Consider the following 141,739-nt stretch of genomic DNA (forward strand, 5'->3'; position numbering starts at 1 on the left):
GGACCGCTCCTGGTCACGGGGAGCTGACCATACAGGTGAGGCACACAGCTGGACCGGGAGCCGCTGGCCACTGGATGCTGTGGTATGTACGCCAGGCATTTGGGGGTGGGGCCGGGAGGCTTGCGATTAGGGCAGGGGAAAGAGTAACAGGTGCACCCTGGGCAGGGGATGCGTGTGGAATGAAGGTGGAGGAGATGGTGGGTGAGGCGTGGCTGGCTGGAGGAGACGGCGGACCAACGAGCAGTGCCTGGACCAGGCCAGTGGACGTGCAGATGGACCGTGAATGGGAGAAGGCAGTGAAGGGCTTTTAGAGAAACTGCAGGCGGTGGAGATGGGGAGTGGATTCGCATGGAGGCCGGATGAGGTGTAGATGCTAGGGGCTGATGTAGGGAGGAGCCCGCTGGACACTGCCAAAGCCACAGCCTGGCCTCTGCAGCTCCCGGGCCCGCCCCCGGCCCTGGGGATAGCCCCCCCCTCCTCCCGGAAGCGCCGTGGACTGAGGGACCTTCACTCAGGACCGGGAAGCAGCAGATCTGTGGGTTGGGGTCTCCCTGTGGCTTCCACAAGGGGTAAGACAGACTTCAGCCTAGGGCCCGAGCAGAGGAGCCTTCGAGGAACGCGCAGCAAGTGGGCGGCACTGAGAGCAGTAAGGCCCGGTCTCGGGAAGCAGCCCCTCCTGACCGCTCAGCCGGAGCCCGTGCCGGTGAAGCCCACAGGGAGACGCCCAGGGCAGCCAGACCCCAGGGAAGCTGCGGAGGGGCCCAGGGCAACTGCCCAGCGTGGACGCTGCAAGTGGTGGATCCTCCGAGCAGCCCAGGAAGAGCTACGGGCAGAGGCCTGGGGCAACCTCGCAGGGCCCATCCCCGGGAAATGCGTAGGCGCCTCGGAGGTCCTCACAGAACCAGGAGGCCAGGCTGGGTTTGCCAGCAACTGAGAAGGGAACCCTTGGGGCGTGTGTGTGTGTGTGTGTGTGTGTGTGTGTGTGTGTGTGTGTGTGTGTGTGTGTGTGTGTGTGTGTGTGTGTGTGTGTGTGTGTGTGTGTGTGTGTGTGTGTGTGTGTGTGTGTGTGTGTGTGTGTGTGTGTGTGTGTGTGTGTGTGTGTGTGTGTGTGTGTGTGTGTGTGTGTGTGTGTGTTTCCCCGTTTACCCAAGGTGGGTGTCCTTCCTGAGTCCCGGCCACGGTGGCTGCTGGGGGACCAGGTGTATGGGCAGCAACGCTGGGGTGACTCAGGAGGGGGTCCCAGCTCGGGGGGGCCCCCCTCCTGGGGTTCAGGACAGAGCGGCACACCTCTGGGCCCCAGGCTGCAAGGCCACCTCAGCATATGAGCAGTGCCCAGCTCTACGGGGGTGGGCTGAGAAGGGGCCAGCCACTCAGCCCTGCTGGCCCTTGTAGTCGGGGTGGAGGCTGGGCAGATGAGGAGGCCCAGAGAGGCAGCCTGGAGGCTGTTTCTCATCCAGAAAGGTCTTCACCTGCTGGTCCACTCCTGATTCCTAAACAGCCCGCAGTCTGGGGCGTGTGCCTCGCAGGGTGCACATGGTCAGTCTGCATGGGGATCTGAGCGAGACCCTGTGAGAGCGGCCGCCCTGGGACGTCGGAGGGCCCATCTCCGTCCTCGAGCGCGAGAGCTGGCTCTGGGGTGTCTGCATCAGAGTTGGCAGCATAGTTTGGCGGTTACCATCCATTTCTACTGCTCTAAAACTTGGGGGGCAAAGTCCCAGAGGTATCAAAGGTACAAAATTGTATCTGAAAGCTGGCCGACCTGGTGCACGGCACGTGCCTGGCCCTCAGGTGGGCGTCAGCACCCATTCCTGCTGGGCCAGAAGCCCGGGAAGAGGTTCCTGGACTCGGGCTCCTCAGGGCCTGGACCCTGCTGGGACAGCCTGATGTGGGGAGGCCAGTGTGGCTGGCTCAGCCTGTGGCAAGGGGTAGAGCGTACCCACGCAGGACCTGGTGGGAGGGCCCTGGGCCACACTTGTGGGTGAGACCATCTCCAGCCCTAGCCCCATGTTAGCCATGGAGGGGTGAGGCTGAGGAGTGTGCAGGAAGGGGGTGTCTCCTGACCGGGGCGTCCCCAGGGCCTGCATGGGCAGCCACAGGAGTGTCACCTGCAAGGCGGGCACTGCCTGGTTGTACTCAGTGAAGAGACAGCCCTTGGCTTTCCACCCACTGCTTCACTCCATAATGGGTGACCGGGCCAGGAACTCTGCCCAGATCTCCCATGAGGGTGGGAGAGGTGGGACTCAGTGCCAGGGACTGGGGCCCAGGCTGCAGGCATCTTTGTGCTGTGCTGCCCCGGCCACCTCTTCTCAGGAGGAAAACACTGACTTTGCGCTTTAAAGTGGAGGAAGCTGGGCCTGGCGCGGCTAAAGTCCTCTCCACACACATATGGGAACCCATATGGGCGTCAGTCCTAATCCCAGTGGCCCCACTTCCCATCCAGCTCCCTGCCCTGGGCCTGGGAAAGCAGTGGAGGACGGCTGGACCCTGGGACCCTGCACCCGTGAGGGAGACCTGGAAGAAGTTCCTGGCTCCTGGCTTCGGATCAGCTCAGCTCCGGCCATTACGGCCGCCTGGGGAGTGAGTCAACAGACAGGTCTTCCTCTCTGTCTCTCCTCCTCTCTGTATCTGACTTTCCAATAAAAATAAATAAATAAATAAACAATCAAATCAAGTGGAGGAAGCTGATCTGGGAATCCGCGGCCCATCAGAGTGGAGCCAGGGAGAAGCCGGGCGCCAGGCCAGCCACAGACAGCGAGGCGAGGTCTGGAGGCCACACGGGGAGCCACACCGTCTGCAGGGCCCTTGTTCCGCGTGACCCGGGAGCGGCCCGCCCGTGAGACGCACGCACGGCAGACCAGGACTCCGTACTCAGATTTATTTTTCTCTAATAAGACAGTTTTAGCATTTCAAAGTTTTGCATTCTACAGTCTTACAAACTTTAGTTATTAGCATAGGAAACACAAAAACATTGCAAGACCTCAAAACATAAATAAATACCAAATAAACCACACAAAATGTACAGCAAACAGAAACGTAACACAGTAATGCTTTGAGGAAAGGAGACGTGTTGCTGTCTGGTAGGAACACCATGATTATTGCTGAGCAATCGCTTAGACTGTCTGTTCTTTCTTAGAAGCGCGGACAACACGGACGCGAGTTCACGGACGGCTGATCACTTGGAGTGCCGGGATGGGGCCTGGTGGCAAGCAGCTACTGCGGGCGGCACTGGTGTCAACGGGCAGAGAAAAGACAGGGTCCAATGAGAGACGGGCCTTCTTTGGTCTTTGTCTGCGGGTAAGAGAACTGAACGCAAAGGGGGGAGCGGGCGCACGTCCGCGGGGCTGGGTCCCAAGCGTGCGTCTCACACACATCCTCGCTGGGTCGCTGAGTTTGCTGTTGGAAGCTATCTCACTTGTCTGAGGGGACATGTTATACAGACACCGGTCACCACTGGCGACAGGAGTGGTGCGGCGGCCCGGGGCTTGGAGCCTCTTTCACGGTGAGAATTCACAGGCCAGACGGACTACAGTGCAGCAGGAGAAATGAGATGTGGGCCCTGCTCCCAGCCACCCCACGCAGCCACGCACCCACCGAGCACACCCCTGCCAGCCCGGCTCCCTGATGCCACGATGCCCGTGACAGCCAGCACCAGCCAGGATGGTCAGGATGAGACGGTAACGGCCTGAGGGCCTGGTGGGCCCCTCTCTTCTACTCTGGGGGAGCAGAGCAACAGATTCGCAAATGGAAGAAGGAACCATGGACTAGAGCTGGGAAGTAACTGTGTCACAGACTCACTCCTCAAACGCACACTCAAAGCGAAGGAGCGCCGAGCTCTCCCTCACGCTCCTGCTGCGGTCTAGCGAGATCCCGACTAAAAGTAAAAGAACAGTACTGCACACCCCATCTGAGCCCTGTCAGTGTGTCATCACCCTGGGCCGGGGCACAGGGAGGGGCCGCCCTGCGGGGCCCTGCACCAAGGAGGGCCAGGCATGGCTGCTGCACTTGGCTCGGTGTCCATGGGAGCGGACAGTGAACCCATCAGACAGCCTTGCCCAGCCACCCCAAGTGGAGGGGCACCCTTAGTGACCACACAGGGACAACAGGTGTTTCCTGGGACGTGAGGCCTCAGATTGGGGAGATGGGTGGCAAGCGGGTGCCTGTCCCCAGAGAGCTGTGCCAGGAGGGCCAAGTGTGCATGAGAGGACATTTCGCCAGAGCCAATTAATGGGTGTCCCCTTGGGCAGGTGTGGGCTGCCCAGGGAGAAGGAGGGAGGCCACTGGCACTGAGCCTGCGCTGGGCTGCTGTGCCACCCCAGGGCTGCCATGGAGGAGCATATGGCCTCAGGGCCTGTCCCACCCCCACCCTGCCCCCACACTCCTCTCCTGTCTCCCTCCGGGTCCCTAAGAGCCTGGTACCTAGGAAGCGCAGTCCACGACCCTTCTCCCCAGCTGCGCTGAGAAGGCCCCCCATGTCAAGGACACACCCCAGCTTCTAGATCCTCCTGTTCCCTTCGCACAAGCCCTACAGCCAGGGGCTGGGCTCTGGGCTGCTGTGTGCAGCCAGGCCCAGTCCAGGCCCACCTGCTGGCCCTGGCAGCAGGAGCGGTGCAGAGGTGCCTGAGGCTGGACCCCACCCACCGCAGACTCAGTGGGGTTTCTTTAGAGCACTGGGATGGTGCTGTCACTTGTGGGAGCAAGCACACACTCAGATGCAGAGTGCGCCACCACCCTTCTGTGTCCAGGACCCTGTGGGGACAGCCGGCAGCTGCTGGGAGGGGCAGCTGGGCCTCAGCCGAAGGGAGACCCCAGCCCAAGGCTGGCCCCGGCGGCGAGCACCAAACAAGGGTACCAGGCAGTCCCGGGACAGAGCCACCCGAGGCGCATGCAGCAGGGCACTTGGTGCCCTTGGGCACACAGCAGCAGCTCCCGGGTCCCGAGGGCTGCACACAACCACAAAAAGGCACTGGCACCAAGAACATGATGGCCAGGTCGTGCCCGCTGCCCGGGGGCAGGGCCAGTTACTCCACCCTTGTCCCAGGAGTTGGGGGAAGAGGGCGGGGACACAGGGGACCATGGGAGCTGCTGGAAAAGTGCAGGGAGGCCTTCTAAGCGGCCCAGTCCCAGACCCGAGGGAAGATGGGTTCCACTACCAGACCACGATGTTGCTCAGCTTAAATTTGCTCACTGTATAGACTTTGTGTGGAGGGGGAAAAGGTTGCAGGGAGGTCCCTATTGTTAATCCCCAGTCTGGGAAACCCAGAGCACAGGCCTGGAGTGAGCCAGATGCCTGCGGGCTAGAGTGGTCTCTGCAGCCTTGCCAGGCCCTTGCTCTCTGCATGGGGACATGTGGCCCCAGCAGGGGCAGAGTCCGTGACCCAGAGCTGCCCAGGGAGCCATCCCAGAAGGGCGGAAGAGGAGGCAAGACAGCTGCACATTGTCACCAGGGCAAGGCAGGTGCTGGAACCAAGGAGGGCACTCCCAGAGGCGCAGGGGTGGGCACTTCCAGCAGGCACTGGGGCAAAGGCACACCCAGGACAGATGGCAGCACCAGAGACAAGGTGGGCCGCCGGGCACCAACCCCGCTGTCCCGTGCGACCTTGGGGAGAGCCCAGAGGCAGGCAGTCTGAAGTACGCAGCCCAGCTGGCCAATTGTGGGCGCGCCTTTTGGGCGAGTGGCACAGATGTGGTGGTTCGCACACACTGGTTCTGTCTAGGAAGCACCCGTCGCGTGTAGCACCCAAGAGTAAAGAGCACCATGAGGCGTGGTGCATAGCAAAGGGGCACGGGGCAGGGCTCCAGGTGCAGTCACAGTTGGACCGTTGGGACAGTAAACAGTGAGTGGCAGGTGCCTTCCAGGCAGGCGCAGGACGGGCAAGGGGTCCAACCGTCCCTCGTGCCAGGGTGGTGGCTCGGGGCCGTCCGGTGGTCAGCCAGGGCAGCCCCAGGAGCAGTGGTCTCTGGAATGCTCGGAGGGTTCTACTTTGAGCTTTGTGGGGACACGGGGAGGTGCGGCGTCCACGGCACACCTGCCGCCCTTGGGTGGGACCTGGGAGATGGGGAACTGGTGACAGTTAAGCAGTGGAGGCTCCGCAAGCTGACGATGGAGCCTGGCCGCCCTTCAGCAGGTGCAGCTGCCGAGGGTCCTCGCGGGGGTGAGGACGTAGGGGGGAGAAAGTCTGGCCAAACTACGGCTGCCCAGAGTGATGCCCAACACAAACAGGGTCGAGAAGCAGCATGGCACATCTAAGGCACGGGCACTGCGCCGCCACCTCTGCGCTCAGAGATCAGACAGAATGCAGCAAATGACAGGATGAAAAGCACGCCTGCCACGGCCTCCCTCAGCACGGGCCGCCTGCCCACCCCGGACGCGGGACACTGGAGCCGAGCTCGGGCTGTCGGCCACAGAGAGCTTGGTGGGACACATGGGGCAGAATTTACAGGGTTTTGTTTAGAACTCCAAAGTTCAACGAATGCCCTATTTTAGGGTGAAAACAACTATAAGTCCGAGAACGATGCACAGCATCCATGAGCTGGCCCACAGCCGCGTGAAGTAGTGTCATCGACTACGACAGGGTTCGAAGGTACATTTCTCACGAGAAATAACAGCAGGTTGAGATTCCTCTTTCCTATCACAAGTGATAACCAGTGTCTGATATTTTACATTTTCTTCCAAGAAATATCAGTCTATCAACGTTTTTAAAATAAAATGTTTGCAGTAACAATTATTTGTAGAACTTTAAATTAAAAAAAAAAATGATTCTGAATTTAGAGATTTCCAAAAAAGACGTAGGCATACTTCAGGGTCTTCTGACAAACAAATTATTAAAACAGAGACCAGATGAGGCCTTCAAAATAGACAATATATACTATATTTGAAACAAGATTGAGCTCTTGAATTTTAGAACGAATATATCAGAACTGCATTATTATTTCATAAACTTTCCTTTCATTTAACATGCTGAGGTGTCCAGCTGTCCCCACGTGTGTGTGTCTGTATGTTTTCGGTGTGCAAGTTTAAGGAAGGAAAAAAACCACGTGTTTGTTTAGCATATATGTTTTCCACCTTAGTTAACTAGATCTTAAAAATGAAAATGAAACTCTTCTCTGACAGCAAGATTTATCTTGGCAAAGGATAAATACTTCCTCAGAGTGAATGTTGCTAGTCTGTGGGAAACGCGTCCGGGTGGTCTCGCAGTGGCTCCTCCCGCCGGCCGCACGCCTGCCCGCCGCTCGGCCTCCGCAAGGTCCCGTTCTGAGCGCGAGGACCTCAGTGAAGACAGACCGGCTCACCCCCCCGGAGGAGTTACCTTCTGCCAACTCCACCTCCCAGCAACTCGTCAGGGGTCGGGCAGGTCCGAAGTATCCACTATGACTTTAATAAAGATTGTATCATCTTTAATATACGTCCCGTTCTCCAGGACCGTCTGAGCCACGAAGACGGGGCAGCCGGAGGCGATGTTCATCTCCCCGGTGGGCTTCTTGAAGCTGCTGCTGTTGGGGTCTGGCTTGAAGGCGTCTCCCAGATGGCGCCGGGAAGACCCCTGATCCATCAACATGAGCGTCACTTTCTGCTTGAACGGCCAAGGCAGCAGGGCATCGTACTCTCCACGCATGATGACAAAGAACAGGGACAGGTGCGTGCCCTTGCCCATGCCGTCCCCGTTCAGGTAGACCCTGGCACACATCTTGTAGCCGAAGTAGCCCGTGTAGAAAGGCTGGCTGTAAAGGGACAGGGTCTTCCCCATCACGGCCTCCTGCTTCCGCCGCTTGTAATCCCGGATCTTCCAGATCAGCACGCCGTTGTAGCTGGCGGTCTCCAGGACCTGGAAGCGCAGGTCCATGTCCGCCAGGCGGATGTCGTGAACGCTCAACATCTGGTCATGCCGGCTCAGCTGGGATTCCAGCAGGCCTAGCACGGGCGAGAGATTCGGCAAGTGAGAAGCGCGGCTCAGGGGGTCAGCCCACACGAACAGCTGAACCAAGCAACAGGCAGGGCTTCCAGGCTATCTGCGAGGCCGGGTGCCGGTGTGGCCCAGGCCTGCTCTCAGAGGGGGTTGCAGGACGCACACTGGCCGTCCGCCGCTCCTCCCCTGGCAGCCATGGCGGACGCAGCCCACTGTGAGAGCACGGTGGGCAGTGCGGGAGGTGACGGGGCACACTCAGCGGCCACCGTGCATGTTGCCCACCTGGTGGGAGCCAGGGGCTGGGGCTTGGCCGTCCATGCTAACCTCAGCAGCTCCCACCATGAGCCCCCTGCCCATGTAATCAGCCCCTACCGCAGCGCAGCACCCAGTTGCATTCCATGCCACCCTGCTTCCCATGCACATGCACACACTATAACATTCACTCCGTCCAACAGCGTCAGCGGCCGAGACGGAAGCGCGGCCTGGGGCAGTCCACGTGCAGGACCTGTGTCACCGCCTCCCTGGCAAGGGCTCTGTAGCCCCACGCCAGCCCAGGAGGGAGGGCAAGTCTGCATTTCTCTGCAGAACTGCTCTGTACCCAGAGAGGCCTGGGCTCGAGCAGCACTCGCCTGAGCCACCCAGCAGCTCCTGGGCACAGCACTCTCCGGGGGCACAGCCTGGGACACGTGGCCCACCCGGCCCCGCCTGGCTGTGCTCACCTGTGTTGCGAGCTGCCTGCCCGGCACACTTGTCCACGCTTTCCAGCTCGCTCACTCGGTTCTGGAGCGACTCCACGCTGCTCTTCATGCTGTCTGCTTCCTCCCAGTTCTGCCGGAAGGGGCGGATCTCCTTGTCCAGCTCCTTCAGCTTCTCCGCTTGGCTGTCTATTACTCGCTTCCACATCAAAGGTGTTAAAAGACAGTCAGGACTCAAAAAGCATGCCACAACCCACCCAGGATGGGCCAGCCTGGGACAGAGCGGCCACCGGCACCTGGACCTTACTAAGGAGTGGGAGCGAGCTGGCCCCGCTCCACAGAGCTCCAAGGACAAGGACTGTGCCCTGCACGGCAGGGGGGAGCTAGGAGGACATTCCGAGGGAAAATAAATGACGTGTGCTGCGTCCAGGCCGCTCGGCCACACGAGATCAGACGACTGACCTGCCCACTTCTCCGCCGTGTGCCCTGCGGGGTCGGGAGGAGCCCCGTTCCCCCAACTCAGACCAGCCCTACTGCTGCCCACACGTCCACCAATCGCGTGCTGCCCTGGTCCTGGCGCTACTCCCACCCGATGTGACTTCACTGTCCACATACACAGGGGCTGAGAGCAGGTCCCCAGGCGTGTGGCTCCAAATGCCCACACCTGGTTCTGGAGCAGCAGGCTCGGGAGGCCCTGGCTCAGCCACCAGGGGAGTCCCCAGCCGCAGGAAGAGTGCACGTACGGCCCAGGACTGGTTCCACGCCGAGCGCAAGGGCAGCTGGGAGAGCAAAGACAGGCTGACGGTCGTGGTTGCCAAGAGCAAGGCCTGAGCTTGTCTCATCCTCAAGGATGCGATTCAGAAACCCGGGCCACGCTCAGGGTCTCCAGCAGCACAGGGAGCTGCACCCGACTACACAACAGGCTCAGGGCTGCCGAAGCCGGGCCCTAAAGTGTTTTCACGGAGTTCCTGACGCACAGGGCAGATGCATCCCCCAAGGGCCCTGGCAACAAGTGGAGGGGCCCCTTGCTGCAGCTCCCCATGGCAAGGAGCTCTGCAGGTCTCACAGCATTCCTGACTAGCAGCAACATCCTCCCACACCAGCTTTACTTTGCTTGAGGCGGAAGAACAGTTTCTTAATTCATAGACTATCTTTTCTAGGAGCCAAAGCAACCCACGTTAATGGTCGTGCCGAGCGCAGTGCTCCAAACTCCTCCCAGCACTTCCCCTCACGCTGCCGCTGGCACACACCGTGCTGAGGAGGGCAGCCACAGGCAGCAGTGCCTCAGCCCCCGGGCCTGCCGAACACAGGACCTGCGTGGCCTGGGGCCTCGTGGGACCAAGCAAGGCTGCACCTGCTCTTGCAGCCGGACCCGTGGCTGGCTCAGGGCTGCCCCACCTGGCCTGGGGTGCGGGGTCAGAGCATGCACAGTCATAGGCACATGACACACAGATGAGGCTCAACCCATTCACTTAATAAAGGAACCCCCATGTACAGCAGGAAAAACGTGCCATAGTGACACCAGACTCCTTTAATCTGAATGCAGTGAGACCTAAATTAGGCCCCACTCTCAGACAGGGACACCGTGGCCGCGCAGGACTCTAGGACACAGATCTTAGCAGAACTCAGACACCAGAAAATCCATGCCAAGCAACAGCTTGCCTTTAGCTGCACTCCATATCCTTCGCCGACCCTTGCAGCCAGCGGGGCCTAGGCCTGCAGCACGAGGTGTCTGAGGCTGTGTGAGCCGGGCAGCACAAACACCAGCTCAGCGGGTCCACTCATAGCAGCACTGCCTCAGGCGCACCCCCAGCTGTCTGCTAAGAAGGTCCAAGTCTTTCAAAGAGTAAAACATGAAGAATGATGCTTCTTGGCCAAACAGAAGCACCCTCCCCCGCTGCTTAAACCAGTGCCCTGGCCACTGGACACTGCACAGACCATCAGCATGTGGTCGGCTGGGGCCTGGGGTCAGCGGAGGAGGTGGGATTTACACCGAGACCTGAGGCATCTAAGAAGCAATGAGACCGCAGGGCCTGCAGCATGAGGCAGAGCACAGAGGCAAGGAGTGGCCAGCCACCCAGGTCTCCTGGTGACAGTCGAGCAGAAGGCAGGCCCGGGCTGCAGGGGGAGGGGCTGCTCAGGCCACACACAGAGCCAGTCCTACCCACCCTCAACCTGTCCTTGAAGCCAGGCCAGGATTTCTCTCTCAATGCCAGCCAAGGCTGCCAAGGCCACAGTGCCATGCACGATCAGACCATCTTCCACCTGCCAGGCTGCATCTGCCAGGCTGGGCAGGCCCTGGGTGCGTGAGCCACGTCTCTCCTGCACAAGCTCTGGGAACTTCCAGGCCTTTGTCCCTTATCTATCTGCTCTCTCTCCATGGGGAAGGCGCATGCCACACCCCTGTGCTCCTCCCACATGCAGAGGTCACGGACGCTGTGGTCGCCATGCACCCTCCACGGCCCCACGGCCCCCTTCCTATCTGATTTTACATCCGTCCTAATAGTTCTTCAACACATCACACAGAGTGGGGTCAGTACCTCTAAGCTCTTCCAGCTGGCTGGAAAAGGGGGCAATGGACTACGAGGGCTCTCCCCGCCAGGGCAGGCAGTGAGACCCTGCCTCTACACCCTGAGGTTGTGAACATGGGCACGTCAGCCCCAGCATGTAGCCAGAACCGTCCTGCTTACGTGCAATGGCGTCACACACTGGTTCGCTGCTCATCCGTCCTGTGGGGACACTTTTAGGTAGGACATGGACTTGCCTGAGCTCCTAAGTCAAGGCCAAGTTTAGTTTAGTGGCTGTATTTCTTTTTTTTCCTTTTTAATTTTTTTTTAAGATTCATCTATTTTTATTGGAAAGTCAGATATACAGAGAGGAGGAGAGACAGAGAGGAAGATCTTCTGTCCACTGGTTTCACTTCCCAAGCGGCCGCAATGGCTGGAGCTGAGCAGATCAAAGCCAGGTGCCCAGAGCCTCCTCCAGGTATCCCACGCAGGTGCAGGGTCCCAAGGCTTTGGGCTGTCCTCGACTGCTTTCCCAGGCCACAGGAAGGGAGCTGGATGGGAAGCGGAGCTGCTCGATGAGAATGGCACCCATATGGGATCCCAGTGCATTCAAGGCGAGGACTTTAGCCATTAGGCTAACACACTGGGCCCTAGCGGCTCTATTTCAAAGGGTTACACCTGCCCAACAGGCAGAGGCAGGCAGGTGAGCTGCCTGAGTGGACAGCTCCCTGAAGCAGGGGTTTGCCTAGCAACCTGGGACAGTCTGATCCTCAGCCAAATGCTCCAAGTCTGCAGCAGGCTCACTCATACACTCTGCGATGCCGCACCCCTGGGCGACGCCCACACTCACAGCTCGGATCTTTCCTGGCACAAGAGCATGACGGCTCCATTTCTTCCTGCTGCTCTTCAGCCACTTAAATCCTGTGCCGTTCACAGCACACAGCCCCTACTGTCAACAGGGGAGAGGCGAGCCCTGACACCCACTCAGGGCTAGAACAAACGCCCCATCTCTGCCTGCAGGTGACACAACAGCACGCTGACAAGCAGTGACACAGGTGAGCCCTCAGGCTTGCCACACACAGCTGACTTACTACAGAGGTGTCTGCCTACAAGACCATCTACCAGTAATGCCTACGGAGTACGCTGCTGGCAGCAGGGGCAGGGCCTGGGCCCACCGACAGCATCGCCCGCGGCCTGAGGGGCAGCTGCGTGCCTGGCTGTCCCAAGGGCCTCTGGATTACCGCAGTGAGACACAGGGGAAGGAGCAAGTACTCGGCTTTTGCTCACTTTAGAAACTGCACGCATCAGCTCAGGAGCAGCATGAACCCTTAACAAAACACAGCTTCAAGTCTCACTTTGCCAGCAGCAGACTGCAGCAGATGTAAGAGTTTAGAATAACCGCTTGATTCTGCTTCTGTATCGCTTTCTGCTGAGCAAGAGTAGAGCCATGTTAGACTAAGTATAGAAAAGTCATTTCATGAAACAAGTAAAGTTTTAGTTTCCCAGAAATGAGTCAGACAATTACAGGAATAAAAAAGATAAAGAAAGCAAGGTCGTTACAGGAATGTGGAGGATAAGAAAGTGAGGGAAGCACTAGTCCTTAGGACTAGTCACCTAGTCCTAAGACGAGGAATACAGACTGTCAACAATTGAGAAAATATACAAAGTTAAGGGACCCCCGGGCTATCTAATCTGAAAGTGAGAAATGCTGACTGTTATGCAGAGTTTATGATTTTGCCCTATAAAAACTGTTCCAAAATGTTTATGAGATGCGCAGAGTCCTGGGTGCCTCCAGAGACTCTGTTGCCCATTCGCGAATGCTCAATAAAATCCTCATGCTTATTGCAGCCTCTGCGTTTGACTTGTTTTGCCAATGACGGTGCGGCTCCCCTCCGCGGGGTTGGACTCTCCCTGAGTCTAACACAGACAGGTGACCGACAGGCTTTCCAGAAGCGCTGGAGACCACGGCTGCCCACGGCTCCCCTCACCTGCCCAGCACCAGGGCAGTCAGGGAGACCCCGCCAGGGGACCCAGCCATGTCTGAGCAGCTCACCTGCAAATGCAGTATTTTGGACTCGTTATTTCGAAGCATCTCCTTCTGTCTTTCAATCTCAATTTCGAAGCTGCAGATCTGGTTGTGCAGGCTCTGGATGCTCTTGTTCTTCTCCACACTCTCATTCTGCAGCAAGGAAACCTGGAAAGGAAACGCTCCCATCAATCTAACAAAAGTGCTCTGAGCATTAATTAGCAAGCAACAGGTTCACTGAGAGTTCCAGAATTCCCTGAGACTCAAGAGAGAACCTTAAACACTGCACTTCTCACCCTCCCAGTCAATAAGCGGAAGCAAAGTGCAGCCACTGATTCAGTTTTTGTTTGGCATAAAACATTTGAAGAGCTCTCAAATTCTGACCAGAAAATGTTTGCAAGAATATTCTTATATCTCATCCTGTTTGTAGAGACATCAGGTCTCCAAGAAGCACGTGGGCTCTGAGCGTCACGGCACGGGGCCTAGAGCTACCGCCGACCTGGTGTATACTTCAAACGCGCTAAGGAACATCTAAGTTTGTGCCACAGGGCTGAGGCTGACGGCCCTGCGGGCCCGGCTGGGGAGTGGCCCAGCAGACGCAAGCTCTCTCTCTCTGTTCCCCCCTCTAATTACCATATAAATAAATTAATTCATTTAAAAAAGTTTGTATCACAAAAAAGTACAGCAGGCCATGGATACGTCAGTCAAGTCGATTGAATAATTTCGTTATCACAATCTCACTGTGCCGTCAATGTGTACAACTGCTGTGTGGGCAGCAGAGGCCTGGTTCCACCCCAGGGCATCGGCGCCCAGCGCCCTCCGTGACGTGAGGATTAGACGCACAGGTCAGCACTGTGCCTCCTGCGCCCTCCGTGGCGTGAGGATTAGACCCACAGGCCAGCGCTGTGCCTCCTGCGCCCTCCGTGGCGTGAGGATTAGACCCACAGGCCAGCGCTGTGCCTCCTGCGCCCTCCGTGGCGTGAGGATTAGACCCACAGGCCAGCGCTGTGCCTCCTGCGCCCTCCGTGGCGTGAGGATTAGACGCACAGGCCAGCGCTGTGCCTCCTGCGCCCTCCGTGGCGTGAGGATTAGACGCACAGGCCAGCGCTGTGCCTCCTGCGCCCTCCGTGGCGTGAGGATTAGACGCACAGGCCAGCGCTGTGCCTCCTGCGCCCTCCGTGGCGTGAGGATTAGACGCACAGGCCAGCGCTGTGCCTCCTGCGCCCTCCGTGGCGTGAGGATTAGACGCACAGGCCAGCGCTGTGCCTCCCGTCTGCTGGCCTCAGCTCCTCTGCACGGGACTGCTCCCTCCCGTGCATGGGAGGCAGGGGAGGAAGACCAGGGTGGACTCTGGCTCGCGGCCTGCCTGCATTTAACTGTTGCAACAGAACAACTGACTGAAGGGCTTCCGGTCTCTCCCTCTCTGTCACATTGCCTGCCAGATAAATTAGTAAATCCTTAAAAACAAAATGTCAAGATGGGCTTTGGTTCCTTGGGGCCGCCCTGAATTCCTCAAGCCCACATCTTAACCCTTCCAAATGCTCAGTCAAGTCAGTTTTTCCAAATCTACCTTTCACCTTTTTTTTTTTTTTTAAATCCTTTTCCACAAAAAGAGAACTAAAAACAGAAGGAGCTATAGAGGGAAAGATTTTCCATCTAGCGGTTCATTCTCTAAATGGCCGCGATGGCTACAGCTCTGGCCGGTCCAGAGCCGGGAGCCAGGAGCTTCTTGCAGGGGCCCCAGGCCCTGGGCCATCCTTCCCTGTTCTCCCAGGCCTTTAGCCTTTATTTTTATTAGAAAAAATGTACAGAGAAAAGGAGAGACAGAGAGGAAGATCTTCCGTCCGATGATTCACTCCCCAAGTGAGCACAACGGCTGGTGCTGCGCTGACCCGGAGCCAGGAGCCTGGGGGACTTTCCTTTGACCAGATTGTTCCCCACGGCCCCGGAGCAGGGGCCCAGGGACTCGCACGGTCTGCCTGGCAGGGAGCTAGAGTAAGAGTGGAGGACGAGATCCAGCACCTGGATGTGGGAGGCAGGTGTTCGGTTCAGCCAAGCTATGTGCTCCGAGCCAGACCTCAAGTGAGTAACAGGGTCACATTTTAGGAAAGCATAAAATGGAAATGATTGCTCAGCTTGTCCAGCCTTGGCTCGGGCACCCCAGGGTAGGCTGTTGTGTTGGGGTTCCAGTGTTGGGGATCCCTATCCATGCTCTGTTTAAGGGAAACAGATGAGGCAAAAAGGTGGTGATGACCACACGTGACCTGGAAACCTGCACATGTCCCGAGGGGACACACCGGGGGCGCTGACTGTCCACTCTGTTGTCACGTAGTCAGACCCACCCTGAATGGAAAGATCTTTCAACTGAGAAAGGCAGAACTTGTGAGATAAGAATCCCTCTGATTTAAAACTGCAGAGCCAGGACACATTATTCATAAAGAGGAAGTGACCAGTGGCTCAGGTCAGGACTGCCCTCGGAGCCTGGGAGTGCCACCGCGGGGCACCTGCCTCGGCCACCGCGGGGCACCTGTGTGCACGCGCAGCACGGCACTCTGTCACAGAGTCTATATTAAAAATTGGTTCATGTCGGATTTCATGAACAATTTTTAATCCAAAATGTTAAGAACTTTTTTTTAAGAAAAGTTACATTTCCCATTGCCTGGATTTCACATGTGAAATAAGACATCTGTCTGCAAACTGGATGACATGTGCAGCGTGAGTTCCGGCCTCTCTCACTCCTCTTGGTATGAACGCACCCCGGCTCTCCACAGCTGTGCTCAATGTGGTAGGAGGCTTTCCTTTTGGAAAAACCCACAATGCGAGCTTCTTGGTCAGTCTAAGAGGTTTGTAGAGTCTGCCTGCCAGCAAGGCCCTGCTGTGGCAGTGCCACCGTAACTCCCAACGGGGACCCCAGGAACAGCCCTGAGAAGGGGCCTGCTGCTGCAGCTGTCTGTCCCCTCAGAAAACCCACTGTTGTACCAGTGAATGGGGACAGTTGCTCCTGTCAGTCATGGAAGACACAGGACACTGCCCACCCGTCCCCTCAGAGGACCAGGAGGGAGACAACCGGAGCCGTGATGGCCACACGTCTTGGGAACAATGTGGGACACCTCATTCACAAACGAGCCTGTGCGGGGATGTCACCTTGATGTTGTGATCAATGCTAACAAAGTCACAATGTGATTTTATTACAACAAAAGCACACTGATCAGGAATTTGAAAAACAAAGACTAAGCAAAAGCAAAGTATCTTCATTCATTAGCACGCTGTTTCTTTCATCCAAAACCCATCAACAGCCACAGGTTCTCCTCCGGCAGCTGGGACGCCCGGCCTACCTTCTTCTCCAGAGAGTTGCTCCACTCCTTGAGCAGGTTGACGTGCTGCACTGCCGAGCTGGCCTCATGGGCCTTGATCTGCTGGTTCGTCCCCTGTGGGAGCAAACAGGCCAGCCAGTGAGGCAACCGCTCCCTAGCCAAGGGCTCTCCCGGCAGTCCGAAGCCGGAGAAGGGCTTCTCTGAGATCACTCATGCATTGGCAGCAGGGGCCCGCCAGGCCCGGCAGCGTCGTGCAAGGGGCCGCTGGGGCTGCTGCGCATGGGGAGAGGCTGTGTGGGAGCCCACCCCCCAGCCCGCACGGCTCGCAAGCTTCTCGTTCCAAGCCTCGTCTTGCCCACGTTTCACACTTGTGATACCAAGGTATTAAACTTTAAACTCTTCGTAGTTACCTCATATGCTACTTTTTTCATTAAAAATACCAGCCGACAATGTTTAGGCACTTGGGGCTGCAGTTGGGTTCTAGTATCACTGCCTAGCTGCCGTGTAAGCAAAGTAGGGTTTTAAAGAAGTTCAGCACAGTGCATGTGAAAGGTACTGCCCCTCACCATGCCAAGTGGACTCAGAAAACTACATACAGAACATGAGCATCTCCAGAGTACATGCAATGCAGACCGCTTCAGTCAGGAATGAGCACAGGAAGTAGTTCCTCATATATTTAGAATCAATTAGCATAACAATGCAATTTGCTTTGATAATGGAAAATTAAGAAGTCAGAGACATCATACTAGTGATCTCCAAAGCACATACTCTGTACATAAAAATTCATATATATATGTTGGTGTAAGTGAGGCCCTATATCAACATATATATACGCACACAGAGCGCATGAGCGACGCTGCAACGACACGGCGGAGGCCCCGTCTCCACGGAGACCAAGCACAGGAAGCCGAGGGGCGTTCTGGCTCAGCAGCACCTGGCATGCCCTGGCTCTGCAGGAACTAAGCGCACGCCATCGGCGGTCACATCACACACCAGGGTGTGCACAGCTGTAAGACACGCCGCCTCTGGACAGCTCCAGATTCGGGGCTAAATGCAACCTTGTCCCGATGCACCAACAAACTCACTGTTAAAAAAACACCAGGCACAGGCTTCCCAGCCCCGCCCTCCACAGGAAGCAGGCTCCTGGGGCCATCCTGGGGCCATCCCCCGCTGGGGCACTGAGCAGAGGGATGTGGGACTGGGCACTGACACTTCTGCACTCGCACCACAGGTCCGTCCTGCCCCCACTGCTCCGCCTCGGGACAGGGTCCAAGAGTCTGGGCGCTGCTGGATGGTGAGCGCCCAGCCCACTGCACGCAGCTGTCATCACCCATGCCACGGGGTGCTTCATTTCACAGCAAAGACTAGAAGATCCCAGAACTTTCATATTGAAATGATAATATAAAATTTTCTCTCATGGCACAAGGTGACCAGGAAGGACAAGTGTCGGATACTGACCTGAAACACGCAGCCATAGCGCTTAAAGCTACAGGTGCTGGGGGCATTGACACACTCTGACAAGTGTGCACTCAACTGCAACGGGAAAGAGACATGAGTTGTGGCACGAACGTTTGCATGAAAATGTTCAAACATATCAGGGCACAGAGAGCATCCGTCGTACTGTCAGGGTGGAGTTCATCAGGCACATGTGTGTTACTATCACCTGCTCAGTCATCATACACTACAGTCACGTGTATACACATATACACACCGATATACAGAAATACAGTAACTGTAACATTTCTTAAACTTGTAGTTTCTTTAGAAAGAATTGCTCAAAGTGTGACATGGTGTCTGAGGTGCCATAATTTAGAAAAGAAATAAAAAAAAAAACAAACTGAAACGCACATTTAAAGACTATAAACAAAAACTGCATGAAACACAAAAAGTAGAAAGCATTTCAGATGCAACTGGGTCACATGCTTCATCTGCAGCACAGACAGTGCACCGTGCGGGCGGCCGGCTGAGGGTCCAGCACACGGGGGCACCTGCGGACTGCGGGGCTGCCTCCGCAGCGTGGCCAGGGAGCCGCTCTGACAGCGCGGACTTCTGACTGAACCCACAGGTGTGAGAGGGTAAGGAGACACCCCCTGTGCAGTTATTGATGAGGCATTGGATCAGATCACTTCCGTGCAGTCATGCATGGTGGCATGTTCACGGAGGCGCACGGGAAGCCCCTCCGGAGCACGCCCCGGGGTGCCAGTGACACACACTCTCAAGGAGAACCCGCCTCCTCTCTTCCAGCCTGCGGTTTAGGACACGGGGAGAAAAAGGATCCCAGGATCGCGCTCCGACTTCACTCAGACAGCTGAGCAGAAAGTTCCCACGGTGGGAGTGGCCAGGGGGACCACGTGACAGCCACCATGGCCAACCCCGGTCAAAGAACTGTATCAAGCGGAGTTGGGGTGAGAGGCTGTGCTGCCCTGAACCCCATCAGCTGGGGTTGGGACATGTGTCCCTAAGGCACAAGACGGGCGGCAGCATGGCGACTGCACATGGCAGTCCCTTGGGCATTCTAGCCCATTGCTCGGTGCTTTCAACACAGCACCGCCTCGGACGGCTAAGGCGCCTGGTGTTAACACTGAGCCATGCGGCTGCAGTGTGCCACTAGACGGTGCGATGCCAGTTCCTGAACTGGGCAGGGGACCCCCGCCAAAACTAGAGTCCATGCTCCAAAGGGTTCTTTATATCTCTAAATTAATTCTCTGTCCTGAAGTAACAGGGCAGATTCCTTTCTTTACATATTTAAAAGTATAAATTTGATGATGGCTTTTGAAAAGCGTCATCTTTGTACTGTATTCTCATTTCCTCAATTCTGCATTTACCACTTCCAGCTTTTCATTATTTGCTTCTGACTGGCAAAAATCTCATGGCCGATTCTGTATTCTGCCACCTGCTGTTAGCACCAAGCACTGGGGAGGTGCTGGATTTGAGTGTGGGGTCTGCAGCAGGCTACTCCCAGGGACTTCACAAACGGGCAGGCCCAGCTGCCCCTCACCTCGCTCCTCAACAGGGTCTGCACGCCGCACTTGTGAGGGCAAGACACCACCACGCAGGGACACTCGGTGTCTTCATGTTTCTGCAGAGAAGAGCAAAGCCTGTCAGCAGTGAGACACACACACCACGCAGCTCCCTCAGCCCCACCAGCAGCCCCAGGCACAATCTCTCTCTCTCTCTCTCACACACACACACACACACACACACACGCACACACGCAGCTCCTAGCCATGCTGCTCCTGGGTGAGTCATGCCAGCCCGCAGAGTGTCTCTGACTGCAGCCTGTGGGAGGACTCCCTGAGGAAGTGCCTCAGTGGCTCCTGGTCAGCTCAGCCTTGGCCTCTTGCTAGTGATCAGCAGATATTCCCTGGCCTTAAGTCTGGGATTTGCAAATGATACCTGTCAAGGACATGAAAACGGCAGGATTGGGCCCAGTGCCACAGCCTAGTGGCTTAAGATCTCACCTTGCATGCACCAGAATCCCATATGGACACTGATGCATATCTCAGCTGCTCTACTTCCCATCCAGCTCCCTGCCTGTGGCCTGGGAAAGCAGTGGAGGACAGCCCAAAGCCTTGGGACCCTGCACCCGCGTGGGGGACTGAAGGAAGCTGCTGGCTCCTGGCTCTTAGCTTTGGATCTGCCCCTGTGGCCACGTAGGGAGTGATAGTAAATGGAAGATCTTTCTGTCTCTCCTTCTCTCTTTCCAATAAAAATAAATAAATCTTAAAAAAAAAAAAAACAACAGCAGGATTTATTTGCTATTTAAAAACCTAGATCATGAGATGTTGGTGTAGCACCTTCCTGAATGGCACAGAAGCTAACATTGTAAGACTCCGATGAGTGGCTGCTAAACACAGCGCCCGAGGCACCTGCAGGCACCTGTCACAGGCAGAGGCTGCAGCCCATCAGTACACCTGTGCAGGCACATAGTACAGCTCCCCCAGGAAGACGCCAAGTCCCCAGGTCCTTGGGCAAGGGTACAGGCACGTGACGCGGGGCTGGCAGAGCAGAAGGCACCCCCACTCTGAGCAACCAGTCCCACTCTTATTCCAACAATCCCCCCGCCGCGGCACACCCTGCACCGGCCGTGCACTGTTCCCAAGCTGCTGCTGGGACCACAGGTCTGGGTCGAGCGGCTGGCTTCCCTGCTCATTAACTGAGTACCTGGATGTTCAACCTCATAAAGCACTCCCAAGGTGATTTCCAAAGTGGCTAGACATATATGTGCTTCTCTCATAATATATTTTACAAAAATGAGATCTTACAATGGTGATTTTTCAAAAATTAACGCATGTGCTTCAATAGTCCCACATTCAGTACTTTCTGGAGTAAACATAAAAACGAGGCTTGCTCTCAACATCTGAAATGACGCTGACCTACAGACTCAACTACAGAATTCCTGAACTCAGAACAGCTGCCGCACTGACTCCATACACGGCTGAAACCGAAAGAGACCCTCTGTGAACGGCAACAGGACAGGTGCCCAGGGCTGTACAACATCCTCCACACGGGCAGGCAGGCAGGCGGGCAGGCTCAGGGCCCTCCGGCCTCCCAGCACTGTATCCACGTCTCCCACAGAGTGCCCATTCAAGAACAACACACTACGCTTTTTCTTTTAACCGGCGCCCATATGGGATGCCAGGGTGTTCAAGGAGAGAACTTCAGCCGCTAGGCCACCACGCTGAGCCTTCTGCCTTTTTTTTTTTAAATCACAAAGTCAGATATACAGACAGGAGGAAAAACGGAGTAAGATCTTCCATCCGATGATTCACTCCCGAAGTGACTGCAATGGCCGGTGCTGCGCCGATCCGAAGCCAGGAGCCAAGAAGTTCCTCCAGGTCTCCCACACGGGTGCAGGGTCCCAAGGCTATGGGCCGTCCTCGACTGCTTTCCCAGGGCACAGGCAGGGAGCTGGATGGGAAGTGGAGCTGCCAGGATTAGAACCTGTGCCCATATGGATCCCAGCCCATTCAAGGTGAGGACTTTAGCTGCTAGGCCACTGCACTGGCTCCCTCTGCTTCTTTTTAAAAAAGATTTTATTTTCATCGTTGAAAGGCACATTTATAGAGAGAAGGTGAACAGAGAGACAGATCTTCCTCCACCCACAGGTTCGCTCCTTACGTGGTCCAACGTTCGGCACTGAGCTGACCCAAAGCTCAGTAGGTGAAAAGGAGCTTCTTCTAAGTCTCTCGAATGGATGCAAAGTTCCAAGCATTTGGGCCATCCACTGCAGCTTTCCCAGGCCACAAGATGAGAAGTGGAGTAGCTGGGACATGAACCAATGCCCATACGAGAACCGATACGCGCAAGGCCAGGACGGGCTTAGCTCCGGGCCTGCTGCTCCATTTCCGACCCAGCTCCGTGTTAGTGCTGCTGGGAATCAGCCCAACAAGGCCCAAGTCCTTGGGTCCCTCACCAAGGGCAGTCCCTGGCCCCTCAACTACTGCAGCCTTTGGGGCAGTAAATCAGAAAATCTCTTTACTGCCTCTATTATTGTTATTCAAATCTAAATAAACAAAAGGAGAATAAACTTGGTGGGCATTCTGCACCAGCAGTTAGCATGGCACCTGGGATTCTCGCACACCACACCAGGAAGCCCCGGTGACGCCTCCCGTCCTTCGGCCCTGTCACCCACGTGGAAGACATGAACTGAGTTCTGGGCAGCGAGTTCCAATTGGCCCAGCAGACAGGATCTTTCTCTCTCGTTCTCACTTAAAATAAAGTTGGAAAAATTAAAAAAACGACTCTTTTCAAAACACTGATAAAATACACTTAAGGATGAGGTGATGAGATTTTGAATGACTTGGGGACAAAACCTGCTCCCAGTAGGAATGGGGACTCTGGGGTCACAGGCCCTCCACAGCCCAGCAAGGGGTCAGCAGGCGTTCACGTGGCCCTCAGAGGCACAGGAGGCACAGCCACAGGGGGTGTGCGCCTGGGAGGGAAAGCAGCAGAGCCTCAGGGCACACTCTAGTATCCACATTCTTAAAATGTTTATGAGTACTATAGCAAAAGTTGTTAGAAATCCTGATTAATGGGCCCAGTGCGGTGGCTTAGCTGCTAAAGTCCTCACCTTGCACACACAGGGATCCCATATGGGCGCCGGTTCTAATCCCGGCAGCTCCACTTCCCATCCAGCTCCCTGCCTGTGGCCTGGGAAAGCAGTCAAGGACGGCCCAAAGCCTTGGGACCCCGCACCCGTGTGGGAGACCTGAAGGAACTTCTTGGCTCCTGGCTCTGGATCGGCGCAGCACCGGCCATTGTGGTCACTTGGGGAGTGAATCATCAGATGGAGGATCTTCCTTTCTGTATATCTGATTTTCCAATAAAAATAAATAAATCTTAAAAAAAAATCCTGATTTATATCCCTCAGGTAGTAAGCTTTCTAATCACTGTGCGTGCCTTTCCTTCCCATCCTGCTGAGAAGCAAGGCCTAGAGCAGATGGCAGGTTCGCCTCTGCCGGGCCGTATCCGCCGGGAAAGTCCTAGGCCTTCCTTCCTGGCACGGTCTCACAGCAACGCACTGAGCTGAGCCTGGTCCGCCTTCCCCAAGTGCCAAGGCGAAGAAGGGCCTGCACCGTGCTGCATGGTGCCCGTCAGGCATCCCAGGCAGGGAGTGAACAGCAGCGCTCGTGTTTAGGATCGGACTCCACAGCCCCGCTGCGGCTCAGAGACTGTCCTTAATGTGTGCTTAACTGACACGGGACACAATTTTTTCTCAACTGAAAATTAATTATGGGATTCTACTCTACAAATGCCTGATTTTTGTGAAAGGCAAAGTCTGCCTCCGACGGCAGTGCAATGATAAGTACGTCTGGAGAACTGTTCACGAAACCTGCTCCTCAGTCACCGGGACTGAATTATTGGGGAAACGATCCCATCCTTGCAAGCGCTGCCTCTGTTTTCCAGAGGGGGGCGTGGCTCTTCAAGCTTCTTCGTCTCTGGGAACTCCTACCCTGTCCCACTGAAGCCAGGGGCAGGTACGGGCCAACCGTGGGAGGGAAGGAAGACGGAGGACAGAAGGCAGAACAAACCTCATTCATGCACAGCATGCCTTCATGTGCTCCCTGTCCTGGAGCCCCTTCCACCCCAGGGTCCTCAGGGCCACTGCCAGGGTCGCAGCACTCTCCTTCCCCCTCCTTTCTCACTGCCCTTTGCTGGCTCATGGGCGCCAGGACCCCGTCTCCCAGCTGCCAGGACCACCCATCCGCACACATGTATCGCTCCATTGCACCTGTAGGCTGCGGCACAGCCCACCTCAACAGCACACTTCAGCTCTCACAGTCGCTCCCTCTGCCGCTCTCGCCTGCCTGTCCCCTCTGGCTGCTGCCCCACCTCCCGTGTCAGCTGTGTCCCTGAAGCCCACCATGCCCAGGACCCCCACTCAGAGCACACAGGTCCTGCGCTGCATCAGGCACTCACCTCCACCCTCTGTCACATCTTGGTGAACTCTCCTCCTGCAGGGCACACCGGCCCCTGACCACAGCTCCTAGGAGGCGGCTAGTGCACAGCAGGCCCCCTGCAGAAGCTCTCCCTCCGCCTCGATGGAAGCGCAGGACTCTAGCAGAGCCAAGGTAACTGAAGTGGGCAAACACTTAACTGCAGCACTGGGCATCAGGCCTGGCTACTCGAAGCAGCAGCTCCAAGGCACTGCACACCGACCAAGCCAACCTCCGAAACACCAAGGCAGCAGAGACCCCTGGCCTAGCGGTCATCGCTGGGCCTTGTCACCACATCCTGGGTGTCTGGGTTTGAGTCTTGCCTTAATCTCAGCTCCATCCCCCTGGTTAAGCCGCCCTGGGAGGCAGCAGGTGACAGCTGAAGTCACCGACGTGGGGACCTTGGATTGAGCCCCCAGCCCTGGCTGTCACTGGCATCCGGAGAGGGAACAGCACAGAGTTTCTGCCTCTCTAACCCCCCTTCTTCGAATAATTAATGCTCATTTTCTTAAGACCCAAAAAGATATCCAATAATGGTAACAGAAAAATCTGATTACATAAATCAAAATAGGATAAAACAATCAAACTTCACTGTAAAAAGCAGCCAGCTGATGACTACTGTGGTCTCGATCTCAGTCCTGTGCGGACCGCCCCAGGCTGCGCACCTGCAGGGTGACCATGGGGACCTGGCTTTTGCAGTGGCCGCACGTGGCCTCCCGGTACTTGCAGGTCTTCTCCACGTGGTCACGCAGATCCTTCCGCAACACCTTCTCTTTGCAATCGGGGCGCACACAGGGAAGCTCCTCAAACTGACAGACATTTTTTAAATGTACCTGTAGGACAAATCATTCAAAGTTCTTAACTGAAAAAAAAAAATCCAACCTTAAGTACTAGATTCTACAGAGCCACAACACACTCCTACAGAAACAGCTCCCGGTTCCCAGTCTTCACAGCCAAGAGCAGCCACTTTCACGCCGTGCTTCGTGACTGCTGTTGAAGGACGGTGCCACTCCTCCTTCTGCACGATGGACGGGTGCCTGCTGCGAGCTTTGCCTCATTCCAATTCAAATATATTGCTGGGACAAATATGATGCTAACTAAAACCAAAGTTAAACCAAGAGAATCAAACAGACCTACAATGAATCACTCCGATGATAAGGAGCTTTTACTATGCCTTCCATAGTTAGAGTCCAACCCGCTTTCTCTCTTCAAACACCCACCAACACCGACCAATGTCAATGACAGCATAAGAACAGTGCCGCATCTGAGCAGCCTGGCTGTGTTCCAAAGCACCAACACAGAATTGGTCTTGAGAGGCCACGTCACTGAACAGCTCAGCAGCAGGACCAGGTAAGGGTCCACATGGTCAGGCTGGGAGAGACCTACCAGCAGGTGCCCCAGTGTTAACTGCTCTGCACAGCCTCTGCTTTCATTCCGACAACAGATCTGAAGGGCCAGGATCTCTCTCTTGCAGCAATTGTCTTTAAACACCTGGAATTGAAAGATCATCATTTTAGGGGATTAACAGTTCTTCATCTACACATACTGTTAATTTAGATATTTTATTGGAAAGTCAGATTTACAGAGAATAGAGACAGACAGATTTTCTATCTGCTGGCCCACCCCTCAGGTGGCCACAACATCAAGAGTTGAGCCAATCTGACGTCAGGTGCTTCCCAATGGGAGCAGGGTCCCAAGGCTTTGGGCCGTCCTTGACTGCTCACCCAGGCCACAGGCAGGGGGCTGGATGGGAAGTGGAGCAGACAGGATATGAACTGCTGTTCATATGGGATTCTGGTGCATGCAAGGTGAGGACTTTAACCACTAAGCTACCACAGTGGGTCTGCAAGACATTTTTTTAAAAAAACACAAGAGTGTTAATTTGGGAAAGCATTAGTTTCTACAAGTAGAATGGAAAAGCTGCCCCCACTGAGTGACATGTGTAAATAATATAACCTTAGGCAAACACTGGCCTGACCCAGCTGCTCTACTTCCCATCCAGCGTCCTGCTTACTGCCTGGGAAAGCACAGAGGACGGCCAGGTCTTTGGGACCCTGCCCCTGTGTGGGAGACCCAGAAGGAACTCTTGGCTCTCAGTTTTGGATCAGCTCAGCTCTGGCTATTGTGCTCATTTGGGAGTGAACCAGATGGAAGACCATCTCTATCTCTCCTCTCTCCAGAAAATCTGCCTTTCAAAGAAACAGGTAAATTAGTAAATGATATGACCTTTATTGCTCTTCATTAGGTAAGCCAAAGGAAAATGGGTTATATACTGAGCAACGAAAGGCCCCCCCGGAGTGTGCGAACATGCCGCAGGAATGCAGGGAACCCAGAGGCTGCTCCCAGGCGCAGCACAGCAGGCGTGGCGGGGTGAGGAGCCCTGCAGAAGGACCTGGGCCGGGCTAGCTGCACCAACACAGCCCGCAGATGGCGAGCAGACTGACTGCGGTGAGAGATGATATTTTGGGATGATTTGTAAATCAATTCTTTGGGGGTTTTCTCAGTTTTCGCCATAAAAAACCACAGATTTTCCATTAGAAGAAATTTTTCTTTTAAATATATATCAGAGCAGTTAATCTAATAATGAAAATTATTTTCCACTGAAAATGAAAATCTTCCTGTCTTTAATTTTATTTGCCCCTTAGAAAACAAATCTTCTCACTCTAACAATCTGCATCTTTGCTCTCAGGCGTTTCTAAGAAACTGCACCTGTCAGCACTCACACAGAAGACCAACAGGGGCTTCAGGATGCCTTCAGAACTCCACAGGCAAGCAGTCAGCAGCTGCTAAGAACTAAAAATGAACTCAGATGGAGTAAAGCCTAATCCTTTATAAACATGATTTTTTAAAAAGTCATGACTGACAATACTTAGCAGCAACAGAACAAGTATTTTAACCAGGAATAAATAAGCTTACAGACAGAAAAACAAGCCCGGAGCCGTAGCCCGGCGGCGTGCACACAGCGCTGCAAGGCCGCGGGCTCTTGAGTCAGACGTGCGTCTGTCCACACCTCCCGGAACCCAGCCGGCTGTGCTCTTTCCAAGGGGATCCGCACGCCTCACTGCGATCTTCAGCCATCAATTTCATTGAAAAACAGGAGATGACAATGCTGAGCGATCACAAGAACCCCTGGGGCTGTGTGACGTGGCACTCGCCCAACAGGCACAGGGTCTCCAACTTCCGAAGCAGGTTCAGGGACACCCACCTGGCCAACCTGACAACAAGCTAGCACCTACAAAGCATCCCAGACAGCAAAGCCCCAGAGCAAGAACTGCACTGTACAGTTCAATGACTTCCAATTAAACACTGCTAGGTCCATTTATCGCATGTCAGAACCCACAGGTTTAATGGGGTCTTGATTCAAAGTGCATCCAGCAGGGCTTGGTGGCATATGGACGGCCACTGTCAGGCAAGCTGAGTGGTCCCCGTATTGAGAGTGCTGCTTCTGGCTGCGTTGACACCCGCAGCTACGTGAGGAGTCGCCAGGCTGACTGTACTCAGGTCAGACGACCCCGTGGGAGAAGGATGCCAACACCATGACAGATCAGAAACCCATAAGTACCTTGTCCTTGGCGATGCTTTCTTGACACGCGGTGCACTTTGGACTTGGAGAGCTGCAAGGGAGACACCGGGGCGCAGTCAGAGCAGAGCCTTCAGGCCCCCACAGGCCTGAGTCGCGCTCCATGTGAAGCAAGGGAGAACAGAGCAGTTTCTTCAATGCAGATTTTCCAAAGGGAACTTAGTAAGTAGAACACTTCAACTCAGTCCCACTAGGAGAGCCCTTTTCAGGGAACATGAAAGTGAACTCGACTCCAGCTCTCTCCAGCACAGGCCCCTGCAGCTTACTGAGGCTGCCTAATGGACTCTGCTCCCCAAGAGGCCCGCCCGCCGCCACACGCGCTGCACAAAGGGCAACACTGACTGCTGGCCAGCCCCTCCCCTGGGTTCACCGCAGTCAGCAGGCCTTTTTTGGGCACGGGGCAGGGACATCACTGCTGAGTGCTGCAGACCGTAGACAGCCCAAGGAGACAGGACGGTCTGGGGTGCGGGCTAGAGCTGAGAGGAAGGGGCTGGAAAGCACTGAGCAGGGTGCTGGGACTGCAGAGGTCTCGGGGCAGCCCAGCCTCGAACGGCCAATGTGCCCTGGGACTAGAACCAGCTTGAGGCAAACCTCTGTCATTCCCACCCCCTGGTGCAGCATCCAAAGCCTACAGACGAGCTGCGAGACAGAGGAAGCTGCTTCTCGGCCTCCCTTTGCGGTCACTCAGCAGCACTGCCACTGCTCAGGAGTGCAAGGTTAGGTGTGCACAGACAGGGTACTGCTCAGAGGACCCCATCCCGTGTGCCCCGGCCCTGGCACATCCTGCACACAACAGCAGAAAACTGCAACAGCTGCTTCTGCCTCTTCCACAGAACTAGGAGCTCCGCGAGCAAAACAGCGGATGCCATGGCTTCCCGGACACAGTGGCTCACAGCTGGAAGGAGACAGTGCCACAGGTGCGGGCAGACAGGACCCTGAACGCGTCACGAGCCAGGCTTACAGACTCTCCCACCTCTCCAAGGTGAATGAAACCTCTGCGGTTTACTTTGCTAACAAACAAGCGTGTAAGTGGCCGGAGGCGCAGGCCATGGCAGGCTATGTGGCAGCTGCCCCCAGCCGCATGGCACCCACCTCAGCACGTTAGCCATGCAGCTCTCACAGAACCGGTGCCCACACTCGGTCTGCTTCGGGTTGCACAGCACCTGGCGGCACTTCTCACACTTGTACTTGTCTTCCACGGGCTTCACAAACTTCTCCTTGTAACCTCCCTGCTCGGGCACAAACACAGCTGTCCCAGGGCCGCGGTCGGGGTGGTGCTTCAGCGGGGGGTTGGCCTGCATGGCGCAAGGGGAGTCCACCTTTTTACTTGACTCCATTTTAGTGAAGAGCTCTGCCGGGGAAAAGGAAAGAAGGGTGGGTAGGTAGCAGGCCGTCCCAGCACCCACAGCGGTGGGAAAGCAAACGTGCCCGAGAAACACAGCTTTGGTTTTTTATTTATTATTATTGTTACATTATTTTACCTGAAAGGCAGCAAGACAGAGACAGCTCTCCCGCCTGCCAGCTGGGCCCGGCTGCCTGCAGGAGTCAGGGATCTGCCAGGCCCAAGGCAGCTGCCCACAACTTTTTTTTTTATTGGAAAGTCAGATATACAGAGAAGAGACAGAGAGGAAGATTTTCTGTCTGCTGATTCATTCACCAAGCGGCTGCAACAGCCAGAGCTGAGCCAATTTGAAGCCAGAAACTGGAGCCTCTTCTGGGTCTCCCACACGGGTGCAGGGTTCCAAGGTTTTGGGCTATCCTCGACTGCTTTCCCAGGCCACAGAGAGCTGGATCAAAGGCAGGGCCACCAGATCTAGAACCGGTGCCCATATGGGATCCCAGCTTGCACAAGGCAAGGACTTTAGCTGCTAGGCTACTGTGCTGGGCCCACACTTTTCTTTTTTAAAGATTGTTTTTTTTGAAAGGCAAATACATAGGGAGAAAGATTTCCATCTGCTGTTCGTTCCCCAAGTGGCCGCAACAGCTGGAGCTGAGATGATCCAAAGCCAGGAGCCAGGAGCTTCCTCCAGGTCTCCCACACAGGCGCAGGGTCCCAAGGCTTTGGGTCATCCCTGACTGTTTTCCCAGGGCACAGACAGGGAGCCAGATGGGAAGTGGAGCAGCCAGGACACAAACTGGCGTCCCTATGGGATCCTGGCAGCTAAAAGGCTAGATTTATCCACTAGGGTATTGTGCTGGGCCTGGAGCCTAGAACCTTTAGTCTAGGTTTCCTTGCTGGGTGTCAGGAACCATGTACTTGAGCCATTCCCTGATGTCCAACAGGGATGCAGGGACGACCAGGCACACTGACCTGGGCTGAGAACACCCTCTCTGAGTTCTCCCTCTCAACATGTAGTGAGAGCAGCCGTGCTTCTTTCTTTCCACTCAACATTACTATGCTGAAAACTCACAGAAAAATGAACTTCACACATCACATTTTCAATGTTCTTCACGGTACGCACACCACTCTGCTGCGCTGTATGTCTGAGCTCCATGCCCGGTGCTCAGCATGGACTCAACTCACACTCTCAGCCCACCTCCCTGCCCTCGTGGGCCGACGGGCCGTCACACTGCCTGCTCTGCGGTCCAGGCTGCCAGCAGGCAGGGACTCTGTCTCGGACACGCTTCCAGACCACAGGTGCTGCTCCTTCCGGCAAGCCCCTGGGGAAGGCCTCCCATGCCTGATGGGCCTGTCCTGCCCCCATCTCCCCGAGAACCTGTGCTCTGTGCTAGTAACAGCAGCATGTGGCAGGGCAGGGTCACGGCTCCCACAGGCATCCCTGTGCCAAGGGCACTAGCGGGAGGCCAGAGGGGTCTGCGCAGGCTCTCCCAGCACATGTTGCTACGAGCCCGTCTGCCAGCACAGTGGCTTCCCAGTGCAAGTTTCTCTCAACAAGAAGGGGGGCAGGTCCGAGGAATGAGCCAGCTGAGCAACTTCACCGCTGACACTCAGGAGCCAGCAAGTGAACACAAATAAGCACACACACGCGTGGGACAGCTCCTGCGGAAACCCCAGCTTCTTGACAAGTACAGCACGCATTAACAAATACATATCAATAATGAGGCGGGCACCACGGCATGGCACACTCCTCAGACAGCAGGACACACGTTCACGCTCCGGCTCTGCTCCCAACACCAGCTTCCTGCTGATCCACTCCCTGAGACGGCAACTGAGGGCAGACCCCAACAGTGCTCGCTGCTAGCAAACACCGCCAGCCCTGTGCGGCAAGCAAGCACGTCAACGTGCACCCTGGGAGCACTGCTGGGACAGTGCCCACTCTCCGTGCTCCCTAGGACAGTCTGATGCTGTGGTGCAGGGGGTTTAGCCGCTGTGCTCCCCAAGACTTCACCAAGGAAGTGAGGGGCCATGAGGCGAGGCCAGGAAGGAGTGTAGCGTGGGCCAGGCTGGGAAGCCTCAAGAAGACTCTGCACTACGAGACTCCCTCGGGGCGCTGCTCCCATCCCAGCGCGGCAGTTTCTTTCCAAAGTCCCAAACACCAGCTCCCTCCAAGATGCGTTACGTTTTTAGCCCAATTTGCTTCCAGAGCGCCTCCCCAAACACCCCCTGGGGGCCACACACCGTACCCCAGAGTGCAGGCACCAGGAGAGAGCGCATCAGACCACTCCTTCTGTCTGAAGTTGATAAAGGATGAACACTCCCTGGATAGAGACGTACAGAAACCCGAACGCCGGCAGCAGGACACTGGACAGCTTAACGTGCTCCACTACGCTGGGGTTAGCTCTGATCAATAGAACAGGCTGGAGCTGAGCAAGCACTCTCATGAGAAATTCATTTATTTGTGAAAACAAAGTTTCGAGGGCCCGGCCCAGTAGTCTAGCAGCTAAAGTCTTCCACCTTGTAGGCACAAGAATCCCTTATGGGCCCTAGTTCTAATTCCGGCAACCCGGCTTCCCATTAAGACCCTGCTTGTGGCCTGGGAAAGCAGTGCCAACTTACAACCTCATGTCTTGAGGAGCCATGCTTACAACGCAGCCACCTCCAGCTCCAGAGTGGTACCGGATGCTGCAGGACAAAGCCTCCGGCTCCTGGCTTTGTGGAATACAAGGAGACGTGAACGGCTCCCTAAGCACATGAAAGGCCAGGACTACGCTGCCCAGGCTCAGCAGTCCATCAGAACTCAGCCCATTAAGGTGGCACGCAGACGTGGCCACACATCCTGGTCCTGTACGGCCTGTCCTTGCAGCAGGAACAAGGCAAGCAGCAGTGCCCCTCTGTCCAGCACAAGGCAAGGACAAGCCCGAGTAAGGGAAGTGAAATCCCTGTATGTGTGGGCCCGGCGCGATGGCCTAGCAACTCAATATGCACCCTGAACGTGCTGGGCGCTGGTTCTAATCCCAGCAACTCCACTTCCCATCCAGCTCCCTGCTTGTGGCCTGGGAAAACAGTCAGGGACGGCCCAAAGCCTTGGGACCCTGCACCCGCGTGGGAGACCTGGAGGAAGTTCCTGCCTCCTGGTTTGGGATCGACACAGCACTGGCCACTGCAGTCACTTGGGAAGTGAATCACTGGATGTAAGATCTTCCTCTCTGTCTCTCCTTTTCTCTGTACATCTTTCTAATAAAAATAAATCTTTAAAAAAGAAAAAGAAGAAAGAAACCTCTGCCTGCAGAGGTCCAGATTCCCCCACTGGTCACACCCACGCAGATGGCCAGGGGCGGCCAGCAGGCACGGGAAGGCGTCTCCTCTCTACATATGTGGCAGCAGACAGCAAAGCCAAATTGCAGCTTTCCTTTGCTACCAACAATGTATGCTGGGAATTTTTCTGTATCAGATGTAAAAAAAAAAAAAACCTTTTTATTTTGAAGGTCTGACTGCCACCCAGCTGGAGAGCTCATGACAGTTTATAGGTAATCCTTACGGAAAGCTTGGCTGCTTTTGATGTTCCACTATTAGACAACTTTGAAATGAGCCCAAATCCAGATTTTGAACACTTTGGCAAGCAAACAGCAAAGGACTCGCTGGGGCAAAGACACCCACATTATTAAAAATGAAATCCCGGGGGGTGCTGAAATCTCTGTCAACCTGTCATTTCTTTTTTTTATCTGAAAGGCAGAGAGAGGCAGAGAGAGCAGCAGGGACCGCACAGCCCTCCCTGCCAGTGCCGGGCGCACAGCAGCAGGGGGTGGGATCAGGATCAAGGCGCGGGACGTGAGACGCAAGGCAAACCAGCATGTGGACTTCTCCAGTGAGCAGCAGCTCGTCACACAGACACCACCTCCAACGGCACAGCGCATACAAACACCACTCCTCCTACTGCAGCTGGCCTGTTTTCTGGAGAGGGCTGCCGGCCTCACTACTGTCGTGTGGACGCCATCCTCTAGGGAAGGGAAGTTGTGGGCACGCAGACGCACAGGAAGCTCCAGTGGCCCCTGGGTGCCCTTCTGCACCACAGAGCAGTGAGCCCTTCCTTACCTGTCCCTGCTCTGTGCCCAGCACATCAAGGCCCAGACAATGGACAGATGGTGCCTGCCCTGGAAAGCCAGGCCAGCCCTGAGAGTCCAGTTCAACGCTGTGCCAAGCAGCAGACCAGAGAAGTCCCTGCCTGCAGGGAAAGAGCTGTCCATTCTCAGAGGAAACTCATCCCAACTGACTCCACCTTCCGGTCCACATTCATGTCAGCAGGCCACAGCCTGTCCAGCCAGGCCTACCCCAAGTCCTGGAGTTACAGCCCATCAGACGGGGACCCACACTTTACCTACTGAGCCCACTCCCAGTCCTGGATCTTGCACTCTCCAGGTTGTTCTGCAGTACACTTCGACAGGACTTGCCCCCATCCGAGCACTTACAGGCTGACACTTATCAGCCTGCCCTTATTCTGGCTCATGCCCGTACCAGTGGATACAATTACATTAGCCCAGTCTGGCTCTCTTACTAACCCAGTTCACGTGCAGGCCAATAGGTGTTGTTGCCCTGCCCGGTCTGGTCTGTCCCCAGTCCCAGCTCCCATGCTCACCAGCAGGAGCAGTGGCCCAGCAGGGGAGTCCCCACAGCTCCTCTACGAGGCTCACACCCCCTTCCCCACCAGGTCTCATGTGTGCTGGTGGGTGCTGTGACCCAGTTTGGCATGGCCCATCTAACCTTGGCATGTGCCAATGGGTGCTGTAGCCTGGCCTGGCCCGGCCTGCTCTGCCCCCAGTTCCAGCTCACACTGATGGTGCTGCCATTCAACCCAGACCAACCAGCCTCCAGCCCTGGCCTGTCTCGCACCCTGTCCTGGTTCTCAGATCTGCCAGTGCTATGAACTGGCCCTAGCTTTCTAAGATGACCCAGGGCTCTGGCAGACAAAGAGGAGGCAAACAAACACCGAATTGCTAGGCCATCATGAAGGGAATCACGGCATCGAGGTTTCTTGGTGAGACAGTATCGATGCTGATGAGACCCAGACAGGCCCAGCTGGGCCAGGTCAGGACTCCTGTACCCACATGGGAGACCTGGAAGAAGCTCCTGGCTCCCAGCTTTGGATCAGCTCAGCTGTGGCGGCTGGGGCCATTTGATCAGTGAACCAGCAGATGAAAGACCTTCTCTACTTCTACTTTGTAAAATCTGTCTTTCAAAAATCAATAAAAAATTCTGTCTCTCAAAGTAAGAATTATGATTTTATAAATAAAAGGGACATATAGAAAAATAAAAACCATACACACACACTCCCTCCACCCCTATGTATAGAAAAACAAAAACTCACTCTAATTCTATCACAAAATCCGCTTCCTGGGAGCAGCAAACAGCCAGGGACTGCAGCACGGTCTGCTGAGCCATCATTTGGGATTCAGCTTCCTGGCTCTGGGAGGCTGGTACCCAGCCCTGGCTGCTCTGCTTCCAATCGACTTTCCACTAACGCATCCTGGTGGGCAACAGAAGGGGCGCACGTGTGTGGCCCGTCAGCCACGTGGGATGGAGCTGCAGACTCCTGGCTTTGGCCCGGCAGTCCGCGGCCGTCAGCTGCTTGAAGCATGAAGCAGCAGAAGGGACGGTCATCCTGTGTCCCTCTGCTTTCAAGCAGATGAATAAACAAACCCTTTTTTTAAAGACTACAAAAGGAGTACTAACTATGTGAAACCAACTAGCATAGTTCACAAAAGATATTTTTCTCAAACAAAAGCCTATTCTAGAACAAATGACATGGACCCAGCAGGCTAGTCTACATCGGTCAGATGGAACCGTGGGCATGGCTGGCTCGAGGACAGCAGAGACGGACACCAACAGGTGTCAGGATTGTCAGTCCTAGACTCCACGGACCACCCGCCACCCAGACAGGAAAGGCGCAATCACCCAGTGGTCAGCAGGTTGCCCCTCTCCCTGTGTAACAGGCATTCCCCATGGCTCAAAACCCAGCTGCTCCCCTGCCATCCAGCTCCCTGCTGACATGCCCGAGACCCATGTGGGAGGCCTGGGAGAAGCTCCTGGTTCCCAGCTTTGGACCAGCGCAGCTCTCAACGTGGTGATTAGTTGGGGAGTGAACCAGAGCGTGAAAAAAGCCCCCCACCTTCCTGCCTTCCTCTTTCTGTAATGTTTTCTAAACAAAAACCAAATACGCCCATCACCAACAACTGACAGAAATATAAGAGAACCCTGTCCGCTAGCATCTGCACATGAACATCTACCTAGGATATTTCCAAGAAAACAGAATTTTTGGATTTAGGAAAACCACTTGAGGCAAATTTCTCACAACCCACCCAGAGGTGACAACACTGACCAGTCCTGACGCTGTAACCACCTTGGTGTGGACTACTGCCTTGTCACCATGTACAAAGCCAGGCAGAAGCGCCTGAGGTGTGTGTGCACTCCAGCACTCCTGCAGGGACAGAACAGGGAGAGCAGCAGTGCACCTGCCAGACAGCCCTCCGCAGGCCTGCGAGGCTCCCAAGCCTACAATCCTAACTCGGCGGATCTTTCCTGGTATAATCCTGGGAAGCCGTCTCAGATCACGTGAGGTACACCTGATCTAGGCCAACTCAAACGGAGTAACAAGTGGCGCCAAAAGAAAGAGCTGAATAGGGCCCGGCGCGGTGGCGCAAATGGTTAAGGTCCTTGCCTTGCACGCCCGGGATCCCATATGGACGCCGGTTCTAATCCCAGCAGCCCCGCTTCCCTTCCAGCTCCCTGCTTGTGGCCCGAGAAAGCAGTCGAGGACGGCCCAAAGCTTTGGGACCCTGCACCCATGTGGGATACCTGGAAGAGGCTCCTGGCTTCAGATCGGCATAGCATCGGCCGTTGCACTCACTTGGGGAGTGAATCATCGGACGGAAGATCTTCCTCTCTGTCTCTCCTCTCTGTATATCTGCCTTTCCAATAAAAACATAATAAAAATAAATCTTTAAAAAAGAAAGAGCTGAATCTACGGGCCTGGCACCTTACATGTGCGTGTCGGATCCTGTCCTAGCTGCCCCACTTCCCTCCCAGCTCCCTGTCTGGCTGGGGAAGCAGCGGAGGACCCACATGAGAAACCCAAAACAGGCCTCGGCTTGGCTTGGACGGAAGCTCACACGCTCTGTTTCAACTTCAACTTCCAAATAATGAATAAACGCTTAAAGAAAAAAAAGGACAAACTGCAACTGTAGGGTGAGCAGCTGGCGCACAAACAGGAGAAAGGAAGGCAAAGCAGCTGTGAGGCACAGCGCTTGTCCCCTCCACCCAAGGGCTGACCGTAATCCCACCTGCGGCTGAGGCGCAGCTGCACGTGAACTGGTTTAGAAACTGGAAACAAAGGTCCACGTGCTGGTTACAGTGCTCCAGGAACTGGAAAGCCCGGGGGAAACCAAAGAGGGAAGCACCCGGCACACTGAGCCTGCTGGCTCGCTGGCTGCTCAGCACCACGCCCGCACAGGCAGAAGCGGGACGATCCCAGGAGGTTTTCGCAAAGTTCACTTAGGCAGACTCAGCCCGCTGACTCCTCGGAACGTCTGATCACAACCCCTTACTGAAAGCCCCTCAGGAGTGGAGGGGGGTCCAGACCATCACACCTGCCTGGCAGGTAAGCTGGAAAAGAATCCGGCTCGAACCACGCAAGCCTTTCAGAGACAACAGCCACACGCAGCCCCTGAGCCGCAGGACGCACCCAGGGCAGCAGCCGCTTCAGCACTCCAGCCCTGCCCAGCACAAGGAGCAGCGCATCTTCCCAGGTGGAGGCAAACACTTCTTAAAGAAGGCATTAAGGTCAGGGAAGAGGACTGGAGGCATTCACATATCAACAAAGAGTGGGAGTTGACTTGAGATTCTGCCAGTGATCCTGCACCTCTCCGTTACCTAAACCTGGACCAGGAAGTTCCCGCCTGCGCATCTCCACACTGACAGGACTGCCCCGGGCCAAGGCTGCACAGTCCTCACTTTAACTGTCCTACAGATGTGATCAGCTGTGCTCCTAAAGGGAGATCACCACCAACACCCAGACTCCTGTGTTCTGCAATTTCGCATGACAGGCTTTGTCACCAGTCCCAGCATTTGCCAGCTGATGCTGCACCAAACCCAACCAGCCAGCACTGGCTGCACCCGTGGCATGCACAAGCACGCACCAGTGGGCACAGCTCTCTCGCGGTTCACATGTAAACCAGCAGGTGCTGCGGCCTTGCCTGGCCTGGTCTGCCCCCAGGCCCCAGCTCTCATGCCCTAAAGTGGGCGCAATGGCCCAGCAGGAGAACCCCTCACAGCCTCCCCCTCACAGGAGAACACCCCACACTGGGCTCACATCCACCCACCTCACCTCGGCATTTGCAGGCAGGTGCTGTAGCCTGCCTGGCCTGGCCAGCCTGCCCCCAGTTCCAGCTCATGCTGGTGGGTGTTCCCCCAGTTCCAGCTCATGCTGGTGGGTGTTCCCCCAGTTCCAGCTCATGCTGGTGGGTGCTGCCACCTAGTACGGCCCAGCCAGGCCCTCATCTCGGCTCTAATGTGGACTGGCTTGTGTCACAGTCCAACTAGACCTGTCTGCACCCTATCCTGGTCCTCGGATATGCCAGTGGGTGTTATGAACTGGTCCAGCCTGGCTTGATTACGGACCTGACCCACACGTATGCTGGTGGGTATTGTAACCCAACATATTCTAGGCTGCACCCAGCCTTGGTTCTCACGCTCACCTGCAGAGAGAGACCCCATCCTGACAAAGGAGTTCCCCAAGCTCCTCCATCAGGCTTCCTCCCAGCAGCAGATCTCACACATGCTGGCAAGTCCTTGGCCCAGACTCAGTCGACTTCCTGTCCTGATACGAACAGTGGCCTTGCCCAATTGGCCCACACCCATTCCAGTTCTTACTACTGGGTGTTACAGTCCAGCCACACCTAGCCCACACACAGACCCAGTTCTCACGTGGTTCAGCGGGTGCCAAGAACTAGCTCAGCTTGTCCTACACTGACCCCGGCTCATGAGCACCAGTGGGTGCTCGAGTCTAGCCCAGTGTGATGCACCCCAGACCCACACCAACGGGTACTGCTGTCAAGTCCAGTCCAGAACACAGCTCCCATTCTGGCTCTCAAGCTCACAAATGGGAACCCCAACCCAGCCAAGATGTCCCCTTAGCTCCCAAATCAGGCCTATTCCCAGCTATAGATCTTGGGCGTCCCAGTGGGTGCTCTGACCCAGCTCAGCATACTCCATCCCGTCTCGGCCTTAGGATTGGATGTCACAGCCTGACCCGGTCCACCCACAGTCCCAACTCTCACTGGCGGGTGCCAAGAACTAGCTTGTCTGATCTGCTCTCGTTCCTGGCTCACGCAAACTGCTAAGTGCGACAGCCTAGCCCGGCATGATCCGCACTCCAGCCTGGCCCTCTCCATAAACAACCCACACACTTGTCAATCACTAGAGCTACCTAGCCCAGCCTAACACCCAACCATGATTCACATGCTCACCAGCAGGAGTCATGCCCACCAGGGGAGTTCTCCAAGTTTCCCAACCAGGCCCACTCCCAGAGCCAGATCTCACATGTGCCAGCAGGTACTAGGACCTACCAGCACAGTCTGCCTCCTCCATCCCAGCCTTTATATGAGCTGGTGGATGCTGCAACCAAGCCTACTCCACACCTCATTCTTGGGTTCACCTGCGGGTGCTGCAGCCTGGACTTACCCAGACTGTTCCCATTAGTGTCAGAAGGTTCCATGGTCACGCGTAGCTCAGCCTGTCACTACCCCCAGCCCTTTTAAAAATTTTTTTTAAAAAATTCTATTTATTTTTATTAGGAAGGCAGATATGCAGAAAGGAGGAAAGACGGAGAGGAAGATCTTCTGTCTGTTGATTCACTCTCCAAGTGGCTATAACAGCCAGAGCTGAACTGATCTGAAGCAAGGAACCAGGAACCTCTTCTGAGTCTCCCATGTGAGTGCAGGATCCCAAGACTTTCGGCCATTCTCCATTGCTTTCCCAGGCCACAAGCAGGGAGCTGGATGGGAAGCAGGGCCGCTGGGATTAGAACTGGCACCCATACGAGATCCCAGGGCATGCAAGATGAGGACTTTAGCCACTAGATTACTGTATCGGGCCCTACCCCAGCTCTTAAACAAACCAGTGGGAATTACAGTTCCATAGGGTTGGCCCCATATATCCCCCACAGAATCTGTCTCCGGACCTGGTTCTCTCCTGTGCTGGTCAGTGTCACGGCCCAGCCTAATACCGCCCATCCCCTGTTCTGGCTGTCAGGTGCTGTGATCCAGCCCTGGCATGCAGCTTTAGTGTGCACTGGTGGGTAGTGGTCAACTGCAATCCATGCTAACTAGCCCAGCTGGACTCTCCCACAGGTGAGTGAGGGCGCTGGTACATCTGTGCATAACTGTGCTGCAGCTCCGCCCTCCCGGGTCCCAGCGCCCTCACTCACCTGCAAGTTCAGATGCCTTGTCAGTGCAGTCCCCACGAGCCATTCATCACCTGCAGCCTATTCTCTCAGCAGTCTTCCCCGCCACATTTCTCCTAATCCCCATCCATGGACCACGCCAGCAGGGAAATCCCCAGGCTCACGCTGCCTGCCGGGATGAGGTCCCACATCTCCCCAAGTGCCCCCCCACGCAGCAGCATCTCCCAGGCCCCCACAAGCCGGCACCCCCAGACTCCCAGAAGCGTGGGGCCAGGCGCACATCCCACAGGCAGCCAAGCTCACGGTGGCTGCTCGCTGTTTTCATCTTGCTCTTTGTGCAGTGTACAGTCACTGCTGTGTAAACACACGTCATTACCCACTTTTGTACAGTCTCTGCTTTGGGGTCCAACTCACACCAGGAAGACCGTTCTGGCACAGCCAGCTGACACCCTTGCTCATGGATTTCTCTGGAGCGTGTACCAACAAGTGTGATTGCTGCGTCACTGAGTAACTGCACAGTTAACTTCGCTAGGTAAAGCTGTTGCAGCCATTTGAGTGAACCGACAGTTGAAAGATTTCAACTGCAACTCCGCCTTTTCAATAAACAAAGCTTTAAAAGTAAATACAGTATATTATAATGTATATTTTGTTTTCCTAATATTAATACTGCATTATCACTTTGTGTTGTATATATTTATAATTCTAAATTATACCAATTTATAATTTATACAGTATATAATAGTAATAAATACAGTATATATCTGGCATTTACACCATCCTGCCTTTGGTCAGTATCTGCAGTTTTCTTTTTTAAAGATTTATTTTGGGCCCGGCGCGGTGGCGCAAGTGGTTAAAGGTCCTCGCCTAGCACGCCTGGGATCCCATATGGGCACCGGTTCTAATCCCGGCAGCCCCGCTTCCCTTCCAGCTCCCTGCCTGTGGCCTGGGGAAGCAGTCGAGGACGGCCCAAAGCTTTGGGACCCTGCACCCTGTGGGAGACCCGGAAGAGGCTCCTGGCTTCGGATCGGCATAGTATCGGCCCGTTGCGCTCACTTGGGGAGTGAATCATCGGACGGAAGATCTTCCTCTCTGCCTTGCCTTCTCTCTGTATATCTGATTTTCCAATTAAAAAAAAAAAAACAGTCTAATAAGGCAACTAGCTAATACATCTTGGCAAAGATAGTGAGGCACAGACAAAGCAGAGAGAGGGTGGCCAGCCTCTGCTCGTGTCTGAGGTCCTGCGCGGCCCCCCCGCTGATGCTCTTTGTGCATGGGCAAGGGGCTTTCCCCAGGGCAAGCACCCCAGAGAGAAGCCACATAACAACTGTACCTTTGAGTAGTCAGTCCAGGAAGCTTAGAGCAAACACAGCATCAGTACTGAAGAAAGGAGCAGAGACCAAAGTCCCTAAGAGAAGGCTGCCACACACTGCCATTCAGGGCCACGCTATTGTCATCCTACACAAATTCCACAACACAGTCTCAATTTTCTCTGGTAATTGGAAAATCAGAAACCAGAGTTAACTAGAATCTGGTGAAAATGTCCATTTCTACTTCAACCTTCACGGCTCATTTTACGCACCCTGTAACTGGAGAGCTGAACCTAACACTCCTGTGCTCTCCCTCCTTACAGGTGCAGTGTCACAGCCCAGATTCACTTGGGGATGAGCCCAGCTCCCTCTGCTGGTGACAGTGGGCACAGCAGCTTCCCTGTGGAACTGAGCAGCACAGGTGGAGAGGCACAAGTGTCACCCACGATTCTCCTGCCACTGCCCCACAGGCCGTGCTGAGAAGCACAGGGACCTCCCGCACGGCCCTGGCTTTCCCACGGACAGACAAGGTCAGTGAGTGACTGCAGGAAACAAGGGGAAGACAGGGTGTTCTATTTCTAGGTTACGGGGATGTTACCAGGATAAAAGGAAAACTAAAGACCTAAAGCAAACCTCTTCCGTCGGGAGGGCGATCCTCAGGCAGCCAGGGGCCAGGCTTCTGAGCCGAGGTCGGCTTCGGAGCCGCTGTGGCACCCTAACCCAGCGGCACAACTTCCTGGGGCCTCAGCTTACTCATCTGAAAAATAAGAGTTAAATTACATAAGGATTGTTCTTAAAGATTTGGGGCTTTGTTTTTGTTTTTTTAAAAAAAAAGTTTATTTTCATTGGAAAGTTAGATTTACAGAGAGAAGGAGAGACAGAAAGATCTTCCATCCACTGGTTCACTCCCCAAGTGGATGCAACAGTCAGAACTGAGCTGATCCGAAGCCAGGAGTCAGGAGATTCTTCTGGGTCTCCCATGCAGGTGCAGGGTCCCAAGGGAGCTAGAAGGGAAGTGGAGCAGCCAGGACACAAACCGGTGCCCATGATGGATCCCAGCACATTTAAGATCAGGACTTTAGCCACTAGGCTACCGCAATAAATATTTATTTGTTAAAAGTCAGCTACAGAGAAAGGGAAACTGGTGTTCCATTTGCTGGTTCACTTCCCAAGTGGCTACAGAGGCCAGGGACGCGTCAGGCCAAAGTCGGAAGTCCCATGTGGGTATCCCAGCAGGTGGCAGGGGACCTGGCCATCTTCCACTGCTTTTCCTACGACATCAGCAAGGCGTTGGACAGGAAGGGAGCAGCTGGGACACAAACTACGTCTACCACGTCACAGCACCAGCAGAGGATTCTCACTGAAAGCCTGTAAAGGAGCCACAGTTAGGTGCCTGCGGATATCACTGAAAGGCCAGTCTGCTCCAAGTTCACAGTTCAAACTCTGAGACCTGAATATGCACCTAAGAAGAGCACTAATCCCACACAGGTGCGGGTCTGCAGTGGCACCATCACAGCTTCGCCCAGGCGCCAACACTCAGACTTTAGACCCCGTAAGATTAAAAGTGGGCTCGGGGGCAGGGGGAAGCGGCTTGGCGCACTGGTTCTCTGTATGCACCCCATATGGGCTCCAATTCATATCCCGGCTGCTCCACTTCCCATCCAGCTCCCTGCCTGTGGCCTGGGAAAGCAATGGAGGACGGCTCAAGGCTCTGGGACCCTGCACCCGCGTGGGAGACCCAGAAGAAGCTCCTGGCTCCTGACTTTAGACTGGCTCAGTTTTAGCCACGGCAGCCATTTGGAGAGTGAACCAGCAGATGGAAGGGCTTCTCTATCTCTCCTTCTCTCTGTAAATCTGACTTTCCACTTTAAAAAATAAACAAATCTTTTAAAATAATTACAAATAAATGTTTCAGTCCTACACAATCAAAATATCACCGATTTAAATGCACAACGGGAACTGGTTTTCAAAAAACTACGTCCTACATTTGCACAAACAACAAGCAATGCTTCCATCATGAAGCCTGCACGCTCTCAACATTTTCAAGTCTAACATTTTGAACTTGGGTCTTCTTAAGGCAGATCTCTCCCCCTCTCCCCAAATCCACCAACACCAACTGAGTCGTGACCCCTCGAAGCCAAGAGCCAGGGCTGCCTGCAAGGAGCTCGTGGGAAGCCATGGCAGGCTCCCAGGACACAGGGGCTGCAGGCATGCTCCAGTGGAGAGGAGCCACCCTCAGCCGTGCCAGCCCCATCCTGCATGGCTTGCAAAGGAGGTAGTGGGGCTTCACACAGCTGAGGCCAATTCCCAAACCTGATGCTGAACACCTCAGTCCATCCGTGGCCAGGAAGAGACCAACACAGACGCCACCGGTCCCAGAGCTGAGCCCTGATGAACAGTGTATCTGCACTAATCCTGAGTGCAGGCTCTCAGCTGGAAGAAACCTCACTGAAAATGCCACAACAGTTACCATGGTAACCCAGTGGCATCGGACTGATAAATGGCCACCCATAATGTACTTAAAATAGTTTGGGGCCACCAATTCACAGCAAAATAAACCCGATTTCTGATGACCGGTCCTCCTCTTAGATAAACAGGGCAGGCACAGACCCCATGCTTTCCAAAATGCTCATCTGGAAGCGAAGCAAGAACTCAGGTACATCAATCTTCACGTACATCTCTCAAATCTGACTGTGTGCCATCCTGAAGAACCCATTCAGAACCGTGCCGACAATAATTCTTCAGAGTCATCAGTAAGAAGCACAGTGTGACTTCTCAGGCTCAGGAGAGTCTCTGCATGTGCTCTGCCTTGCACGGGAACACCGTTTAAAGCCTCTGTCCACTGGGAGAAAGCACAATCACCACAGACAAGTGGCCCGGCACCGTCCACCGCACACTCCCCTTCCATGCAGAACAGGCCTGTGCTGCCACACACGCCCCCGTCGCCAGCACTCTCCCGGCAGGCCTGCAGGGCTGGGAGCACGCCCTTCGCCATCCCCTCCTCAGACCACAGGCAGCCAGCAGCAACCGGGAGGAGAGGCGATCTCGCGACGATGTCTACATGAACGGGGGGCTTGCATACCGCTGCGTCGCAGTCTTTCCGAGAGACTTGGTGCAGGAAGCTGCCTTTTGATTCAAAGATCTCATGCGGATCTTTAAAACAACACAGCAAATACCTGAGCATTTCTGTTTTCTAAAGGCTACTGCTGTCTTTCGCTGCAGGACAGCCGTAACAGCGGTAGTGCGGGGGGTGTGGCAGGACCCCCATCTGTAAAGCTCCGGAGCTCGCTGAGAGGACCCCACGCTGCTGCCCAACACCAGCCCCATGGCCCAGGCCGCAGAGGGACACACCTGGGATGGACAAGGCTTCTGCCCAGAAATGCAACTGCAGCCAGCACTTGCAGCCCTCCGTGGGCAGCAGTCCCCCTGAACCCTAGCTACCTCAGCAACTTAGTAAAAACAGCACAGTAGAAACCACAGTGGTCAGAACACTGAAAATATTAAACCACTGATTCTACAACCAAACTCAGACCAACAGATTTCTGAACTAGTAGTACGCATGTTAAATGCCCTTTATCCATGCAGTGAAGACCAGGCACATGCTGAATGCAGAAGAGTGAGGCGAACAAGGCAGCACACCGTCACAGCGTTAACAGCGCACAGTACACACAACACAAGGCGTTCCCAGCTGAGCCTGCAACAAGCCGGGTGTGCCCCGCAAGGCTCTAGGAGGGGCTCTAGAAGCCCGAGGAGCCCTCAGCTGGGAGCAGCAAGGGCCAAGGGGGAGCGCGCGTTCTGCCGCTGGTCCTGGTGGGTGCTCAGCAGGTATGCAGGCCCATCCTGCCCTGCGCCACCACAGCTGCCAGGTGGTGGAGGCACACGGCAGTCAGAGGGACCAGAAATGCTGCAGGTGGCGCTGTACCAGACACTACCCTTCAGTCCTGTCTCAGGGATGCCAGGAACGCGCGACGAGGAGTGACTAGTACATAGGCAGCCTCAGGGGCACCCTGCTCTACCCAACGTCCAGGAGACCATGTGATACAGGCGAGGTGCTGGGTAAGCTCGAGGAAGAAACACAGAAAGAATGTACTGGAAGCCGGTGCTGTGGGCATCAATTCAAGCCTTCACCCTGCAACGTTGGCACAGCACGTGTCCCAGATGCTCAGCTTCCTACACAGCTTTCTGCTGACCCAGGAGCAGCAGGGCCCCGCACTCGGGGGAGACGTACAGGCAGCTCTGGGCCTCAGCCTGGCTCAGTCTGTTGAGTGAATCGGTGGGTGGAAGACCCTCCCTGACTGTAGCTCTGACTTCCAAGTAAACCAACCTTTCCACAACAATCTGCTAGATACTGCTTCAGCCTTCGCACAGACGGGTGCTGCGGCCAGGGGCTTCACATGCCTGCCTGCTCCCCACCACGCAGATCCAGAGTCCAGGCACAGAGGAGCTGCAGGAGGCGAGAGCAAGCCAGGGAGAGCAGAGCCAGCACCCTCATCCCTGGGCCCCTAACACTCACCAACACCTACCAGGAAACACAGCACTGGCCTGAGGAACCAGGAAGGAGGATCACTGGGGAAGTTTTAAGGAAATATCAGTCTTCCTACCCCAATCTGTCTCTTAAATGAGAGTCCACCAGAGCAAATGACAAGTTCTTGTGTGCAGATTCCTGACTGAGCAGGACTGTCGGCCCGTGGCGGATGAGCTCATTGCTCGCTGGGCGCTGGAGACTGAAGGACCTCCAGGGAGCTCGCATCAAATGCTGCTGGGGACTGAGCTGCCACTCTGAGCACCGCCCACTGAGTTCCAGCAGGGCTCTGCCTTTCAAAGCCAAGATGAAGGCCTGTCCTCTGTGCCCGTGTCCCCTCCCACAGGCACAGACAGCAAGGCCGGGGACAGGACTCCCCCACTGACTGCTCTCGCTCAGCCAGCTTCCTCAGGGGTCCGAACAGCAAGCAGAGGATCTTTCAGTCACACTCCTTGTCCCACAGAACAGCTGGTGTGCAGAGACAAGGCTGAGATCCTGAGCTATGGCACACGAGCAGAGAAGGCAGGCATGGCCAGCAGTAAGGGCAGGGCAGCACCACTCACCACCTGAACCCAGCTGCAGTGGCACAGCGCAGTTCATGGAGCCAGGCACCCCCACGTGTGCAGCAGAAACAAGTTCCCAAGTGCAGCAGTGCAGCACCGCCCCTCGCCACAGCCTGAGGACAGGGACCCTCCTGCTGGGGGGGAGTGCTTCTCATGGGCACTGGGTCTCCTTCAGATGCTCACACTTGCTAACCAGACTCCCGCACAGCAAACAGAGTAAGACCCAGGCTAACCGCAGAAAACATGGGAAAGATTCGCAAAAGGATAAGCCGTCTGAACCTGTCCAGGCCAAGTGCCACAAACATGAAGCAAATGTTCCTAGCTACGTGGTCCAACCAGCCGGAGCGGCAGCCAGTTTGGTGGCTCACAGGGTATCAGTTCAAAGTCTGGCTTCTCCACTTTTAATCCAGCTCCTGCTAGTGTACCTGGGAAGGCAATGGGAGAAGCAAGCTCTTACAGCCCTGAGCCCCCATGGGATATAAGGAAGAAGTTCTGAGCTCCTGGCTTCGTCTGGCCCAGCCCTGGCTGTAGTGCCCACTTGAGGGGTAGACCAGCAGACGAAAGCTATCTCTCCTTCTCTTTCTCTGCCTTCGAAATGAGTAAAAAGTAAACAAATCTTAAAAAATAGATATGATGAGAGACCTAAAGGGATCCTAATATTAACTGAACAACCATAGAAAGAACTGCTATTTTATCAAATGACAGTAACAAAATCAGTAATTTAACTCAACAACATTTACACCAACTTCAAGAGGATTACGGAAACACCCTAACAGGTTCAACTGGACACTTAACACACCACTAAAGCATCACTCCTACTGATACCACTTCACAAACAGAAACCCAGGCACCAGGATTAACTGAATTTAAATAAATTAAGCCCAAGGAGTGGATTGTCCATCATCTGAGCGGACAGCACAGACTAGCTGCCAGTCATGGCTTGTGGCACTGTGCCTAAGAATAGAGGCATTCCCAAAGACCAACGGGGAGCACACATAGAGCCATGGCTGGCTGGGGTGCACATCTATCAGGAAACGTACGTGATAAGCTCATTCATGACCAGTGGGTGCGTTCTGGTCTGGAATCCTGCTGCTTCTCAAGGCAGCACAGGGACCAGGGACGTCAAGACTGGACACAGAGGCACTGCCTCTTCCCACACACGGGGCAGGAGCACAGCGGAAAGCCACAGAGAGCTACTGCCTACGCCTCGATGTCTGCCTGAGGACCTGGGGACACACATGTACACAGACGAGCCCACCAACACGTGCAGCAAGCACAAAGCGGAAACAAGCCCCATGTGTCAACTAACCAAGACAGGCAGGGCGACAATCCAGGCAACGGGGGACTATGACAACCGGCTGGTTCACAGCACAGCACTGCGGCTGATGCAGCAGGCTGGAGCAGAGGAAGCTACGCTGTAGCCCGCACTGCCTGTGTCAGGTGTTAGAGTGCACCCAAGTCAGCTTCCTGCCAACGGGCCTAGAAAAGCAGATCACGGCCCCAGTGGTTGGGCCCCCAGCACCAGGAAGGGAGCCACATGCAATTCCTGGCTGTGGCTTCCGCCTGGCCCCGTTTAGGGAGTGAACCAGCGGATGAAGAGTCTGTCCCTCCTCCGTGAGTCGTGAAGAACAAGGGAAGCAGAGAGGTCAGTCATAAAAGAGCACGGGCCGGATCACTGCACTGATGTGAAACCTACAACACAACAGAGCTGCACAACCCACTGTGCAATGTCAACAGCGCCACGAAGAGACTGGACAGACACGGCTGGTGGTGACAACCACCGGCCAAGCAGGAAGGCGCCAGGACACGGGCTTTCACGCGAGTCATCTGGAGGTATCCCCTCCAAATATTTTTAAAAAGATTTACTTTTTTTTTTTTTTTTGGAAAGTCAGATTTACAAAGAGGAGGAGAGGCAGAGAGCTTCCATCTGCTAATTCACTCCCCAAGTGGCCACAATGGCCGGAGCTGAGCCAATCCAAAGCCAGGAGCCTCTTCCAGTCTCCCATTTGGATGCAGGGTCCCAAAGCTGTTCTCGACTACCTTCCCAGGTCACAAGCAGGGAGCAGAATGGGAAGCGGGGCCATTGGGATACAACCATATGGGATACAACCATATGAGATCCTGGAGGGTGCAAAGCAGACTTTGGTCGCTAGGCTGCCCTGCTGGGCTCACTCTCCAAATGTTTTAAATTCATTGTTAAAAATTACTCCTGACTGCCATGGTAATGTCCCCCCTCAAAATCTGAGCTCAGCAAGTTTCCAAGGAAAAAGAATCTTTAATACAAAATATAAATGACATATTTGCACAAACGTCACACTTTTTACATGAGACACAAGCAGCACTATAAAATCCATCAACACCCTCCTGAAATACTCATTTGTTCAGTCCTGTCTACTCTGAAATAAAGCAAACCCTAATTTTTCAGATTCAGAAACATTTCTCAGCTTTGAGCTCAAGCAGAACACATGTATCACCTCAACCCGAAACTCGCAAGAGCAACAATGTCTACGAAACAAGCAAGTGGCCACAGAAGAGCTCCACGCTGTCCCCAGGCCAGTGCCCAGCAGCTCCCACAGCAGTGTCCCCATTCAGCCCCGGAGCACCTGCAAGGCCCACGTCGTAGCCCAGACCCAGCTCTCCAGCTGAAACCATCACTACCACAAAATCTGATCGTTTTCCCCATCTACTCACAACCCCAATGAGTCAGCCAGTGTGGAGGATATTTTACATAACGGGAAAACTTATTGTGACCCAAGAGTCCAGTGTGTTCTAATTTACCAGAAATCACACACGTGAAGACACTTCTACTAACGTCACCAAAGCCCAGAACAGAAACTACCTTAGGTACATTCACATTTTAATAATCTACCTCTTTTTATGTCACCATATTTCAACTTAAATACCAAGAAACCCTGAGGATGGCATTGCGGTACAGTGGTTAGCTGTCTGCAACAGCAGCGGGCCATGAGTTCACGACCTGGCTGAACCTCTCCGGACCCAGCTTCCGACTAACATGCCTATGAAAGCAGTCTAGGAGCGGCTCCAGTCCGGGGTGACCTCCAGTCCGGGGTGACCTCTAGTCCGTGGGTGACCTCCAGTCCGGGGTGACCTCCAGTCCGGGGTGACCTCCAGGCTCCGACTGCAGCAGCCATTCTGGAGAGCGAACCAGCAGACTGAGGATGTCAACCTCCTCCAACCCCTTCGCGAGGCCTTTAAAATGTATAAATCTTACGCCTGGCACGGTGACCTAGTGGCTAAAAGTCCTCACCTTGAACATGCCAAGATCCCATATGGGTGCCAGTTCTAATCCCGGCAGTCCCGCTTCCCTTCCAGCTCCCTGCTTGTGGCCTGGGAAAGCAGCCGAGGACGGCCCAAAGCCTTGGGACCCTGCACCCGTGTGGGAGACCTGGAGGAGGCTCCTGGCTTAGGCTTGGCTCAGCTCCGACCATTGTGGTCACTTGGGAAGTGAATCATTGGATAGAATATATTCCTCTCTGTCTCTCCTCCTCTCTGTATATCTGACTTTGCAATAAAAAAAATAATAATAAATCTTATATTAAAAAAAAAAAAAAGATGACCCAAGTGCTTGTGTGCCTGTAACCCACCGGAGGCTGGATGAGGCTCCTGGCTACAACTTGTGTCGGCCCTAGCTGTACTAGTCATTGGGGAATAACCTGTCATGTTTTTCCAAGAATGACTCTCAAATAAATACATATTTTTAAAGATTTATTTATTTTTTATTGGAAAGTCAGACATGCAGAGAGGAAGATCTTCCATCCACTGGTTCACTCCCCAAGGGACCCCAACAGGTGCAGCTGTGCTGATCCAAAGCCAGGAGCCAGCAACCTCCTCCAGGTCTCCCACACGGGTGCAGGATCCCAAGGCTTTGGGCCGTCCTCGACTGCCTTCCCAGGTCACAAGCAGGGAGCTGGATGGGAAGCAGAGCCAGCGGGATTAGAACCGGTGCCCATATGAGATCTCAATGCACTCAAGGCGAGGACTTTAGCCACTAGGCCACCATGCCAGGCCCAAGTGTGTTTTTTTAATTAATTTATTTATTTGTACATTTTTTAACATTTATTTTTATTGGAAAGGCAGATATACAGAGAGGTGGAAAGACAGAGAGGAAGATCTTTTGTCTGTTCATTCACTCCCCAAGTGTCTGCAATGATCGGAGCTGAGCCAATCAGAAGCCAGGAGCTTCTTTCGGGTCTCCCATGCTGGTGTAGTGTCCCAAGGCCAGGGTTAAACCAGCATCCATATGGGACCCCGGTATGTGCAAGGAGGAGGACTTTAGCTGCTAGGCCACTGGGTCATCTTCTGCTGCTTTTCCAGGCCATTACCAGGGAGCTGAAGTGGACTGGCAACCAGGATTCAAACTCAGCCAGGCAGGAACAGGCTAAAGCCAGGACAAGGAGCTTCACCTAGACTCCGATGCAGAAAGCCACAGCCCAGACACTTGGGCCACTTCCACTGCTTTTCCAGGTCATTGGCAGGGAGCTAGTTGGGAAATGGAACGTAGGACATCAACTGGCATCGCTATGAGATGCCAACACTGCCACAATGCAGTTCCCAGCGGAGTCATGGGTTCAAATCTTCCCTCCACCCTGATTCTAGCTGTGACATACCCTGCAGGGCTGCAGGTGATGGCTCAAGTGCCCACACCGAGTGCCTGGGCTTCTGGTACACATCTTCATGCTGCTGGCATTAAAAAAAAAAATCAGAAATCAGAAAACAATCTCTGTCTTAAGTCCAACATGGTAGCCTAGTGGCTAAATCCTTGCCTTGCACAATCCAGCATCCCATACGGACACCAGTTCATATCCCAGCTGCTCCCCTTCCCAGCCAGCTCCCTGTCTGGGGCCTGAGAAAACGGTTGAGGGTTTCAGCTTGAAACCTTGCACCAGCAGGGAAGACCCAGAAGAAGATCCTGGCTCCTGGCTTCAGACTGGCTTGACTCCGGCCATTGCAACCACTAGGGGAGTGAACCAGCAGACGGAAGAGTTCTCCCGTCTCTCTGTGAATCTGACTTTGCAATAAAAATAAATAAATCATTTTTAAAATTCTGTCATTTAAACAAAGTGGCTTTAATATTGTGTCCCCATTTACTATCTGATTGCTACCATGCTAACCAGAGAAGGGCCTCCAACCAAACCCGGAATGGGTGGCGGAATTCTGGCGGGCCCCTCAGGCGATGAGACCACCATTGCACCAATGAGGGGCACAGACCTATATCCCCCCACCAATAAGGGCCGAGGCGACCCCCGTTTTGGCGTCTGTGTCATCACTTCCGTGCTCTTCTTCCTCTGCAGCCCAGGCCTTCATGTCTGGCTTTTCGCTGCACGGGAAAGGGAAGCCCAAGACCGTGGTTCCTAAATTCTTTTCATATATTCAGCGGAGTTATTCTTTCCCTGGAGGTCAGTGAATCTAACACTACCTGTATAGCTAAGCAATGCCAAACCAGCAGGCCAACACGCACAGCAGGTAGAGGCAGTGCTGGGCAGACACTGACTGCACCCCAGCTGCCCGCTTCCCATCCAGCGCCCTGCTAATGCGCCTGGGAGAGCGGCAGAATATGGCCCAGGTGTGTGGGTCCCTGCACCCTGGTGTAACTTTTGTGGGTTCACAGCACTTTGGCCAAGGATTGTGAAGACTTTAATGGAAGGAGGAACTGATACTAAAAATGCACAGAATGAAAAAAAATGTGGCAGACAATATAAATATAAATATGTGAGAAGCCAAGCAGTTTTTAATCATTACTATTAAATACTGTCAATGGCTGGTTAAACACACCAGCTTACCCAAAGCACCTTTCCAGAACTAAGAGCTGATCAGCGTATTTGTTAATTGCTCTGAGAATAAACTTCATTTATTTTAAAAGGTTACTGCAGTGTCCTTAGGGTTTGCTATACTCCAGGAGCCTACAAAGGCCTTCCTATTCACGCTGACAGGGCAGGAGAGAGGCTGTGGTGCATCTCAGCATCCGTGCCCTGCCTCCAGACATCCTTAACCTCCTGAACCGGCCTTCCCCAGTGCACAATCAAAGCAGTTTGCCAAACAACCATCAAGACACACAAATGGAGGGATATTTGGAGCAGCTGCAAAAGCTCTATTAAGGACAACAACATGGGTGAGCGAATCTCTAACTCTTTAAGGTTAAACATCCACTTGGGTGAGATTTAACAACAAGAGCAATACTACAATAATGAAATGGCTTCTCAAACTTTCCCCCAAGGCCCAGAAGAGAGCCCTGAGGGGAAACACTGAAAGCTCACACAGGGTTCCAGTCCCAGACCTGCACATTCCCCTCATTCCCCTGCAGCGTCCAGCTCCCCCCGCCCCCGCCGCCCCCCGGCCCTGGGAGGCAGCAGGCGATGGGCAATCTCAATGGTGGTCCTGGCTGTGGCTTTAGCCCGCCCAGTCCCTGCAGGTATCTGGGGAGTAAGCCTGTGGATGAGTGCCATCTTCCCCTGCCTTCAAATAAATAAAAACAATAAATCTCCATATGTGTTTTATAATTAACTCCCCAAACAAAGCCTGCACTCAGCCCAGTCCCTCACTGTCAGCTTCTCAAACAGGCAAACTGAATTCTCCTATCCACTCACAGCAAGCGGGCCCACCTGTCCACTCTGCCCTTCAGGATGCCACTCCACCTGCCCACTCCTTCCAGTGCACCACCCAGCAGCCAACTGCGCCCATTTCTCTCCCACCTCCTGCCCACTCTACAGCAATACCTAGGAGACACCTCATCTTCCCCTAAAACCACATATCCACTACACCTGCTGATCCCACTCGTTTCCAAACAAGAATGTTCACACTGACCCTTCCAAAGCCAAGGGCCCCTCCAGGGCATCCCTGGAGAACTTGGACTGTTCGCAGTGACCAACAACCCCTGCAGTGGACCACCGGAAAGGCCCCCGGGTCTCACAGCACTGAGGGCTCTGACCACGCAAGGCCACAGGTGCCCTCATCCATCAACAAAGACTGCCAGTCCCTAATCTGGTCCCTTCTCAGCAAGCTCCAGCCACAGTGGCCTCCTAGCTGATCTCCAAGGCCTTCGGACTTCCTCATGCTCTGCCCACGGCACTCTCCTTGGGGAGATGTAAAGATTATCAAAATAAAATAATAGTTAAAAAGAAAGAAAAAAATGAAAAAAAAAAATCTTTAAAAAAAGTACAAAAAAAGGGGCCCGGCGCGATGGCGCAAGTGGTTAAGGTCCTTACCTTGCACGCCCGGGATCCCATACAGGCACCGGTTCTAATCCCGGCAGCACCACTTCCCTTCCAGCTCCCTGCCTGTGGCCTGGGATAGCAGTCAAGGACAGCCCAAAGCTTTGGGACCCTGTACCCGCATGGGAGACCCGGAAGAGGCTCCTGGCTCTGGATTGGCTCAGCTCCAGCTGTTGCGGCCACCTGGGCAGTGAATCAGTGGATGGAAGATCTTCCTCTCTGTCTCTCCTCCCTGTATATCCGCCTTTTTAATAAAAATTAAAAAAAAAAAAACTTTAAAAAAAAAAGTACAAAAAAAAGCTGGTTAAAACAGCCACATCCCATGTCCAAGCGCCGGGTCTGACGCAGACCAAGCTCTGCATTGTAGCTGGCTGCAGACACATCCCCTGCACGGCTCAGGGAGCTGGCTCCTTGTCACCGCGTGGAGACATGGATGGAGTCTCTAGCGCCTGTCCCGCACAGCCCAGCCACTGTGTATGTGAGCCAGCAGACGGAGAATGAGCCCTGTCCTTAAAGATTTTTGGGCAATAACAATCTTAACATCAACGTCAAGAGGACCATAGTCTGGACTCGTTCCCAACCCTAGAACAGAACAGAGCGCCACCCATCCTTACTGCATTGTGAGACAGCAGGTACAGGTGCCACCTGTGTGGCACTGCTTCAAGTCTCACCTGATCCACTTCTGAATGTGTACAAGTGCTTGGAACCTGCACCTGTGTGGGTGACCCAGACGAAGCTCCTGGCTCCTGGCTTCGGCCTGGCTTAGCCAAGTGGTCGCAGCCATCTCACTCTCCCTTCTCTCTGTACTTTCTTCAAGTAACTTATATATACATACTTGGGGCCTGGGGCAACAGCCTAATGGTTAAATCCTCACCTTGTACACAACGGGATCCCATGTAGGCACTGTTTTGTGTCCCAGCAGCCCCACTTCCCATCCAGCTCCCTGCTGTGGCCTGGGAAAGCAGTGGAGGACGGCCCAAGGCATTGGGACCCTGCACCCGTGTGAGAGACCTGGGAGAAGCTCCTGGCTCCTGGATTAACTAAGCCCAGTCATGAGAGCCTCTTGGGGAGTGAACCTGTGGATGGAAGATCTCCTGGCTCCTGGCTTCAGACCAGCTCAGTTCTGGCTGTTTTGACCATTTGGGGATAAGAGCTTTCTCTCTGTCTCTCCTTTTCTCTCTAAATTTGACTTTCCACTAAAATTAAATAAATTTTAAACTATATTTTTTTCTGAAAGTTTTAGTCTTACTGTGAAACTGTTTTATTAAAAGGAAAATATGGATTTACTCATTCAACACTTTATGGCACAGAGTCTGCAGGCGCGAGGCTGAAAGCCAGCAGATGCATTTCCCAAGTTCTCCTTGCGAACTAGCCACTAGAAGCCACAGAAGCAAGACCCCACTACAAGGTCACGTCTCCCCACACTGTGAAACAGAGACGCCTGGAAACAACCTAAGTGTCCAAACACAGAGAACTGAACCAAGAACTCTGACACAGCCTTGGATCATGACTTAATCCACACCACAGGAAGTCAAGGATTTCAAACCCTGCCCGCTCCATCCAGCCCAGCTGCTCCTCATGCGCCTGCGAAAGCAGCAGAGCATGGCCAAGTCCTGTTGCCCTACACTCACATGGGGAGGCTCCTGGCTTGAGGCCAGCCCAGATCCCACCGTTCCAGCCACTTGGGGAGTGAACCGTGGGTGGAAGAGTTCTCTCTCTGTGTAGCTCTGGTTTTCAAACAAAAAAGTAAATCTTAAAACAAAAATCATCTAGGGCCCGGCGCGGTGGCGCAAGTGGTTAAGGTCCTCGCCTTGCACGCCTGGGATCCCATACAGGCACCGGTTCTAATCCCGGCAGCCCCGCTTCCCTTCCAGCTCCCTGCCTGTGGCCTGGGAAAGCAGTCGAGGACGGCCCAAAGCTTTGAGAACCTGCACCCGCGTGGGAGACTCGGAAGAGGCTCCTGGCTCTAGATTGGCACAGCACCGGCTGTTGCGCTCACTTGGGGAGTGAATCATCGGACGGAAGATCTTCCTCTGTCTCTCCTCTCTGTATATCCGCCTTTCCAATAAAAATAAAATAAACCTTTAAAAAAATCATCTAAAGTAGAAAGAAAAATTATATAATGTATTTCATTCAACATAAAATATAATTTCAACCTGAAATCAACAACACTAATTCTGTAAGACATATTCTGAATCCGTCCTTCCCACACAGTCTTACACTTAGGGCCCCATCTCAGGTGTCAGCACACTTGCGGACAGAGAAAAAGGAAAAGGTTCATGGTAGTTAGTCAAAGTGGCAAGTTATATTTTGCAGAAATAGCCAAACTGATCCTAAAAGTCACACAGAAATGGAAAGAATCCAAACAAACCATTTCTGAGAAAGAACAAACCTGGGCTCACGACCCTTGGTCCACAGCTCAGCAGCGCCGAGGGAGCCGGACGCACAGCCCGCTAGTGGAGACAGTGAGGGCAGGACGCACTCCTTGTCTCCAACGGAAGCAGGTGGGCTTCTGACAGTTAACCGGTGACAAGGATATTAACGCCAGTGGAGGGTGACAGCCTCGTCAAAATCACCGGACATCCATATGCAAAATATAAAACTGGACCCTACTTCAGAAAAGGCACAAAAATTAACTCAAACTGATCACAAAGCAAAACAACTACAACAATTTCTGGCACCGCTGTGGCAGTGCAGCAGCCTAAGCTACTGGATGCCACGCCAGCATCGCACCCCGCCCACGCAGCATCTCATCAGCCCCTGCCAACGTGGCAGCACAATAAACAAATCTTAAAACATGTATGCACTGCTATAGTTCATTTTGGTAAAATCCATAGTTTTCTGTAATATTAAACACTTTTATTTGAATTTGAGGACCCTTCTTTTGCATTAATTTCAAAATTTCTCTGTACAAAAATAAGCTTATCTTCTTAAGCAATGTTATTTGTGTACTCTGATAAGCATTTTCTCTTCTTCCTTTTTTTCCATTTATTTATCTGAAAAGCAAAGCAACAAAGAGAGCTCTTCCATCTGCTGGGTCACTCCTCAAGTGGCTGCAACAGCCAGGGCTGCCAAGAAGCTAGAGCCAGGGAGCCTGGCACTCGACCCACATGTCCGGCGGGAACCACTGCGGCTGGCCCAGCCTCGCTGCCCTCCCCAGCAGGGAGTGAGTGCAAAGCGGAGCAGCCACAAACTCCCTGTCTACAAACCCTTCTAGTGCTCTTACCCGCCCAGGCCAGCTACATGCTCAGGTTAACTTGTGAGGACTCTCTCTACAGACATAGTAACCAGGAAGGGAGACAGCGCAAGGTACATCGAGACTGAGTTAACACAACCGGCATCACCCATCCCCACAGCCTCGCTCACTGCACAAGGTGCACTACTCAGATGCTGCCACTTCCATACAAATGCAAGTCAACACACAGAAACAGAACCGACTCGCCCAGGGCTGACGGAGGTGGGGAACACACAAGACGGCTCATTGGGGGTGATGAAAACAGTGACAACACTTCTGCAAAAACCACTGAACTCTATTAAGTGGACACTTTTATTGGAATCATATTTCAACAAAACTATCATTTTTTAAAGATTTATTTGTTTTTATTGCAAAGTCAGATATACAGAGAGGAAGATCTTTCGTCTGATGATTCATTCCCCAAGTGGCCGCAATGGCCAGAGCTCCAGAGCTGAAGCCAATAGCCAAGAGCCTCTTCCAGGTCTCCCACGCGGGTGCAGGGTCCCAAGGCTATGGGCTGCCCCTGACTGCTTTCCCAGGCCACAGGCAGGGAGCTGGATAGGAGGGACCCATCCAGTGGCCTAGCAGCTGACGCCTTCTTGAACACACCAGGATCCCCTGTAGGTGCAGGTTTGTGTCCTGTTTGCTCTACTCCCTTCCCATCCAGGAGCCTGCATGTGGTCAGAGAGAGCAGTGGAGAAAAGCCCAGAGCCTGAGGTCCATGCACCCACGTGGGAGTCCAGACAGATCTCCCGGCTCCGGGCTTCGGATCAGCTCGGCTTCAGCTGTTGTGGTGATTTAGGAATGGATGATCTCTGTCTCTCCTTCTGTGCATCTGCCTTTAAAATAAACAAACAGGGGCCCGGCGGCGTGGCCTAGCGGTTAAGGTCCTCGCCTTGAACGCGCCAGGATCCCATATGGGCGCCGGTTCTAATCCCAGCAGCTCTGCTTCCCATCCAGCTCCCTGCTTGTGGCCTGGGAAAGCAGTCGAGGACGGCCCAAAGCTTTGGGACCCTGCACCCATGTGGGAGACCCGGAGGAAGTTCCTGGATCCCGGCTTCAGGTTGGCACAGCACCGGCCGTTGCAGTCACTTCGGGAGTGAATCAGTGGATGGAAGATCTTCTTCTCTGTCTCTCCTCCTCTCTGTATATCTGACTTTCCAATAAATAAATAAATCTTTTTTAAAAATAAACAAACAAACAAATAAAAGCAAATTATAGGGATCTAGCGCAACAGTTCCGCTAGCTAGTCCTCCACTGTGCACGCCTGGGATCCCAGACGGTCACCAGTTCGTGTCCCAGCTGCTCCACTTCCATCCAGCTCCTGCTTGTGGCCTGGGAAGCAGCAGCAGATGACCCAAAGCTTTGGGACCTTGCACCCACATGGGAGACCCAGAAGAGGCTCCGGGTTCCTGGCTTTGGATTTGCCTAACTCTGGCCATTGAAGCCAGTTAAGGAGTAAACCAGCAGATAGAAGATTTCTGTGTTTCCTTTCTGTGTCTTCATTTTTCAAATGAAACAAATCTTAGAAAATTCTAACTTTTCTTCCTGTTATCTGAATGGCCATTACATTTTTTTCTTTTTTTTTTTTTTACTTATACAGAGTTTATTTTCTATTTGAAACAATGCAGATTTACAGAGGAAAGAGAGGCAGGGAAAGGACTTCCATTTGCTGGTTAATACCACAAATGGCTCCAACGGTGAGAGCTCACCTGATCCCAAGTCAGGAGCCACTTCCAGGTCACCCACACGGGTGCAGGGTCCCACGGAGTTGGGCCTTCTGCTTTCCCAGGCCACAGGCAGGGACCTGGTTGGGAATGGAGCATCCAGGACATGAACCGATGCCCAAGTGCAACACCAGCATCAGCAGGTGGAAGAGTAGCTAATTGCATCACCGTGGCAGCCCCCAAGGGGTGCTTTTTAAAACTGCAAACCCGGGCCAGTGCTGTACCGCGCGAAGCACTGCCTGCAACGGCCTCACCTGCTGTGGCTGAGCAGTCCTGGGGTCTGACCACAGTCAGGACCAACTCCAGTGTGAACCCCAAGACAGGGAAGCTTTTCTCTCTCCCAGCCGCCCCCTTCTCCCTGCCACACAACTCTACCTTTCAAATGCATTAACCTATTCAAACCAAAACAAAATCCTAACACTGACTTAGCACGCTCCCCATGCCCCATTCCCTAAGAGAGAACATGACATATGCCAGAGGACCAACAGCAGTCAGGTCACGGGAATATCTGCATGTCTAAACACACTACCAGAAGCACGGCGGTTTTTTCCTGAAAACAAAAGACACACACACACCTTCCCAGGACCCAAATACTGATAAGGGCTCCGTGTGGCCCAGCAGACCTAGCTGCACAGAGGCGGCTCCACCGACATCAAGTCCACAGCTCTGCTGTCTCCTGGGAAAACGACCACCAAGCCCCACTGAGTCCCACCTTGGGCCTCACCAGTGACTGAGGCCTTTGTAAGCAGGCGGTGGTGACCATGAGGGTGAGGCGGGAGGGAGACTGTGGTGCCCCCCCAGGGCCTGGACTCTCAGGCTGGCCTTCCATAAAGGCAGCTGCCACCCGGCTGGAACAGTACTCTCAGCATCAGTCACTTCTGATCAGCACCCTCCAAAGCCCACCCCTCGTCCCCAGCGACAGTTCAGACTTGGGCAGTAACCCTGGGTCCGCAGGTGAGCTGTCAGGGTGCTGTGCACAACATGCAGAGAACCACAAGAAAGTAAGAGGAGCCCAGACAGGAGTGAAACCAGTGTGGGGGGTCTCTGGTGGCCCTTCCCAGTGTGTGTGTGGGGGGGCTCTGGTGGCCCTTCCCAGTGTGTGTGTGGGGGGTCTCTGGTGGCCCTTCCCAGTGTGTGTGTGGGGGGGTCTCTGGTGGCCCTTTGGGGCCCAGGAAACAGAGAGGACTAGGCAGGGCTTGACTGGCCTTACCGTTCAAGGACACACAAACACACCAGAGATGTACCCAAACGTCACCCTCGGATGGAGGGCGACAGGGAACACTGCTTGTTTTTATCTCCATGTGTTTTCCCTGGGTAGACACCGTAACAACGGCAGGAACTTCTGGCGGCTAGAGATCCAGAAAGTGTACAGGGTCAGAGGAACCTTCCCACACTTGATTTCTCAAAGAACACATCAGGCAGGCTGCTGTTTAGGATATCCATATACATATCTCCCCAATCAAAGCCGAGTGTGAGTCCTGGCTCTTCCGCTTGTAGTACAGCAAAAGATGGCTCGAACGCTTGGGTCGCCGATCTCAAGGGAGACCCATGCAGCTGCTGGCTGGTGGACTCAGCTGGTCCAGGTCCCCGATCTCAAGGGAGACCCATGCAGCTGCTGGCTGGTGGACTCAGCTGGTCCAGGTCCCCGATCTCAAGGGAGACCCATGCAGCTGCTGGCTGGTGGACTCAGCTGGTCCAGGTCCCCGATCTCAAGGGAGACCCTGTGCCAACTGCTGGCTGGTGGACTCAGCTGGTCCACGTCTGTTCCTGAACCTTGAGGCCTGAATCCCCACCCCTCCCCATCCAACCTATCACTCTAGATGGAAATAGATTTTAAAAAAAATGATCTTCAAGTGCTAGATTTAATAATAATAATAATAATAATAATAAAGCATTTCCTCCTGAATTTTTTAGCCAAGACTTAATAAACTTTTCTTTTTCCTATAATGGTCCTAAATATTGTAGAATTCATAGATCACATACAGCCTGTCACACGGTGCTTTGCTTGGTTTTTTACAACCTAGGGGCTGGTGCCATGGCTCAGCACACTGGTCCTCTGCCCTGAGTTGTCACCACCCCATATGGGCACCGGTTCATATTCCAGCTGCCCCGCTTCCCATCCAGCTCCCTGCCCGTGTGTCTGTCCTTCCCACCCAGCTCCCTGCCTGTGGCCTGGGAAAGCAGTCGAGGACGGGCCACAGCCTTGGGACCTGCACCCGCGTGGGAGTCCTGGAGGAAGCTCTTGACTGCAGTCTTCAGATCACCTTGTGAACCAGCAAGTGGAAGACCTTTCTCTTTCTCTCTCTCTCACTGTCCTCTCTCTTTCCTTCTCTCTGTAAATCTGCCTTTCAAATAAAAATAAATTTTTAAAGACAAAAAAAAAACATAAAAACCATTCTCATCTCTGTGGCCTGCCAATCAATCCAGTTCAGACACCAGCACTCTCAGCTGGGCTCTCACACCTCAGCCTGCTGCCAGCCTGGCCACTGGCACCACTGCCCTCACACCCCCACCTGCGTGCCTACTCCTAGCTGTCCCACTACGCCACACGTATCAGAGGTTCTCTGGAAAGAAGTCCGTTTCATCCCCCACATCACCTAGGACCCAACACTAGCACACAGTGCTGTGCCTCTGAAACTCCTCAGCAGGCTGCTTTAGGCACAGCATAGGTGCATTTTAAGGTGCTTACTTAAGCATTTTCTGTCATGAGCAGCTGGGTGCTTGCTTGTGGTCAAGCACTGACTCTGGGCTCAGCGAGCGGCACCTTCGGTTCTGACTTAAATGCCAGGAGCCCCAGCCAGATTGAGGTTTTCCTCCAAAGATGAGTTACTGTCCATATGGCTTTTAAAACACTATGCTGTCAGACTTTATTATAAAGTTTAAAAATGCTTCTCATCTTGGTACGTTCACTCTTCAGAAGATACACAAACTTTAAAAAATGTAACAAGATCAAAAGAACCACAACTAAGACCAGAACTAGACTGCTCTAGAATTCCTGCCTCATTAGGAAGACGCAGCTCTAGGATCTCATCTATACCCACAACTGCCTCCTAGACCGACCTGGAAGTTTCTTTGTCACCAGCGTATCACCGTGAACACTTGCTCAGAATCCCTCCACACTGGACTAGCGTGCTGCCTCCTCCACGTCCACTCTCTCCTTGGAGACCTAAGAACGTTCCAGCACCAGACATGTTTCATGCCCCTTTCCCACGTCCCGCCCAGTTGAACACAGAGCCAAGAAACACACCTCACTCAGTGACAGCCACCCAGACCATGCCTTCCTTCACATCTAACAACAAAAGATTTCTTTACTTTCAGATCTGTCGAGGACAAGCAGAGCTTACAGACTCACTGCCCCGATTTCCTCCTAGCCCCGACCTGCAGGCTGGAGCGAGTATGCCAGCACCACGGCCCTAGTTTCCCATTTCCTTTACAGTTTAAGAAAAAAAAAAAAAAAACTCACTCACCACAGGTTTACTCCAAAAACTTAGAAGCAGCCGGCGTCTGCCTGTGCTCCATGAAGGCAGGATGGACCATGTGCCAGCTGCAGGACCAGAGAACTCCCCACAAGGCACTCCTGACCCACTCCCCACCACTACAGCTTCGGTTCTTTCATACTCCAAAAGGTGAGGAAAAAATAACTGACAGAGAAATCCCCTATGCAAAAACCCCAGCTCCGCGGGAAGGAGGGCGGGCCTTGTGAACCATGCAATCCCCCACGAGCAGGCAGCACAGTGACGCCTCACCCAGAGAGCACCCAGGAAAACCAGGGCCGCAGGGGCACCCAGGTGTCAAGCAGCACAGACAAGGCAAGCAGGTGTCCAGCAGAGGACAGACATGGGCTTCAGCCAGGCAGTGCTCAGTCCGCAAGGTACGGGGCCTCCACAGGAAGGAGGCTGCAGCACTGCACCCAGCAGGAAGCCACCATGCAGCTGGTGGGGAACTGGGGTGAAGTAGAGACCCTTCTGGGACCACTGGCATTCACAGAGGGCTGGCTTGGGCTGGGGACCGGCGAGGCGGAAAGCAGCAGACGGAGTGCCGGCACCCAGTGAGGGAAGGAGGGATCTGGAGAGACTTCCCTGTCTTGGGGCTTCAGGTACCAGGTGGGAGCAGGGAGGAGAAAGACTTCTGTTAAGGGCAGGCGAGGTGACAAGGAAAGGCCATGCCACTGCCTGCTGGAGCTCCCAGTTCTGGATGGTGAGCTCCTCCCTGAGCCCTCAGCAGAGCTGCGCTGCTGCTCACCTGTGCAGCCTGGCCTCCAGTCCCGCCAGCATCCCTGTCCTCCAGTCCCGCCTCCCAGCAGCACCAGCTGTCTGCACTGGCCCCCAGCACAGTGCCCAGCACACATTGAGAGCTCCACAAAGACCTGTGAAGACATGCAGGATCCAGAGCCAACCTCGAAGACAGGCTAAGTTAGATGTAAATATGGGGAACTTGGGAACCACAACTGGGAAATTATTTTATTTTTCTAATGTTACCTACTCAAAAATTCCCACCCTGCTGACGAAAGTCTTGCTGTAAATTACAGTATCTTAGGAAGGGTTTATCCAGACTGGCTTCTGTCCCAGGCAGTCTGGCCCTCCAGTCTCCTCTGCTCTATGTCTATGTTTATATATTTACATCTATATCAATACAGTTACTTTTTTTTTAAGCCCTATTACCAAGGCGGCAGGGTGGAGGGCAGGCCGGCACAGTCTCAGTCCCTGGTTGACTCCCAAATGGCCACAACACCAAGACTGAGCCAATCCGAAGCCAGGAGCTTCCTCCGTGTCTCCCATCTGGTCACAGGCTCCCAAGTACAGCCTCGGCTGCTCTCCCAGCCATTCACAGGGTGCTGGAGAGAGGAACTGGACTAGCTAGGCCTCGAACCAGCACCCATATGGGATATTGGCATGGTTGGCAGAGGCTTAACCTCAAAAACCATGGTGCCACCTCCCAACCCTGCTAATTTTAGTAACTCATTGCACCAAATATATTTGTTAATACTTAAAATTTCACTTAATAGGCCTGGCATGGTGGCATAATGGCTAAATTCCTCGCCTTGAATGCACCAGGACCCCATATGGGCGCCGGTTCTGATCCTGGCAACTCCACTTCCCACCCAGCTCCCTGCCTGTGGCCTGGGAAAGCAGTCAAGGACGGCCCACAGCCTTGGGATCCTGCACCTGTGGGAGACCCAGAAGAGGCTCCTGCCTTTGGATTGGAGTCGTACATAAGGACAACAGATTCCATTGTGGCCAACGGGGCCATCTCAATCAGCAGACTGAAGATCTTCCTCTCTGTCTCTCCTCCTGTCCACATATCTGCCTTTCCAATAAAATTACATAAATCTTTTAAAGTTTTTTTTCACTTAATGACTAAAGACTAAGCTTCTATAGAAAGCACCTTCCCTGACTCTAAGCCCGATCCCTGCACGTGCACTAGAGCTAATGAAGAATGAGCCATCTGCACAACCACAGCACTGCTGGCACACGGGTCTCCAGGGCAGCAGTGGGCAACCTACAGGGCCTTAGGACGTGCCCGGCACGCTTCCTCTTACCAGGGACAGCAGCCACCCTGCCCTCCGTGGACAACCACCATCCTAGACCAAAGGTAACTGAGACAAGAGGGACCACGATCTGTCACATTGGAAATCTTCACTTAAAAACAACAGCTTGGACTGCATCTTCCAGTGAAACCGAAAGTAAAACGGGTGGCACCCGCAGCCCCATTCTGCCAAGGCCCCAGGGCATGCCACCAGAACCTGCACGCGCTCTGCTCAGGGGCAGCACAGGTGCAGAAAGCCAACAGAACCCTCAGCAACTGGGACTCAGTGCCCAGATCTCCGGAGCGAGCACAGACAGCCTCTCGTGGTGGTGTAGGCATGACGGTCTCTAAGAAGGGTCAGCCACTCTCAACACCTTAACTCAGTCACAGCCAGGTCCCCACGGCAAAGCCTACGTGTGCTCTCTGCATCTAACAATGTCCACACACAGAGCAAACTCCCCATGAACTCCCTGATGGGACTGGTAGTGGAAGGGTCCAAATTTTCTGATGAGACCAGAACTAGCTGCCAATTCTCAGGATTATCTAAATCAAAGGACCCCCAGCATTGCCAAGACAGGCCAGAGACAAGCAATGAAGAGCACGCGTCAGACCCTCCCACGGCCCAGGGAAGTGAGCGCCCTCTGCTTCAAGCAGGAGTCCAGGCTGCAGCGCTAGCCACCAGCTTACTGGCCCAGAGGGACAACTGGAGTACAAATTTTTAGTAGTTTGTAGTACTAGAACACACATATCAGAATAAAAACTCTTAGGAACTATAAATAAAGAGACCACAAGATCTAACAAGACAGACCGTAAGCACGGAGCCGGGCGAGAAGCCAGAACACAAACGGGCACCCATCTGGGAAGCTAGTGCCGCTACATCACTTGACTGGCCCTGGAGAAATGACTTTCCACATATGCTTTTTAAAAGTTTTTTTAAAGGATTTATTTATTTTTATTGTAGAGTCAGATATACAGAGAGGAGAGACAGAAAGATCTTCTGTCCGCTGTTTCACTCCCAAGTGGCCACAACAGCCAGAGCTGTGCCAATCTGAAGCCAGGAGCCAAGAGCCTCCTCTGGGTCTCCCACGTAGGTGCAGGGTCCCAAGGCTTTGGGCCGTCCTCGACTGCTTTCCCAGGCTACAAGCAGGGAGCTGGATGGGAAGCGGGGCTGCTAGGATTAAAATCGGCGCCCACATGGGATCTGAGCATGTGCAAGGCAAGGACATTAGCCACTAGACTACTGCAGCAGGCCCTCCACATATTTCTAGGATTAGAAGTTTCCATATATTTCTAGTCTTACTTGCAAAGTGCTTGTTGACAAGGATCAGGTCCTACACACAGGCTTACTCCTTACTGACTTCTACCTTAGTGACACACACAGGGTAAAGGACAGAAGTTCTTCTGTCTTAAAATGCTGGAAATATTGGACATACAGCACAGGGTATATGCCGTCGTGGACCACATACAGTGGCGGCCTGTGATGCTAGCATCCCATGTGGGCACAAGTTTGAGTCCTGGCTGCTCCTATCCATCTTCCCACACTCCCTGCTAATGGACCTGGGAAGGCAGCAGAGGTAGCCAGAGTCCTTGGGTCCATGCATCCACGTGGGAGACCTGGAAGAAACTCCAGGCTCCTGGCTTCAGATCAGCCCAGCTCTGGCAGTGGCGGCCACTTGGGGAGTGAACCAGTGGATGGATTTTTCTGTCTCTTACTTGTCTCTCTTTGAAACTCTGCCTTCAAACAACTCAATAAACACAGCACACTCATGCAGAGGAAGAAAGGGCACATATGGACTGGCATTAAGAGCTGCATCTGGTGAGCAGCCGCTCCTGATGCACACGGCCCCATCATCGGGACACACACCTGGCAGGCCTTCTGCAGCCACAAGACCCTCCATCCCAAACAGAACTCAGATGTTGCTTCAGACTACAAAACAGGAGGATTTCTGAAAGGAAATGCTTTATGCACATTCTGCACATTCTACAACACTTGCAGAAATTGGGGGACAGCGCTCATAAGGAAATGCAGTGAAGCATCAAAGCATCAATACTAAATGAAACATAAATAGCCAATAGGCATTCAGATCAAGTGACATGAAACCGATCAGAAACCCATTCCATGTCCAAAGTTCAAGGTTTGAGACTTTTGTGAGGAAATGGTGTCTGCATCGCTGCAGTCATTCTGTGTAAAGGCCCCAGGCTCACAACAGACACCTAGGCCCAGCGTGCTGCACAAGGCAGGATCCCATATGGGCACTGGTCTGTATTGCAGCAGCCCAGCTTCCATCCAGCTCCCTGCCTGTGGCCTGGGAAAGCAGTCGAGGACGGTCCATGTCCTTGGGACCTGCATCTGGACGGGATGCTGGAAGAGGCTCTGGCTTCAGACTGGCTCAGTTCTGGTCATTGTGGTCACTTAAGAAGTGAATCAGTGGATGGAAGATCTTCGCTGCCTCTCTTCTTCTCTGTATATCTGACGTTCTAATAAAAATTAACAAATTTCTTAAAAAAAAAAAAAAAGAGGGCCCAGCGCAACAGGCTAGTGGCTAAGGTCCTCGCCTTGCATGCACCAAGATCCCATATGAGCACTGGTTCTAATCCCGACAGCCCCACTTCCCATCCAGCTCCCTGCCTGTGGCCTGGGAAGGCAGTCGAGGATGGCCCAAAACCCTGGGACCCTGCACCCGTGTGGGAGACCTGGAGAAGGCTCCTGACTCCTGCCTGTTGCAGCTGCTTGAGGAGCAAATCAGCAAATGGGAGATCTTCCTCTCTGTCTCTCCTCTCTGTATATCTGACATTGCAAAAGAAAAAATAAATTAATTTTTAAAAAAACAAATGAAAGAAAGGCCACCTAACTTGTCCAAGACAAAACCTGGGAATTAATTCAAAAACCTGGGAAGTAATTTGAAAGTCAGGGCCTAAACCCAATGACTTCTTATTTTAGGTTGAAGCACACATCACATGTCCCACTCCACCCTAACTGATAGTTTCCCAAAAACCTTAAGACAGAATGAAAGCGAAAGGGATAACTATATTAATTCAGGCTGACACAAAGCACCTCCTATTTCATAACGACTAGCGAGGGCAGAGACGGACAGACAAGGGCGTGCCAGCCAGCTCCGCTACACACTATTGCTGTGGGGCTCAGCAACAGCCTCCTGTCTCTCAGCCCACCTGCCGGTCAGCATTCTGAAGGCAACGGGAAATGCGGAACACAGAGCAAACTTGTGGAAGACAGACAGGAGGAAGGCCCGCTTGACTCTCCGCTCCCTAGTCAGTGGTCCACATGGGCAGGCATCCCTCAAGTATGTAAACATCATGACAAAGCAATGAATTTATTAGGGAGGAAGGGAGGGAGGGAGGAAAAGAGAGAGGAAGGGAGGGAGGGAGGGAGGAAGGGAGGGAGGGAGGGAGGGAGGGAGGGAGGAAGAAAGGGAGGGAGGAAAAGAGAGAGGAAGGAAGGGAGGGAGAAAGGAAGGGAGGGAGGAAGGAAGGGAGGGAGGGAGGGAGGAAAAGAGAGAGGAAGGAAGGGAGGGAGGGAGGGAGGAAAAGAGAGAGGAAGGAAGGGAGGGAGGGAGGGAGGAAAAGAGAGAGGAAGGAAGGGAGGGAGGGAGGAACGGAGGGGGGGAGGGAGGGAGGGAGGAAGGAAGGGAGGAAGGGAGGAAGGAAGGGAGGAAGGGAGGGAGGGAGGGAGGGAGGAAAGAAGGGAGGGAGGGAGGAAGGGAGGGAGGGAGGAAGGGAGGGAGGGAGGAAGGAAGGGAGGAAGGAAGGGAGGGAGGGAGGGAGGAAGGGAGGGAGGGAGGGAGGGAGGGAGGGAGGGAGGGAGGGAGGGAGGAAGGAAGGGAGGGAGGAGAAGGGAGGGAGGAAAGAGAGAGGAAGGAGGGAGGGAGAAAGGAAGGGAGGGAGGAAGGAAGGGAGGGAGGGAGGGAGGAAAAGAGAGAGGAAGGAGGGAGGGAGGGAGGGAGGAAAAGAGAGAGGAAGGAAGGGAGGGAGGGAGGGAGGAAAAGAGAGAGGAAGGAAGGGAGGGAGGGAGGAACGGAGGGGGGGAGGGAGGGAGGGAGGAAGGAAGGGAGGAAGGGAGGAAGGAAGGGAGGAAGGGAGGGAGGGAGGGAGGGAGGAAAGAAGGGAGGGAGGGAGGAAGGGAGGGAGGGAGGGAGGGAGGGAGGGAGGGAGGGAGGAAAGGAGAGGAGGAAGGAGGAAGGGAGGGAGGGAGGGAGGGAGGAAGAAAGGGAGGGAGGGAGGGAGGGAGGGAGGAAGGGAGGGAGGGAGGGAGGAAGGGAGGGAGGGAGGGAGGGAGGGAGGGAGGGAGGGAGGGAGGGAGGAAGGGAGGGAGGGAGGGAGGAAGGAAGGGGGGGAGGGAGGGAGGAAGGAAGGGAGGGAGGGAGGGAGGGAGGGAGGGAGGGAGGGAGGGAGGAGGGAGGAAAAGAGAGAGGAAGGAAGGGAGGAAAAGATAGAGGAAGGAAGGGAGGGAGGGAGGAAGGGAGGGAGGGAGGGAGGAAGGGAGGAAGGGAGGGAGGAAAAGAGAGAGGAAGGAAGGGAGGGAGGGAGGGAGGGAGGGATGATTAAGAAAACAAATTCCTGCTCAATAACACAGAATGCACGTTTTCACCAGCAAACCGGCCACCCAACGCCGTGGTCTCCACCGTCTCCACCACTGCTTTCACCAGTGAATGTGGGTGCCGCTGAGAGCACCATGGACTCTGCCCACAGGCTCAGCTGCCAGCAGAGCCCAGGAGCCCACCCTTAAGCCAGCCAGGGCTGCACACTCATCACCATGGCAGGCTGAATGCCAACATGCACCTCTTCTCTGACACACGCTGTGTGAGTCGAGGTGCCACCAACGGGGTCAGCGCAGCAGCACAGCACAGAAGCCTCCCCTGCGGCACCAGCATCCTGTAAAGGTGCCACTTCCAATTCAGTGCTCTCCTTGGGCCCCTGCACCCATGTGGGAGACCTGGAAGAAGTTTCTGGCTCCTGGCTTTGGACAGGCCCAAATCCAGCTGTTGTAGTCATTCGGGGAATGAACTATCAGATGGGAGATCTCTCTCCCTCTGAAACTCAGTATTTCCAACCACTCTGGTGGAAAAGTAAGTCAGACTCCAACTGCCCAGACGGAAGGAGCCGGAAGGAGCCCGAGTCCGGCCTTCCAGCTGTCCCAGGAGGTAGCACAGCTGTGGTGGACTCTCCGAACACATCAGCACGGAGCCGCAGGACCTGCCCGCAGGCCAACAAGCAGCAGATGCAGCAGCAGAACCCTGTCGCAGCCACTCATCCTCAGGGTGACTTTCCTGCCCTGGGGGACACATGGCCGTGGTGACGCTGTCCAGTCTTGTAGGGGCAGCCTCCTGTGCTGCAGGGATGGCACTGTGCTGGGTACACAGCATGACCACCAGCACAGCGTTCCCCTGCCTGTCTTGAAACCTTCCCCGTTTTCTACATCCAGTGAGTAGGGAAAGTCGAGGTTTCACAGTTCTGAAGGAATCCGGTGAGCTGTCACACCGCGGGTGCCCGACGGCGACCAGAGGCACAGGAAAGCCACTGGCCAGGACTGCTGACGAGGACAAACAAAAGCCTCGGCAGATCAAACCCAACAACACATTCAGAGGATCACATACCATGGCAAAGTGATACTCCTCCCAGAAATGCAACATGTATTCGACACAGTTCATATTAACAGAAGGAAAAACGGGACACACGATCATCTCAAGACACGCAAAAAGCCATGGCAACACTCAACATTTCATGATAAACAGAAAAACCTCAGCCACACGGGAACAGGAACAAGGTTCCTTGACGTGCTGACGGGCGGCCCGAGCCGACGCAACCTGTGCTGGCAGCGGAGCCTCGTGCTGTCAGGAACATGCAGACCGCTCTGCCCCTCAGCGCCGCAGCAGAGCCACGGAGAGGCACCGCACAACCCTGCCTGCACATAAACAACTCGAACGGTAACTACAAAGATAATAAATTCAGACTAGTTTCAGGGCGTAAGGTTAACACAAAACTCAGCTGTGTTTCTATACACCAGCAATGAACAATTCAAAAATGAAACTTAAAAATTCCATTTTCAGAGCCTATTGCAGTAACCTAGAGACTAACATCCTCACCTTGCATCTGCCAGGATCCCAGACGAGCACTGCTTCATGTCCCGGCTGCCCTGCTTCCCATCCAGCTCCCTGCTGTGGCCCGGGAAAGCAGTAGAGGACGGCCCAAAGCCTTGGGAGCCTGCACCTGCATGGGAGACCTGAAGAGGCTCCTGGCTTCCAATCCGCTCAGCTCCAGCTGTTGCGGTCACCTGGGGAGTGAATGAGCAGATGGAAGATCTTCCTTGCTGTCTCTCCTCCCCTCTGTATGTCAGACTTTCCAATAAAAACAAATAAATCTTAAAAAAAAAAAGCACTTTATGTGCCTCAAAAACACACTAAATAAAACAATCCAGACACAAGAAATCAAGTATTATTTGATCCCTCTTCTAAAATATTTCTAGAATAGGCAAATTCATAGAGACAAAGAGCAGATTCAAAGTTACCAGGGACTTTTCCCAAGAGACTTTTGTGTTTCCTTTTTGTCACTCATGTGTTGGTTACTCAGTGGCTTGTTTTTTCATGGTGCTGTAATTTGTTGTTGTTGTGGCTGTTCTAACTCATACCAGTTGTCAACCTGGTTTCATGGCTTCTCACTCATGGAACCGTATAGTGATGCGGCTCCCATATCCAGACGTGGGGTACAACGGAACAGGCATCCCTGCTTCCAGACGAAAGATGGATTCCCAACAAAACTGTGGGACATGTGTAGCAAGGGGATGCTGGACTCAACACTGTCTGTACCAACAATGTCGGGGTACACTGAGTAAAATGGGGAAAGTCTGTCAGGGGGTGGGAGTTTGGGGGGGAATCCTAGCCTACATGAAATTGTACCACATAATTCAAAATTCAAAATAAAAACATATTAAAAAAAAATACATAAAGCTACCAGGGGCTACAGAAAGAAAAATGGAATGGTTATTCAATAGGAACAAGAAGTAGGCTGAAACTAAAGTTGGTGATTATACTAAATACTACTGAACTACTTACTGAAAACAGCTCGTAGACGAATCTCGCCTCAGTAAGAACAGAATGGACTATACTCTGACTCCATTCTGCTGACCCAGAGCCGGCAGGCACCCTCTCAGGGCTTGGGCATCTTCCAAGATTAGTCAAGAGTTACTACAGAGGGACAGGGAGACACCTCCCGTCCCTCAGGCTCCCGTGGCCAGGGCTGGGCCAGGTCAAGCCAGAAGCCAGGAGCAAAGGCCCAAGGCGTGGACCATCCTCTGTTGCTTTCCTAGCAGCACTAGCAGGGAGCCAGGACTTCAACAGGTACCTACACCACATGTCAGCACTACAGGCAGCGGCTTAACCCAGTACACAATGGCACCAGCCCCAGTAATATATCCTTGGAGTTGACACTGCAGCAGAGCACGCTAAGCCTCCACCTGAGGCACCAGCATCCTAAGGGCACCAGTTCAAGTTCCAGCTGCTCCACTTCTACTCCAGCTTCCCTTTCAACTGTGAGAAAGCAGACCCATGAACTCACGTGGCAGACCAGGAAGCTCTCGGCTCATGGCTTCGACTGACTCGGCTCTGGCCATTGCAGCCACTTGGGGAATGAACCAGCAGGCAGAAGCTCTCTCTAAACTCTGCCTTCAAAATAAAAATAAATAGGGCCTGGTGCAATAGCGTAGTGGTTAAAGTCCTCACCTTGCATGCACAGGAATCCCATATGGGTGCTGGTTCTAGTTCCAGCAGCCCCACTTCCCATCCAGCACCCTGCTTGTGGCCTGGGAAAACAGTCAGGGACGGCCCAAGGTCTGGGACCCTGCACCCACGTGGGGGACCCGGAAGAGGCTCCTGGCTTTGTATCGGCTCAGCTCCGCTGTTGCGGTCATTTGGGGAGTGAATCAGTGGGTAGAGGATCTTCCTGTCTGTCTCTCCTCTCTGTACATCTGACTTTGCAATAAAAACAAATCTTAAAAAAAAAATAAAAAGTAAATAAACATGCAGCTAGTGAACAAATTCAAGTACACTGCTCTGGGTGTGTGCTGGAAGCTCAGTCCTCGGGCGGTGCTGGCAGAGGTGTGGGACTGGCCAGAGTCCAGGACGCCCGGCAGGGTGCTCTCAAAAGGGAACACTGGTTTCGTGGAAGGGGTTAGCCAGAGGGTTAGTCTCAGGGCCTGAGCTGCAGCACAACAGGCTAAGCTGCAGTCCTCGACCCTGGCATCCCACAGAGCACCGGCTCATGTACCAACCACTACCCTTCCGCTCCAGCTCCCCACTAAGCACTAGGCAGACACCGCAGGATGGCCCAGGTCCTCGGGGACCTGTGCTCACATGAGAGACCACGCCAGGCACTGCAGCCACTTGGGGGGTGAACCAGATCAAAGACCTCTTTATTTCTCTCAATTCAATAAAATCTGAGAGGGAGAGAAGGCAGCACCTTGGCACATGAGCTCAGCCCCCACGCAGTAGCACCCAGCATCCACATGGGCTCGAGTCTGCGTCATGGCTGCTCCATGCTAACGCCCTGGGAAAGCAGCAGATGGCGGCTCAGGTCCTTTGGCACCTGAACTCTGGGGGAGACCCAGAAGAAACTGCTGGCTCAGGTCAGCCCACCATCTGGGCAGTGAACCAGCAGATGCAAGAGCTCTCGCTGTCTCTTAACAGAGAGGGACAGTGAGCAACTGCTGGTTCCACAAACGCCTGGTCAGGCATCTCTCTCCAGCTCTGATCTACCTCTGCCACCTGCCACGTGGTCTTCAGAGGAGCCTGTACCATGCTGTTTGTATCGAAAGCCACCAAAAACGTGAGCTACGTCTCTTATCTGTCCCAGGTATTTCACTCTAGCAACTCTAAGCCACTACAAGAAGGGTGCTGAGGGCCTGGTACAGTAGCCTAGTGGCTAAAGTCCTCACCTTGCACACCCAGCATCCCATATGGGCACCAGTTCTAATCCCAGCAGCCCCACTTCCCATCTAGCTCCCTGCTTGTGGCCTGGGAAAGCAGTCGAGGACGGCCCAAGGCCTTGGGACCCTACACCCACTTGGGAGATCCAGAAGAGCTCCTGGCTCCTGGCTTCAGATTGGCTCAGCTCCAGCTGTTGCAGCCACTTGAATCAACAGATGGAAGATCTTCCTCTCTGTATCTCCTCTTCTCTGTATATCTGACTTTCCAATAAAAATTAAAAATTTTTAAAAATTAACACAAAAATTGGAGAAAATAAAGTACCATAGTATGAGCTCAAATTGACTAAAATGCATAATATGCAAACTTTTCTTTAAAAAGGAAAGATTACCTGAGTATAGTTGCTCCTTTTTGTACAACTATATCATGGCTTCAGGTTCCAGATCCGTCCCCCTTGCTCCTATAACTCCTTCACAGTCTAATGCCGCCCTCTCCTCCAGGGCCGGGCTATCTGCAGCCAGCAGGAGAGCAGACCCCGCTGTCAGGGGCTGCCCCATCTCTCTCTCTCTCTCGGCTGCCCCATCTCTCTCTCTCTCTCTCTCTCTCTCTCTCTCTCTCACACACACACACACACACACACACACACACACACACACACACCACCACTCAGGCTGATTCTCGCCCTGCTTTCCTGTGCAACTCAGGACAGTCAATGCCAACTGCCGCCAGCAGCTCCCTCCACTGGCTTCTCAGAGCAGGGAAAGCTGATTCAGAAAGGACACCACCTCGCCAACAGAGCCAAAGGGGCAAAAGTCCACCCAGGGCGACTCCTCCCACACAGCCCCTCACCGCCCATGCCAGAGCGCCTCCTCCGAGGGGTGCTCCTCTCTGCAGCAGAGCCCCTCCAGGACTCACTGCAGCCCCCCGAGGCAGGCTCAGGGAAGCCAGCAGGGAGCAGTCAGGAGGCCCTGGCAACCAGGCCTCGACCCCTTCCCTGGACGGGCCAGCCTCTCCAGGAACAGAGACGCAGCCCATCGCGCCCAGGGGCCTCAGCGCCCCACGGCAGACACTGGAGAAGCCCATACCTCAGGCCGGCATCGCTGACTTGCGCCAGCCACACGTTATGCACGCACTTCCCAAGCAGTCTACCAAGAGTCTCAGCAAGCCTTCCCCTCGGAGTCCTGCTCCCAAAGCACTGTGCAGCCATAATTACATTCAAACTAAACGGGTGCTGGCTGTGACCATGGCTCTAGAACGCGAACAGGCCTGGGGGACTCATCCACCAACAAGCTCCCGTTTGCAAAGGCCTTGTAAGGACAGATGCCGGTCACTGACTTCCATGTAAGCGCAGGGGCAAGGCGAGAACCGGCAGAAGTGCTGTGACTGTCCCACACCGGAAGCACTGGGGTAAAGGCTGACTGTCAGAGGACACCAGGCAGAATGTGGCTGCTGAAGGACGCAGAACACAGGCACAAGCGCTGAACGCAAAAGACTCCACGAAAATCAGGCTGCAAGACACACTGTGTGGGCCCAGTGTGGTAGCCTAGTGGCTAAACTCCTTGCCTTCATTGCACCAGGACCCAACATGAGTGCCAGTTCTAATCCTGGCAGCCCCACTTCCCATCCAGCCCCTGCTTGTGGCCTGGGAAAGCACCAGAGGAAAGCCCAAAACCTTGGGATCCTGCACCTGCGTGGGAGACCTGGAAGAGCTCCTGGCTCCTGCCTTCAGACCGGATCAGCTCTGGCCATTGCAGACACTGGGGGAGGGAACCAGTGGACTACAGATTTTTCTGTCTCTCCTTCTTGCCATTAATCTGATGTACCTTTCCAATAAAAATAAATAAATCCTAAAAAAAAATACTGTTCCCCTACACCCTCAAGCTTCACAAACTGGGGGCAGGCAGCCTCAAGGGCGCACAGGACGGCCCGGGGAAGGCCTCGATGCACACAGTACCACCTCTGCAAGCCGGCTGGCTGTCCTGGGATTCTGGCATCAAAGTATGTTCACACTAAACAATCAGGCACATTATGAATACAACATAAAACTCACGTGCAATTTTTAGATAGCATTTGATGGGCTTGTCCCCATGCCCACCAAGAGGGAGATTTGATGGGCTTGTCCCTACGCCCACCAAGAGGGAGATTTGATGGGCTTGTCCCTACGCCCACCAAGAGGGAGTCTCCTCAGAAGTTTTCTGAACACGACTTCCAACAGCAGGCTACATTAATCCAGAAAGGAGAGAATTCCATTTGCAGCATAAAGCTGTGACTTCAGGCCTCCATTGGGCTAGGAAAGACTCAAGAGAACTAGTTTCCTTGTTTGCCAGCCTTAAAGTCGGTACAAGCACCAAAGAAAATTAACTCAGAAAAGATCTGCCATCACCTGACCCCCCCCCAAACACAATGCGCCCTGGAGCCCCAGGGGCATCAGGCCAGAAAGGACACTCAGGGCCAGCCAGCTGCCACCACGCACTCCCCACCAGGACAGCCCGGGCATGTGCACACACCGGCTCTCGCCTGAGCATGGGGGTCGAGACACAAGGAGGCCTCGCACCTTGGCACATGGGGGGCGGGGGTGCTTCCTGTGGCCTAGGGTGTCCCCCTAGGTTGGTCCTTGTGGGCCTTCCCTGCACCTGGAGAAGTCAGGGTTCAGATAAGCAGGCATGTGGCCTGTAGCACAGACTCAGCAGGTGGACCACAACAGAAACCTGAGCACCAGCAGGACAGCACAGCCGACAAGTGACCCACCTCCATGGGAAGAGAAACAAAACACAACAGTCAGAGTCAGCCGGAAAGCGCCAAGCCAAATGTCCATGTGGCCACATTTTTTCCTGAAAATCAAACAGCTGTAGGTCTCATCACAGCGCAGCCACTTGGGGGTGGCATTTAACACACCCCGCCCCCCCCCCCCCAGCAGCAGCATGGGCAGCAATGTGCGGCCGTCCAGCTGGGAGCCCACCGGCCCAGCTCCCCCCAGCGCCTGAGCTGCAGATGCCAGCGGCAGGCAGAGGACAGCACGGGAAACCCCAGTGTGGAGCCTCATCTCAGTGAAGAGCAGCACAGGTCCTCTCCCTGCCCTCCCCACAACCCCAGGGACCAGAGAGCCAACTGGCCCCTTTGCAGGAGGCCTTCCCACCACCGCCAGCCAGCCAGCTCCCCTCCTGGACTTCCACACTCTGACTTCTTGGAGACCCCTACTCAGCTGAGTGTCAGCTCCCCAAGAGCAGGACGCAGTTCATTTTTTATTTTTTCCCCACTCTGTCACCCGCTGGTGTCTGGCTTTGCCCCACAGAAGGCACAATGGCCGGGGGGGGGGGGGGCGTCCCAGATTCTTGGAGATCATGTCCTTAAAGATGGGTGTTCCATACAGGACACCAGAAGACGCTCCTGGCTCCTGGCTTCAGACCAGCTCTGTTTCAGCCGTGATGGCCATTTGGGGAATGAACCAAAAGATGGAAGATCTCTCTACATCTCTCCTTCTATGTAATGCTTTCAAATATAAATAATTAAAAAAAACAACAGTGCTGCTGTGTTTTTCATCCTGGTATCCTAATGAATATTATAGGAACCCAGTTCATTAATGGAACATTAAGGAGAAAAAGACTCCCAAGTCCCAGCTCAGGATCCACTGATCTCAAGCAAGCAATTACGGAAGGCACTTAGAGGTCCACCCAGGGCCCAGGGCGATGGCCGCCACCCCAGGGCCCAGGGCGATGGCTGCATTGCTTAATCCTCACTCTTCAAGCGCCAGAACTCTCTGTGGGTTCATGTCCCAGCTGTTCCACTTCCCATCCAGCTCCCTGCTTGTGGTCTGGGAAAGTCGAGGACGGCCCAAAGCCTTGGGACCCTGCACCCTGTGGGAGACCTGGAGGAAGCTCCTGACTCCCAGCTTCAGATCAGCTCAGCACCGGCTGCTGTAGCCATTTGGGAAGCGAACCAGTGGATGGAAGATCTTTCTGTCTCTCGTAATCTCTATAAATTTGATCCACCTTTCTAATAAAAATGAGTAAATCTTAAAAAAAAAAAAAATTCCACGCGAGGGGGTGGAGATGTAGTATTAAAAAGGCCAGACCAGCACTAAAGGTTTTACACAGACCCACATGGGCACCAGTTCAAACCTCGGCTGCTCCACTTCCCCTCCAGCTCCCTGTTATGGAGCCTGGGAGAGCAGAGAGGACGGGCCAAGCAGCTGGGTGCCTGTGCCCACTCAGGAGACCTGAAGTGCCTGGCCCAGCCTGGCCCCAGCCCTAGGGAAATAAGCCAGCAGGTGGCTGACGTCCCTCTCTGTGACTCTGTCTTTCCAATCAATAAATTAAGCAAGAAATAATGAAAGGATTCTACCTGCATTGCTGGACCAGTCAAAACCAAGTCACAGCTCTGATCGCGTCCCACTGCCTGCCAGCTTCCTCCAAGCTACCTGCAAGGGCAACAAGCTTCACATAAAAAAACGGTTTTCTGCTTAATGACAGAAACCTCACCTTGTGCTCAGGCTGTGCTGTGTCTGGCGCCCGCCTTTCCTGGAAGCGCTATGCAGAACGCAGACCGCCACTCAGGGTTTCTAAAAGTGAGAGAGCCGCTTTGAATGTCAAGCTAATGGTGAACCACGGGTTTCACACGAGGACATTTGCTTATGACGCTTTAATCTAGTACATTTACTAACTAAAAGGCAAAGTTAGAGACCTTCCATCTGCTGGTTCACCCCCCAAAGGACGGCAAAGCCAGGTGGACAGGCAGAAGCCAGGAGCTTCACGGCCTGAGCAGCTGGGCCACCCACGCCTTCCCAGGAGCACTACCGGGCTGGACTGGATGCCGACGGGCGCCCGTAAGAGACACGGGCACCGCGGCCAGCGGCTGTTTACAAGTGAGCACCGTCCTTCCTTTACCAACTCCTGGACCTGCTGCTGGAATCCGACTGCAGGCCCCCTCCCGTCCTCGCCTCTCCGCGGCCCTCGGGACTCCCTCCTCCGGCTCCCTCCAGCCTGTCCTTGGCCCCCTCCTCCGCTCTCGGTGGCTCTCCTCCCAATTTCTCACTGTACTTCAAGTCAGTAACCATAACCCCTTTAATTCAGAAAAGCACCCACTGCGTTTCCTCCCAGGTGACCACGAGGCCGCTGCCCGGGCCTTGCAGGCTCACACTGACCACTGGGGGAGCTGGCTCCTGCCGCGGGCAGAGGGACGTGGCCAAGACGAGAGCCGAGGGATGGCAGTTTCCTTCGCCTGAACCAGCTTTGACTTGCAACACCACGGGCACAGTTCTATTTTTCTTGCAGCGTAGCTTTAGCAGCATAAAGAAGCACTTTAGGGAAGTGACAAATCATCCCCCTTTTGGCTCATCAACACGCCTAGAAGGGTCCCTCCGGATCTGCACAGGTGCCCGGGCAGCACTCGGGCGGCTCGGCTAAAGGACGGACTGTGGACCGTGCAGCCACAAACCAGAGCAGTCGGCTGGAATCCAGTCAACAACTGGCCACCACTGCCGGCCCCAGCGCAGTGCCTTGACAGCCGGGTGGCAAGGCCATCTTACTAAACCCCGAGCAATGGATAGCATCCAAATAAAATCATGATTTTCCCTCACAGAAAAATTCACTTGCATATCAAAAAGAAAGGGGAAAAGAAAGACAAAAAGCTGGCGTTCTCCCTGGCCTGCCCCGGCCTTCCCAGCTCCCGCCGTGACGCCTGGAACAGATGGCGGCCCTCCAAACACCTCCCGTCTTCCACCTGAGCCTGGCACCCTGGAGCTGAGGCAGTGATGCCAGCACGCAGCCAGCCCCTCGTACAACACTTCCAAGTGCTTATGCGGATAAGGCTGCATTTTGTTTTGGCCAAAATAATTTTTCATCGTGGAATAATTTTTAATGAATGCACTGTCATAACGTAGTGAAGAGAGAAACACACATGTTGCGGGGGGGGGGCACGCTGCGTGCTGCCAGACACCTACATGCGATGCAGTCTTTCTACAGGCCATTTTTCAAAGACAGAAAAGACACGGGAGAAGATTCTAAGAGCAGCGGCTGGCCCACCCGGTCAGCTCTTGAAGCCAGCATCCGAGCCACACACAAACAACAGCAAGCATGTCCAAGGTTTCACTGGCGAGCACCACAGCCCAGTGCTGGGGGGGAACAGAGAAATGACATGATGGCTCCCCTTTCCACTGGATGCTGCGAATGTAAATTAACACGCAGCGACAGCACTACTGCTCAATACAGCCTTCATGACTGCACAAAAACAAACGCAGCAGAACCACACACACCCTCATTCAGACACCTGACTCAGGGCTCCAGGGGGGACTATTCCCGCCCCGACCAGCCCCTAGCCGAGGCTGTTTAAATTTCTAGGCACGTCCGCGGACCGGAGCCCTCCGCATCTGTAAGCTGGGGGACGTTGCGCACAGAATCCGCCCCCAGGGTCTGCACCCCGGGTGACCGTGCGGAAACGTGGCACAGCGGTCCGGGATCAGCAGCCGGGCCCCGGCCGCGAACACGCCAACCCCCGGGGCGGGCCCCTCGCGGGCACGGGGGACCTTTAACCAACCCGAGGGGGAGGCAGGGCTCCGGCCCAGGACTCGGTCCAGCACCCGCCGGCCTCCCCAGCACTGCAGCTCCCGCCTGGGAACAGTCATTCATCCGCAGAGGAATGACTCAGTGTGAACTTTTAAATAATGACTTAAAAAAAAAAAAAAAACTACACCAGTGCGGGGCGAGCACGTTCACCGGTGTAGACCGAATCAGCGCGTTCCTCACTACCCGAAAATCACCTCGCCCGGCCTCACCGGGGATGCTGGCCGCCCAGCGCCCCGTGGGGGTCGCGGCCACCCAGAGGCCTCGCGTCCCGTTTCCTGAAAAGCCGCAGCACCCCGACCCCCCGTCGCGGCCCGGCTCCCCCCACCACACACACACACACACAAAGTTTCCCGAAGTTGCGGCGTTTCGGGGGGCAGAAGGAAGCCGGGCTGCGGCCGGAGGGCGAGGCCGGCCCCGCGCCCGGCTCGGACGGCCCGGCCGCCTCGGGCCTGCGCCGCGCCGGGCAGCCCCCGGCCCCGGTGCCCGGCCGCGGTGCCCGGGAGTGCCCGGCCGCGTCCCGCCCGCGCCGCCCCGGCCCCGGCCCGCCGCACGCGGCCCCTTACCCCGCTCGGCCGGCTCAGGGGCGCCGGGCGCGTCCTCCGCCGCGGCCCGCAGCGCCCTGCTCCCCGGGCAGCCCCATGTCGGGGGGCGGGGAAGGGCCGGCCGCCGCCGCCGGCTGGAAAGTCCCTGCTGGGCTGCAACCCGGCTCGCGCACGCGGCGGCCGCGCCGCGCCGCGCTCCCTGGCGCCCTCACGCACCCTCTCGTCCGCACTTCCTCTGGCGCGCTGTAAATCCCCGCCGGCCGCCGGCGCCCCGCCCCCGCCGCCCGCGCGCGCGTGGGAGCCGCGGGAGCCCGCCCGCGCCGCGGGACCCGCGCCCGCCGCCCCGCGCCCGCCGCCCGCGCGCCCCCGCCGCCCGTTGCTAAGCGCCCGCGGCACCGCGGCGGCGCGGCGCGGGGGCGGCCCGGTGGCCCCGCCGGGCCCCCGCACCCGCCTTTCCGGGTGAGGGAGCCACGCAGGGGCGCGGGACGCCGGCGGCCCGGCTCCCACCCGCGCTCACGGCCCGGCGCGCTCGCCCCGGGGCCCCTCGCTGCCCTCCACACGCTCGCTCGCTTCGAGTTCCTTCCTCCCTGCGCTCCTCCCACACCCAGGAAGTCGTGTCGTGGGCCAGCGCGGACAGGTGGTGCCCACCCCGGCGCCCCGCGGGACGGGCTGCCCCGGCGCCGCTCTCCTCCCTCGGCCCGGCCCTCCGCAGGCTGCGGCCTTGTGCCCCTCCGCTCCCCGAGGGACAGCCCCACTGGCCTGGCAAGATGGCTGCCTGGTGAAGGCCGCCATGGCCCAGGAGCGGGCCAAGGCCCGGGGAGGCTAAGCAGACTCTTCGTTTATCACTTTCTGAGGAGGCCAGGGTCACGACGAGGCCCAGCTCGGAGCAGCCTGAGCCACTGCAACGTCTTCTGGGACTCACGTGGAGGCAGAAAGCACTGCCCTTGCCCCCACACCCTCCCCGTGGAAGCTTCCAGAACATGGCCGCCAGAGCCTTGTCTCGGGCACCGTCAGCCAGGCAGGTGCTGGTCCTGCCAGACACGGCTCGGGGTCCCGCTGGCCAAGCCTGGCCAGGACCCGGGGCGCCGTCGAGCCGGAGCGCGGGGGGCCCTCGGGCGGCCTCGCTCGCCCTTCCTCCCCGGCTCTCGGCGCCCCTTCCCGCCGTTAGGACGCTGCGCCAGGCCGGCCCTCGAAGGCCCGAGTCCGCGGGCGCCGGCGCCTTACACCTCCCACGGGGGAACTATGTGGACACGTCTGCCGACCTCAGGCAGGCCTCGCTCCTCAAGGCTGCAGCGGGCTGGTCCTCTGAAGGCCGCAACGAGATGGAGGCGGCCGGCGGCGCGGCCTCGAGGGCGCCCTCTGCCGGCGCCCCGCTGCGGCTGCCCCGGCCCGCGCCGGCCGCAGGCTCCGGGCAGCTCAAACTAGTTTTGCCCCAGCCGGGCTCCGGCTCCGGGGGCGGGCGTCCCGGCCTCTGCAGTGGCAGCCGTGACGGGCAGCCGGTAGGGCCAATGGCCGCCGTCTCCTCGCGGCGTGCGGGAGGCGGGGCTCGCTGTTGCCCATGGCGACGAGGAGCCACTCGGGGACTCCATTTCTGCGCGTGGCCGCGCTCTCACGGGAATGGGCCGTGCGCGCCGCGTGTCGGGGCGACTCGCCGCAGCTGCGTGCTTGCAAAGACGAGGGGCGAGTGTCGGCGGCCGGGAGGCCGGGCGGGGTGCTGCGGGCCCGGCCTCTGATAGGACGGCCGCTGCCGCAAGCGACACCCCCACTCGGCGCGGGGAGGTGTCGCTAACCGGGCTGCACGCCGCGCGCGTTTCCGCGGGGCCTCAGCCGGGGCAGGCACGACGGCGTTTTCTGCGTTGGCTTATTCGAAAGGCCAGTGGCGGCGACGAGGCCCCCTCTGCGACCCCCCGGATGTCCTCGCCGGCGGCTGGCCGGGAGCCTGGAACTCCGCCCAGGGACGCCAGCACAGGAAGCCGGCTGGGAAGCCCAAGCAGGGCTGGATCCCGGGGATGCAGCCGTGCACCCCACACTCGTCCCTCGTTTATCCTCAGTACTGGTGGAGACTGGGAGCTTCCTGGAGGCTCAGGACCTGACGGGAAGAGGTGCCCAGCTGTGGCAGCTGCACGGGGACACTCGGAAAGCAGTGCAGCAGGCCCCAGGGTGGGCGAGCGACAGGACATGGGGCCTTTCCAATAAAATAAAGAACTCTTAAAACAAAATCTTTAAGAAAAAAATCTGTGTCGTGACCGTGAGATGAGAGGACTTAAGAGGCCACGACACCGGCCTGGGACTCAGGCAGCCCTGGCCATGACCTTGGGGCCCCAGACAGCAGCCTTGGCCCTCTGCTGCCGGAGGCCAAGCCCCAGGAGCAAGCAGGGCAAGGGACCTGCAGGGGAGCCCCAGGTGCATTGTCCACCAGGTGCCATGACCAGCCTCTGGGGAGCTGCTGATCCTGTGCCGGAGTCACTCTGTCCCCGCCTCCTGTGGACAGCCCTCACCCTGCCTCCCATCATCACCAGCCAGCCTCGTGACTCTAGAACCTACCACTGCACCAGGTCTGTCTGAGGGGGGCACTCTGCCTGGGCGGTGACGAGGGCCCCAGGAAGGGTGAGCCGCCCAAGGATTTACTGGAGCAGGACAGTTCTAGACCAGGAATCAAAAAAGCAGAACTTAATTCATAACTGGGCGGGCTGAGGAAGACCCTTGGCCACCAGGCCCCCCGGGATTCCTCTTCTGAGTAGTAAATGGGACGCCTGCCTGACCCCAGGTGACCACACGGCAGGCGGGCACCCAAACAGCAGCTGTGGCAAGCTTCTGGCTTCCTCCGGCCCAAGCAGCTCACCAGAGAGCTTGTGAGCTCTGGTTACAAACTCAAGTTATGATGGCCACACCCACTTCTCCCTAACCCTGGTTCCTTCCCTCCCTGACTATGTAAACATCATCTACAATTTTAAAAATAAATAAATAAAAAGAAACTCAATTATAGGCCTGGCACCATAGCCTAGTGGCTAAATCCTTGTCTTGCAAGCAGTGGGATCCTATATGAGCACCAGTTCAAATCCCAGCTGTTCAACTTCCCATCCAGCTCCCTGCCTGTGGCCTGGGAAAGCAGTCGAGGACGGCCCAAAGCCTTGGAACCCTGCACCGGGAAGATGCTCCGGGCTCCTGGCTTTGAGTACTTGGGGAGTAAACCAGCAGACAAAAGGTCTTTCTCTCTGTGTCTCCTCTTTGTAAATCTGCCTTTCCAATAAAACTAAACCTTTAAAAAAGAAAAAAAGAAACTGAGTTACACTTTCAGGCTAGAACGCTGGGGGCACTTGAAGGCCCCAAGGAAACAGGAGCAGCAGTGCTGGGGGGGACACAGCCCCCTCCCGTGGAGCTGAGGGGCAGGAGTGCTGACCCTGTGGGGATGCCGCTTCTTCCCTTATCGTTTCTTTTTAAAGATTTATTTACTCGGATTGTTTTGTTTTGTTTTGTTTTTAAAAGATTTATTTATTTATAGGAAAGTCAGATATACATAGAGGAGGAGAGACAGAGAGGAAGATCTTCTGTCCAATGATTTACTCCGCAAGTGAGCACAATGGCTGATGCTATGCCTATCTGAAGCCAGGACCCAGGAACTTCTTCCAGGTCTCCCACACAGTGCAGGGTCCCAAGGCTTTGGGCCGTCCTCGACTGCTTTCCCAGGCCACAGGCAGGGAGCTGGATGGGAAGTGGAGCTGGCGGGATTCGAACCGGAGTCCATATGGGATCCTGGCGCGTTCAAGGTGAGGACTTTAGCTGCTAGGCCACGCCACCAGACCCATTTACTCGGAAGGCAGAGTACAGAGACAAGGAGAGACAGAGAGCTTTCATTCAGTGGTTCACTTCACAGATAGTCCAAACAGCCAGCGCTGGGCCAGGCTGAGGATCCAGGAGCTGCTTCCGGCTCTCCCACCTGGGTGCAGACACCCAGGTACTTGGGCCGTCCTCTGCTGCCTTACCACGTGCATTAGCAGGGAGCTGGGTCAGAAGCGCAGCAGCCAGGCCTTGAACCAGTTTCCATCGGGGATGCTGGAACCGCAGACAGCAGCTCAACCCACTGGGCCACACTGCTAACAGGTAGGTTTCTGAGACTGCTGCGTCCTCCCTGTTCTCTCTGTGTTGGGTCACCAGAGTTAAAGACATCAGTGAGCGAACCAGTTCCTGGGACAGCCATGTGGCTGGCCATTTGGAGCTGATCCCCAGGGCGCCCAGGGTGTTGCTGGGCTGGTGCCTGAACCACCCACAGCTGCTCTCCTCGGAATGAGCAGCCTGCTCAACAAAACCGCTTCCTCCACTAACGAGCTCGCTCAGTTGGGGCACTGGGGCCAGGCTGAGGGCTGCCAGGGAGGCCCGGGCAGCTCTCTGCTCACCTGGGATGCGCCTGCCCTCCTTGGTGGGGGGAGGGCAGTATAAGAGACTCCTGGTGCAGCAGGGCAGTGGCCAGGGCTCAGGGGACTGCCCTACAGCAGAGGGGAGACCCTGCCTAGATGCCCAGCATGGAGTGTGCTGGGGCGGCCACAGGAAGCAGTCTTTCCTCCCAGGCTGTTTCTGTCTGAGTGTGGGGCAAGCTCAGAAATTTCCCTGCCGATGGTTAAGGAACCAAAATTGGACGCTCTAACTTAGGCTTGGGGATTTTGCTCTTCCTCTGGGGCACCTCATTCTGCAACTCCAAATGCAGAAACTGCCTCATGCCCTGGAACCAGAGCTACTCTTAGCATCCGCCTCCAGGTCAGCCACACCCCCACAGGACACGCCCACCTGTCAGCCCCCCACCAGGGCCGAGCGCCGTGGCCAAGCTTCCATGTGGGCCCAAGGCAGCTTTCTGATTCTTCCAAGTTGTCCCAGGCTTGAGAGAGGTCCCCACTCTGTCTTGACCCTGGATCCCTGCTTGCTCTGTGTTAAAGCCCAACATTGACTTTGCTCTGGAATCCCCCAAAAGCGGTATCACACAGGTGTGTGGTGCTCACTCATCCATTACATCCCTGGGACAGTGCAAGACTGAGAGCCGCACCCAGGCTATCCTGTGAACCCCAAAAACTACCACAGGGTGCTGCAGTCTGGCCATGGGTGAATGAACTTCAAGGGGTCATGAGTTGAAACATGTAACCCCATGACAAAGCATGAGGGGCAGGAGCTTAATGTGATTATGGATTTGGGTAGGGGGGCTCAGGGAGGCTTAGGCAAGGTCCTGAGGGCGGCCCCCAGGACTGAATACTCTGACTTTGTAAGAAAAAGAAAGGGCCAGGTTTGTGGCATAGCAAATTAAACCATGTGAAATGGGCACTGGTTTAAGTCCCGGCTGCTCCACTTCCCATCCGGCCCTGCTTGTGGCCTGGGCCAACAGTGGAGGACGGCCCAAAGCCTTGGGGACCCTGCACCTGCATAGGAGACCTGGAGGAAGCTTTAGCCTCCAGACCCAGCTGTTCAGTGGAGGCCAGTGTAGTTATGTGTGTGTCACTCCAATGATGCTCAGTCATGTCTCTCCTGGCCCTGCCCGATTCTCCAACTCTGTTTGTGTGCCCCACTCCGCATGGCATAGGCCGCAGGCTGAGGAGGGCCATGCAGCCTTGTGTCCCATGGAAGCAGGGACACAAGGGATCCCAAGAGGGGAAAGGCCTTGAAACCCCTCTCCACTGTCCTTTCCACTGGGCACCCAGGGGCCTTGTCATGTGGCAGGCTCTCTGAACAGCACCAGGGCAGAAGGGACCAGCTGTCAGACACACGCAGCCCAACTGCCAGGCCATCAGCTGAGATACTCAGCCCCTGTTGCTCACACAGCTGGCAGGGCCATCAGCCACGCTCTCCGTCTTCCTCTGGCTGAGGGCAGACAGCAGTTGGGGTCTGAAGGTGGTCAGCCAAGCTGGAGGTATTGACAGGGAGTGTTCCCGGAAGCAGAGCAGCGCGTGCATCAGTGGCCCAGACACAAGTCATGGCGTACCATGGGTGACAAGCAAGTCACTGGCCTGCTGTTGGAAGACACACCACAGTCGCCACAGTGGAGACCCCTGGAAGCAGGGCTGGGTCTCGGACTTGGGGGTTGGTGATCTGGTGAGGGGATACATTTTGGGAGGGGGGACAGCATGGGTTGAGGACCAATTCAACCCTGGCCGCAGCCCATAGGGTTCAGGAACGCAGACCACACCACAGAGGTGCCATCACCTTGAAGAGCAGGCGTCGAGGTACCCACGACCTGGTCAGCTACCTGCTGAGCCTGGAGCCTCATGGCTGAGGGGCAGCTGGGAGCTGGGAGCAGCTGTGTCCCCCACATCCTCTGCAGCTGGGCCCTTTTGCAGGTGGTCACAGGACGGGCACTGCAGCTGAAGGCGGAGCTGCAGCACTGAGACCTACAAAGGAGCACATGGAGGAGCAGCCCCGGGCGTCCCAGGCCACAGCCTTCATCCACCAGAAACAAGCCTGCCTCGTCATCTGCCCACCAGCTGCATGAGGAGCCAGCCACACAGCCACAGCAGACCTCTTGGGGGGCTCATGGTAATGTCAACGGTGCCGCTGAAGGTCTGGTAACCCAGTGACCACTGGGACCTGTGTCCTCTGGCCTCTGACCCTTGGCCATGCCCTTTTGCCAGCCTGAAGCAATTCTCTGTTCCCATGGAGGGGCCAACCTTGAACGGAGGTGGGACTCCTGGAAAGCTGGAGGTGACAGGAGCAAGCCCTTTCATCCTCATTCCCCCCACCCCCATTCCTGCCCCTGATCTCATGCTTTGCTCCTGGGCTCTGTCCTTTGCTGAGTCACCTTGTCTACAACAATGCCACAGCAGGGCCAGGGAGCCCAGTGGCCTGCAGCATGAATAGGGACCCCTGGAGCCAGCCTTGGGGTCACCACTGCGAGTGCCCCTCCGGACGGTGGAGCAGGAACTCTCACATTTCAATGTTGTATTTTTAAATGTCAAGGGGTACGTACCTCTATTGGAGCACTTGCAAATTCCAGATTTTAAAGTGCCCTCAGACAGAAGGGGAACTGGAAATCTACAACTCAAAGACCAACAACATCTCTAACTTTTCGCTTAATCCAAAACCCATCTCAATGGGACATATAAGCTTTCCAGGCACAGTCAAAGAGATGTGCTTTGGAATTGCAATTGAAATGAACCCGTGCACAAATGCTTGCTTTCTGAATAAAATGGCCAAGCTCAGATCAAAGCCCTGGCGAGCCGTCAGCACCTATTATAGAAAGCGCCAGACGGAAGACCACAGCTGAGCCCACGGTTCCTTCTCTCCTCCCGGCCCAGCCTCGCAGCCCAGACAACATGCAGAAGGTGCAGTCTTCAATTTTTATGGAACAATGAGATTTGTAGTAAATATTTATTAGCTACTTAGTAAATGCAATTAAATTTCTGGCTGAGCCTTGCAGGGCTCTTAGGGGAATTAGCAACGGTTTACTTTGTCTAAAAGAAGACAATGGAATGGAGCGGTGTGCACTAAAGTGCAAATGCAGTATTGGTGCTAATGACGCCAGAAGGTAGCAGCTCCCACCTAAAGCCACAGCCAGGCAGATGGGCTCTGCAGGCGGACCCCGTCACCCCTCCATCCTTCCCGGCAGGAATCCAGGTACCTGGTGCCTGCTCAGGGCTGGGTGTATCTGCTGCAGGCTCTACCTGCCCTGCACCCAGAGCAGATGCATAGCTAAGGCCTACAGGTGAACAGAGAGCCACCACCGAACCCCAGCTCATCCAGCGCCCTCTCCAGGGCTCATTCTCTGAACCTGCTGGTCGACCCCTTGAACATAGACACGCTGCCCCACACCCACTGACCTTTACTGGGTAGCTACACTCCTAGGAACCCACACCTGCCCACAGAAATAGGCCCTGTGAATGCGCGGCTGTGCGGACCCAGTGAGCGCCTGCCACCCATGGGCTGTTTCCTTGTATGCTGCAGCAGGCACATCCGCAGGGGCACAAGCGCTGTGGCCTGCAGCTGAGCGGAAAACGGTGTGATGGGTGATGACTGACTACGTGTGCCAACCGCCACCAAGGGGCATCTAGTGGTGCCTGTCATAGTCCACTGTTCAAAGGGACTTTCAGTAGGACGGCTGTGGGCTGCAGGGGAATGCCAGCTGAAGGAGCCATGCGTGGCCTGCCCCTCCTTGGGATGCTGAGGACACCAGGCCAGGCAGGCTCCTGTGCAGATGGTGCTGCAGAAGGGCAAGTCGGGGGTCCTGCAACATCAGGACCTTCTTGCGAGTCAAGGCCTTCTTGCGAGGGGGCCTTTCCTGCTGCTAAGGAGGGTACGCCCTGGGCAGGCAGTGACCGCAGAGCTGGGCTGAGGTCAGTTCCTGTTCCTGTCAGGCTTACACAGGTCCAGGACAGCATGGACATGCATGGCCTTGGGTAATATCCCATGGCCCACCCGTTGGAAGCCTTCTCCTCCTTCAAGAACTTTAGGCTGGCCCAGACCCTGGCAGCCACAGCAGAAGCAGTGGTCCTCACCGTACCAGGCTGGTGGTGGCTGTCCCGTGGAAGCCCATGGCAGAGCAAGCTAGGGAAAATAGGGGGCACACAGCTCCAGTACCCTGGTTCTGTGCTGGGGCCCAGGCATCACCCTGCTATGTCCCAGGAGCAGGTTCTGAAGGCCTTAGTCAATGATTCTTCTAGCCAATGATGTCTGCCTGGGACATGGATCCAAATCCAATCAGTGAGAAGTTGAGGGAACAGCTGCAGGGTGAAGATGGCTGCTACTGGGTGGGCAGACAGGACACGTCCAGAACTGTGTCTGCCAAGTGTGGCCAAGCACAGAGCTAAGCTGACAGCCCTTCAGCTGGTCCATGGTGCTACAGCACAGTGGGTTGAGCCTGTGACTCCAGTCTCCAATCTCAGAGTGTGTGTTGGCATCCTGGCTGCTCTGCTTCGGATGCAGCTTCAAGCATTACCATGTACCTGGCACATACGTGGGAGACCTAGAGGAGTGCCTGGCGCCACACTGCACGCAGTAGGCATTTGGGGAGTAAACCAGAGGATGGGAGATCTTTGCCTCACTGGCTCTCTGTTGCTATGTCTTTTAAATCAACCAATTAGGTTTTTTAAAATATTTATTTTATTTTTATTGGAAAGGTGGATATACAGAGAGGAGAGACAGAGCCTCTTCTGGGTCTCCCACACCAGCGCAGGGTCCCAAAGCTTTGGGCCGTCCTTGACTGCTTTCCCAGGTCACAGGTAGGGAGCTGGATGAGAAGTGGGGCTGCCGGGATTAGAACCGGTGCCCATATGGGATCCCGGGCGTGCAAGGCGAGGACCTTAACCACTGCGCCATTGCACCAGACCCCAGATGCATCTTTAAACCAGTGAAATCCAGGGGGTGGCTTTGAGCAAGCATGGGCATCCACCACGTCAGTGAAGGCGGCGTCACCTCTGTCTCCGTGTCCCCTTTGTCCCCGTGGGGGCTGCTCCTTGCCATAAGCTCGCCCCGAGGGGACGGTGGCGCCCCTTTCTGCTCACTCCTGCTCCAGTGTCACCGTCCCCCACACCAGCTGCCACTCAGCATGTTCAGCAGAGGCTTATAAAGATTTAATAGCTGCAGGCTGTAATGAGCACCCAGGTTATTAAGATCCCATTTCTCTTTGAAAATATCTCATGAAGTATTCTCTTGAATAATTAAGACTAAATTCCACCGATCAAAATAAATGAAAAGGGCCATTTGGCCCTGCAATGTCCCTGAGCAACGCGGGGGTCTCAGCTCCAGCCTGGCTGTGGGCAGTGTGACAGGCCCTGGGTGTCCCTGCAACACCACTCAGGTTATTGACTTTCACACGATGTCACCATCCTGTGGTCACCAAAGGGGAAAAAAAGTCACAGGCCCCTCTGACGTTGACACCACTGGCCAATCCCAAAATAAGGATTTGTACATATTCCAAGAATGTGACTGTATTTATCCTTAGGGTGTGGAACTCAGCCTGGGCAGACAACGGTGAGCTCATCACCTGCAAAAGACCAGGCCTGGAGTAGGACTCAGTCGCCGTCTGTCCCTGGGGCGAGGGTGCCAGCGAAGGCAGAGGAGCCTGAGAACTCTGTCCCCACATCCCGGGGCCTCAGGAGGTTGAGTCCCCGGCCCCTGCTCACAGGAGCCTTGCTCACACGCAGCAGCCCAAGCGTCGCTCAGCCCTGAAGGGCACTGGGCAGCCACAGTGTGGAGGCCTGGGTGAATCTCACTGGCCAGCGCGCCCCAAGGAGCAGCAAGACAGCCCTGCAGGATCGCGTGGGAGTGCACTGACCTCAGGTGGACTTTTGAGGGGTGGTCATTTTCTGGGTGCACAGTCCAGAGCTGTATCAGGGAAGGGTCTGCATGGGTCTTGGCCCAAAGGTTGGGACAAGCCCTGGGTTCAAGTCCCAGCTCCACTCCCAAACCCGACTTCCTGCTAACAAGCATGGTGGAACGAGGAAGTGGCCCAAGTGGTTGGACCCAGCTGTCACAGGCATTTAGGTTGTCACTGTTACTTGGCACGCTCGTCAGAGAGGATCCAGGTGGCTCCCCACCACCCACAGGGGACGAGGGGGTTGTAGTGGCGGCACTGTTAGAGCCCCTGCCACACAGAACACGAGGCCCCACGGGACTGGCCACTGCTACAGGCAGACTGCAAGAGCCACACAGCACGCACGTGAGGACACGGCCCTGGCTCACTGGGGACACAGGCGGAAATCAGAGGCCTGGAGGGGCATGTGAAGGCAGGGAGAGAGGCCCTTGGCCGGAAGGAGCCGTGGGGGCCCTTAGTGCAGGAGACAAGCTCAAGAGGTGTTTCCGGGGGGGCCGTGCCAGGGATGTGGCCTGCGGTGCCACCCATGTCCACTTCCCTCCCAGCTCTCTGCGAGTGCCTTGGGGGAAGCAGAGGATGGATCCAGTGCTCGAGCCCTGCACCCTTGTGGGAGACCCGGGGAAGCTCCTCGTTTTGACCTGGCCCATAAATACGGTATGACAGGAGGGCCTGGGCTTTTCCTCGGGACACGGGGAGCCCCCTCCTGCCACCATGGCAGAAGCTGCTTTTTCCTTTTTTTTTCCCCCCTAAATAAATCCTGATTTGTAACCTGGAAAAAAACAAAAAGGTGCCCGCATGATAGTCTGTGTCGCAGAAGGAGGGCTGGGAGCGAGCAGGAAGGGGCATGGCAGTGCTGGGAAGTACCACGGCACAGTGTGGATTCCTGGTATAATTAGAATATTACTATTTGTCGTCTGTCAGTATATCCCTGTGGATTTGGGTTTGCACAGCCACAAATACTCAGATATTTCAAGCTGTGCTCCCTGCTGTTTCCTGGCCAACTCAAGCAGAGCTGGAATATTCTGCCTGTGCCAGACGGTGCCTCACTGTCGCAGTGATAATGGAAGGGAGAAGGCCCTGCCCCCACCTGCTCCAGGAAAACAAACACAGCCATTAGCCAGAAAGACCGCCAGGCAAGAGGAGCCGCAGAGGCCGGCTCCCAGCCCACCTGGGCCCGCCTCAGTCCCCTCCCAGCCCCTCTCGCCAGGCGCCCCGCACCTGCAAGTGGTGCTAGCATTGTATTGATATATGGAAAATGAGCCAGCAAAAGCCTTCACAGTGCAGGCCTGCGTCTGTTCACAGCTGTGACTGTGATGGTGTGGAGAGTGTCAGGCGTGTGGTCGCAGTGGCTACCCTCCTGGGTTACAGACAGGCATCTTTGCCTGGAACTTGTCTCTGGTTGCCCTCAAGCCTGGCCTATTCCAGATGTGCACTGGCCCAGGTGCCTGCCGCTGCGGGGCCAGGGACCCTGCAGGGAAAGGGATGGCTCCAGTCAGCAGTCTGGCTGTGCTGGGAGAGAAGCTAGCATGGCAGTGTCACAGCAGCCTTGGACCGACATGCTGCACCTGGTCACCCAGCTGGCCAAGAGACAATAGACAAGAGGTTGAGCCCAAGCGGCACACGGGCGTCCGCTGTTGGGCTGCAAGGAAATCAGGACCCCTGTCCTGCTGGGAGGACACTGCCCTGGACACAGCGGAGCCCTGGAAGCGGCAAAGGCTGGCGCAACCATTGAGAGGTGTCTGGGCCCAGTCCATGACAATGGCACGGCCTCCACTCAACCAGGGACCGTGAGTTGACCCTGCAGGATACCAGGAGGGTAAGCACTGCAGGGAGTGGGCAACTGGGCCCGGCTGCTGGCTCAGGGGTCACCAGATGGGTCCCCTGTGGCTGTTTTGCAGGCGGGGTCAGAAGGTTAGAAGGTGGGCATGAACCGGGCCCCAGGAGTGAGTGAGGTGTCTCCCGATCTGAGGCCTGGAGGAGAGGCTGGCATCCTCCATGGCATCCCAGGCACACCCACAGTTGGCAGCTGGGAACAACAGGCACTCTCTGTGGCTTCTCTCCCACAACTTTTCAGACGTAATGAGCTCCACAGGTTAAAAAAGGTAGTCACCAAAATACAACATTTGGGGAGCCAGCTACCCAGAGACCGGGCTGGATGCGTCAGGACACAGACCTCCAGTGCCGTGTCCTTGACTCCTCCCCATTCTGCCTTTAGCAGTCAAAGGCACTCGGCCTTGACTCAGATTCCTGATGCCAGCCACCTGGGAATGGAGTGCAGGGGGCAGGAGGTACTAAGACAACGTACCAGGTCTGCGTGCGAGACATGGCCCAGCCGCGTCTCAGGCACGCGGCAAGCACCCTCTGGCCTCCCCAGGGCTTGTGAGCCGGGCCTGCGGCAGGGGCAGCTAAGGCCCCAGGGCTCCCCACCTGTCAGGGGGGAGTGGGGCTGGGGCGGCCAGGTATCTGTCTGTGGACGCATGTGGGCCAGGGGCACGATGGGGCTGTCCATCCTGTCACCCCCACATGCAGAGCCAGGGCATATTCTCCCGGGCAGACTGCTGCCCCAACATGTCCATGGGCCTCTCTGCCAAGGGAGCCCTGACTGCACCCACAGTCCTTCCTCTTCTTCACTGGCTAGTTGCTTCTGCCACTTTATTAAACTCCTCCAGCCAAAAGCTCAAAGCTCAGCGGGTTCTTTGGCCCACACCTGTGGGGATGAGCCCCCAAAAAGGCCAGAGTGCACAGCGCTGGCGAGGGACCCCTGGCACAGCGGGGCATGAGTCAGCCTGCAAGCCTGCCCGTGGCGCGTACCCCCAGACGCTCCCAAAGGACAGGGCTGGCTCAGGCCTAGGCCAGAAGGCAGAGGAAACAATTGGGCCTGTACTGGGAGCAACAGACTCAGTGCCACCTTGGGGACCCCCACAAGTCCCTGCCCTGAGAGGTCCACTGTGCCCGTCTGCCTCAGCCAAGCCCCAGGCCTGTGCTCAGTCCCTCCCTGTCCTGCTCCTCTGGGCAGCTAAGAGTGGACAGGTCTGACCCTGTTTTGTCATGAGCCTCAATCAATTCTAAACAAGCCAAAGCCTTAAAATAGATGCATTTTACTGAGTGCAGTGAATTCTTCAACAACTAAAGATGAATTCTGTGCAGCACTTCTGAGAGCTGCATCCAGGAGGCGTGGCCCTCAGCAGTGGGGAAGGGGCAGCTTTGTTCCTAACCCTGTGGCTGTTTACCTGCTTATTAGTACTGTGAGTAAGAGAGCAAACAAGGGCCCGGTGCCGTGGCCTAGCAGCTAAAGTCCTCGCATTCAATGCGCCGGGATCCCATATGGGCGCCAGTTCTGATCCCGGCAGCCCCACTTCCCATTGAGCTCCCTGTTTGTGGCCTGGGAAAGCAGTCGAGGACGGCTCAAAGCCTTGGGACTCTGCACCCACGTGGGAGACTCGGAAGAGGATCTGGGCTCCTGGCTTCAGATCGGCGTAGCTCCAGTCATTGCAGTCACTTGGGGAGTGAGTCATTGGACAGAAGATCTTCCTCGCCGTCTCTCCGTATATCTGACTTTGCAATAAAAATAAATAAGGCTTTAAAAAAAAAGTTTATCTATTTGAAGGCGTATGTGTGTGGGGGGTGGAATATCTTCGATCCACTGGTTCAAATCGCCTGACAGCCGAGACCAGTCTAGGCTGGAGCCAAGGGTGGAGACTCCACTGGGCATCCACATGGCTGGCAGACACCCAGCTGACATTCTTCCAAATAAGAAGAAAGAATTTAGAAACATTTTTAAAGCTTTACTGGTGATATTTAAATATTTATTTGATAAGGATAGAGGGAAGGGGAGAAGGCATACATACTTGCAAGCAGAAACGCCACCGAGGGCTGGGCCAGGTAAAGGCCGGGCGCCTGGAAACCAACCTGGTCTCCCACGTGAAGGGCAGTGAGCCAGAGACTTGGGCTGTCACCACTGCCACCCAGGGTGGCCGTCAGCAGGAACCAGTCACCAGTTACGTGATGTGGGCCACACGGACAGCGACCAGACCACTGCTCCAGGGTCTTTTGTTTTTAAAATCCCACTTCAAAGGAAGAGCAAGGTCCATATGTTCTATCTGCTGGTCCACCCTCCAAATAGCTGCAACAGCCAGCACTGGGCCAGGCTGAAGCCAGGAGCCGCAAGCTCCGACTCCCTCATGTGGTGCGAGTACTTTGACACCACCGGCTGTCTTAGCAAGTGCATCATGGCAGGAGGCTGAACTGGAGGTTACTACAAGTTTAAAAGGACTTGGAAGCCCAGCTGCAGGCAACTGCCTTGGTCGCCTTTTACCTAGGTTAAATGCTATACTGAGAAATGAGCAGGGCATTCGGACCTGTGTTAATGCCAAATTAGTGCCAACTATATCAGTGTGCCAGCAGAGTTGCCTGCCCCGCCCCCCCAAAAGGTTAATGGGAAAGGCAAACGACCCCAGGCTGTGATTTAACCCCTGGCCTGGGGGCGGGGTGACGCAGAGGCTGTAGACTTCCTGGGGATTGGAGCAGGAGTGGCCGAGGGTATGTCTGACAGGGAAGCAATGACTTCTGGGGGCTTCCACCGTCAGGACCATTGCATGAGATGGAGTGGTTCAGGGGGCATGTCTGGGTCAGGCCAAGGCGGCCACCCATGTGGGAGACCTGGGCTGGGATGGGCTGTCCAACAGCACTGCCCACTGCCCACCGGTGCACACAAAAGCCGGGGCTGGGGAGAAGAGCTGGCTGGCTAGGCTGCAGTACCATCTGTGAGTATTGGAGCAGGGGGTGGGCCACCATTGGGTGGGCTGCAGCAGCCACCAGAATGCAAGAACAGAAACTGGGGGCAGATTCTGTAGGGGATTTGTAGGCTTACCCCCGTGGGACCACAGCACCCACAAGTTTGTATGGAGAGCTAGGCTGCTGACAGGTTCAGCCAGGCTGGACCACAGAACTCACCTGACAGAGCTGGAGCTGGGGCTGGGAGGAGGCCGGGCAGAGATGGACTGTAGCACTCACTGGCACAAGGACTGAGGGCAGACCATGCCAAGCAGGGCCATTGCACCCACCAGCAAGCATGTGTGAGCTCTGGGACCAGGAGCAGACCTGGTAGGGGAGTTTGCGGAACTAACCTACCAGATTGCAGCTCCTGCTGAGGGCTAGAGCTGGAGCAGGTCAGGCCAGGCTGGGGCCCTTGTGTTTGTGTGGGGCAAATCTGGAAGAACCTAGACTGCGCTAGGCCTCACCACTTGCTGTCACACAGGACAGCCAAGACAGGGTGTGGGCCACACCCAGCTGGCTAGGACAATACTCACCATCAAGAGCCGAGACTGTGGGTGGGTCAGGTCAGGCTGCTTCAAAGCACTTGCCAGCATGCACAAGACTTGGCTCGGAACAGGCCTGGTCGAACTCTGGGGACTCCCCTGCTGGACAGCAGCTCCCACTGGTAGTATCTGAGCTGTGGGTGAACCAGGCAGGGCAAGGCTATAGCACCCATTGCCACGTGTGTGGCTGTGTCTGTGGCAATGCCAGACTGAGCATGACTACAAAAGGATGTGCGTGATAAGCCAGGCTAGGGTGTGGCACCCACCAGTTAATGAAGAGCTGTCTGGGGGTGGGGCAGGCTAGGCAGTGAGAGCTGGAATGGGTGCGGGCCACTGAGGTTAGGCCACAGTACCTATTGGTGAGTGCCAGGACTGGGGCTGGCCATTATCTGTCTGGGCAGCACCTCTGGCTGGCACACGCGAGATCCATTGCTGGGAGTGAGTCTTGTAGGGGAACTTGAGGAACTTGAGGCCAGATCATGCTGGGCTGCAGCAGCCATCGTGATATGTGTGAGCCAGATCTGGGGGTGGGACAGGGTCAGTCTATAGCACACACTGGCACAAGAGCCAGGCAGAGTTGGACCACAACACCCACTAGTTCACATAAGGGGTGTGGGTGGGCAAGGCTGCTACACTTGTTGGCCATAGCTGGGATTGGGGGCAGGCCAGGCTGAAGCAGGCTGGAGCATCTACTAGTGAATGCCAATACTGAGGGTGGACCACCTCAGACTGGGCCACAGTACCTGCTGGCAAACACAAGACCTGGGTAGGCAGCAGGTCTGGTAGGGCAGTGATTCCCTCGCTGGGCTGCTGCTTCCACTGGTGAGTGTGAGAGCTGGGGCTGGGAGTGGATTGGCCTGGGGGTGAGTCAGACCGGACTCAGTTGCTGTGCCCAGTCACACACATGAGTCAGAAAGGGTGGGGGTCAGCTGAGCTAGCACGCAGCACCAACTGGCTAGTGCCAGGGCTGAGTGTGAGTCATGTCAGGCTGGCCTGCAGTAACCCCAGGAAGGCGCAAGACCCAGGACTGGGAGCGGGCCTGTAACAGAACTGTGGTGTCTACACTGCTAGGCTGTGTCTACACTGGTGAGCACAACAACCAATTAGAGGTGGGCCAAGCTGGATAAGGTGGTGGCACCTTTGGGTGCACAAAAGGACTGGGTATGGGAGCAGGTTGGCCTGAGCTAAGATGCTCACCCCTGGATGTGCTCGAGAGCCTGATGAGATACAGGCTATGCTGGGCTAGGCCACAGTAGAGGCCGGCACATGTGAAAACCAGGGCTGGGGAAGGGCCTTGAGGAGGTTACTGCGGATTGTTCTATTTTGTGGCACCATGTGCTGGGCTGGGCTAGGCTGCAGCATCAGGTTGCACGAGAAATAGGGCTGGGGGCAGAACTGACCAGGCAGCTGTGTCCACTGGTATGTGCACTGGTGTAGGTGACAGACCACACCTGACCCTGCACTGGCTGGCACACTAGAGTCAAGTCTGAGGTCACCCCAGATGAGGTTTCTTGGGGAGACTCCCAAATTAAACTGCTGGACTTAGACCCAGGGCATGGGAAATGACAGGATGTGTGGTCCGACCTCAGAACGCGTGTTGGGACTGGACCTCCTCAGCTGATGCCTGTGCAGTGGGCAGCACGTCCGGACGCATAAGGAGGACATGATCACTAGCTCATCTAGGCCAGGTGGGGATGTCAACTGCCCCAAAACGGGTGAAAAGCAAAGGGTGGACAGCTCTTCCGAAACTTGATAGCCTGTTCCTGGGCCTGTCTGAGGGACAGAGGGGGTGGAGGGAGGTCCCTGAGCCCCTCAGCAAGGAGCTGGGTCAGGAGTGCTGCTGCACCATGAGGGGGCTGCAGGTGTCCACACAGTGGCTTCCCCTCAGTGCCCACTCCACAACTCCCTTCGACAGTGCAACGGTACCCTACTGTGCACACAGCTGCCTCACCCGCTCACTCGCTGATCACAGCTTCGGTTCCATCTCGGCCAGCACGGGCACGGAGCTGCCTCCCACACATGCTTGCTTCATGCTGCGGCAGTTCTAGCTCGCTCTCCAGCAGCGACCAGATGCACGGGGACGGCTCTCAGCGGTTGCAGCTGTTTCCTGTCCACGAGTGAAGCCCCGCGGCACTGTGCACCTGCTGGCCACGTGCACTGAGCGATGCCTACTCAAGTGTCTTTTCCTTTTGCTTGTTCTCTTGCTATTGAATTTGTTTCATCACCAATCCTGTCAGTCCCTGAATCACATCTGCAGATACCGTGTGTCCAGAACCAAGCTGACAGTCCACTTGACTGCACAAGCCTTTTAATTTATGCTACAAGGGAAAAACCAAGATCGACACTAAGGCTAGCTCTAAGAATGCAGTGTTTTAATGATGCCTTTCGTTCCTGTGGAGAACAGAGCAGTGTGCCCTGAGGGCCGCCAGCGGCCGTTCACTCTCACTTCAGTCTCGGATGCTGACACAGGAGGGCCCGCTGCATTCTTTGAAGATGCTGTGAAAATAACCCACATCCAAGGGAAACCATATTGCACGTTCAAATGTTTAACTTCCCAGGCCTGCAGGGCACAGGACTTTACTGAGTACGGCAGGGAAGCGGGGAGCCATGACAGTCACAGTGGGCTGGGTGTGTTCACACAGTTCCAATTACGGGGTGCCCTTTAAGGGGCTTGTTGGCAGGGAGCCCGGTAGAGCAGAGTCCTGCTCAGGAATCCCTTTCATGGCCGTGTCCTTTTTGGTGCTGCCTCTGGCCTCTGCAGCCTGACACAGAGATTCAGTGACCCTCCCTGCCTGGGGACCGGTGCCCTGGTCTCCAGTCTGGCCTGACACCTTACCGGGCATTCATTACTTCCTCACACCCCGAGTTGAGGCCCACTGCTCCTCTACCCACTACTGCCCAGAGGGACAGGGTGGACGCCCACTGAGGCTGGCAGCTGCCGCAGCTCTGCTTACACACCCCTTCTGTTCCTCACCCAGGGACCTCGGCGTCTTTGCCTTCCGGTCCTAATAATGCTCAATTCTGCTCACAAATCCCTCAAGGAGCTTTCACTTAAGACACTCGCATTTCTTTCTTAAAGCTTTGAAAGGTGGAATGACAGAGAAACGTATCTCTCACTCTCTCCTTCAATGTCCAAATGGCTGCAAGGGCCGGGGCTGGGCCGGGCTGAGGCCAGGCGTCCATATTGCCATCCAAGTGTCTCTGGTGGGTGGCAGGGGCTTGAGAACTTGCTGTCCTCCGGGGTGGACCTTGGGACGACAGGCTGCAAGCAGAGGAGCTGGCTCTGCCGCCAGGCACACCACCATGTGTGAGGGCACCCAGGCACCAGCCCCAGCTTGGTGACCCTGGGATTCTTTTAACGCTACTTCGCTTATGATATTCATATGTATTTGAAGCTTAGTTTCAGAGACATCTTCACCCACTGGCTCACTCCCCAGATGGAACAGTCTGAAGCCAGGAGCTTCTTCCAGATCCCCTGCATGGGTGGGTGCAGGGGCCGATGGACTTGGGCTGCTTCCCACGCACACTGGAACTCAAACAGGCTCCTCTGTGGGCTGCAGTGCTAAAGGCAGAGGCTTAGCATGCAACCCCACAGCACCGGCCCCAGCTTCCCACCTTGTGTCTCCCCGACTGCCCTCCAGTTTCCCGAGCATCCTGGAGACAGGCCTGCTCTCTTTCCTCGTTTCCTTGTCTCTTTCAGTGGCTGAGGGAATCCAGAATGAGAAAGAATGGAAGAACGAGGAGTTCCCAGCCAGGAACAATCTGGCTTCAAAGAGCTGGCCAAGGCTCCGGCTGAGCCAAGGCAGGCCGCTGTGGCTCGAGCCCCGGAGGAACAGCAGGGGAGGCGGACCACCCGAGGAAGGCCTGGGCATGCCCAGCTGGGGGTACAGGAGAGCAGGGCCAAGCTGCCGTGAACCCAAAGGGAAGGGGTGTCCTGCCCTGCCACTGGTCCCTTGGGAGCCTGGGGAAGGCTGTCTGCTCAGGGCTGGCCAGCCAGTGCTGGACTCGGAGCAGCAGGACACCAGCGACAACCTCTCTACAGCCTGCCAGCAGATCTTCCCAGCACAGGTAACAGGCGCTGCTCGGCCTCTCTGGGCACTGAGGACTCACCGTCTGCACTCCAGCTCTTCAGCCTTAGGGCCCGTCCTGTGGGCTTGGGGGGCACCTCAGGTGCTGACGGCCTGGTGCTAAAGCAGCTGGGAGGGCACCTCAGGAAGTGCTCTTGCTGCAGCAGGCAAGGTGGCGAGTGCCGAGCGTCAGCCAGCACACAGCCGAGTCCGGCGGCACACGGGTGCTGGACGCCGCTCACAGCCACACAGCGATCCGGGAGGCTCCCATGGGAAGAGATCCGAGGCTCAGCAACAAGCAAGGCGCAGAGCAGCATGTGCGCGCCCATGCTGCGAATGCCAATGGAGAGAACAGGGCTAGATGGTGGAGGCAGGGAGCTGCCTCCTTCTTTTTGCTGTTGCAGTTTAAAGTATCTTATTTTTATTGGAAACACAGGTTTACAGAGCAAACCTTATGATTCACTCCCAAATGGCCACAATAGCTACAGCTGTTGATCTGAAGCCAGGAGCTCCCTCCGGGTCTCCCATGGGTGCAGGGTCCCAAGGACTTGGGTTAGCATCCACCACTTTCCCAAGCTACAAGCAGGAAGTTGGATGGGAAGTGCAGCAGCTAGACTAGGAACCAGCACCCACATGGGGAGGATTAGCTAACTGAGCCACCATGCCAGGCCCGTCTGCTGCTGTTTGCGGGGGTGTCAGGGCCACGCAGGGGCTCACCTTGGCCATGCCGTGGCTCCATCCCTCAGGTGTGGAGCCCTGAGCCTGCAGAGGCAGCGAGTGAATGGCAGCCTGTGATGGCTCACACACCCGCTGTGCCAGGCCAAGGCGAGCAAGCCGGGTACCTCCGAGTACCTTCACTTGCTGGATGCCAAGGCAAGAACAGAAGCTGCCAAAGACACTAAGAGGCACCATCACACTGCGGTGTCGTCACCATCTCTTCCATGTAGCAGACGGCCTGCAGCACCGACTGTGGCCAGGTTTCACCAGAACACCATGAGGGCTGGTGTCCAGTGCTGCGAACACAGAGAAAGCGAGTCAGATAAGGAGCAGGAGGCAGGAGCACTGGCGAGCAGATCAGCGGGGGGGCGGGAGATATTGGGCTGGCTGGGGGTGACATCGCACGGGGGGGAGGTGCTGGGCTGGCTGGGGGGACACCACACGGGGAGGAGGTGCTGGGCTGGCTGGGGGGACACCACACGGGGGGGAGGTGCTGGGCTGGCTGGGGGGACACCACACGGGGGGGAGGTGCTGGGCTGGCTGGGGGGGGGGACACACCGCACGGGGAGGAGGTGCTGGGCTGGCTGGGGGTGACATCGCATGGGGGGAGGTGCTGGGCTGGCTGGGGGGACACCGCACGGGGGGGAGGTGCTGGGCTGGCTGGGGGGCGGACACTGTGTCCTACAGGACTGCATTCCATCGCATCTAGTATGGACAGAAGGGCCTGCCATGTGTGAGCACCCAGGTGAGACTGCATGAGGCGAGGCCAAGAAGGGGCCCATGAACAACTGGACACGGGCGTTTTCCTGCTCAGACCCCATGAGCTGCTGCCTGTGTCCACCCCCAAGTGGCACCACGCACACAATCAAGCGAGAGAGCCACAGCGGACGCCTCCCATCCAAGAAGTGATGCAGTAAGTCCACGTCGGGGAGGGCCACCCTCAGCTACGCCCTCCCTGTCTTACTGGTAAATCAGAGGGGAGAGAAAGGACCTTCTATTCACTGGTTCACTCTCCAAATGGCTGCAAGGTGGGGGGTTGGGTCAGGCAAAGCCAAATATTCAACACAGGTATTAGTGGTTCAAACACTTGAATTGGGCCCAGCACAACAGCATAGTGGTTAAGGTCCTCGCCTTGAATGCACTGGGATCCCATATGGGCGCCAGTTCTAATCCTGGTAGCTCCACTTCCCATCCAGCTCCCTGCCTGTGGCCCGGGAAAGCAGTCAAGAACAGCCTAAAGCCTTGGGACTCTGCACCCATGTGGGACACCCAGAAGTAGTTCCTGGATCCTGGCTTCGGATTGGCATAGCATCGGCCGTTGCGCTCACTTGGGGAGTGAATCATCGTACGGAAGAGCTTCCTCTCTGTCTCTCCTCCTCTCTGTACACCTGCCTTTCCAATAAATTAAATAAATCTTAAAAAACACACACACACTTGAATCATCTTCCACTGCGTTCCCAGGTGCATCCGTGGGAAGCTAGACGGAAGGGAAGAGGTGGGAACTTAAAGCAGCACTCCTGTGGGATGCAGGCAGCTAACCCCCTGTGCTACAACACTGGCCCCACTCCATATCACTCCTTCTTTACTTTCCTCTCCCTCCAGTCTCAGGGCAGGAAGCCCTTGGCCCTTGCTCCCCCTGCTCTCCATAAAATCAAACAGTGACCTCTGACGGCCTCTCCAAATGCCGCCTGAGGACAGGCCGAGGAGCTGGCTATCCTCCTGCAGGACTGGCCCTGGGACATTCTGTGAAGTCCCAAGGAGCCCAGCCCTCACCCCAGATGCCCCAGGGCGCAGACAAACCTACCTACTGAGTGCTCTGTTCAGGGCAGTGCTGCGTCCCAGCAGCCACTAGCTGACCCCTGTTCCATGCCAGGCAGAGCAGGTCTCCATGCTGCCAGGACTGGGTCAGGGGAACGGACCTCAGCCTCCAGGAGCTGGTGCAAGGCTGGGCATGAGGAAGACAGACAGCTGCTGGTGGTGGGAAAGCCCGCCTTCCCGAGGCATGGCGGGGAAGTCGTCCGGGGCCACGCTCACCGCGGCCCGTGTGGTGCGAGGCCGCAGGAGGGCTGGGTGGGGCACAAGGTGCTTCCATTCTGTCTCTGTTACTGCAAAGGCTTGAAATTTATTTAACTTCAGCAAATATTGGAAATAGAAAATGAATTCTGCAGAATTCCACAAATAAATTTTCCAATTTCTACTAACAAAAGTTGCCATTCAACATCTGGGTAAGCGCTTGTGCTGCTATGGCTGCTTGGCACGGCAGGTGTGCCGAGCAGGGAACAGGCAGAGACAGGCAAGCAGCACCTACACCCGCGTTATCACAATGTATTTTCTTTAAAATTCCAACATGGGTTTATCACTTCAAAAGATATACAGCATTTCCATTATATTTGCAAACTTAACCTTATACATCTTTTAAAATCTGGAAAAATTTTTAAGCAGTCTAAAAAGCACTTAGCAAAATTGGTAAGTCTACATAACGGGTACTATCCACTCCAGTATCAATGCTGGCTGCAGGAGGCGGCGACTGTAAACACGCATTACCTTACAACATGCATAGACTGTGGACTGGCCTGCCTTCTGCTGGACCGCAGCGGCATTGCAGTTGTGCTTCCCTGTAGGCGGGGCGAGCTGCAGATTGGGGTGCGGCCGCGTGCACTGCGCAGGGGACCCCGACGCAGGTCACCGGGCTGCGGGGGGGTCAATCTGAGGGAAAGCTCCACTGGGCACTGGAAGCGGAGTCCGGGGTGATGCGACCGAGACACGGCTGGGCGAGAGGCTAAGTGGCTCTCGTGGGGGCAGGCTTCCTCACTCCCTCGCTCACTTTTATAAAAGCAGGGATCCAGTTAGTGTAATGCACTGTTTGGCTTATTTTTGGTGTGCAATTATACCAAGAGTACATCTGCTATTTAGAAAGACAAGAACAGGGCATTGTCGGAGGTTAAAGCGACAATAACACGCTGACAGTGGCGTGTGCAATCGGCCCACTACAGGGAGCCTCCAAAGCCCAAATCACTCATCTTTGTGTTTCAAGGACAGGTTTGTGACCATCACAGGAGCTGCTGAAGCCACCCTGAGGATGGGGTCCTGGCAAAGCCACCAAGACAAGAGGGAGGGTGTGCCCGGGCCTGCCCGCACACCACCAGGGTGGGCACGCCGCGGGCAGAACTGCTCCAGAACCCGCCCATCATCACTGCTGCAGGCCAGTCAACACAATATTCAAGTAACAGGTGTTTAAATGGATAAGTGAAAAACTTCTACCTAACTTTACACATCTACATAAAATTAAATAAAACTTTTAATGCATACGCAACACAATTTATATCTTTTAGGATTTCTAAACTAAAAGTTAAACTATTATTTGCGTCAACATTACTATATTTTGCACAATAACTTATACTTAGGAGAAATTTCCCACAAAAATATATAATTATGACATTCACATTGATCATTTGAAAGACAATGCTTAAGGGAACATTCCATTTTGTAGCAACGACCACGCCCCAAACAGCACCTACCAGTGCGCCCGAGGCCTTCACATAAATAAGACCACACCATTTAGCTTCTGAAGCTAAGTGACTCTTGCATTTACATCATTGCAGACAGTGTAAGGAAAAGAAGTCTAGAACGCAGTGCGATTTGCTGGTGAAGCAACACCACGACCGGGTGGACCCCTCTCCCCGGGGACGAGAGCTCACGGGGCTGCTGCGATGGCTGGAGCTCCAGCACAGACACCGGGGCGCCGGCGCCAAAGGAAGGGACTGCGTGGAGGACAGAGGACCACAGCCAGTGCTGCTCCCCTCGCCACAGTGCGCAGGGCGGGCTGGGCACCGAGCGCCCAATCCCTGGAGCAAGGGCCTGGGTACGCCCTCCCGGTCAGGCCCAGTGGCCCCTTCTAGCCTTGTGCAAAACGCAGAGCGGCTCCTCGTGTGTCTGTGCTGGCCCGCCCTGGCCCGGCAGGCGGCTAACAAGCCCACCCTGGTACGAGTGTTACGCTGCTACCCTGTCACCAGGCAGGACCAGTGAGCCGGGGCTCCTGACGCTGCTCACTGCAGGCTTTCCTGGACCAGCAGACACCTTGTACAAGAACAAGACGGCAAGAGACAGCAAAGTCCCACTCACTGTCCCCCACGAGTGACCTTTCTCCAAACTTCTAAAAGAGAATGCATAATTCCAAAAAATCTAGGTTTCTAACTGACCCTCTTTCTAAAGAGAAAATCAGTGGACTTTAAAACAAAGCAAAAACAGCAAGGTGCGTGAAGTCGAAACAGCACATCTAATTGCATATTTTAAATTCTTCAGAATTCTGGTTACGCCTTCAAGCATCTGCAGGTTCTTTCTTTTTGGTTTTGGAAGCAGAACAAAGTATTTAAGTGATGTAAGTAAAAGCAACAAAAGCTACTTTAACACCTGTAGTGCGGCGCGCGACGGCTGAGGGCGGGCCTGGGGCTCTGGGCTCCACTCACAGCGCCTGGCAGGCTCAGGCCGCGAGCGCGCGGAGGGGACATCACACGTCACCTGCTGGAGTTCCTTGCCATCAGGCTGCCCTGAGACCAGCACACCGATCACTCTGCGTCCTGTGCGCTAACACCGGGAGAGGAAAGGCCTGTGGTCCCGCCAGTACATGAAGGACACACCAGACACGCGGAGTGACACAGAACAGGCCAGGCACAGCCAGGGCATGAGCACAGATGACAGCGTGTTCCCGAGCCTTGCCCAGCTCTGTGCGGGCACACGCACGCTGCCAGCCTGCAGCAGCTCTCCCGTCTCCTCATCTCAGGGATGTCATCTTTGGCAAGCGGTAAACCTTAAAGAAATGAGACGCTACAACAGAGAAGGGCGGTCACGTGGTTGCCGGAAGGAGAAGGCACCAAGGCCGTATACGAGCACCAGGTCCGGTGAGGGACTGGGTTTCTGGGAGCAGGGAGTGGTGCTGGGTGCGGGAGAGCTGGGGCTGAGGGCTGAAGGCAGAGAGGGCCGAGGCAGCACCTGGGCACTGCTGCCACGCAGAGGAGAGGGCAAGGGGAGTCAGCCAACTGAGCGTGGGGGACAGGAGACGCCATCAGGACACCGGCATGACAGGGCCTGCTGCAGTCTGCGACGCCACAGAAGCACGCTGTGTGCCGAGGGCTGCTCAGAACCAACAGGAGACACTTTCTACAAGGCCAACAGGGTCTCAGTCACTCCAAACAAGACGTTGTGCACAAAGTAGAGCTCGCAGGCCATGCGGGAACAGAGCCACGCCTTCTGAGGAGACCGCCGACTGGGAGCCAGCAGGGGCTCGGGCTGCAGAGGCCCCAGCACGCAGGCAGCGTGAGAGGAAGTGACGCTGCCAGAGGACCGAGCAGGGAATTAAGGCAGATGCAGCACGAGGCCTGGGAGTACGTGCCTCTTTGGTAATAGCTGCTTGTCCACAGGGAAGTGATGCAGATGGCGAGGTGATGTCGGAATAGCTGAAATCCGGCACAGCAGTCCACCCCCAGGGTCCCGAGCGACCAGCGTGTCTCAGGAGGCAGAGGCGTATCGAACGTCAAGCACAGAAGCTGCCTGGAGAGAGGAGAGAGGCTCCATGAGCAGGAAGGTAGTAAGCATGGCTGCCAGGGCAGGAGCCCACCTGGCAAACCTTGACCGGGGTGAGCTCTCACTTCCTTGAATGATGCCCATCACAGATGGCAACAAAAATAGCCAAGAATGGCACAGCTTAGGTGGTAGAGCCTGGCATCAGCCCCACTGGCCGGAGGGAGGTGGTACTCCCAACAGCTGGGCCAGGAAGGAGCCTCTCCCACGACTTTGTCCTAAAGCCCTGCAGGCATCTCTCACTCCCCTCTCCACAGTCCAGGGCCAACAATGGCCTGGGGTCGCCACAGTCCTCCAGCTGTTGAGCTGTGGACACACAGCCAGGACAAGGAGCCAGAACGCGGCCACTTGAGGCCACCTGGGAGCACCGTGCCAGTTCACACCAGCACTCTGCACTCCAAGTGAGATTGCTCTCTTCAACTGTCCAATCCGCCTCGGGCGTGAGGGCCGACCTCTCCAGGTCCCAATGACCTCTTAGTGATGCTGAATCTTGGTCCAAACTTTACTTCAGAATTTTAAAAAGATTTAGTTATTCCTAAGGCAGTTTTGCACAAAGAGGATGACAGTTTCAACTTCCCAAAAGGTTACAAACACCAGAGAAGGGCCAGGCTGCAACTTGGGGCCTGGAGTTCCATCTGTGTCTCCTGCACTTCCACCAGCTTCCACTACCCACCCAGTGTGGAACCAGGGAGCTGACAGCAAGCGGCTTAACTCACTGCCACAGCAGCAGCCCACTCTTGGAGCTTCTGAAGCCAGCCCAGCATCAGGGGCTCTGAACAACTGAGCCAACAGGACACCCCCACCCACCATCAAGCTTGCATGTCGTGGGGAGGCCTCTGCCGAGCAGGGAGGCAGCAGACGGGGCCAGAGGCCTCAGCGGCTGTGCTGACGCCAGCCACCAGCGTCACCACCCGGTCCATTACTAGAGTCCGTTGCCATGCTGAAGTCTCAGCCTCGGTAAGAAAGCCAGGCGCCATTCCCGTCCACCGTGAGGCCTGCTGGGCTGTGTGGCGGTATTCACGGGGAGCCCCACACGGGCAGTACTCACGGGGAGCCCCACACGGGGAGCCAGGTCCTGAGAGAAGGCAGGCTCACCATCCTTGAGGTACTTTGACTTTCTGTTTCCCTCACAGCTCGCACATAGTTTGCTAAGTAATTTAACTGTGACCACCAACTGACTGGAATCAACACACATCCTGTCAATCACCAGCATAAGTTACTGATGTAGCTGAAACCTAAACACGTTTCTGCAGTTGAGAAGTCAAGCGAACGCGGGCATGAGGTGGCAGGGAAGAGTGCCATCTTACCTCGCCATCCTCCTCAAGCGTCTTGGCACAGTCCCCGGGGGATGTGGCTGCTCTCTGCGACCTGGGCCCGCTGGACTCCTCTCTCCCATGTTCTGCTTCCCATTCTTGTAAGACTTCGTCTATGTTGAAGCGGCGTCGGTAATTCACAAAAAAGTTCTTGACTTGGACTACTGACTTGTTCCCAATCACGTCCGAGATGGCTTGAAAGTCCCGACCGTACTTCCGGATGGCTGGGGTGGGAGAGAGCATCGTCGTTGTTGTTCAATAAAACAGGAAAGCAATTTTAAAAACCACATTTTGTTTCCTCCTCCAACTAAGAAAGGTAGCAGGCGCCATTTTGGGAGGGGAGTAAGCATCAGTGGGTGGAGCCAGGTTAGCGCAGGTGCCCGCACCGCCCTGCATGACGCAGACAGATGGCTGCCCGTGCACTGTGCCACTGCAGTGCCCGTGCCCAGGAGTTCTCCCATGTACCTGCTGCTGTCACTTCGTCCCTTCTAGTAACAGCTCAGCCCTGAGCCACTGACAGGAAATTCACACACGGAGGCACCACGTAAACTTTTATAACTTACAAGAAGCAGGAGGGGAGAAAGAGGTATGCCCACAGGAACGACAGTGCCCCGACTGAAGCAACAGTGCCTCAGAACACGCACAGGCGGGAGGGACGGCGCTGGCCCGCTGAGGGGCCCCTACCTTGGACGGCAAGCAGTTGCTCTTCTGTGGTCCAACGCGCGTTGCATTTCTGAATGACCTGGGAAAGCAAACGACAGCTTGAGCACATCGAGTTAGATGACTGTGTCCCTTACAGGCGCAGTGACTCCCGGAGCTCAGCTTCAGCAAGGGCGCATGCAGCTGTCTAGATCTTTCCATGTTCTTTGTTTCACAGCTGTTTTCCAGGCTGGCCTTCTTTCTGTCTTAATCCTGTGCTTCTAATTGAGAGGGACAAGGAGAGCAAGTTACCGCCCACTGTTTCACGTACCAAATGCCCACGATGATGGGCCACAGCTGGGCGTGGGAACTCAGTACACACTTTCGCATGTGCATGTCAGGCCCCAAGTGCGAGCCACCACTGCTTCAGAGCAGGTTGCTGTGTCCGGATGCCCCCTGCAGCACCTGACCCCACAGGGGAGGGCCGGAGGCAGCAAGCCAGAGCTCAAGCCCTTGGGGTCCCTGCAGCTCCGTGACAGGTTCTGGTCCTGAGGTCCTGGCCTGTCTCTGACTTTTGAAGGCAGGTGGAAATCTCTCTGCTTTTCAAGTAGTAACAAATGGGGTGGGGCCTGGACATGGGTTCTGAACCCAGGACTCTGATATGAGACACGTGCTGGAGAAATCCGATCGCTAAGCCTTTCTTCCTAAGAGACACACACTGGAGGTGACGTGGGTACTGCAGGCGTCTCATTCACTGAGCGCACTCCCCAGCCGCCCATCACACACACGGCTATGCCAGGAGCCACGAGGCTTTCTCAAGTGGGTGGTAGAGGTCCGAGTATCTGCACCATAACCTGCTCATTAGCAGGAAGCTGGGCTGGAAGCGGAAACAGCACACATGATGTCAGGGCCCCAAGCAGCAGCTTCGACCAGTGCCCGGGAGGACAGACCTGCCAGTGCCCGGGAGGACACAGACCTGACCAGTGCCCGAGAGGACACAGACCTGACCAGTGCCCGGGAGGACAGACCTGACCAGTGCCCGGGAGGACACAGACCCGATGACCCTCACACAGCCCTACCTCCGGAAGTCGGTAAGCTTCTATTCCACCATCCAGCTTCTCCTTGAGAGCACTGTTTGTCTGTTTAATATTTTGAATCTAAATGGAAAAAAAGTTTCATTTTAAAAAGGAAAACTTTCATAAATGTATGCAAATAAAACAAAACTGATAAATTCAGTACAAGCAAAGAAAGGAACCAAGAGCAGAGCCGTTCCAACTTCTGGGATCTAGGTGGTGTCCCTGAACACGCTGTCACAGACCCACCCACGTGGGACAGGTACGGGGTGCTGAGGGAGACAGGGAGCGGCTCACAGGACACAGGACACAGCAGAGGCTTCAGGTCGGCCTCCAGGGACCCCACACGGCGCCGTGCTGCATCCCATCAAGCAGGCCCCTCAAGCCACACCTGGAGCAACTGTCTTTCTCTAGCTGACTTTTCTAGTTCAACACACCACATCAGCTTGCCACTGCCTAGGGCGGACCAGGCAGCTCGCTGGGGAAGGCGCTTCTCCCATCCTCCCATGGCCTGTGCAAAGCGGATTCCTTCCTTGACCTCATGAAAAGAGGGCGCTTTTAAGAAAGCAAGAGAACAAGCAAGCAAATTTTCCTAAGAAAATCAGACACTGATGATTAGAAGATGCTCCTCAGCAGACCACAGCCTGGGCTGCAGGGCAGTAAAGGTCAGACAGGAGGAAGAGGGCGGCGCATGTCAGTTACACAGGCATCTTCTGAGGACAATTTTTATTTATTCCTTTTAAGTTGAAAGGCTGAAAAGCAGAAATAGATCTTCTATCCACTGGTTCACATTCCTGATAGCCAGGGTTGGCCGGACTAAGTGCAAAGCCCAGATTCCAACCTCGGTCTCCCCTGCAGGTGACTGGGATTTGAAACGAGGCACCCACATATGGGATGCAGGCTCAGTAACCACTCGCGTGCTTCCCCTACGATCCCGCGCACCTCCCAGGATCTGTTCGGATGACTTGGTACACTCACACCACTTTCTGAAATTCAAGATTGTCAAGTGCTCCCAGTTTAGAGAATTGCACAGTTTACACATCCTTCCTCCTGCTTTTTTGTCCAGATTTCTAGAGGAGGCACAGGCTGGAGGAGTTTCCCTGACCAAAGACCACAGCTGAGGCCTCAGAGTAGGGAAGAGGACAGACCATATGCAGACAGATGGACTGGGAAGTGGAGCAGCCAGGACTTGAACCAGCACTCACATGGCAGGACTAGCCTACGAAAACACTGTGCTGACTCAGAGCAACACAGCCTTACAACTGCACAGCCAGACGGCTTCGCGGTTCCTTACAGGGTGGAAGAGACTACAAAACACTCTTCTCAAAGGACATTAAAAAGACCAGCTCCCCACTGGAGATCATCATACTCGGTGAAATAAGCTAGTCCCAAATGGACAAATATCGTATGTTCTCCCTGACAGAACACATGTAAAGTAAACAGACATAGCTAATCGAGTATTCACATATATATTTTCGTGGCTGAAACGTATTATGGAGAGCAGCACACCGGGAAGTAAAGGCCTGCTGCAGTGTGCACCTCTTCGCCTAAGTCTCCAGGAGGAACCGTGAAACTTACCTCGGGAGACACATGAAAGAAACCAAGAAACCAAGTCCTCTCTCTCTCTTTTTTTTTTTAGATTTATTTATTTTTATTGCAAAGTCAGATATACAGAGAGGAAGATCTTCTATCCAATGATTCACTCCCCAAGTGACTGCAACGGCCGGTGCTGCACCAATCCGAAGCCAGGAGCCAGGAGCCAGGAGCCAGGAGCCAGGAGCCAGGAGCCAGGAGCCAGGAATTTCCTCCAGGTCTCCCACGTGGGTGCAGGTCTCAAGGCTTTGGGCCATCCTCGACTGCTTTCCCAGGCCACAGGCAGGGAGCTGGGTGGGAAGTGGAGCTGCTGGGACTAGAATTGGCACCCATATGGGATCCCAGCATGTTCGGGACAAGGGCTTTAGCTGCTAGGCCACGCCGCTGGGCCCAAGAAACCAAGTCCTGAAGCATAACTGACCAGGGACGACCTGCCACCCGACGACCACGAGTGCCTGCAGTGTGGCACCATGCCATGGGGCCAGGCAGACAGCAGTGCGGAGCTAGCTCCCAAGCAAGCGCTCAACTCTGGAGACCAAGAGCCCATTGTGTTGCCTCAACAAATGATCATGGCTGGGTGGCCCCTGAGCAGAGGAGGGAGCCCTCTGCGAGAGGTGGTGGGCACAGAGCTCTCCCACGGCACACGCCTGTGCTCTGGGGGTCCCTGAGAGGTCACGCCAGAACACACTCATCTTGCCTGGAGGCCCAAGGAGATTAAGTGATTCTCCTGAGATGAGAGCACAGCTGTGCTGCAGTCCAGGTGGGGTGTCAACTCCCACCGTAACAAACTTGGCATTATTCAGGAAGCCCTGCAGGAAGGAAGACAGCACAGACCTCCACTTCACCTTCCTAGGAGACTAACCAACCAGGAGCACGAGGCCCAGAACCAAGCTGTCACTCCACAACACGGCCAGTGTTTCTGAGCTGAATCTGGCAAGAAGGAGAGAGAGCCAAGGCACAGACCACCTGCACTCCTAGGCTGCATGTTCGGTCCAAATGCACACTGGCAGGAACAATGATGAGCCCTTTCTACGCAGTGGGCACACACCAAGTACAGAATTTAAAAAGCAGGGTGAGTTGCAAGAGCACCTCACATCCAGGAGCACATTCAACACCGGGCGCACAAGCGTGAGTAACACACAGCACAGCCCCGCAGTGCCACCCCACGGTGTAGTCACGGGCGGCTGACGAGAGCGGCCCACGCACACGACAACAGAACGGCGAGTCCATGGGTCAGCCTCCTCGCAGGGAGGAAAACACGCAAGCACAGCATGGCTGTTCACGGAACATCTAGAAACAGCAGAAACAGCCTGCAGTCTTACAAATGCAGCCTCTCCTGAGCTGCGGAAGAGAGGGCGTCACAAGGGGACAGAGGGGTGAGCGAGGCGTGGGGAGCACTGGTGGGCACAACACGTGGGCCCTGGATGAGTCACTGAGCACAGACGCACACCTATACACGCTCCTTTTGCTTATAATGCTTCAAGTCCGCTGGGGACAAGCCGACTCGACAGAACCGAACAATGACCCATTTGCTGGGAAACAACAGCACATTGATGCTTACCTAAAGGGCAGAACTGGAGAAAAACAAAAGCACCCACCCGAGCAGGGCCTGAGCTGACCTTACCTGTCGCTTGATGGAGACCAGCTCCATGTCCAGCTGCCTCAGCACCGTGGCGGCAGCAGAGGCGTTGGCAGACACAGCCTCCACGTCCTCCTGGGAAAGAAACATGCCTTTCGGAGGTTTCCTCTTGGCCCGGTTCTTAGCCTGTGTGCTGTGTTTTTCTTTTTTGACCTGAGGAACTGTCTCAGTCGGGGGTACCTGCATGACACGTACAATTTGACAAATGAAACCAACAAGCATCAACAGTCCAAAAGGTACTTTCTCTAGCATGTGCACACTAACAAGCACCAACAGCACTTGGAGTGACGTCAGCACTGGGTCCCTGTCCCCCACCTGCCGCTGGGAGCCGGACAGAAGGCACACTCTGCCTCTGCCACATAATGGCACGTCTGCTGGCATAGCGTGGCCCAGGACCAAACACAAACACTAAGTGAGCACTGGGGAAGGGTCTGAGACTTCACTTCTCCTCAGGGACAGGGCATAGCAAGAAATGCTTCTGGCTGCGGTGTTGGGATCTCACACGGGCACCAGTTCAAGCCCTGGCTGCTCCATTTTCTGTCAACAGTCCCTGGACCCCTGCGCACATATGGGAAACCAGGAGAAACTCCTGGCTTCTGGTGTCGGATTGGCTCCGTGCCCTTCATTGCGGCCACTTGGGCAGTAGTCCAGCAGATCTGTTTCTTCCTCTGTAACTCTTTCAAATAAATAAATAGATCTTTTTTTTTTTCTTTTTTGGTTAAAGACACATGCACGTTTTAAAATGATAAAAGTATGACTTTTTACATATCTTTTGTGGAAAACATTTAGCATTTCTGGACTTTACTAATTTGTAAAAAAAAAATGAACAGGTTTGCAATAAACGATTATAAAGACTCACTAATTTGAAAATCAAAGTGAGAATGAGAGTGAGAGTATCTCAGTTACTGGCTCGCTCCCCACATGACCAGCAAGGCTGGGGCGGCAGGGCCACGGCACGAGCTTCATCTGCATTTCGACATGTGTCAAAGCCACAGCCCCACGGGGCATCTCCCAGTGCCGTCTCAGGCTAATATCAGGAAACGAGATACACAAGTGGGGCAGCCAGCATCAAATGGTCCCTGTAAGGGAAGCTGCTACTATAGGTGGCAGCTTCAGCTACTACACTAAAAGCTGACCTCCTGAAATCAGATGGAGAAAGAGGGGTGACTCGGTGGCACAGCAAGTTAATTTTACCTTTGGTACCAGCATCCCATATGGATGCCAGTTCATGTCCTGACTACTCCACTTCCCATCCAGCTCCCTGCTTGTGGCCTGGGAATGCAGTGGAGGACGGCCCAAAGCCTTGGAACCCTGCACCCGTGTGGGAGATCCAGAGGAAGCTCCTGGCTCCAGACCAGCTCAACTCCAGGAGCTGCAGGCATTTGGAGAGTAAAATCGCAGATGGAAGATCTCTCCCTCTCTGAAACTTGGTCTTTCAAATAATAGTGTTAACTTAAAAAAATTTTTTTTAAATATAAGAAAAACAGAAAGCTACTACTGGCTGCCTCAGTCTCCCAATGTCCACAGTGAAGCAGGAGCCTCACCATGGCAGCCTCCACTGCTGCCCACAGGGTCTGCAATGAATCAGACCCAGTGCGAGCTGGACAGAAGGTAAGGGCATGAACTGTGCCCACACAGGCTGTCAACACCCACACTAGCTCCATCAGGCTATTATTTTTTTTTAAGATTTATTTTTATTATTTTTTCATTGGAAAGGCGGATATACAGAGAGAGGAGAGACAGAGAGAAAGATCTTCCGTCCGATGATTCACTCCCCAAGTGAGCGCAACGGGCCGATACTATGCCGATCCGAAGCCAGGAGCCTCTTCTGGGTCTCCCACGCGGGTGCAGGTTCCCAAAGCTTTTGGGCCGTCCTCGACTGCTTTCCCAGGCCACAGGCAGGGAGCTGGAAGGGAAGCGGGGCTGCCGGGATTAGAACCGGCGCCCATATGGGATCCCGGGCGTGCTAGGCGAGGACCTTTAACCACTTGCGCCACTGCTCCGGGCCCCAGGCTATTATTTTTAAAAAGTGAATCTACGGGCCCGGCGTGGTGGTGCAAATGGTTAAAGGTCCTCGCCTAGCAACCCCGGGAACCCATATGGGTGCCGGTTCTAATCCCGGCGGCCCTGCTTCCCATCCAGCTCCCTGCCTGTGGCCTGGGAAGGCAGTCGAGGACGGCCCAAGGCTTTGGGACCTGCACCCGCGTGGGAGACCCGGAAGAGGCTCCTGGCTTCGGATCGGCATAGTATCTGCCTGTTGTGCTCACTTGGGGAGTGAATCATCGAACGGAGGATCTTCCTCTCAGTCTATCCGCCTTTCCAATAAAAAAATTTAAAAAATAAATCTAAAAAAAAGCGAATCTACTCAGCATGGCAGGAGCCCAGGCGAGCCATCTCATCATCATCATCACCCGATCTTAGAGATTATGGACGCCATTTCCTCATCACTCCAACTGCCTTTTTCCCTTCAGCCGTGTTTCCTGTCTGGTCTAGAAAAAGCTTATATTACCAATGTGATTTTAAAGTTGAGCTTTATCTAGACCCTTGTTTTTCACACATAAAATAACTGTTCTTATACTTTAAGGGCATTTCAAAACTTGAAAACGGAACTAAAATAAAAATTTTTGTACAAAATTTTTAACAACATGCGGTACATGAACTTAAAAAAATACTTCATTTTCACCAATATACACTTATCCTTTGACTCCATTTCCCACAAACTGTTAAGTGTCCGCACGTAAGCGCAGGCAGAAGTCCTCCACACTGCTGGGGCTGTGGGCCCTCAAGGCAGAGACTGAAATCGGCACACGGTCTCTGTGATGGCAGACAGATGTGTGAGGGAGCGTACTGGCTGCTTCTGAGCCACCAAAATCGGCCTCTGTCCCCAGATGTGCCCGTGACCCTGCATGTGCAAGCAGACACAGATGGAGAGGGACCCTTGGGCGGAGTGCGCAGGCTCAGCGGAGCAGCGCCCCCAGAGAAAGAAGCCCAGCGAGAGCTGCTGCCTGACAAGAGACCACACTCCTGGCTTGATGCGCCTACTTCCTGACATTTAATAACGTGGCTGTGGGAACCAGCAGGTAGGACCCCCGGAGCCCACCCCTGGGGAACCTGGGCTTGACACGTGCCCTTGCCCCTGCCCTAGCCCATGAGGCCAGCTTCCTGCCAATACAGACTCAGAAGGCAGTGATGATGGCTCAGACGACTGAGTACCAGCCACCTGCATAGCAGACCCAACTGAGAGCTCAGCTCCTGTCCAGTCCAGCCTGGCCATTGGAGACATGTGGAGTCAAGAAAGCAGTGCATGGAAGCCATCTCTGCCTCTCGAGTTCAACAAAGGCACCGCCTCTGCAGACAGCTCTCAGCATACTAAGTACAACGGCAGAGAGGAGTGGCTCATTTGTGGAATAGAATTTATCTGCCTAAATAATACCAAAGGGGGAAATACCTCTTTTTTGCTTTCCTTATTTGGATCAACCTCAATGTCAATGGGGTTATTTCCATTTGTTTCTTCCAGTTCATCCTCACTGAAACAACAAGAACAAGTTAATGAAACTTTTTTTTCTTAGCTGATTCCACTTAAAATACAAACACAAATGAACTGGCTTATGTGTTCAACATAAGATTAAAACACATCTATGAGGGGGAAGTAATCCAACACCCCAGGTTTCAGACTGGACAATGCAAAGTTGCTGCAGCAGGCAGCAGACCCCAAACCAGGTCCAAGTGGCGCGGCTCCACCTTCGACTTATTAAACGACACGTCCCCACAGCCGTCTGCTGGAGAAACAGGACAAGACCAGCAGAGAACCAGCTGCTGCTGGACACCAAGCCTGGGAGGCCCTGGCGGCCCGGATAAGTCATCTTATAACACTAACTGTGTTTAAGGGGAACATTTACAAAGGCATGGCCCCTCACATGGTTTATACCCTTCTTCCCCTCCCTGCATCTCCTCAATCCCCCAAAACCCCTCATAGGCAAGAACTCCTCTGAAAGTCCCACTGGGGTCGAATGGCTGCCCGGTTTGTCACATAGAAATGACTGGACAGTGAGGATGCCAGTTCACTGGGAACGCGCCCACCGATGGCTTCTCTCCCCAGCCACTGTACAACAAGAACCACTCATGGCCAAGACGTTCCTCGCGAGAGTGTGGACGCCGAATCAGCACAGCACATCGCCAGCCATGGCAGCACAGGCCAGGGGCTTGGGCTGCTACTCTGATCATCACGGTCCAGGACGGTGCGGGACAGTGCGGGACTGTCCCCAGCCCTCCGACTGCATCCTGACCAGCTTGCTCTGAGTAACTGTAACGGAGCCTATCATGTGAGGGACAGGACTGAGCCGCGAGCGAGCCCACAGGGCTGGACTGCAGAGCAGCAGCACACATCGCAGGCAGCAGGCCACTGCACATCACTGGGAAAGCGCACCGAAGCGGCTTGTCACTCTCACCTCCCGCGTTCAATTCTTGACACTACTCATCGCACCATGCTCCTACACAGCGCTTCTTCATTAGGAAACTGAACTGCCCTGAGCAGTGACAGCACAGCACACGAAGCTCATTCTCCTTCATTCTGACTGGTGTCATTAACTGAGAAAAGACCCCCATTTCAGCCCAGGCGAGGCAGAGTGAGCCTTAAAAGCAGGCAGGGGTGAGAAATCCCAAAACATCCCTCTCTCAAAGAACCAGGGCAGAAGAGAATCTAACCCGCAGTGCTTCCCACCTTTCTTATGAAACAACAGGTGGTCGGGTTTGTGTGTCAGCTTTAAGCGAAAGGAAAACAAACCGGTGTACAAGATCACTACTCCAAGCAGAAGCCAAGGCAGGAGAAGTACCCGAGGGGCACCAGTGCAGGAACACAGCGCAGGGCAGCTGGCACCCCCTGGGGGCGCCAGCACAGCTGCAAGCGGCTCACCTCTCCTCCCGCTCTCGCTTCTGTTTCCGAGCATGGCGATCCATCACACTGGTTTTAGTTCTCGTCTTCTTCCAAGAGTAGTAAAACTTCACGAGACTTGCTATGGATTTATCAGGAAGCTAAATATAAAAAAGAGGATTGACAGGTCATTTTTTTTTTTTTTAAAGATTTATTTTTATTATTTTTTCATTGGAAAGGCGGATATACAGAGAGAGGAGAGAGAGAGAGAGAGAGAGGAAGATCTTCCGTCCGTTGATTCACTCCCCAAGTGAGCGCAACGGGCCGATACTATGCCGATCCGAAGCCAGGAGCCTCTTCCGGGTCTCCCGCACGGGTGCAGGTTCCCAAAGCTTTGGGCCGTCCTCCACTGCTTTCCCAGGCCACAAGCAGGGAGCTGGAAGGGAAGCGGGGCTGCCGGGATTAGAACCGGCGCCCATATGGGATCCCGGGGTTGCAAGGCGAGGACTTAACCACTTGCGCCACCGCGCCGGGCCCGACAGGTCATTTTTAAAAACTATTCTGGGACCCGGCATGATTAGTGGTTAAAGTCCTCGCCTTGAACGCGCCAGGATCCCATATGGTCACCGGTTCTAATCCTGGCAGCTCCACTTCCCATCCAGCTCCCTGCTCCAGCTTGGGGTTGGCTCAGCGCCAGTTGTTGTGGCCACTTGGGGAGTGAACCAACAGATGGAAATCTTTGTTTCTCCTGCTCTGTAAATGACTTTCTAATAAAATAAAATAAATCTTTAAAAACAAACTTAAAGAAAATATTTTTATTGAAAAGGCAGATCGTGTTTTCAGGACAGAGAGAAAAATCTTCCATTTGTTGGTTCACTCTCCAACTGCCAGCAATGGCCAGTGCTGAGCCGAAATGAAGCCAGGAGCCTCTTCTGGGTCACTCACATGAGTGCAGGGACCCAGGCTTTGCAGCAACCTCCATTGCTTTCACAGGGCAGAAGCAGAGAGCTGGATGGGAAGTAGGACAGCCAGGACCCACACTGGCACCAATATGGGATTCTGGCATTTGCAAGGTGAAAATTTATTGAGCCAACATGCTGAACACTAAAAAGGGAACTGTTTAGATATGTTTAAAAAGGATCATTCTTTTTCTTTTTCTTAATTGGAAATTTAGATGTACAGTAGAGGAGGAGAGACAGACAGGAAGATCTTCCATCCGATGATTCTCTCCCCAAGTGGTCCCAAGATCAGCTGAAGCTAAACTAATCTGAAGCCAGGAGCCAGCAGCCTCCTCCAGGCCTCCCATGCGGGTGCAGGGTACCAGGGGTTTGGTCCGTCCTCGACTGCTTTCCCAGGCCACAGGCAGGGAGCTGGAAGGGAAGCGGGGCTGCCGGGATTGGAATTGGAGCCGAATGGGATCCCAGGGTGTACAGGATGAGGACTTTAGCCACCAGGCTTTTACACCAGGCTCTGCTTTTCGTCTTCGTCGTCTTCTTTTTTTAAAGATTTATTTTTATTTTTCTTGTAAAGTTAGATTTAAAGAGAGAAAGATCTTCAGTCTGCTGGTTCACTCCCCAACTAGTTGCAATGGCTGTAGCTGAGCCGAATGAAGCCAGGAGCCAGAAGTTTCTTCCGGGTCTCCCATGCGGGTGAAGGGTCTCAAGGCTTGGTGCTGTCCTCCACTGCCCTCCCTGGTCAAGAGCAGGGAGCTGGACAGGAAATGGAGCAGCTGGGACACAAACAGGGGCCCGTATGGGATCCCGGTCTATCCAAGACAAGGCTCACTCTTAAGCACCAGAAATGTCCTCAGTCACAGCACTGATTTTCTGATTAGGACAAAATTAATAAAAACAGTGGTTTCTAAGTAATGCGGGGGCCCCAATGATGTGGTATAGCACGTTAAGTTGCCACCTGTCGTGCCAGCATCCCATGAGAACTGATTCAAGTCCTGAACACTCCACTTCCAACCCAGCTCTTCCATCAAGGCATTAGGAAAGCGGCAGGAAACCATCCAAGTGCTGGGCTCCTGCAACCACACGGGAGACCCGGGGAGCAGACCGGGCCAGGGGAGACCCGGGGGGGAGACCGGGGGAGGAGACCCGGGGAGCAGACCGGGCCAGGGGAGACCCGGGGAGGAGACCCGGGGAGCAGACCCGGCCGGAGCTCCCGTCTCCTGCCTTCCCCTGACCCAGCGCTGGCCATCTGTCCCCATCTCAGGGAGAGAACCAATGCATGGACAAACAGCACTTACCATCTGCTGAATTCTATGAAATGTCTTTCCATGAAAACTAAAGGCTTGCTCAAATAAGACTTTATCTTCCACAGTCCATTCATCGGGGAAGGGGGTGAAGTTGGGTAGGTCTGCCAGTGATTTTTCAATATTATGCTTATGCCAAAACAGCATCCCAAGGGCCTGAAAAAAAAATCAGTGAAATTTTAGAAGAATTTAATGAAATCCAAACATGGAAACGAGACTTGTAATATAAGAACAAGCACAACTTTTTTTTTTTAATTGTAAAGTAAGATATACAGAGAGGAGGAGAGACAAAGAGGAAGATGTTCTGTCCGTTGACTCACTCCCCAAGTGACTGCAATGAGCAATTGAGGACGACCCAAAGCCTTAGGACCCTGCACCTACATGGGAGACTTGGAAGAAGCTCCTGGCTTCTGGCTTCTGATCAGCGCAGCTCCAGTCATTGCAGTCACTGCGCCAGGCCCAAAAATAAATAAATCTTTAAAAATACATATTTTCTGGGCCTGGCAGCGTGGCCTAGCGGACGGCCCGAAGCTTTGGGACCCTGCACCCGCGTGGGAGACCCGGAAGAGGCTCCTGGCTTCGGATCCGCATAGCATCGGCCATTGCACTCACTTGGGGAGTGAATCATCGGACGGAAGATCTTCCTCTCTGTCTCTCCGCCTTTCCAATTAAAAAATAATAACAATAATAATAAAAATAAATCTAAAAAAAAAAAAAAGAAGTGGAGCAGCCAAGACATGGACTGGAGCCCGTGTGTGATGCTGCAGGTACCAGCTCCCTCAAGACTGGCATAAAGGCCCGGTGTTGTGTCTTTCTTTACGTAGACAGTTGAGGGGCTCTGATTAGGGCGCGGAGGGTGAAGTGTGGAAGAAGGAGGGTAGGATAAATGTCCCCACTTCCCAGCGCGCTGCTGTGTCTGTTCCTTGGTGTCCAAGTACGTCAGCACTCGGCACGAGGGCACGGTGAGCAGAGCCAGTGCTAAACAGCTCAGCGGCCACTGTTCTCACGCAGTTAGCCTCCCCCAGCGGAAGTGGTCCTGGGCCAGCTCCCGTGACGAAGTAGTCCACCAGACTCTCCCCTGGCAACTAAAGCTCTCTACCCACACTAAGAGCCTCCCCCTGCTTCCCTGCCCGGCCTTGCACCTCTGAGCTTACAGGCTTAGCTGCAGCCCCGTGCCCTTTGCCAGGCTGTTGTATGCATTTAGCAATGAACAGGTGGACAGAAACTTTCCTCCCTACATCTCAAATAGGGAAAAACTAAAATAATAATAATTGGAAATAAGCCTGAAATAAAATTTTATTAGACCTCTAGAAAAACAAATCTGGCTTTCTTGTAAATGTTTCAAAAATATTTTAAAATTCTAGGTAATGTTTGCATTTGGAAATTGATTCAAAACAACAAATATCAAACATAATAGATCAGGTAGTGAAAGCCTGAGTGGAAAACAAAATCAAAGCCAAAGGAAAAACAAGCCAATCACTTCCTCAGGGACAATGCCCTTCCCCTGTCCCAAGCAGAGCAGGTGTGGGGTGCTGTCCGGAGGGAGACCCACGCAGGGCCTGGAGGGAGACCCGCCCAGGACCCGGAGGGAGACCCGCGCAGGGCCCGGAGGGAGACCTTCCTAGGACCCGGAGGGAAACCCGCCCAGGACCCAGAGGGAAACCTGCCCAGGACCCGGAGGGAGACCCGCGCAGGGCCCAGAGGGAGACCCGCCCAGGACCCGGAGGGAGACCCGCGCAGGGCGGGCAGAGAGAAAACAAGTGTTATCACCTGCTCCATGTTGTAGCCGTGCTTCTCCTTGGCAATGGCGATGTACTCGTCCACTGAAACACAAGACAGGGAAGGCCGTGAGCACTGGCAGGGCAGCCAGGGTGCGCGCGCGCGCGCGCACACACACGATGGTAACAGAACAGGGTCGTAGCACCAATCACAGACCCAGCCAGCGGGATCGCCCTTCTGAGAGGTTATTAGCTGTGTGTTACAGAATTTGAAATACCACCAAGAAGAATCTCCCTCTTGTGTTTCATTTTTGGTGTCAGCTGAGGATAGCCTGCAACTGGGTTTTCCTAAGTCATGTCAACTCTAGAAAGCAAAGCCCACTCACATTTCTCCTCGCGAGAACAGAGGGTAAGGCTGATGAAGGTGCCCGATCCCCAAGGAACGGAAGAGAAGCCACAGACACAGGCCTGCTGAGGACGCCAGCGTGAGCCCAAGGGGCCTCAGCAGCGCTCACGTCCGCCACGGGAAGAGAGGGCGGCCAGAGGTGGTCTCAGACACGGCCAGGAGAAGCTGCGGAGCGAGGCCACTGGGAAACTGGCCCCGGAAATGAGCGAGCCCTGAGGGTCTTGGAAAGCGCCAGCACACTTGCAGGTTTGTGTCCATGCGCCCACCTGCCTCCCAGTGTACAGGATGGGCAAGTCCACTGGCTGAGGGGCCTCCAGCACTGTGTAACTTAGCTAACAGGATGATTTGCTAGTCACAAGCAAAAGAATCATGGGCCGTGTGGTGGCCTGGCAGGCGAAGCTCCCACCAGTGCTGCTGGCACCCCCTATGGATACAGATCGGCGTCCCAGCTGTTTCACTTCCAACCCAACACCCTGACACAAACATGGGAGACCCAGATGCTCCCGGTCCAGCCCTGGTGAGCCAGCAAATGAACAATCACTCTGACTCCATCTTTCTTTAATTCTGACTTTCAAATCAATCAATTCACCTTGGGGGGAAAAGAGGGGGGAGATTCAGGAAAAGAAACCAGTCATTGTGCCACGGAATTCAACTTTAAAAGCAACTCTAGGGCTCAGCGGCATGGCCTAGCGGCTAAAGTCCTGGCCTTGAACGCGCTGGGATCCCATATGGGCACCGGTTCTAATCCCAGCAGCTCCACTCCCCATCCAGCTCCCTGCTTGTGGCCTGGGAAAGCAGTCGAGGACAGCTCAAGGCCTTGGGACCCTGCACCCGTGTGGGATACCCAGAAGAAGTTTCTAGATCCTGGCTTCGGATCGGCATAGCATCGGCCGTTGCGCTCACTTGGGGAGTAAATCATCGGACGGAAGATCTTCTTCTGTCTCTCCTCCTCTCTGTACACCTGACTTTCCAATAAATAAATAAATCTTAAAAAAAAAAAAAGCAACTCTATTATTGCATGCTGCAGTGTTTCCAAGCAAAGATTTGTGCATCTTAAATCAGGATGAACAAAGATATGCATCACACAGACCCCGAGACAAGGCGACCCTGAAGAGCCGGCTCCTTGCTGACGCCCGGGGAGGCAGAGCTGTCAGGAGCATCATGTGCAGGAGAGAAGTGAGGCCTCATTCATCAAGAAAACACACAAAATCCCTACTGCCTCCTGAGAGTCTGCATTTGCAGCAAAGCGCAGGAGTGTGCGGGATGGAGAGCAGCTGCGAGGCGGGGACCATCCAGCTTCCCAGAACCGACTACAGTGATGGTAAACCAGGAGAAACAGCTGGGAGATCCGGCAGCTGCAGCAGTGTTTGGGGCAGTGGTGAGATCTGGGGCACTTGAGATGTGCACCCCACAACGGAGAGTCTGGGTTTCAAAGTCCCAGCTCTCCCGCTCACCTGGCTTCCAGCTAAGGCGCCTGACGCCACAGCTCAAGTGGACAGCCTCAACTGCTGACCTGCTTCTCTCTACCTTCCTTTCAAATAAATCTAGAAACACTTTTTGTAAAAGATACACTAGGGCCAGCACTGTGGAATAGCTCATAAAGCCACTGTCTGTGAAATCAGAATCCCACAGGAGCACCAGTTCAAGACCCAGCTGCTCTACTCCTGGTCGAGTGCCTGGGAAAGCAGCGCAGGACGGTCCAAGTGCTGAAGCCAGCCGGGGAGTAACCCAGTGGGTGGAGGACCTTGCCTTCTCTCCGTCTATTCCTCTTTCAAATAAATAAATCCTTAAAAAACCAAAGCCCCAACAGTCCTGCGTGTGCACTAAAGGCAGAGCAACAGAGACCATCCATGTGCCGGGTCACTGCCCCAGTCCCTGTAACAGCCGGGAAGGAGCTGGGCCGAGGCCAGGCACCAACCACATCAGTTCTCCACGGCGGGCGGGAAGGGCCCGCGTGCTGAGCAGCTCCTGAGCTCTCCCAGGCGCATGAGTAGGGGCCTTGACTGTAAAGGGAGCAGCAGGCAGTGCAGGATGCCAAATGTGGCAGGCAGCAGCTTACTGGCTGTGCCCCCACTGCCCGCCCACAGTTACGCGGAGGGCAGACACCTGCCACCGAGAGCCGCACACTCTTCACAGGGTTGTCTTCTTAATTCTATTACCACAAGTACTCAAGGGGGGCAGGGATGTCGACCAGGGGCACAGAGCCGTATGGGCCACACCCTGGCCGTTAAAAACCCTGTTTCCTGAGAGAAGGGGTGGGAAAAACAGCCCTGAGTCAGGAAAGCAGAACTGTGGCTGATGATGCAAGTGACAGAAACAGAGGAAGAAACGCGGGCACATCCTCTGAGTACCTACCGCTAACAGTCTCCAATTCCACCACCACGGCCTCAGATCACCTCGCCCTCCTCCGACACACTGGAGGCTCGGCCGGCCCAGGTGGGGCGGGGACAAACTACAGCCTTCGCAGAGCTTTTGCAAAATAACATAGCATAACCCCGCAACAGCAAAGACACATGACACCAACTTCTCTCATGACTCAAACTGAGTGTGCCAAAAATACTGTAGGGATATGGCAACAAATATCATGACATTTCCTCTAACTAAAATAAATGAATTATCCCTGTAACTCAAGAACCAAAACGAGCTTAGCTGAAGCAATCCTGCCACCTGGTGGACACAGACACGAATACAACCAACAGATGAAGGATGCCTCCACTAAGGGAACATGGCAAAAAGAAATCAGACTATGCCAAAGCAAATACAGGCCACCAGTCCTCTCAAGAGTGCCAGGATGCACTTTATCTAGGAAAATGTAACTTCCTGACCTCTGTGCCAGCCTCCTTGACAGGCTGCACACTTGCCAGCTTCAGGTCTAACTCCTCCCTTTCCAGGCCACCCCCTGATGACCGCCCCTCCTTCACAGCTCTCCTAGCAGAAGTCTCTTTCAGACAGAACGCTTCACAGGCAACAGGACACACGGTCCTTCTGTCCTCTGCAGCACTCACGTATCTGTGCATCCACGCAGGTGAAGTTGCAATCTTTGAAACTGACCATCAACAGGAGACAGTGCTGTGGTGCAGCAAGGCAACCCTGTGCCTGCAGCACCGCATCCCACGTGGGCACTGGGCCTCGCGTGGGCAGCTGCACTCCTGACCCTGCCTGTGGCCCAGAAAGCAGCACAGGGAGGCCCTACTCTTTGGCTCCCGCTCCTGGCTTCAGATTAGCTCAGCTCCAGCCCCTGCAGCCATTGGAGGAGTGAACCAGCAGATGGAAGACCTCTGCTTCTGATTCTCTCTGTCAATCTACCTTTCAAAATAAATCTTTCAAAAAAAAAAAAAAAAAAAAAAACACCCTGACCACCAACAGAATGACATTCAGTTGTGATTAATTCACCTTTCTCCTCAGAAAATTTCAATTTGCCTAAAGCAAACTAAACCAGCTCAGCCAGCAAAGGAGGAGGGGCCAAGGTCGGGAGCCCAAAGTGCCACCCGCTCTGCCATGAGGGCAACAGGGGCCCAACACCTGACTCACCAGCTCCTTCCTCTCATTACTAGGAACCACCTGGAGTGGAGCAGCCCACCTCTCCCTCCAGCCCACACCCACTTGGTGCAACCGACCTGCGCCAGGGCCCAGGCAGGAGGCCACTGAAGGAGAATCAGGCAGTGACCAACTCTGAGGGCACCCATGAGACAGGAATGCTCTCCCAGCAGGGTGCAGCAGGGTGTCCTCTCAGGCTCGGGAACCCGTGGGTCAGAGAGTCGGGCGGCCAGGGGCCCGGCAATCACTGCTGCTCTGTGTCTGCAGCCACCCTGGAAGCAGAGAAGGTTCTGCCAAGACTGCTCAAAACCCAGGGTGGGGCCCAGCGCGGTGGTGCAAGTGGTTAAGGTCCTCGCCTTGCACGCCCGGGATCCCATATGGGCGCCGGTTCTATCCCGGCAGCCCCGCTTCCCTTCCAGCTCCCTGCCTGTGGCCTGGGAAAGCAGTCGAGGACGGCCCAAAGCTTTGGGACCCTGCACCCACGTGGGAGACCCGGAAGAGGCTCCTGGCTTCGGATCGGCATAGTATCGGCCGTTGCGTTCACTTGGGGAGTGAATCATTGGACGGAAGATCTTCCTCTCTGTCTCTCCTCTCTGTATATCCGCCTTTCCAATAAAAAAATAATAAAAATAAACCTTAAAAAAAAAACCCCAGGGTGGCAAAGGGGTAGTCCTGGAGACCACGTGCTGCCCACCAAAGCCGCTCCTCCCTCAATCAACAAACATGTCGCAGCACTGTGCGCTCTGTGCTGCTTCTCTGGCAGAAGAGACAGTCACAAAGTGTCCCTAAACAAGGAACTAGCAACGGGCGCAGCTGCCAAGGACACCGCAAATCGCACGGCTATGTTACAGCACAGAGAGGCAAGAAAGCACCTCGACGTTCAAGAACAAGACTCGGGGAGTAACCCAGTGGGTGGAGGACCTTGCTTCTGTCCATTCCTCTTTCACATAAATAAATCCTTACAAAGCAAAACCCCAACAGTCCTGTGTGTGTGCACTAAAGGCAGAGCGCCGAGAGGAAAGACAGAGATCCTCCACCTGCTGCTAGCTCAGCGAGTCCTTCCGGATCACAGCCTGACCTGCCGCTCCAACACCTGCGCTCCGGGGCTCAGTTCAGCAGGAGGCTGCAGGATGGCATGCTCCCGGCTCTATTAATAATACTTCGACGAACACAGTCTGGGCATGATGGGGGGCACCTACCAGCCCCAGACTTCACCTAGGGTTTAATGATTTCAACGGGTCAGCACTGTGAAGTAACAGACCTCATGGCTTGCTCTGGCAGATCCCTTGCAGGCACCAGTTCTAGTCCCACTGCACCACTTCTGCCCTGCTCCCCATTTATGGTCGGGAAAGCAATGGAGGATGGCCCAAGTGTTGGGGACCCTGCACCCACGTGCAAGACCTGGAGACGGCTCCAGGTTCCTGACTCCAGCCCGGCCCAGCTCCAGCCACTATGGCCATTTGGGGGTGAGCCAGTAGACAGATGATCTCTCTGTCTCTTCTCTCTGTAAAATTTCTTTTCAAATAAAAAACAAATACATCTTTACAAAAAAGACTTGTATGGTTCTTAATCTATTTTTGTCAAAAACCCCTTGAGAACACTCTCTTTCTACACAAAAACAGAAACTGTATCAACAGTCGTCAAAATCTCAAAAAAAGGATTTCACCTGTTCTTTCTCTTAGTTATACAGAAAGCAAAGTTAACGAAGATGACAAAGATTCAAGGTAATATATCAGAAGTAAACACGGATCCTCTGTGACAGTGTCCACAGCTTGGAGCATGCATCCCGGGGAGGTGGAACACAAACCATGTTCTTGTCAGAGCCTCTCCTTGAATCCCAGACTCAGCCCCCAACCCAGCTCTACAAATGCGCCTAGGGAACGGCTGGTGGGTCACAGGTCTGAGCTGCTGCCACCCAAGCAGGTGGTCCGGAAGCAGTTCTTAGCTTTTGGTTTTAGCCTGGATCAACCTGGCTATTAAGACTGACTGGGAAATGACCAAAACATGCAAAATATCACCATTTTGTTTTGTAACTCTGCTTTGAAAAATTATTTAAAAAAATGAAATTTTGGGGCCCGGCGCAATAGTGTAGTGGTTAAGGTCCTCTCTTTGAACGTGCCGGGATCTGACATGGGCACTGGTTCTGGTCCCAGCAGCTCCACTTCCCATCCCTGCTTGTGGCCTGGGAAAGCAGTCAAGCACATCCCAGAACATTGGGACCTGCACCCGCGTGGGAGACCTGGAGGAAGTTTCTGGCTCCTGGCTTCAGATTGGCTCCGCCCTGGCTGTTGCAGCCACTTGGGGAGTGAAACAGTGGAAGATCTCTCTACAATTATTGTCTGTATTTCTTTCTCTTTGTGGGTGTGCCTTTTTATTTTTTAAGACGTATTTATTTTTATTGCAAAGTGAGATATACAGAGGGGAGGAGAGACAGAGAGGAAGAACTTCCATCCGATGATTCACTCCCCAAGTAACTGCAATGGCCAGTGCTGCGCCGATCTGAAGCCGGGAACAAGGAACCTCTTCCGCGTCTCCCACGCGGGTGCAAGGTCCTAAAGCTTTGGGCCGTCCTCGACTGCTTTTTCCAGGGAGCTGGATGGGAAGTGGAGCTGCCGGCATTAGAACCAGCGCCCATATGGGATCCCAGTGTGTTCAAGGTGAGGACTTTAGCCGTTAGGCCATGCCACTGTGCCCTGGGTCTGCCTTTCTAATAAATAAATAAATCTTAAGATCACCTCAGTCAAAGCTGGCACTGTGGTACGCCGGGCCAAGCTGATGCCATGCAGGACCCACCAGCTGCTCTGAGATGCAGCTCCCGTGCGTGTGTCCACGCGCTCAGGCGGGGGGGGGGGGGGGATCCTGACAGAGCCCCAGGCTTCTCGCAGCGGAGCTGCCACAGTGGCCATTTCAAGAGTGAAACAGCAAGTGGAGACATCTCTTTCCTCTTCCCATCCTTAGTCCCTTTCTTTTACATAAACAAACAAATGGGTAAACACATTTTCATATAACAGTAAAACTTGTTCAAACTTGTGCCCTGGGAGCGGGAGGGCTGCAGTGAGGCTCCTTCCCCTGGAGCCCGCCTTCTGCTCAGCACAGAATCCACATAGGCAACATCCCAAGACGGAGGGAAGGTGATGACACCCCAAACATGACAAAATAACATCCTTACTGTTCGTTAAAATTAGAAAGAAAATAGAGGTGACAACTTACATTTTGCCTCGGACAGATTCTGATTAGGTGACCAGACCAACATGCCCAGATTGTCTCGCTCTTGACTGCGTCTTGCTAGTTTGGCTTGAAAAAGAGAAAAAATTTTACTGTAATTTCACAGATACAACAAGCAGTAGATGCTACCACCACTCCAGCCTCTCGCCTCAGAAGGTGCCGCCACGACCCTTCCCTGACAGCGGGACGGGGCTGCAGCCCGCAGCTCAGGCCAGCACAGCTCAGCCTGGCAACCATTCTCCACATTCCACCCTTCTCAGAAACAGTAGTTCTATTCACTTGGCAATAATAATCCATCGATCACTGTAGCAGCTTTATTACCAAATAGCCAGTAAAAAAAATTGTAACCTGAGGGACCACTGGGAGACCTGCAGCATGCGCAGCCATGGGCCTGCACACGCGTGGGAGACCTGCAGCACGTGCAGCCGCGGCCCCGCACCCGCGTGGGAGACCTGGTGCAAGCTCCTGCTCTGGCTTCAGCCTGGCCCAGTCGTGGTTGTTGCGGGGCAGTGAACAGCAGATGGAAGATCTCTGTTTCTCCCTCTCCACCTCTGCCTTTCAAATCAATAAATAAATCTCTTTTTAAAAAAGTTTATCCTGAAAGGAAACGTTTGGAACACATTTACATGTGTAACACTCGTGGTACAAATGGTAGGCCAAGTGCTTTTCACGGCACGCACTGGGGTGACTGCAGAACTGGGCTAACTGGGCTCCCATGACGTCAGCTCTCCTGGGTTCTGCAGCAGCGGCCCTGGGCACCTTTCCAAGGGCACCACTGCCACTGTGTTTCCCTTGAAAACAACAACAAAGGAATGCAGGGGAAATTCTGGCCTTTTTTTACAAGGGAATAAAAAATGCAAAAGTGTACAAACATTAACGAAATCACAGGAAACTGACTAATCCTTTCAATGAACGTGCTTGACTGTCACCACCCATGCTGCCATCCTTGAATCTAGGGGCACTGACTTCAGAGAACATGCCTGAAGGGCTAGTGAGTGGCTGTGAACTTGGCAGGATTCCACAGAGTCCACTGAACAGGCAACAGTAGAGGGTAAAAGATGAGGAAATTACAGCAAAGCGCACCAGAGTACCGACTTTTAGTAAAAACTTTTTATGCAACGATGGCTTGTAGGAAATGTTAATACCAAACATGATCTACAAATAATAAAGACATGTGTAGACAAAGCACCAAAATATAATGCAAATGCAAACAAGTCATCTTTAATCCAATAAAAATAAAAAACAAAAAGCAACTATCAGAAACGCACCATTAAAATTGTCCTAACAGACAACTTGACCATGCGTGCAGGCACCTACAGAAGCAACACAATATTTTTAGAATGAGCTCAGAAGCCCAGCCCACGGTGCAATAAGCTGTGCCTGCTGTCAGATGCAAGGCCCAGCTGCCTGCTAAAGCCCTGGGAATGCGGCATGCTGGCCAAGTGACTGGACCCGCAGCACCCGCACGGGAGACTGGCTCCTCACACCAGCCTGGCCCAAGCCTCTTTGGCACTGTGCCTGTCCAACAGTGGGCACCTCTGGAGAGCATTTCAGCAGCTGGACAAGAAAGTAAACCTGCACAACTACTTTTCCACCTCCTTTAGGAACTTGGTTTAAGAACCAAGTTTGTCTTTTTTTTTTTTTTTAAAGATTTATTTTTATACTTTTGTATTGGAAAGGCGGATATACAGAGAGGAGAGACAGAGAGGAAGATCTTCCATCCGATGATTCACTCCCCAAGTGAGTACAACGGGCCGACGCTATGCCGATCCGAAGCCAGGAGCCTCTTCCGGGTCTCCCACGTGGGTGCAGGGTCCCAAAGCTTTGGGCCGTCCTCAACTGCTTTCCCGGGCCACAGGCAGGGAGCTGGAAGGGAAGCGAGGCTGCCGGGATTAGAACCGGCGCCCATATGGGATCCCGGGCGTGCAAGGCGAGGACCTTAACCACTGCGCCACCGCGCCGGGCCCCCAAGTTTGTTTTTTTAATTGGAAAGTCAGATATAGAGAGCAGGAGAGACAGAGAGCAAGATCTCAGGTCTGCAGATGCACCCCCCAAGTGGCTTCAACGGCTGGAGTTGAGATGATCTGAAGCCAGGAGCCTGGAGCTTCCTCTGGGTTGGCCACACGGGTGCAGGGTCCCAAGGCTTTGGGTCATCCTCAGCCATGAGCAGGGAGCTGGATGGGAAGTGGGGCCACCGGGATTAGAACCTGCACCCATATGGGATCCTGGCAGGTGCAAGGTGAGGACTTTAGCCGTTAGGCCACGCTGCCGGACAGAGGAACCAAGTTCTTACACATGGTACCAAAGCACAACCCATAAGAGACTATTTTTAAAAAAAAATTTTAATTTTTTTTAATTGGAAAGTCAGATATACAGAGAGGAGGACAGAGGAAGATCTTCCGCTCGATGATTCATTCCCCAAGCAGCCTCAACGGCCAGTGCTGTGCCAATCTGAAGCCAGGAGCCAGGAACTTCATCTGATCTCCCACACGGGTGCAGGGTCCCGAGGCCTTGGGCAGTCATCCACTGCTTTCCCAGGCCACAGGCAGGGAGCTGGATGGGATGTGGGGCAGCTGGGACACAAACTGGCACCCTTATGGGATCCTGGTGCTAGTAAGGTGAGGATTTAGCCACTGGGACATTGCACTGGGCACCAAAAGACCATAGAAATTATGAGAAACAATACAGAATAGGTGTGAATGCTTGTCTTAAAATTAGGCTAAAAACTACTTTCAAAAAAAAAAAAGGCTACTTTCCTAAGCGTCCCACTTGTAACTTATAAAAAAATCAACAGCGTAAAACCAAGGGAAGCAAAAGCCAGGCAATGGAAATCAGAAACTAATGTAACCCAAAATTAAGTTTTACAAGGATTAACAAAAAGTATAAAAATGACAACAAAAGATAAGATGGCTGCTGGAGAGTTTGATCTGAAAAAATAAAACACACAGGGCCCATGAAGTAGCCTAGCAGCTAAAGTCCTCTCCCCTTCCACGCGCCAGGATCCCATATGGATGCTGGTTCTGATCCCGGCAGCTCCACTTCCCATCCAGCGCTCTGCTTGTGGCCTGGGAAAGCAGTGGAGGACGGCCCAAAGCCTTGGCACCCTGTACCCATGTGGGAGACCTGGAGGAGGCTCCTGGCTGCTGGGTTCGGATTGGCTCAGCTCTGGCCACTGCAGCTGCTTGGGGACTGAATCACCTCTCTCCCCTCTTCTCTGTATATCGGCCTTTCCAGTAAAAATAAAGAAAATCTTTTTAAAAAGACGAAGGAAGGAAGGAATTGATTAATTAATTAATTTCCAAAATCACTTCTACCACGTATCACATTCTTAGAAACATTTTTTTCACTAGAATCAGTACATCTAGAGCTGAAATCCCGGAGGCAGATCAGTGGGCTCAGAGCTCAACAGCACCTTAAGGTCCAACTCTAGATCTGCTCCTGGGACGTTTAAAACACTGAAACCTTTCCTAAGGACAGGTTTTTATTTTCTCATCTAGAACAGGTAGCTAAAAATAGTTCCTAACTCCCAGTGACAGAATCAAACAAGATGATCTGCATAAGTCGCTTAGCGGAATGCATGCACACACACTCCATTTCCAAAGCAGCTAGCTGTACACGCTTCCTAACTGTGGTCTTCCACACTTCCAACACAGACCCAGGCCCGAGTGCCTGCTAAAGCTACAGAAATACCTTCACCCAAGGATCCAACGCTCCCATTTCCAGAACCAAACCTGTTCAGCAGAACTACCTCCCCTGCCAGCCTCCGATGTTCTTCCCCCCGCAAACGGGGGCTGAGTGCGGTGGGAGAGAGGAGACGAGACGAGAGAAAACCAGGCAACCCCAGAAACCAGCTTGCAAACTGGAAGCCACCGAGACCCTCCCAGCCAGCTCTGCACCATTCACAAGTGCGGGATCTGCAGGGGTGACGCAGGTCAAGGCCATCCTGGACCACATACACCCCACACCTTCCTTGCTCCAGGCAAGGATGCCGGTTCAGACACTCTGTGCCTCTCAGGAATCTGAGAGAAAATAAAGTGATTCTTTGTGGGGGATGAACTCATAAAATTGTTACCTAATACCAGAAGAGCAACAGTGGATGGTTATAAACTGTAATGCATTGTGTCTACAGCAACTCTACTTGTTCATATCCAAAGGCTGACAACAGTAACTTGTCCAGATATTCGGGAAGAATCTTTGTAAAGGGTTTCCTCTTTCAAAAACTCCAAAACAGGCGTGCGTGTGTGTGTGTGTGTGTGTGTGTGTGTGTGTGCGCGCGGCGCAGCTGGGAGAGCAGGACCCTGTACTGCAGGCCCAAGCAGCTGGGTCTGTCCCACCCTCGCAGGGACCTCCCGCCCTAAGCCAGCCGCTGTGGGCATTGAGAATGAACTAGCAGGTGTGCACATGTTTTATTTTTTCTTTCCCTTCCTCCATTCCTCTCTTTTTGTCCCTCAAATAAATCAAATTTTAAAAAAGGGTATGCTGGCGAGGTAGCTAGCGGCTAAAGTCCTCACCTGGCATGCACCAGGATCCCACATGAGTGCTGCTTTGTGTCCTGATGGTCCCATCCCTGTCTGTGGCCTGGGAAAGCAGCCGAGGATGGTCCAAAGCCTTGGCACCCTGCACCCGTGTGGGAGACCCAGAAGCAGGGAGCTGGATGGGAAGTGGGGCTTCTGGGATTAAAACCAGCGCCCATATGGGATCCTGGGCATGCAAGGCAAGGACTTAAACCACTTGGCTGCTGTACTGGGCCCTGAATTAAGGTTTTTACCTTACATGTATTTTTAAAGATTTATTTTATTAATTTGAAAAGCAGAGTTACAGGGGCCCAGCACAGTGGCCTAGTGGCTAAAGTCTTTGCCTTGAACGCGCCAGGATCCCATATGGGTGCCAGTTCTAATCCTGGAGGCCCTGCTTTTCATCCAACTCCTGCTAGTGGCCTGGGAAAGCAGTCAAGAATTGCCCAAAGCCTTGGGATCCTGCACCTGTACAGGAGACCTAGAAGAATTTCCTGGCTCCTGGCTTCAGATCAGCTCAGCTCCAGTCATTCCAGTCACTTGGGGAGTGAATCATTGGATGGAAAATCTTCCTCTCTGGTTCTGATGGAGAAGCCTGGGCAACTCCTCTGGCAGGACACAGACCCTGAAGGTAAGCGCAAGAAGCATGATAGGAAACTGCCCAGAACAGGCCATGGAAAGTGTCCCACTGGCATACATTTGGCATGGGTCGGGGGCAGACCAGGCTGAATCAGTTCATGTCATCCACTGACAAATCCAAGCACCGGAACAGAGTGTGGGTCGAGCCAGGTTCAGTTGCGACAAAAACCAGTGCACAATATGGAATGCCAAGGTGAGGTTGCCTGTACCGGATGTGACCGCAGCGCCCATCCAGCATGCGTGAGAACAAGGAAGGGAGGGGGCAGAGCCCGCAGGGGAATAAGGGAGGGTTCCCTTGCTGGACAGCTACTCCCGCTGCAGAGTGTGAGCTGGGATGGGGGCAGACCAGACTAGGCCGGGCTACAACACCTGGGTGCCTCATGTGGACCAGATCAGGGAAAAGTCAGACTGGGCTGATTATTCCTACTGGTGCAAACAAAATTAGAGTGGGTGAGGGTTGTTTGGGCTTAGCTACAGCATCAGCTGGCAGAAGCTGGCACTGGGGGCTAATTCTGTCACGTCAAACCACAGAACCACCTGGAGAGTGCATAATCTTGGAGTGAGAGAGACCTGGGAGGGAAATAGTGGGCTCCTCCCTCTTGGGTTACCACTCCCACAGGAGGGCAGGAAAGCTAGGACAGGGGCTGGGGTGGCTAGACAGAGAGGCACCCAACAACATCAGTAAGGGCTGGCACTGTAGCATAGTAGGTCTACAATGTCGGTAATCCAACTAGGCACCGGTTTTAGTCCCAGACGTTCCACTTCTGACCCTGAATAATCAATCTCCTAGCTCCCAGCTTTGGACCAGCCCAACTCTGGCTGTGTTCCCATTTGGGAAATAAGCCAACAGGTGAGGGCCTGATGCAGTAGCCTAGCAGTTAAATCCTTGCCCCACATCTGCTGAGATCCCATGATGTCCCGGCAGTCGTGTGGGAGACTAGGAAGAGGCTTGGGCTCCTGGCTTCAAATCAGCTCAGCTCCAGCCATTACGGCCACCTGGGGAGTGAATCAGTGGACGAAAGATCTTCCTCTCTGTATATCTGACTTTGCAATAAAAATAAATAAAAAATCCTTTTTTAAAAAAAAAGGTACAATATGAAAAAAAAGAAAGAGCAAAATGCTTCCATGCTGCCCCATTTTCTTTCTTTCTTTAGTTTAAAAAGTAGATTTACAGAGAAACAAACACAGAAAGATCTTGCATCCGCTGGTTTATCCCCACGTGGCCACAACAAGCAGAGGCGAGCCAATCCGTAGCTGGGAGCCAGGAGCCTGATCCAGGTCTCTGACGCAGGCGCAGAATCCCAAGACTGAGCCATCGTCCACTGCCTCCCGGGGCCCCAAGCAGGGAGGTGTGCGGGAAGTGGAGCAGCTGGGATAAGAACCCACGCCCATCTGGGTTCCTGGAGTGTGCAAAGTGAGGATTCAGCCACAGGGCCTTCGTGCCTGGCCCCACCTTAGTTTTCAAAATTGCTCATCCTCTTGCTGTTGTGTGTCTTTTCTTAGCTCCTTAAGCTTCTAAAAGCCTGAACTTTCATGGGCCCAGCACAGTAGCCTAATGTCAGATCCTCACCTTGCATGTGCCAGAATTCCAGTTGGCACTGGTTCAGGTCCCAAATATGCCCCGCTTGTGGCCTAAGAAAGCAGCAGAGGATTCCTGGGAGCCCTGCAGACGGCTCTTGCCTCCAAATCAGTCCTTTGGGGTTATTTGAGGAATCAACCATGAAGAGTTTTCTATCTCTCTGTAAATCTCTCCAATAAAAATAATGTTCAAAAAAGAATGGATGGAGAAGATCCTGGACCCTGGAAGAGAGAGGCTGCTGTTGCCAGGCCAGGAGCTTGTGACAGGGACTCGAGCAGGTGGACGCTGCAATGCCCTTCCGCAGCCTAAGGAAAGCTAGCAGGGCCTCACAGGCAGCATGGAAGCTCACTGGGCCGTAAAGCATCGCCGCACAAGAGCAAAGGCGCCTGGAGAGGACGTGCTGGACAAGAATGCGCACCCAGTCACCCTAGCCTGTCACTGGCCCCACACGGTCAGTGAGAACCCCACGCGGAACACCTCAGCTCTCCTTGGCGCCTCTTACACATGGCAACAGGTGGGCAGGGGAGCAGCCAGGGGTGAGCAGCTCCAGGGGCACAATGCTCTCTGACCGCCCCCTCAACCCTTTCCAAGGGCAAAATGATTACCAAAGCACTGCTCAGCGTCGAAGGGTCAAAGCCCACAGAAGCCGGCGGGACCTCGAACCCCTCCAGCGCCCTGTGCAGACCCTGACCACGCAGTACCTCCCAGGAAGGAAGGAAAGCGGCAACACAGGCAGAGCCGCAAGCACCAGCTGACCACAAGTCTGCAAGGAAGTGGGGGTGGGCCGCGTGTGCATGTGCGTGTGAGGCACCCAACTGTGCCAGCTTGGCCTTAGCAAGGGGGTGGGGGTGTGTACCAACATTTTCCTCTGAAAAGGGTGAATCAGCAAAATTTCAACAAAAATCTCAATCGAGAGTAAAGCCAGGCATCTTGAACAGTGTTCCATCAACAGTGCTGAGTCCTAATAAGGACATGGGCCTCACGGACAGGGCAGCCGGGCCTCCTGTGTGGTGCAGCAATGATCCGAACTAAGCCGGTCCGGGCTTGTAAACTGAGGCCTGGCAGCTAACTTGGGTCTTGAGTTCATCAGGGTGGGCTGGAGGATCTGAGGGCTTCATCGGGCCTGATGTAGGCGATGGGTAGCAGGCCCACAAGGGCGAGGGCGCTCTGGGCAACCTCCTTCTAGGAGGTGCATCACTTCCAGGGAGCTCAAAGCAGTGGGAGACTCACGGTCCACAATCGGACCACACGGGTCCTCCTCACGCCGCCTGGCAGCTGAACGGGGAGACAGCCTGCACTCCGCCTACACTTGGCTCTCTCGGGATAGCTGCCTTTGAGCTGTTTATTCCAACAGGAGCGGCCAGAGACCGCCATGCTGGGCACGCCCAGGACAGCTGGTGCTATGAGAGCCCTAAGCACCAGCTGCCCTGCTGAACCCTCCCTAAGCCCTCACCAGCAGAAAACATAGGCTTTAATGAAAGGCGTGTCCGTTAAAATATACATAATTTATTATTTATTTGTTTGTTCGGAAAGGAAGGTTCACAGAGAGGAGATGCAGAGAGAGATTCCATTGCTGGATCACTTCCCAACTGGCCACAACAGTCAGAACTGAGCTAACCCAAAGTCAGGAGCCAGGAGCTTCTTCAGGGTCTCCTATGCAGGTGTAGGTTCCCAAAGCTTTGGGCCGTGCTGTTGCTTTCCCAGGCCACAGGCAGGGAGCTCGACTGGACGTGGAGCAGCCAGGACACAAAGCAGAGCCCACTTGAAAAGCTGCTAGCTAGTTTTCTTCTAAACAATCCTGATGTCCTTGTAACCAACAGGCTGCAGCTTCCTCAGGGCAGTCTCACTGTCCGACCTGCAGACCCCACCCAGCCGCACGCCAAGTCCTGCTCATCTCATCCTTACCCTTCCAAGCCGGCCTCCCCTGGGCCCAAGCTCTGTCTCCTGAGAGTCAGTGTGCCCACAGGAACAGGGAAGGTGTGCCTTCCGGGTAGCTGCAATGCAGCACAGCCTAGAAAGCCAAGTTCTTCTGTGGAATCGGGGGGCGGGGAGCCTCCAGGGCCAAGATTTTTGTTGCTCTACTTCATGGCCACTGATCCTGCAGAAGCACTCTGCTTTCGCCACATTCCTAACACACTGTTCAAACCATCAGTGGCACATGCCAACCCCGCAGGACACGCAGCAGCCCACGACTCGGCTGGGAGCCTCCCCTGCCAGCGCAGACCCTCACATGAGCTTTTCCATGTCCAATGTCTGGGCAGCCTCCACTGTCTAGCACGTCTAGAAAAGCGTGAAGTTCTTCAACCTCCTGTCTCCACCACTCACCTCCTAACTCCACTGCCCCCACGCTAGGCCAGCACACCCCAAGCACTTATCCGCGCACCCGCTGAATCACTGGATCAACTTTGGTCTACTATTTCTTCCTTTTGCCACGCTGTGTCATCACTTAACAAACAACAAACGGAGAATAGCATCCCATCATAATCCCTTCATTTCTTTTCACCAAATCAGCGCAACAATCCCACCCAGCTCTAAATTTCATTTTTGGGCCCCATGCGGTAGCCTAGCAACTAAAGTCCTCGCCTTGCAAGCGCTGAGATCCCATGCCCCATATGAACACTGGTTCTAATCCCAGCAGCCCAGCTTCCCTTCCACCTCCCTGCCTGTGGCCTTGGTACCCTGCACCAGCGTGGGAGACCAGGAAGAGGCTCCAGGCTCCTGGTCAGCGCACCACCAGCCATTGCGCTCACTTGGAGACTGAGTCATCAGACGCAGGATCTGGCTGTGTCTCTCTTCCTCTCTGTATATCTGACTTCGCAATAAAAGAATAATTCTTTTTAAAAATTTTGATTTTCTACTGGAAACTTGAGGCACTAAAACTTCTTACACTAAATTCAGGTTTTTAAGGTAACCAACATGTGCCGATATCGGCCAATGAGGCAATCTACTCTCAGATTTCGGCCATCTGCTTGTTGTGTTTGTCAGGTTAAGAAGCTGAAAGGACACTGGGGAGTTGGGGCTGGAGGAAGGGAAAGGTGTGTTAACCCAACCAGCTATAATAAAGTCTCATCCGCACCAACCCCTGTGTGAACCACTCTGCTCCCTATACACGGTGCCCCATCAAAGTCAAGTCAGCACCCCCAAGGACGGCCTGGATGAATCTCAGAAATAAGGTTCCTCTGATAAATAAGCAGTCAACGCTGCTCCAATTCCCAATATGATTCTCTGGGGAAAAGCGTGAATCACAGCCACACAAGTTCAACGTCGAAAGTTGAGAGGAAGCTGCCTGTCTAAAGCCAGCCTGGCCACTGCCCTGGCTCTGCTGGGGACACTCCCGGCCGGCTCAGAGCACATACTGCACACAAAGAAACCAAAGCCTAAAGAGGGGCACACAACCTGGCAGGCAACAAACAGCAAGCCTGTGTCCGTACAGTAAAACGGAATTAACAACGGTTTCCATAAATCGGCCCATAAAGCATTTAAAGTGATTGGCAGAAAAAAATCTCATTACCCCCTGCGCCTGCTAGTACATACAAGAATCTGATTTGAGAACACCTGAGACAAAGTTTCTTTGGAGATCTCCCCAATCAAAATGCTGGACTCAGAACCCTAACCAAGAAAAGAGAGAAGACAGAACAGGTCAACCAACCATCTCAGCTATGTGTTGGCAGCGAAATACAGGGCAAACGGAGACTCTATGATGGACTATGTCAACCAGTGGATTCTTCAAAGACCTCATAGTGCTTGGAATGGCAAGACTGGCAGTGATTCATAACTGACGAAATATCAAAACCACTTGAGCAAGAACCTCAGAGCACACCCTACACCCGGGACCTGGGGAGGGTGGGAAATTGGGTGGGCCTTCTCCCTTAATACTCCCCATTAAACATGAAGGAAACAATATGGAAATAATAATCTTACCCACTTTCCTATAGCCCGTGAACCTTTTTACCCTAATTAACTATGTAAAGATTGTAAAAAAAATCTTACTACTCTAACGATTACTTCATAAGAAGTAAGCATGGGACCCAAGGCAGTGGCCCAGTGGCTAAAGTCCTCACCTTGAACACGATAGGATCCCACATGGGCGCTGGTTCTAATCCCGGCAGCCCCACTTCCCATCCAGCTCCCTGCTTGTGGCCTGGGAAAGCAGTCGAGGACGGCCCAAAGCCTTGGGACCCTGTACCCGCGTGGGAGACCTGGAAGAAGTTCCTGGCTCCTGGCTTCGGATCGGCATAGCATCAGCCGTTGGACGGAAGATCTTCCTCCCTGTCTCTCCTCCTCTCTGTATATCTGACTTTCCAATAAAAATAAATAAATCTTTCCAATAAAAATTATCTTTAAAAAAAATTAAAGTTGGAACCAAACAGCATACAGCGATATGAATTTCCTTGGTTGATACTTTTTCAGCAACAGGTTTATCTAAGTCATCTGCCCCTGAAGACAGCACAGGGAAAACCTGAGATGCCAGCGTCCCATATAGGTACCAATTTGTGTCCCAACTGCTCTATTCCAATGCCACTCCCTGCTGAGGCCAGGGAAAGCAGAGCACAGGATGACCTAAGTGCTTTGGCCCTCCCACTCACGTGGGACCCCTGGTAGAAGCTCCTGGCTCCTACCTGGCCCATCTCCAGCCACTGTGGCCATCTGGGAAGTGAAGCAGCGGGTGAAGACCACTCACTCACTTGCCTCATTGCCCTCTTTCAAATAAACAAACAGATCTTTAAAAAAGAAAAAAGAAAAAAGAGGGGGGCCCTGTCATCAACCTGATAATAAGTACATGCTGCGGGTGGACCAGATGCTGACAGTCCAGGTAAACCAGTCACCACTCCCACAGAGCTACGTCAGCTGTCTCTCTTGTATTTACAGCATTAACACTCAATTAAAACCAATTTCACAGTGTTAATTCCAAGCTACAACCCCCCACAAAAGGTAAAACATCCAAGCACATTTCTATTGAGAAAATTTTAAGACATTATGAGCTAGATCTGCCTAGCAACAAGTTATAAACTTATGTCATTCCATGTACGTTCCCATGGATACAGCTCCGAGCAGTACAGTAGCAACTGCACAAAGCGAGACAAGAATCCCCAGAGAATTACATCCAAAACTTGGACAAAAACAAACCTGCCGAGCCAGAAGAGCGAGAATACCGTCTAGTGGCACTCCCAACCAAGCGCTGACCTCCCTCCCTGACTGGCCCTGCCTGGCAGGGGACAGAGCCCACCTCTGCCGAGTGGCTCTCCCCCCAGGACCAGCACTCAGCCTTCTGTTCTTTGACGTGGCTCCAGAACAAGTGCAAGCCCATTCAACGCTGGAACACTAGGCGGGGCACTGAATGCCTGCGCTGTCTTCCAGTCCTTCCCCAAGGACTGACAATGACAGAAAAAGAGTGCGGAATCTAATTGTGCAAAGGCTGGTTATTCTACACTCGCTGATTTTCCCCGGTGTTACAAAGCTATACGGACTGCCCCTAAACTACATAAGCAATATTACAATTAAAATGAAAAAACAAACTTAAAAAAAACTAGAAAAAGAAAGCTATCAGGACTTGAACAACCTCAATATTGCAGGCGAAAACAAAGGACTACTGCGTATGGAGTAGACACAGACACTGAGACCCACAGACCCTGGAACACACAAGGGGAGCTGATAATCTAACAATTTGGTCAAAAAGACAGGATCTTGGGCCCGGCGCAGTGGCCTAGCGGCTAAAGTCCTCACCTTGAACACGCCAGGATCCCATATGGGCACCGGTTCTAATCCCAGCAGCCCCGCTCCCCATCCAGCTCCCTGCCTGTGGCCTGGGAAAGCAGTCGAGGACAGCCCAAAGCCTTGGGACCCTGCACCCGTGTGGGAGACCCGGAAGAGGTTCCTGGTTCCCAGCTTCGGATCAGGGTAGCACTGGCCGTTGCGCTCACTTGGGGAGTGAGTCATCAGACGGAAGATCTTCCTCTCTGTATATCCGCCTTTCCAATAAAAATAAATCTTAAAAAAAAAAAAAGACAGGATCTTGGTCCCAACACCAGAGCTCAATTGGCTAATCCTCCTCTTTCAAGCACCAGGGCCCCATACAGGAACCAGCTCATGTCCTGGCTGCTCCACTTCCCATCCAGCTCCCTGCCTGTGGCCTGGGAAAGCAGTGGAGGACAGCCCAAAGCCTTGGGACCCTGCACCCACGCAGGAGACTCAGAAGACTCGGATTGGCTCAGCTTTGCCTAGTCAGCGCCATTTGGGGAGGTAACCAGCAGGTGGAATATCTTTTTGCCTCTCCTTCTCTTTGTAAACCTATCTTTCCAAATAACAAATAAATCTTAAAAAAAAAAAAAGAGAGAGAGAAAGACAGACAGACCAGGCCTAGATTAAGTTGTTCCAAACCTGGTGCTGTGCAGAGCTACTTTTGTGGTCTACCCGGCGGGACTGGCAGCCCTTGGGTGTGTTGCGGGACTGCTGTGCGGGCAGACTCAGCAGGATACATGTGGAAAGCTCCCTGAGCAACGCGGACTCTGGGGGCAACGGGCAGGACGCCTGGCACAAAGCCCTCAGTCTGTCCTCCGCTCTGTGTGGCAGTAAAGGGACTCATTCCTGACGATCCCAAGCCAGAAACGTGCTTTTACAGCTCCTGAATCAGATTTTTAAAAATTCTAAATTCTTTCAGAGAGAGACGGACAGAGTTCCATGTGCTGGCTTACTTTCCGAATATTCACACAACCAGGAGGCCAGAGCTGGGACCCAGGACTCCAGGAAGCCTCTCCGCCTAGTGTGCCAGTCGGGACGTGTGTGCCAGGGACTTCAGCCACGGCTCCTGCCTCCCACGCAGGAAGGTGCAGAGAAGCGCAGCCCAGGCTCGCCAGCGTGGGACACACGCCATACTCCTAAGCCAGTGGAGGATTATCAAGAGCCACATTTTCACCAGGCAGAGAGGTCAAAGATACGATTCAAAACATCCTCACCTCAGAACCTACACCAACCAAAGGGCTGTGATAACAAACAATAAGAAAATATGTAACAGTAATTACAGGAAAAATGACAGCAGGGAAGAGAAAAAGGGAATGGCAAAAACAGCTGAACCTCAGGGAAGTAGGGACACCGGCACTCCAGGCCCCGCGGCGGCACTGCCCACAGCACAAGGTGGCAGGGGCACACTCAGGGCCAGAGCTTCTGACTCCCGCTGGGCTGCCCTGGGAAGCCAGGGTGAGTTCTCAAGGGACAGGATGCCTGCTACGCGTCAGCCCTGGTTCTCAACTTCAACCTGACACTACATCCAGCCACTGCAGCTACTGGGGGGCAAATCACTTACTTTTGCTCCCTTTGTCTCTCAAATAAATGCTGATGACTAAACCGCTGGGATCCCTGCATCCACGTGGGA

General features: G+C 54.5%; 2 protein-coding genes and 1 long non-coding RNA gene across 7 annotated transcripts in view; all 3 read right to left on the reverse strand.

Annotated features, from left to right (window-relative positions):
• Window positions 1–6,267: 6,267 nt before the first annotated feature.
• Window positions 6,268–79,691, reverse strand: TRAF3 (TNF receptor associated factor 3). Of its 4 annotated transcripts, none has more exons than XM_040975034.1 (12): window positions 79,414–79,691; window positions 41,014–41,020; window positions 28,558–28,814; window positions 27,448–27,499; window positions 25,272–25,376; window positions 24,551–24,718; window positions 19,445–19,525; window positions 17,905–17,979; window positions 16,468–16,560; window positions 13,160–13,300; window positions 8,624–8,798; window positions 6,268–7,909 (listed from the first exon to the last, which is right to left on the reverse strand). In XM_040975034.1, exons 3-12 carry the CDS (start codon window positions 28,800–28,802, stop codon window positions 7,338–7,340), a joined length of 1,707 nt encoding a protein of 568 aa, XP_040830968.1. In that variant the 5' UTR covers window positions 28,803–28,814; window positions 41,014–41,020; window positions 79,414–79,691; the 3' UTR covers window positions 6,268–7,337. The 4 variants fall into 4 exon arrangements, with proteins under 4 accessions (XP_040830968.1, XP_040830967.1, XP_040830969.1 ...); XM_040975033.1 differs by lacking the exons at window positions 41,014–41,020; window positions 79,414–79,691 and adding exons at window positions 41,201–41,324; window positions 55,274–55,711 and having other exon boundaries at window positions 28,558–28,816; XM_040975035.1 differs by lacking the exons at window positions 17,905–17,979; window positions 41,014–41,020; window positions 79,414–79,691 and adding exons at window positions 41,201–41,324; window positions 55,274–55,713 and having other exon boundaries at window positions 28,558–28,816.
• Window positions 79,692–98,740: 19,049 nt separating this feature from the next.
• Window positions 98,741–100,121, reverse strand: LOC121153086. Its single transcript, XR_005883338.1, has 2 exons — window positions 99,792–100,121; window positions 98,741–99,404 (listed from the first exon to the last, which is right to left on the reverse strand). It is a non-coding gene; the product is annotated as an uncharacterized LOC121153086 (long non-coding RNA).
• A 1,772-nt stretch (window positions 100,122–101,893) lies between these two features.
• RCOR1 (REST corepressor 1) overlaps window positions 101,894–141,739 on the reverse strand; it is a 55,559-nt gene continuing 15,713 nt past the window's right edge. Inside the window, exons 3-12 of one of the 2 annotated variants that reach the window (XM_040975038.1) lie at window positions 127,624–127,707; window positions 120,523–120,575; window positions 118,747–118,908; window positions 116,538–116,656; window positions 115,074–115,152; window positions 111,611–111,805; window positions 108,400–108,477; window positions 107,366–107,423; window positions 106,676–106,905; window positions 101,894–105,338 (exon numbers count right to left, since the gene is read on the reverse strand). In XM_040975038.1, coding sequence (XP_040830972.1) covers window positions 105,297–105,338; window positions 106,676–106,905; window positions 107,366–107,423; window positions 108,400–108,477; window positions 111,611–111,805; window positions 115,074–115,152; window positions 116,538–116,656; window positions 118,747–118,908; window positions 120,523–120,575; window positions 127,624–127,707 — 1,100 coding nt within the window. In that variant the 3' untranslated portion in view covers window positions 101,894–105,296. Of the gene's footprint in view, window positions 105,339–106,675; window positions 106,906–107,365; window positions 107,424–107,889; window positions 108,271–108,348; window positions 108,478–111,610; window positions 111,806–115,073; window positions 115,153–116,537; window positions 116,657–118,746; window positions 118,909–120,522; window positions 120,576–127,623; window positions 127,708–141,739 lie in introns of those variants that run through there. The other variant, XM_040975039.1, reaches the window with a different exon arrangement.

Source organism: Ochotona curzoniae, unplaced genomic scaffold (genome assembly GCF_017591425.1).
Source record: "Ochotona curzoniae isolate NIBS_2020 unplaced genomic scaffold, NIBS_Ocur_1.0 contig_2688, whole genome shotgun sequence".
Classification (NCBI taxonomy): Eukaryota; Metazoa; Chordata; class Mammalia; order Lagomorpha; family Ochotonidae; genus Ochotona; species Ochotona curzoniae.

Coding starts and splice junctions, on each gene's coding strand:
- TRAF3 (XM_040975034.1), bottom strand. CDS start 28,802: ATGGAGTCAAGTAAAAAGGTGGACTCCCCTTGCGCCATGCAGGCCAAC. Junction 24,719..25,271: donor TAACACTGGGGCACCTGCTG/GTAGGTCTCTCC, acceptor TTTGTCCTACAG/GTACATTTAAAAAATGTCTG. Junction 17,980..19,444: donor AGACCCTGTTGAGGAGCGAG/GTGAGGGGCAGC, acceptor TTCCCGTTGCAG/TTGAGTGCACACTTGTCAGA.